This window comes from Pholcus phalangioides, unplaced genomic scaffold, assembly GCF_987345545.1.
Source record: "Pholcus phalangioides strain wild (caught in Gottingen) unplaced genomic scaffold, Ppha-v1.0 ptg000009l_1, whole genome shotgun sequence".
Classification (NCBI taxonomy): Eukaryota; Metazoa; Arthropoda; class Arachnida; order Araneae; family Pholcidae; genus Pholcus; species Pholcus phalangioides.
The window spans coordinates 59,149,779-59,291,213 of record NW_028301602.1 but is presented as its reverse complement, the minus strand read 5'-3'; the positions used below and the strand labels follow the sequence as shown (position 1 = coordinate 59,291,213).

The 141,435-nt window shown below is 34.7% G+C and overlaps 1 protein-coding gene across 2 annotated transcripts; it reads left to right on the top strand.

The window, feature by feature from the left end:
• Positions 1-32,832: 32,832 nt before the first annotated feature.
• Positions 32,833-84,095, top strand: LOC149083401 (chaoptin-like). 2 transcript variants are annotated; one of them, XM_089236682.1, is made up of 6 exons: positions 32,833-33,163; positions 65,122-65,291; positions 71,136-71,327; positions 73,467-76,285; positions 79,370-79,785; positions 82,498-84,095. In XM_089236682.1, exons 2-6 carry the CDS (start codon positions 65,262-65,264, stop codon positions 82,809-82,811), a joined length of 3,771 nt encoding a protein of 1,256 aa, XP_089092808.1. In that variant the 5' UTR covers positions 32,833-33,163; positions 65,122-65,261; the 3' UTR covers positions 82,812-84,095. The 2 variants fall into 2 exon arrangements, with proteins under 2 accessions (XP_089092808.1, XP_089092809.1); XM_089236683.1 differs by lacking the exon at positions 65,122-65,291.
• The last annotated feature ends 57,340 nt before the right edge of the window (positions 84,096-141,435 follow it).

The following is a 141,435-nucleotide window of genomic DNA, read 5'->3' as shown; positions in this document are numbered from 1 at the left end:
ATTTCCTGGAATCTGTAACTCGTATTTCCCGACATGCTGGTCCTCTCGCTATTTTCCGTCATGCCCGCTAATGCGAAGGAATACGATACTCATATTCTCCGAAATGTCGAAAGATTGTCGGCGTAGGAGGCATCTTCACGCCCACTTCATTCAAGAAGTGATCAATATTTCTCAAAGAACCGACTTTTCCAGTAATTTATATTCTTTTATAAGTTTCGTGCATTGTTCTAATTAACTAACTTAATGAGAACAGTAAGAAAAATCTTTCAAAGTTTTGCAATTATATAAAATTAAAATGAATTATTAAACTGTCATAACATCGAAAAGTACTATTTTTAAATAATTGTCTCATACAAAAAGCTCTTTTCAGATGTGTTCAAACTATTTGAAATTTTTTATAATAAGTTTTAACTTTTTTTCTTACTCTTCAAAGATGCAAAATCCACAGTTTATTTAGAAATTATATGAACGTTAAACTGAATGTCGATAACTATTTTTTGATTCCTAGTTACTATAGCTTATTCCAGGTCTTCTATTTCGATAATTTTGCCACACAGTTTCGATAGATTTTGCACTTATTATCCCTCGAAAAAATTTGCATATATTGTCCTTTTCAAAACACATTAAAAATTTACGCAAATCTTTCCTATTTTGACTCGTGACTTTCCAAGTCTTTATCAAAGAATTTCTTTTTCAATTCCCAGTCTTCCGCGTTGCCGATGAATCCCCCGTGAAAGCCACCAACGAGGTAATGAACCACAACACACTAATGAGATATGCATCTAATTTTTTCCAAGCTTTTAAGAATACTCTTAAAAAAATGTTTACTTTTCACAAAAGCCTAATGCATTTTTAAGTACGAGTTCCCTCCTCTCAATAAAAAATGAAGCGCTTTCCCCCTTACTCTGTATAAGCGTATGCAAATTATTTTATGGTCGCCAAGAAATGGTAAAAAAAATCTTTGATACCACATTCCTAACTCATACTCAATAACGCAAACTTGAAGAAATAAAACGCATTGCTCTCAATATTTTCAGTTTGGGAAGAGGATATTATAAACAGTGTCATGTGATCGCTAAAAAATGACCCGTATGCCAACTTGGCAAAATATTTTTTGGCACAATTTATGATGTTTATAATTGCACATGATCCGTAATATAGGATAATTTTATGGTTCAAACTCTCAAAGCTTGATTTGCTGGTACTAAAAAAATAGTATTACCAACACATACACATAGGGAAAAAAAACTTCAAGTAAGACTAAAATATTTGATGGCATGTATACTCAAGTTAATTGCAGACAACCGTCCAAGCGTATGGCTACCCGAAAAATTATTGCAGCGAACGATTCATGCGAATACCAGCTGGTGAGATACATGACAAACAAGACGCAATAAGCTGTGGTCTTGTTATCCTACTGTAAGCAACATGACCGTTCTGACATAACGAAAATGATCCCAAAATTGCACTATGGAATATTATTTTTTTGTAATTGTTGCTCTAAAGTACTCAATTTTAGAGGCATGATGGATGAAATATATTGTATTTTATCATTGTATATATAGTTTTTGTTTTTGTAACTGCTCTTTTAATTGGGTTGCTGTATTTTAGAAATATATGACATATATTGGTATGGATATCTTTTTCCTCAGCCACCTCGTTGGGCATTTTGCCTGTTGTAACCTTGTATTTGTACATAGGCAAAATATTTAATAAATGTTCCTATTCACCCCTCTCTGTAGAGTGAATAGGAACATCATGCTTTTTGTTTGCTTATTTTTATTGTGCAGTTAACTTTAGAACTTTCTGTTTTCTTTGTATCTATAAAAGAAGGTAGGATACAAATAATTAGTAAAAAAGAATTCTGTCATTTCTAAAAATATTTAATATTGTTTTTTTACATTCAAAGTTGAAAACTGTTCCTATTCGTCCCATTTTACGGTACCGTTTTGACCAGAATAGGTGATATGTAGTTGCTTCAAGAATTTGTCGAAATGTATCCAGTGGTTCAAAAGCACTGCTATAGACCAGTGATGGTCAAATTTTTTGGGTGAGGACTAAAAAACAAAAAGAAAAAAATTCAGCTGGCCGGACATATCCGGACATTGGCACGCAATTGGAATTTTTATGCTTACAAATGAAGTGAGGGAATGTGTTGTACACTTTGAAGACTGCCACGGTTTCATTGCAAATTAGAAACAATGGTTTATTCTTCACAACTGTGAAAAAATAAATAAGCATAACTTTACGCATATTTATTTTATATGTGTTCTTTTTTTTTGTAGGAAAAAAAAGTTTTTAAATCAATTTCTATTTGAATTTTCACAAGTATACTTTCCATACGGAGAAAAAGAGGAACACACCCCCCCCCCCCTAATCATTGAATATATTTTTTTAAACATTTAAATTGAAAATGTTCATTTTATAAGCGGTGGCGAGCCGGATAGAACCTTTAAGCGGGCCGCATCTGACCCGCGGTCCTAAGTTTTTCCATCATTAGGCCATCATTTCTTTCTAAATTTAAAAAAAGAAATTCTCTGCTACAATTCTAACTCATGAACAATAAAACAAATTTGATAGGAAAACATATATAAGAAATGATATCCATTCCTCTCGATATTTCCAAGTAAGAAACGGGATATCATAAACACATCACAAAAAAATAAATACAAAATGCCGACTTGGCAAAACTATTTCGCACAATTGAACCAAAAACAAATTTCCTGGAACCTAAGACTTGCTTCTACTAACGCCGGTATAAATTTATTTGCAACGGCCCAGTGATTCACTTTTTTTTTTTTTCATTTCCTTGGCAAAAAAAAAATACATCTCTCCGTTTACCTGCGTGTTTCGTGCGGTAAATGACAGAAACGGGAAAAGAAAATAAATACATAAAAATATAAAAATGTAGCATATGACGCATAATCTTTAAGAGAACGGAAGAGAGGCAAAATAAATATATAAATAAATAAATAAAAAAACCCTGGAATCTGATATGGGCGGTTTGTGTCAGGAGTAAACTCATATTCTATTCCTGGATGGTTAGGTGTTCGTGGGGAGAAATGGGTATTGGTATAAGGGGTATATATGGCCATTTGCGGTGAGTCCCGTGAGATTGTAGCCTAATGGCCCAACCTCCGCGTCTCCGCTCTTCTTCTAAGTCGTGACCAAAAATCAAAAGATATGTTTCAATTACTGGAGTCTACTCTGCTCTCCTGACCTTCCCCTTTTTTTCCTGGAGTTTTTGCTTCTCTTCCGCAGACGGGAGAAAATTGCCGAACTAGCAAAATTTTCCAGAAGCTTACAGGGACAACTTTTTTTATATTTCATATTTTTTTCCCCCTCCTAAATGAAGCGTGAGTTTTCATTCATTTCTACGGCTGTTTATGATAAAATAGAAGAATTTTTCAAAAAAGGGGGAATTATTCAAGTTTTTATTATATTCGAATTCCTTTTTTCCACTCTGTTACATGTGAAGCTTCGTTTTTTATGAGTATAACGTTTATGTGCAATGGAAATGTGTGTCCACATGAGAGAATCCACGTGATATAATAACTATTATAAATTTTTACATCGTCACTACAGTTTTGTTGCTTTCATGATGGTTTTCTTCGCAAGCTAGAAATATACTTGGTCATAATATGTAATGTTTATAGATTTTAGCCTATTTTTTGAGTGCCATTTCGTGTTTTGCCAAGTGGATAAAACTGAAAAAAAATTCTTGAATAGCGACTGTTCCCAGAGTATAAATATATAATACTTATATATAAATATATTATGCTTTTATATAAAAAAAACCAAGCTCCAATTTAACATTTTTGAGAATATACCGACATCTGAACTATTGAAAGGGATATTGTGGGACGTTTTATCTAAATAGAACTGAGAGACACATATAGGCTATGATGCCGTCTGTGTGCACCTGAATCAACTACCAAACTCAAGAGGTAACTGAATCGAAGATAACTTTAAGTAGTTTTTTTTCTCAGTTTTGATCTAATGGCGCTTGGTTCCTTTTATATAGAAGCCGCCAATATCTTTAAACTATATTTTTAACCATATATAAATACTATATTCTTTTTGTAGCCACTTTTTTACTCCTCATTCTTTTTAATATTTAAATATAGTTTTTTCATAATTATTTTTATCCATAATATTATGTATCAGTTTAGACCAGAGTTTCTCAAAATTTTGCCTTTGCGGAACCAATAAAATAATTTCTATGTTCTAGAGAATCCTTGAAATGCTATCAATGTTCTAATCTCGGCAACCTTTGAAATGAATTCATGTTCTCAGCGTCACCGATACAATATCCATATTCTTAGAAACCCTTGATACAACATACATGTTTTTCGAACCCATAGGCGAAGATAGACATGAAAGACTGGGGGGCATGACAGTGAAAACTTCTGGGGGGACATGAGGATAATGCCAATTCATATATATGTATGTACATTAGATCAGTCGTCTCCGTCATTGACGTTGGGGGGAGGGCATAGGGAGCAACAATGCCCCCCCCCCCCCGTGTCTTAACCCATGTTAGAAACCCTTAAGATAATATCCACATTTTAGGAAACCATTGGAATGATATCAATGTTCCTTGTAAACCTTGAAAATGTCAACGCACTCTAAGAATTCTGTGTAAATTATATCCATAGTCAAGCTGGGTCAAACGTTCAAATATCCATGTTATAAATAATCTTGTAATGATAAAGTGGACTCTAAAAATTACCGTAACTATATATTTGCACTCCAATTCATCAATATTTCTTGCGAAACGCCTAGCATTTTCTCTGAAAAAATCGTTGGTGGAAATAAATTTAAATATTTTTCAAACTTCAACTACTTTTAGGTATGTATGAAAATAAGAATTCTAAGCATTGTCAAATGAAACAAATATGAAACATCATTAGGGATGATACCAGTGGAATCATGGGCCATGAACCGATTCCGAATCACATATCCATGGTGCAGGTTTCAAGTTCAGGTTTCAATGTAATCTCGTAAAAACATAGTATGGTTCGGTTTTTTAACTTCTTGCCCAAGGGGTAGCATTTCAAAAAATATTCTTATCAAAATAAAATGAAATAAAAAAAACTAAATTTCACATATTTATCCACTTATTAACTTTCATATTTCACATACCATATTATAAATAAAAAATGCATGTGACACAGCAGAAATCAAATCAAATATTTAAAATAAATCCGTTTAATTTGCCAAAGATAAGAAGCGCATATAAATCATATCAAGAAAAAATATATATATAAACTCGAACAAAAAGATTAAGAAAAACTTTCTTTAAAATATTTTCAGTATTTTTTTTTCTTTAGGTATTCCCAATTTTTCAACCACTATTAACTCACATTTTACGCTTTCGATTTTTTCTTCATTCAAAAAATCTAGAAAATAAAATAAACAGCACAAAAATTATTTCGAAAACGTAGAAATGGGAAAAAAAAACATAAATCACAACAGGAGATACCGGAAACCAAAAGAAAAATCAAAAACATTCTTAAGAGAGGGTGATATTTATTTATTTTCTTCTTTTAAATACATTTTTTGCTGAGGAAAGTCTTGTGTTGATATACGTTCCTTCAATTACAAATCCAATGAATTTTTCCCCCCGATCTTTTAACATACCTTTAGAGAAAAAAAAAATACAAAAATAAACTGTCTACTTGTGCCAAAAAAATGACAATAAAGATCAAAGAATGCGAATACACACTTGACCAGGAAATGAAAAAAATAGATAAATAAATACAGTATCTAGATGCACTTAATGAGAGATATGGTGCAGAAAATTTGTTTAGATACCCAAAACAAGAAACAAAGTATTATTATTATCATCATCATCATCATCAGAATCGCAATCAGATATTGCTAATTAAAACGGGAAGAGGATTTTTTTCTATTTTATTTTTGTTTATTTTTTATTTATTCACCATTTTTTGTTGTTGTTTTTTTTGAAGAAAAAAAATGGCATTAATTCGGTTTCGTTGTATCCGAGATTCATTATACGCGTCAAAAAGGCATGGGATGCACTTTCTTTTTTTTTAATATCAAGATATTATTATTATCTTTGATAGATAGCTTTTCTTTTTCGCTTTTCATCAACAGTTTTTAGCCTTTCGATGAACCGAGATAAAAAAAAAAAAACTATGTATATGTACATACACACAATTTATGGATTGGTAACTATTAATTTGTTCAGGAACCGGAGGAAAATGGTTCAATATGAACCGTGAGAGAGTTTGATTTAATTAGAAAGGATATTAAAAATGTATCATTTTTGCGATGAATGATTTTTTTTTTTCGGAGATCCAAATGGATTGATTTCGCTTCAACTATACAGGATATGTTTCACAAGTTGTGACGTCGTACTATGTAATATTTCTATCAAATCATATTCAGTATAATTATAATATAATAATTTATTTTATTATAAGTTTTTTTTTTTTTTTTTGGTAAATTTTATTTTTTCTTGATTTCGTGAACAAAGTATTTTGCGTTTTTGAGGTTACAGTTTGTGCATATACACGTTTGTTTTCAAATATTAAAACATTCCAGAAACTCGCAAGCGCAGTTCATGAAATGCTCAAGTTCGCATCTTCTAAGAGATTCTTCTTGAGTTTACCGGTGGTAAATAAATTTAAATAAATTGGATTGAATGCATCTTAATGTGTCCGGTTATGCACGTAAACTTAGAATAGTTCAATTTTTACATTACTGGGTACAAAAGGAATAATTTCTGCAAACGCAAAATTAAATGTGCATCCGCTTCGACAGTGTGAAAAAGGTGTTCTTGAACAAGTCACTCGAAGACCATTCTTAGCAGATTTTTTTTTTCATTTTTAAATTTCTGATGCACTATATTTTTTTATTTTATGAACTGGAAGAATTGACTGGAGTTTCCTTGAACTTATGTCAACTAATTTTAACCGTTTAAACAAGTATGTATTTTTATTTTCCTACCAAAAAAATAACAGAACTCGATGCAATGCCTACTAATGAAAAACGATGAACCACAATGACATAGGCTCAAAAAAATAAATAAAACTACACGCAGACCTTGTAGGCTAGTAGTTCTCAAAGTGTGCACCTCTCCTCCTGGGGCGTTACCAACTTACCATTATCAGGAGCATCACGATGTGCGGGCGATATTGATGTGGTTCCTATGCTCAGTGCTTTAAAATGGTTCTTTTATGGATGCAGAATACCTACTGAACTACTCATTGGAGCCGCGGACGAACTTTGGCTAAGGAAAGGGAGCCGTGGGCTACAAAAATTTGAGGAGCACTGTCATAGAACTTTTCCACTATCAAGTAATTTTCTTTTCCAAGAGATGCGGACAATCACACTCACCAAGTAAAAGTGGGCTCAAGAAAATTACCTCCTCCCTACCGTACTTTTGGGTGACCCTCTTTTATACATCCTTTTTCTGGATTTATTCCAGATACATTACTATTCATCACCATTACTCATTAACCAATTTCATCAAAATTGTTCTATAAAAAAATTCCTCATGGTCGTCTCCATAATAGTGTCAGAGGGTCAGTAATACAGACTGTCCCAAATTGTTTGCACAGCTAATATCTCTGCAACCAATGACTTTATAAACATACTTTCAATTACAAAAAACAAATTCAAACTACGTGCAACTATTCAAAAGTCCTAAATTTTGCAAGGGGTAGTAAATAAGGTAGAAAAATTATCATTTTATGTAGACCCCGCGTGCTCGAATTTCCTATTAGTGGAATGTAATGCGGCACTAACAGGTGTCATTTACAAAAAAAATTATCTTTTTAAATGCAATATTAGCGAACATTTTTGACTTTGAAATTCTCGGCATTTATCGTCAATGATTGAGGTTATGGTTCACAAATTGCGAAAACTAAATTAAATTCAAATTTGTGAAAGTTCTATAATAATCAAAATAATTGTGAAAAAATGTAACTGTTATTTATTGCGAATAAAAAAGAAAATGTTTGAGTTCATTCTTTTTGTGTACAGTCCCTAAAAATGACAACGTTTGAGTCAATGAAAACTTACCAATACAGTAATACGCTATCAAAACAAAATGTTTTTATACATTTAATATCTCTACGAATATTGCATTTAAAAATATGAACTTTTTTGTAAATGACTTACATTTCAATAGTTGGATGTTTTAGCAAACGGGGACTGTATAAAAAAGTAAATTTCTTTATTTTTTTTATGCATAAGATCTCTCAAATAAATTTTTAAATTACAAGTAACTGCACGTTATTTGAAAACTTTTTGTAATTGAAAGTATGTTTGTAAAGTCAACGGTTGCAAAGATATCCACTCTGCAAACAATTTGGGACAGCCTGTATTGTGTCCACACTATGCATTGTCAAAGATAAATCAAAGAATAGACAAACAGCAGAATTATATTTGTGAAATCCTGGCAACGCTACTCCAGCTCACAAAAGAGCGATAGTATTTACAAACGAAATGTATCGAGTTAAGCGTCAATCAAAAATGATCTTCAAATTACTAGTTGAACACGACTAGAAGTATACGAAAATAGCTTTTATTCATTTTATGGAGATACATGTTCGTTCAACCAATCAGTATGGGCTTGATTTTTGAATGAGATATCCCTTGCAGGACCACATCATCGCACGAATACCAAAGCTGACATCACGCTGCACGAGAAAATATCATCCGGTGGAACACATTTTCCGCTCCGGTTAAAGCATTCGTTGTACGAGGGAGTGAAACACAGCGAATGCAATGCGATAAATAGGAGGTAATTGCCAAGTTTCTCGGCTATAACAAACTATCCGAACAATGCTTCCCATTTAAGCGAAACCCGTTGCACAGGGTAGTAGTAGCAGTGGTGTGAGTCGGGAGACAGAGAGAGAGAGAGAGTTCGGTTGCTCGAAAACAATATTGCATTAGGAATTTTTCGCTCGCTACACGTGCCTGTGAGCATCGCGAAAGCTTTATGAGAAACACGGAGAAATGGAAAAGCCAAAACAATTCCCTTCCCTAACACTCGGAATTAAATGGGTAATAACATAGGACGAAAACGTTTCCTCTTCTCATCCGACGCAACACAAGCTGCTTCCAGCTTCCAAAAAAGATGGATTCAACTTGTGAACCCCCTTAAGGATGTTGTATATGTATTTGTGCGCTGGGGAAAATTCCTCAAAATCGCTGTGCGCTTCTTATTCAAGACCAGACATTTTAGGTTCTAGGAATTTTCGGCATTTCCTTGTTGCCCGGTTCCAAAAATCTCTCGAATGTTTTATGATATGACGAAGAATTTGTTGTCTCTTATTTATTGTTTTTTTCTTTGTTTTGTTTAGAGTAGTTGTTTTTTTTCCCTCCCGCTTTCCGAAACGTCAACATGCACGCTCCGTTTACTAAATTAATTTCTAGATTCTTCTTGGATGTGATGTGATGTCCTCATGTTCACCGTGTTAAACAGAATATTTGAATATAATTTACGGAGAAGTTAAGCATGAAATAAGTTGGCCTATTCAAAGCATTCAGCAGATTTAATGAATTGTTGAAGCGAGATATTGTATCGTGTACGCATACAATATATAAGATGCGCTTAACGATTCCAGACTAAATTTTTCTTTTAAAAAATCATCCTATATCACTTCTACAGTAACAAAAGCATCACAACTCCTTCAGAAATACATTTCGTATTCAATCAGTCATTTCAATGTCACATGTTTCAGCGTGTTATGTGATGTTGCTCAATATAAGTTTTCCATATTATAAATTTTTCATTTTAATCTGATTAACTTAATCGCATGCTGAATCTCCAATCTTTGGTGGTCGCTTATTTAACCTTTCACCAGCTTAGTTCAGATTTGGATCGATATAATTTTCTTGATTTTTTCCCTTTTATTTCTCTTCTGATCCTTTAATTTAGGCATTCATCTCCGACTAAACCCCATCTCAAAAATCCGCGACCAAATTCAACATTGAATAACTAGGAACGATTTCGATTTTTAAAACTTTCATTTGTGGAAATATCACTTAATTCTATGACAGTGTTTTTTCTTTTTTAATGTTTATCAAAATAAAAATGCCTATTTATTGTATGTACATTGAATATAAATAAATATGCATCAAATCACTTTTCCTAAAGCGCTTTCATTATTTCAAAACACGGCTTGAAGGAAAAAAGACTTTCATTGATTGTTTTCAAAATTCCTAAAAATATTATCAAATATTTCTCCCGAAATACATTCATATATATGTATATGTATACAGTATATATGCTGCATGTTCAAAATATCAACACGAAAACGTTTTCCTTTGATGATGATTATAAGAAAGAGGAAAAAACTGATCGTTCTTGAAAAGTATTATCGCAATGTATATTCAGTCAGCGTTTCCATCTGCGCACACCATTACAATCATGAACAAAATCCAAAGAAAGACAGGAAAAGATTGTTCTCTCATTGAATACGACTGCAACTGTCTTTTAATGAAATGAGACAAAAATTCAATCAGTAGCATATTTTAATTTTACTATCATTTCTCTTCCTCCCCCTCACGAAACTATGAATACCGTCCATTGTAAAAGAGGAAGAATCAGGGTTTTGCCATTGTTGCAGCTGGGATCCAAGGATATAAGTCGACGCCGCTTATTAGAATCACGGATGATGTCATCATTCTAGATTGTCATTACTTCTGCAAGAAACAGGACGGACCAATATCATTACATGGGAAAAGTTCGTTTATAGTTATCGGGATTTCGGATATTATATTTTTTCTTGCATTCTAAAGCTAAGGTTTAGCCAAACTTAATTTTTCCCCCTGTAAGTTATCGTTATCAGGCTGCAAGACTATGTAGGAGGCTAGAGGGTGTTCTCTTCCTCCATTCCTTGTTAACAAACATTCCCGTGACTAATGTCGTAACCACTCTAGAGTCTCTGCGATCCATATATGTTTGGAGCTTCTTTTGCAATGGCCGTCCTGTAGTCAAGGCAAATGTATGGCGAAAAAAAGTGCTTTCCTTCATTTTTTGATCAGTTTCTTTCAGTTGACCACATTTAAATTTCTTTTCCCCGAAAGACTTTCAATGTATTTTTAACATATCCTTTGAAAAAAACATACGGTTCCAGGATTTTAAATTGATTATGAACCCAAACCACACTGCCACAATAAAAGAGATGACTGCTTTTGGTAACCTTTGAGTCGTTCAGTGTATGCATTTTAATTGTACGCGTTCAATTTTTTGTATCGATCCGACTGTCGGTTGAAACCGCAAAATCCTCCAACTTTGCTCGATACTTATTTTTATTTTACGAATAAAATATCTGAATCCCCAACAGGTAAATTGCCCAATGGGATGGCTGGGAACAAAATAAGTAAAGACAACAAAGAGAAAAACGTAAAATATTAAGAAAAATATGAAAATACCAAAAAATAAAGAAATATATTTAGAAAAAGCCCATAAAAAATGTTAACCATGGCCTAGATACAGCTATATATTTATGCATTATGTATTATGCTATGATTTATTAGACACAGGTGATCGAGTCTAATCATTTTTTCTTTGTCAGAATTATTTTTCATGTTTGTGTGATCGCTATTTATCGTCAATTAATTAAAAAAACATATCTAGCCGAAATCACAGAACGTGTCTGAAGAATTTCGCAGTGATTTCTTCAAAAATATTCATGTGTTCCTAGGATGAATGTGAGCACAAACCTGCATCACACTGCCATAAATGCCTGATATCAAAAGATTTTACAATTTTTTTTTATTTTGTAGAATCGTTAAGCAAAGGCTTCAAATAACATGTGTTCAATTTTTTTTTGCATTGATCTGAATATTTTTTGAAGTTGCGAAATGCTCTGGATATGCTCTATGCTCATTTTGTACGTCCACTTTGAAGAGAACAGTCGTCCCTCTGCATTAGCGCGCAAGGGGTTAAGTTCCAAGGATGACCGCGAATACGGGAAACCCGCAAATAACCAAAACCCTAAAATTTTGTTCTTTAGACATCTCATTTTTACCGTACCTGCTTTGTGTTAAAGAAGTACAGAAGGAAGGGGATGGGATCCAGTGATTCTCACAAGGCGATAGTTTCTGGAAAGAACAACATAATGCCAGTTAGTCCCTTTTCTTCCACATTTCAGTTAATTTGTTATTTTGCTGACAAGGCTTCTTCAATTATTTTTCGGCATGTGAAAAACATATCACAGGTGGGTCTATTTCATGGAAGCAATCCATTGTCGATTTAAATTTACGAAACTTTTTCTATGTTACTCATAATGAGCTTGTCTTCTAATTTTCAATCTTGATAAATATATCGCTTCGGTATCAGAAGCAGTTTAGCTCGATTAATCTCTAATCTGTCGATTTCTGAATTTCTATTAGTAAATTTTCTAATTTATTTTATCTCCTCATCAGTGAACCCTTCTCCCTTAACATTCCAGAAAAAGTGTTTTCATAGTTCAAGCTTTTCCATTGTTCGTAGAAAATATTAGGAAATGAGACATATTCTTTTCATCAGTACCTCACGGATTTGCGGATTAAATAATGACTGCTATATATTGTGTGCAAGTTATGCAATACATAACTTGCATAAATTTTTTATCGCGTCCCCAGAAAAATAGCCCTTTCTTCATGAGAGACATGTAATGGAGATCCAGGGAGTTATATAGTAGCTACAGCAACGACTAATTGAATTTCAAGTTCTCATTAAAATTGAAATTTATTTACAGAAACAAACACATTTATAACACATCAACACGCATAGTAATACAATAAACACACAAACACAAAATACAAATATACATTATTCATCTACGTGATTGCTCAAGGGATTATGACAATTAGTCCAGGGCGAATTGAAATTTATACACATTGATATATGCATATACTGGATAGATTTCTTGATATATTTGATGCCGTAATAACGGGAAACCGCAGCAATGATGTTAACCTTTCTCAATGTTTCGAATTTTTTATTTGCGGGTTTTCACTTTTGGAAACATTTAAACAAGTCTTGTATGAATATTTTCAGAAACACCAGAAAAACTTTTTTTAAGAGGGATTTTTAGAATGTTTATTCAACACGTACAACTTATATTTTGTTAAGAGACTAGAACTAACACTGTGTGCAACAGTATTTTCCAGATAGAGACCGAGAATATGAAGTCCCGAGGGCCGACTGTATTGTTTGAAATACGACTAGCAAAATTTAGAAACGAGTCAAATCACTCTTTGGTTGTCATTTAGAATTATTTTTATACTGGGTGGGGGGGGGGGGGCAATTATTTTTTTGGTTTTTGTGAATTTTTAAAGTTTCTACTGACTTTTTGCCGACCCTGTATTTGTGAGGTCACTATTTGTTGATTAATTAAAAAAACATTTTATCTGAAATTTTATTGTATGCTCATGATCACAGTAAAAAAATTAATTCTTCCAAACGTAATAAATTTTAGTTATAGTACAAATGTATGCTGCGTAATTGCAAGTAGATCGTCCTTGCCTCAGAAATGTCGTTCATTAAGATATGAAACCAATGAATGTTTTAAAGACATTAAATGAAATCGCTTTTGTTAACTTGCTGGAAATTTCATTGTGAGCATAAAATCGAAGATGTTTGAATGGTTTCACGGAAAGGGTCTATAAAATTACGATGACCAATTTTTCTTATACGCTTAGAATCATACGATCAGCCTCAAGTCATATAATTTACGAAAAATCATTTTTCTTGAATCTGAGATCATTACATGGAAGACGGAAAGAAAAAAATCTGGAATATAAAAGTCGTCAACACGCGCTTGCGGACCGCTACTAATTAGTGGAGGTTTTGAACTAACTTAATTAAGTAATTAATTAATATGACTTTTCTTCGCTGAATATAACGTCCTCACTTTACTCAAAAACTTTCCTTAGCCTTCCTTTTTTCTAGTTGACTTCCTTGTATAGCACAATGTTATTTGATTATCATCACTTCAGAGCAAGGCATACACGCTCATCAATAATTAATTAACCTTATAATTGTGACGTTATTAATTAAGCCGCCCATCACGCCCAAATACTTGCGTTTATTGATTTAATTAGATATGCGCGTGACCCCTTCTTCATTTTTATATTTTTATTATAATAACTATTCGTTTTAATGAAAATTGCGACGGCGACTTCTTAATTTTAATACTTCCAGAGTAATTTCGTAAACATTTATCTCAACTTCATTTTCAGTAACTTTTTGATTTCTTAAGTGGCAAGGGAAAAAGCATAAGGATTTTCTCGACCGAATTTCATTTCAAAGCAGAATAACGCAGTGTACAGTCGTGCTCGCTTATGACAAACTTGGTGATTCAAGAAATGTATATTATAACCGACCTATTATATAAGCAAGTTCTTGAAATTAGCTCATATAGGAGTTCCATACAGGCTGATTCCATAATTCCCTCTGCCGTATTTTACTAGCGGACCGTTGATACGCCATTCATGTTGCAAAGGATTGAATAGTTATGAAAATATAAAAATTAATGTTCCATACCACACAACACCATATCCTCAAAACCCAATTAGAACGTTGTTGTTCTGTCTCCCCTGACGGCAATAAAAAAATCCACATTGATTAGTGCTAAATTCGCTGAAATATTTGAGTTCAAAAACGGAGAGAAGTTAGGGGGGGGGCAGCATATAATGAGGTTGGAAAATCATTTTCCGTTATATATGCTGTTTTTCCAAATTTTCTCCATTTTTTTTCAAATATCTTAACGAATACTGCATTATATTGCATTAAGAAACGGGAAATTATGATTTTGTTGGCTTCAGGAGAGACAGCTTTCTAGTTTGGGTTTTGAGGACAAGGTGCCCGTATAAAAAGTTATTTTTGTATATTTAAATAATTATACAAGAAGGTCCTTGCAGCATGAATGACGTTCTGAGTTCTACACGTTACTTGGATACTTTTTCGTAATATTGGAATATTAGAATACTAGATGCAACGATTCGCCATAAGATGCGGCAAAGAGAATTTTCAAACCAACCTGCATATGCATGAAGTACATTATTGAGATTGTCTCGGAAATAAAATAAGCTTATTTTGTAGGCATATAAATTTAATATAGCATGAATATAGTTTTGAGTTGATATCTTCTGAGGAATTTATAAAAGTTATTGTAGCACATACAGAATATAAGTAGAACATACATACATTTTTCTTTTAAATTTGATTAAACTGGTATCATTTGAGTTTATGCTAATGATTTTAATTCAAATTTGTCAGCATTTACGCAATTTAAAAAAATAAAAATAAGCAATAACGTTCATGAAATTTACTTTTTATCAACCAACAAGATTTTCCAGTCTTTCAAGAAATAGATTGATTGCTTTTAAGATCGTGCGGATTTCTGCTTTTACCCATTGCAACATTTATCACCGTCATCTACCAAGTGATAGTCAAATAGTTAATAATTTGAAGAGCACATTCCATGCAGCTTCCATAGAAAAAGACAGAATTTTTTTTAAACACGAATATTTTTTACTGTTAGAACAGTTGTATCTTTTACTAACAGGCGGCGTTTTTCAGCTGCAGACCGTGCAGTGTTATCTGTCCATCGCTAATGTAATTATTTTGGCGATAAATTTTTCACCATTATAAAAGTTCCCTCTAATTAAAAAAAAGTCCCTCCCTCTATTACCTCCTCTATTATAAAAGTTATACTTTCTTTGAAAAAAAAACATCAAGATATCACCTGCATAATTATATTGCATGCTCCGCATATAAGTTTTTTCTTAATTTTTCCAGGGTTTTGTTTGAAGTATGTTATAATATCCAATATATTTTCTAGGTTAAAAGAGGATGTTTTTGTTTGTTAAATATACACAGGTATACAAGATTCATTGAAAGACTGGTTATCTGTGGAGACGAAGATTACAAGGAAGAAAATTCATCACTGTACCCACGGGGACTCGAACCGCGGTATCTCGCTTTCCGGACGAGTGCTCTACCATCTAAGCTATGGAAGCAGACAGAGCTTAGATGGTAGAGCACACGTCCGGCAAGCGAGAGACCGCGGTTCGAGTCCCTGTGGGGGCAGTGATGAATTTTCTTCCTTGTAATCTTCATCTCTACAGATAACCAGTTTTTCAATGAATCTTGTATTGGCAAGTGGAGAGGACTTTTCTAAATGCATACACAGGTATGTTTCAAGCGGGGTAATAGAAAGGATAAAAATATAGGGAAGTAAATTGGGGATTACAAAGCCGTATGTTATATCCACGGTGATATATCTGTTATTTTATATATAGTATAGTATAGAACCGAGCACCCCCAGGCTTTGTCGCTTTTGCGATATAAGCTCATTGATCGTGAGATCGGGGGCGTGCCGGAAAAAACTCTAACCGGCAAGCCGGCCGGGAAAACATACCCGGTTCGGACCAACATCCTGCCAACCCCCAAGCAGCACAACCACACCCAAACCCCCAATCCCAGGACACATCACCGCTCGACAAAGCCAGGACAGCACCGCGGGCGCGACCCCCCTCAGCCCCGACACCCGTGACAATGCCCCGTTGGCGAGGTCCACAGCGCCCCAACAAGCCCCGCGAAGGGAGACCCCCGACCAACCCCACGAACCTCCACCGCGGACACGAGAGAGAATCGGACGGGGACACCACCCTATCAAGAAAAACACGGAACGCCTCACGATAAGGGCCCCAACTGACGCGCCACCCCCGACCACGCACGAAGCCACCCGACCCGCCAACACCCATTTCCGCCCTAACCGCCACCCCCGAACGGTCCGCTCCCCCCCCCCCACCCGAGGATCGACATGCACGCGCGACAGTCAAATCCGCAATTTGCCAAAAGACATGTCCCACATCATCAAAAAAATATATATACACTACAGATATATTAAATTGGTCCTGTGCAGCCTCTTGCGCTGGTCCTTTGCAGCCATTGCCGGAAGAGGTATTCCGTGAAGTGCTATGAACTTTGACTCTTACGGGTTTTGAACCTCCTCAAATATACCGAAAATCGCCCGTGTCCTGTGATAAACATTGACTTCCCTTTTCCAATTGCTACTTTTCAGACCCACAGTTTTCAGCACCTCGTGTGCGGAGCGACCGTTGGCCTCCGGGTTGTCCCATCTATATTGCCACTTCTTGAGGATGTCCGCCCTTAGTATCGCTTTGGCCGCTGAGTGTGGTAGCTAGACCGTGTTCCATTCAGTTCCGTTTATGGTGGCATCTTTTGCCATCTTCATATTTTATATATATATATAACGTGATCCACACGAATCCCAAGGGATCAACAGGATCCGTCCAGGAATTTTGTTAGTGTACATCCATCCCCGAACCGGATTCGAACCCAGACCTTCACAGTCAGAGATTAGCTCCCTAACCACTGGACTGCTAGGAAGTGAAGTACTCGACTGTACTTCCGATTTCTCTAAAACTTTCACAGACAAAAATATCCCCATTCAATAACGTAGTTTTTTATCCCCAAGTTTTTTTTTCTGTTTAAGTTTTGTCAAAATAGAAATGCATATTTTTATATGAATTGCATATACATGTCATATAAATAAATATGCATCAAATCTGTTCTTCCTAAATCGCTTATGTTATTTCAAAAAAAACACTTCCGCGTTTCTCGTGTATAAAGTTCTCAAAATATTATCAAATATCTCTCCCGAAATAGATTTAAATTCAAAAAATTGACTTAAAAACGTATTTCTTTGATGATGATGATAATAATAATAAGAAAGAGAAAAACTTATCTTTCTTAAAAGTCTTATTGCTATGTATATTCAGTCAGCGTTTCCATCTGCGCACCACTACAATCATAAACAAAATCTAAAAAAATACGGGTAAAGATTATTCTCTCATTGAACACGACTGCAACTGTCTTTTAATAAAACGAGACATAAATTCCACTAGTAGCATATTTTAAATTTTATTACCATTTCTTTCTTTCCCCCCCCCCGAAACCCATAAATTCAAATCGAAATTTTCATTTATGGGTTGTTTCGAGTCCTTTTTTTTGGTACCATTATCATTTATGTCATATACATATACAGCATGTGTGTATATATAAAAAGGTAAACGATATTATCAACCATTTCAAAGAAGAGAAAATTCTCTAAAATAACAGAGACGTGAAATGAAACAAAAAAATATGCTTCTGTTTTTGGCACAGTGAAAACACTTATATAAAAATAAAGGATATAAAATTGCCCTTTCTTCGCGTTATCTGCAATTTTTCTGCTGACACAATACATTTATGGCGAGCTAGAAAGAATATTCTTAGAAGATACAAGATGAGGAAGAGAGGGAGTAAGGAAAAAAATTGAAATAAAAATTCCCGCGATTACAGTTTTCAGAGAGAAGAGGAATAAAAAGAAAAAAGTTTAGCATTGAATTTACTCTCACGTCAACGACAGATTTCCGTAAAAATCTTTTTCCATTTATTTATTTTTCTCGTATCTTCAATCTTCGTTTTACTTTTCAGTGATTGAAAATTTTCTTGAGGGAACGACCCGCTTTTCCACTATTTCCCGTCATTGTATCTTCTTCAAAAATGATGTACAAGAGGAGTACAAGGGTTGTGGATTTTTTTTTTTTTAAATTTTGTACGCAAGTGCATGTGAGATAATACTTGAGTACATCAATTTCACTTTATTTATATTTATTATTGAATAACACGTTTCGTTGCTTCTTTATCACCTGCTGACATTTTTAATACTTTTGAAAGGTTTTTAATATTCAAATGAGACTTTTATTTTCTCGTAATATTCAAGTTTATTGAAAATATATATATATTCATAGATATTTATTTTCAAAATTTTTTTATATACACGTATATATATTTTATTTTACTTATGGCTGCACTTAATTCATTTTATGAGTTTGAATGAGACAGCTGTTTTGTAGTTCTATGTGTTATGGATGAAAGTATTCTGATTTTCACTATCTAAAATTCGAATATTGCTTCTAATAAAAAGGCATTAAAACATATGTTAGTGATGAGAAAAAATAACTGAAATATTTTTAGTTTTTAAGTGCATAATTTGGATTTATAAAAAGGAGTCACTGGGGAATTGAGGAAATAAAAACAATGAGTTTTTTTTCACTGTTTATATCTGAAATTAGTTGCATAAATCGGAATATTTTAATTTTTTTATCGGTAAAACTACTCTCTACTGATGGTTCAAGTATAAAATTTCTCAGTCGATGTAGTCAAAACGCGTGCATTGAATATAACGAATAATAATACAGTAGAGTCTTGATAATCCGAGGTGGATGGGAGTGATTATCGGAAGACTCGAATAATCCGAAAAACAATAAAAAATAATGCTTTAAATATTGGTTTTACTTTTAAAAAAGACAAGAAGAAGCAGTACTAGCATACCTATTGTATTTGTTTGTTCTTGAATAAGATATAGATGTCATAAGGTAAGTTAAAAAAATTAATGTGAAAAGGACACGAAGATGAAAGTGATTGAGCAGAGTTGTGGGGATGTGATTGATGGTGAAACAACACTGAGTTACTGACCTCTTTCAACTGCCTTTCCAATGATTTTATGCAAGCAATTAGGGAACAAAGTCATTGTCCACCATTAAGAAGAAAACAGTCAAACTTGCTGCTCTTTCTCAGCGACTCCCCCGAAAGTTAAAATGCTCAACGTCCATTCAAGGGAGTTAAATATTGTATTACACCAGTTACCAATTATATGTCTTTGGGCTGCCTAATCTTTTTCAAACTGAAATTACTGTATAATACGTACTATGAAGTATACCTGGAAAATATTATCTGAAATATCTATATTATATACCTTATATGATAAAGAGGTTGGGTTCTCTTGAAGGAAAAAAAGAGAGGGAAAAGGATTTCAAGAAAGTAGTTCGAAAATTTTCAGTGCCTCGGATTATACGGAAGCTAACATTCGGGGCTCGGATTTTCGAGACTCTACTGCATGATGAAATGATAAGGAAGTTAAAAATATAGCTGTATTGTATAAATCGTCTAAGAGGTCTAAAGGTTAAAAAAATCGATCACTTCATTTTTGTACTGTAACATGAAAAAAAAATTGTAAAACCACATAAAATTATAGTTTTTTGAATTCTTTTGAAAATTTTACGAAGATAGTTTTATTATTTCATGCTCACAAGCCTAAATTAGTTTCCTATGTTCCATAGAAAATAAGCATTTATATAGTCAATCTCGATTGTAACGACAGTTCTGCAAAACATTAATAATTGGTGGCCCCAGCTGATTCCTATGGGGAATGATGTAGATGAACCCCGCTTACAACGTCTATGAAAACTCTGCGACCTCGCGTTTATATAACAACACATTTTTCGTCACTTGTCGTTTCACGAGGAATTCATAAAAAAATTCTATAAAAATGTCTCGTTTTTTTCAGAAGAGGCTTGCTTTAATTCAAATCTTGAAATCAGGGATGAATATAATTTTTATAATTCACTAGTTATGTTATAAAAAAATGATTACATAATATAAATATTTATCTTGCATATTAATATATATCTTCATTGCCATACAGAACTTTATTTGTCTCAGCAAAATATTTTCTAATTCCTTGCTGACTTACGGCCGTATTCACAGACATGGTTTAAACTGTAGTCGCAATTTTTAGATGAGTGATCAACATAGATTGGTTAAAAACCTGAATTTAACCATTCCGTGTGTATTTAAGTCATTTTTGTATTTTATTGCATCTGATCATAATTTTTCTGCGACCATTTTTTTTTCGAATTTTTTTTTCGACCAATTTTTCATTTTCGAAAAGTCTTGAGAAAAGCCAACCTTCTGCTTGTATAACGACAACTCGATTATAACGATAAAATATTCCGCAAAATCTTAGATTTCCTTGTAACCAAGTTGGTATTTGTGTAAACTCACGAAAACTAAAAAGAAGAATCGTTGTATGTATTATGATTAAAACCTACTGTTTATCAAACATGGGAATGAATTCATTCCAAAATCAGTTTCACAGCTTTGAATATATAATAAGTTGATAGACTTTTGTTTATCTTGAAAAAAAAATTCAATATTTTCATTATACACTTCTTAAAAAATATTATTTTGTCCTTTGCAGTTGAGTCTAAGCCCATGATTATTACCTATAATTCACTTTTTCTAGGAGAACTCTTTTACTTGAACGGATATTATTTTCATTATACAAACAAGCATTCAAAAAATAATAAAATTTACTAAAAAAATATTACAGTTCCAAGAAACGTGAATATAAAAACTAATCAGCATAAAACCGAGTTTCAAGGAATTCAAACTAATAAAAACCCGAGAATAAGTAGAATTCCTAGAAAGAGGAAGAAAAATCGAGATTTTTGTAGAAAACCTCCGAGGCGGTATAAAACTTCTTGATTGCCTTTAAAGCATTGGAATCACTTCCAGTTAACCAAGCAGATAATGCATTAGATAAATAATTACCGAATTTTTAATGCATGCCGAAAATTAATAACTCGGAACTTTCTATAGACTTAAAACTTTTTAAAAATAACATATTTTTCTCAGGAATAAAATTCAATTTATCGATTCGAATTCGGACATTTTTTTTTCCAGTTTCCACAATGCTTATTAAGGCTGGTAATATTTTTAGCTTTATATTTTCCAAGTTCAGCTTTAATCAAAGCTTTTAAAACCTAATAACGGGGAATTTTCGAAAATTCGTGAAATATTTTTCTTCAATTTTGAAAAGAAAAAAAAAAGCAATAAAATTGAAAGGAAAAAAATCTTTTGAAATTCCATTGACGGAAATAGTTATTCGAGATAGAAATTTCTAGATTATTTCGCTTTTTTTTTTTTTTTCTCCTTCGTCGTCTCCTCTTCTCACTATTATTATATTATTATTTTTCTACTTTTTCTCCTGTTTCTGCGAGCAATTTATGAATCGAGCAAAATTTAATCAATTTTTTTTCTTCACTCGTTGTTGAATCTGATCGCGAAAAGTTTTTCTTTCTACAACAACACTCACTCGAACAAAGTCCCCCCTTCCCTTGGATTTTCTCAAGATGACCCCGAACAAAGAGGAAACTCATAAAGGAATTAAATTCCTTTTTACGGAAGAATTGAACTCTGCAGAGGAATTACTTCTCCTCCTCCTATTGGTACATTTCAGGATAGTTTCATGCTCGAGAGCCGTGCAAAAGTATTTTATTTTAGGTTATTTCATATATGCGTACTCAAACAAAAATTTATGGATTAATATTGAGAAGCGCGATAGAGAAAAAAAAACATAAAGAAAAAATTTAAAGTTTATTATTTTCGCGTGAATATGTTTTTAAACTTCCTGCTTACCTACAGGTTCAAAATCGAGCATCACAAAATCAGCTGCAGTTTGTTACGTAAAAGTCTATAAGAGATACACGACGCCGATAGAAGTTAATGGATGGATAAGAAATCAAAGTTTTTGTATGGATTACATAAGTTGTACCTGCTTTTTTTTCCTCTACGTTTGTTACGAAAGAATTTAAAGAATAGCATGTCATTTGGTGAAAAATATGTCACATCTTGGTGAAGCAAGGATAAAATAATATTAACTATTTGATCTTGAGCATTAATAGGTCCTTCCGTATATATGTTACGGTATTTGATAGATAAATATTTATCAAATGTTATAAATAGTTATGCATAATAACCACCGACCATTTTACCGCTGATTATGTATAGTACGGAAACGTCTGTGATAAATATGCGGAATACTTAAAAAATTATCGCTTTTACTGGAGGTTATGCGTCGTTGGTAAATATGGTAAATCGTACTGCATTCATCACATATGCCAGTTATTATACATAACAGCCATTTCATATTCGTTAATGTGATAAATCGGTACCACTGCCGTGATAAGATACTTTATTTAAATGTTGTGCTTCTGAGCCAGAGTTGAACCGGACATAACTAACTCTGATTTAACGAATTTTTCCGATCGTCCCCGAAATAACCTATAATTAACTGCTATTTGACACAAACTTTACGATCGTACCCCGATATAATGTACCCCCATTTAATAAATTTTACTACTCTATCCCGTTATAACGAACTCATATTTAACAAATTCTTTGATATTATAAATTTTTTTGAGTATATAATCAGACCCCAATACAACAAACTTACATTTAATGAATTCTACAATCGGACCTCGATATAATGAACTCCTATTTTTTCATATTAACAAAATATACCAATTTTATGCAAACACAAATACAAATAAAAGGCCACAACAGGCAAAATGTCCAACGAGAGAGTGGCTGAGAAAAAGATGCCCGTAACAGATATAAATAATATATAAATATAATAAATATATAAACATATGCGCTAAAAAATATGTATACGTAATCACGGGTAAAATCGATAAATTTCAAGTATTTATTAAATTCATCAGGTACTGTTAGGTATTACGCATAATCACCAGTAAAAGTCATAAATTTATCAAACTAACGAGGCCGTTGGAGATTATGCGTAATAATCGATTTATTACATTTATCGTAACATAATACATGGTGCATAGTTAACAGTACGAATCGCAAATTACTGGCGAACCGTTGATCCTAGAGGCATACTTCCAATTACAAAAAATATCCAAATGACATTTAGACCTTCGGATAAGGCATATCTTATTTCATGTTTAAAGCGTCGACGGATTAGTCTTATGTCATGTATGCAACTCATATATACCCTGTGCAGTAGAGAAGACTTTTCCCTGATTATTTTTATATTCTTAATTCTATAACGAGGTATATTCGAGACTATTGGTAATTCGCATGCGGGTGATTGCATATGATGCATAATATATATATAACCTATTTGTCACATTTACCGTAAGATATACATCATGAACGAATGTATGAATACGATAAATGACATTTTTGAAGTTTAACGTCAATCTGTGGATTTTCAAAACCGGATTTCTATTTTAGTTCAATACTAACGTATTCGATCTTATATCATAAAAATTAGCAACCACTTCACATTTCGATAAAATACATATTACATGTATCATGAGATAGAAGTTAACAATGTGTGAATATGTTTACTCCACTCGGTTGTCGTAAACTTTACCCTCAAACCAAATCATGTCTTTAAACCTTTAGGTGAAAATTATAAACCCCCTTCAAAATGCTATATTTTTTTGAATGAAGTAGGTTTTCTTCCGATTTTCAGCAGGCGCAATGTAAGGGGTGTAATTCATCAATGCATTACTAAGGATTGCCCTTAAAGGCCTAAAAAGTAGATTCAAAATTATCTCTCAGTTGCGTTCTTTCATTTTTTCAAAACCTAACACAACTCTGGTCTAACGCCGTGGGAAATTTACTACGGAGAGAATTGTGCCAGAAATCTGTGTGTACGTATACCTAACGGTCCGAGTTCGTATCTAGTGTTGTATGTGAATTTTCATTATTTCCATCTATGCTTCAAACTGTGAGCGAAGTGTAATCATGGAATATTTGTATCGTTGTATGTCTTGCTCTCTGTGGCGAGACTTTTTAACGGGGAAATCAGCTCGCCTTCAAGCCTTGAAGTTGGGAACCACAGAAAACCAACTCCAGCCGAGCACCACTGTGCCGCCTGTGAGTATCGAACCGGTCCTCGTGATGCGAGTCCATCACGATGCCCACGCGACCACATAACGGCTGTCGCAGTAACTGAAAGCGTTGAAGAAAATTTAAAACATCTAACATGAAGAAAACCATGTTATTCAAAGATGTAAAAAGAAACATCCAGGATGAAAGCACACTGTAGTAAATCCGTCATTATAAGTATTTATTTATTATTCTAGTTTTCAATCAGACTTAATCATTCGTATACTTCTCGTCGTGAATATTTTCATATTTTGTAATTAAACCCAAACATATTCCAACACACACCCAGCAATCTAAAGAATATTTCACATTGGGGAAGAGAGAGAGAGAGAGAGAAAAGCAGAGTGTGAAGCCTCAAAGAACCAGAAGCGGTTGTGATTTTGTTTTCGCTAATGTCCGTTTTCGCTAACGTTTCAAATATAGCTTATGAAGCGTCCGATGTCCACCCTACTTCCTTCTACTTGCTTGCTCCTCGAAGATCTCCTTCATCTCGGAGATCTGGCCGAACGCCAACATTAATGATGATGAACTCACGCAAGCCGTTTGCTGTAGAATGTTCGTAAAAGACTGGCTAACCGAAGAAAAGGTCGGTGTGTGGAACCTTCTGCATTCAAGATCGGTCATCCAGAAATTCTGTCTTCTTATCTTATTTTTGAGAAAGAAATAAAGGCTATCTTTCTTTTCCGAAAAGTTTTAATAAATGGGTGGAAGAACTATTTTCCATTGTTTTTATTCTCGGCTGTCATTTCGTGTGGCTGTTAACGATGTCATCATGAAACCATTATTTCAATTTCACATTAAACAACTCATATATAAAGGAAAACGTAATGTGCAAACTATTCGTTGAAATCAATGGATATAACTGTGGGTATCAAAAAATAAGAGTTTTTCTTATAGAGTAGATTATATTTATCAATTTATATGTGCTTTAAAACAATCGCCTTCTTTTAACTATTGTTTTCAATCGCGTGAAAATTTTTCCAATAAAAGTTGTTTTTATCACAAAAAATGAGTAACTTTGCCTGGTTTTAATTTATACAAAAATTGCCACGTTTTTAAGACAAATAAATTACACTGGTCGAATGGTCGACGCGTTTCGGCTCTTCAATGGAGAGCCGTCATCAGGACCTCGTGGTCAGAACTCACACGAATGAAGAGTGATGTTTACGTCTGGTCGTCCGAAGAGTTCGCCTTTGTATTTGCTGCGTCCGAGTGGTCTTTGGATGCGAATTGGGGAGCCATCTGTTGTAAAGTGTTGAAAGTTTTTTCACGACTGAGGTTAATAAAGCCTGTCCAAGCTGACGAAATAGGTGGTGTGTTTCTTCCATCATTAACGAGGAAATTCTGGCATGTTCTGATGAAGTATCCCTCGAGAAAATTCAATTCCGAATTGTGTGTTGCTTTTTTAAAAACAAATGCTTTGTCAAAATCAAAATGATGTGAATGTTGCCAGCAGTGTTGGGCAATAGCCGAATTATCCGTCCGTCCCTTCTCAACATGCTTTCGGTGTTCGAGATGACTAGAAGAAATCTAAATATTCGAGTTCTCGAACACCGAAAGCATGTTGAGAAGGGACGGACGGATAATTCGGCTATTGCCCAACAATAGCCGAATGGCTGCTGGCAACATTCACATCATTTTGATTTTGACAAAGCATTTGTTTTTAAAAAAGCAACACACAATTCGGAATTGAATTTTCTCGAGGGATACTTCATCAGAACATGCCAGAATTTCCTCGTTAATGATGGAAGAAACACACCACCTATTTCGTCAGCTTGGACAGGCTTTATTAACCTCAGTCGTGAAAAAACTTTCAACACTTTACAACAGATGGCTCCCCAATTCGCATCCAAAGACCACTCGGACGCAGCAAATACAAAGGCGAACTCTTCGGACGACCAGACGTAAACATCACTCTTCATTCGTGTGAGTTCTGACCACGAGGTCCTGATGACGGCTCTCCATTGAAGAGCCAAAACGCGTCGACCATTCGACCAGTGTAATTTATTTGTCTTAAAAACGTGGCAATTTTTGTATAAATTAAAGTTGTTTTTGTTTTTTATTCACTGATTCATTTAGAGACTATCTATGTTTGCCTTAACTCTGTGAATACGGAGCCTAAATGAGAAATTATAGTAGAACCTCTTCTTTTTTTGGGACACCGGAGGGACAACAATGACCCCTGTTCTGTCTCGATGGAAGATGTAATGTGGTCCATGTCCAGATGACGTGGGTCACAGTGGTAGAGTGGCCTCCAAAACTGTTTGATTACAAAAAACCACTCTTGACTGTCATCCCTGTTTCACATGTAGATAAAATTCCCTGAGAAAAGTCATATTTGAATCAATTTTTCGAATCCATGCTCAACAGCCATTCTGAGATACGATGAAGGGCACTATTTTTATTAGTCATTCCATCGGATTAGAACCCTAGAACGCGTACACAAACATTTTTTGTTGGAATATTAATTTGAGTTATGTAGATGGAGTTCAGCTCCGTAAGAGTAGAAAATGGGAAGAAGGGATAGCAATTCGCTATCTCTATAAGAAGATAACATAAAAAAAGAAGATATGATTAGGATATTGTGAACCAGTCTGATAAGACGGGTACAAGATGATCAGAGTTACTTGAAGAAATACTTCGTTAATTTTGGCTGCACGAAAGGAGAGGGACATAGACGTTTCAAATTAAATTTGCGCGTTTATTGCAGTTGAATGCGCATAATTTAAAGGATGATATGCTTTCCTAGGGGCCCTTCATATTCGCAGATATTCCATGGTACAATTTCTAGTAAATTTATAAAGGGGAAAATTATACAGTATAAAATTTTCGTTCTGGAATTCAGGGATAGAGCTCTGTCAGTGCCATCTATGTTGAGGGCATACACTTTCACCACCTGTTTCCACCTGTAACCATCTTAGAGACAAACCTCTGAAAGGAAAACAAAAAACGACGTAACTGAAAACAGTGAAAACATAAATGTATAATGACAGTTATTCCCATAAGTAAATATAGTGCTAGAAAGATACAAATGCGCATAAAAATGATGGGAAGAAATGACGGAGAAATGAATTTTGAAAACAGGAATTCTGTGGACAAAAAACTCTTTAAAACCAAACATCAATTCATCGTTTTTATTACATAGTTTTAAAAATACTGTACGTGATTTTTTTCATGTTCATGTTCATGTTCATGTTTAAATTAAATCATGTATTTGTGCAATTATGTACCAGTTTCGCAACCTTTAACTTACCTTATGATATTAAATATGCATTTATTTGCAACGGTGAAGACTATTTTAAATGCTTCGATAGGAAACCCTTTCCTTCCGGTCACTTTCACTCTTTGACGGTGTTTCACTAATGTTTTTTAATGTAAACGTCTTTCCTCCCTTTTTTTCCTTCTCTTTTCGTTCCTTTCATTCTTTCTCTTTCTTTTTCTTCCTGTTATTATTTCCTTCGTTCCCCCCCCCCCATTCTTTTTCTGTTATGTCCTTTCTTCCCCCCTCCATTCTTTTTTCTCTGATCTCCCTTTCATCCCCCACTCTTTCCTTTTCTTGCTTTCACTATTTCTCTTTCTTCCCCTCTATTTTTCATCCTTCTCTAAGACTTCCCCCTATTCATTCTTCTTTTCCTTTCCTCTTCCTTAATCTTTTTTTTATTTTCAAAATTCTAATTCTTTTTTTTCCTTCAGGTTTTTCAAGGGTCATCAATTTAAAAATCTGGAATAAATATTTTCAATTTCAAGAGGAGAAAGGAAAAAATTTTGATCCAGACATATATATGTATATATATATATATACAGTCAAACCTCGTTAGTGCGTCACCCGGTTAACAAGTCACTCCGCTTACCGGGTCACTTTTTTTTTGGAAGTCCAATTGTCTTCAGACAGGAATCGGCACATTTATAGCTTACTCCGTTTAACGAGTCACTCCGCTTACTAAGTTATATTTTTGCTCTCCCAAGAGTGACTCTTAACGAGGTTTGACTGTATATATTAGAGTGGTCACATAAATCATCTGAATATTTTTGAATAAGACTATTTGAAGAAGGGAAAAATCAAGCTCGTACAAGTTTCATTTAAAGTTGTGTCTGGAAGTCCCCGAGTTCCATTCAAAGGTTCATTTGAATTTTAAATAGTGATTATTTAATTCAAATATTGAGTATTTCCCAATTTATACATAGTGCTGTTTCCACTCTACAGTAATTTCATTTACGCTTTAGCTTCCTTAAATTTTAATTTTAATTCACGCGTAATAATTCAGACTATTTCTAGAAACTGACTAAACGAATTTCCCCGAGATTTAGTACTACTTATATCAGAGTCGTTATGATATATAAGATGCAAATTAATGGCCCTTTTAATAAAATATGAAAGTAAGCAGCCGGGAGAGAAAATGGCCCTAACACAAACAGGAACTAATCTTAACAGCTCTAAATGACATCAATGCATTACTTGTCATGGATATTGCATTTATTAAAACAGGCGTGCACGAAAGCACGGAAGCAGAATAATAATAACAATATATCAGGCGTGTAATAAAAAAAGGTGTTAGAAAACGGGAAGTATCGCGTTCATATAACTTTCTCTTTTTTTGCACTTCTGAATGTATGTTAAAGTACGAAGATACGTATCACGCATACTCTGTGCTTCATGGTACAATGAATTCTTCTGGTGTGGTTCAAGAATATCAAAATGACGTTGTAGCGTGACCGAAACATGAACAAGAACGAAGCACATGATCACTGACACGGTCAACGTTTCAAAGTTGACAGAAATGTCATTATAAAAGCCGCTTTTGACAAGGCCTAATTATTTAGTGCTGGAAAAATCTGTGATATACACTCATTTCAATACATTGGGCTACTTACTTACTCAAAAAATAATAATAATAAAGAGGATTATCCAACACCGCGATGTTTCATTTATCCATTGGACAAAGAGCTGTAGCATTAGTAGTGCGATAGCTTCCGTACAAATCAGCATTATTTTTAAATAATTATTATGGTTCTTGTTTTTGAAAATAAATAATCTATGTATCAGTAGGTATAGAACGTCACTGTAACTTGCCGAATACCATTAGTAAATTTGTTATTTTGATTGACCGAAAAACTTTTGGCATTGGAACAAGTAGCACATTAGTGTACGATGGCATTTGCGAATTTTTTAAAATTGTTATTGCTTTATTGTGTTTGATTGGTAACTGACGCATGAATGGGGAAAATTTGATATTTTTATAAGTGGATTATTTTGAAAGGGAAATTCAAAATCGAGTTCTACGAATATGTTGCCACAGTAAGAAGATTGTCCAGAAAAGTGAAAAAAAAGCGAAATGGAAAAATGCCCACAATAACTAGATAGTATATCATTCATATTATATTTACGTGCAAAACCAAATTCAAAATAAAAATAAACTATGATAGTAAACTGCCCTTATACACACACACACACACACAAATGTGATTGTTGACATCTAAGAATGTGAAAAATCTTCTCACTAAATATAATATTTAAGAATATTTTAACAAATACCGTTGTGACCATATAGTTTACTTCTTAATAATCTATTTTTATTCTACAAACCTTTTGACTTTAAAAATACATTGCTAGAGTTTCCAATTTAATCCTGTTTCGTTCACCCCATAAGATTGAATCGTATTGAATTTTTTTTTCTTTTGCAAAAAACGAATATTAATTGGCGCTGTTAGCATATTTTTTATTGAAACAATACATCAACACATCAATTTAATCAATTACAGTAGATTTTTTAATTTGCTAAATAGTTAGTTAAGGGTAAACTTACAGTGTACTCTGATTTCAATGTTATCTATAAACAGATAAAATCTTGAGTATAACAAAGTTAAATTGTTTTTTCTTTGAATTTTATTTCCAATCACCACAGTTGGTGCGATTTTATAAATTTTTGAACACGTAAAATTTCATCATTCGCTCAAAAATGACACCAACAAGAAATCACCTCTTTGTAGATAAAAAGTATTGTACTTATATAGCTGCAATTTTATATACTGAAATAACACTAGAAGATGCACTTTCGAAAATACCAAAAAAACAGAAAAGAAATTGGTGTAATGGGTTTTTTTTAAATGTATATCCAAATAACATGCGACAATACAGGGTTAAAAAATCTATTGTGACTATACAATTCTCGATTTTAAATTTGATTTTGGATTTAACCCTAACTCATCTATAACAAATTCGGGAAAAAATTGTCCAATAAACATCCCCAAGAAGAAATTTTTAGATTTGGAAATTCTATCTCGAATTTCGAAACATTCATTGAAAGTATAAAAAAGTGCTCAAGGCAAGTTTTCAATTAAATGTTTAAAAAAGTAAAAAAATCTGAAATGTATTTATAGTGTCACACATAACATAATTACTGTCGCTTATTGATTACAGAAAACTTTTATTAAGCTCTGAGACGGACCGATTGGATCCCTAAGAACTGCAAAGTGTATGTTTGGTTTTTGTTCTATTGTCTTTATTTCGTATATTATTTGTATTCATGTATTTGTGTGTGTTGTTTTGCAAATAAAAAAATACGCAGCTTTGAGCAAAATATTCTCCAAACGTACATTACCGCAGCCAATCTGAAGGTATAAGTTCAGAATCACCTTTGCACATAAGGTGAGGACATATTCTTTCCATTTGATTCTTAGAATTTGCGGGTAGATTTCCCACTTGACGACAACAATTGCTTTGTTTGTTGCATAGCATGTGGGCCTTCGATTTCGTTGATTTCTTAAAAAATTTTTGGGGTTTGCATTTCTTTCTTCTTTTTCTTTACCTGGAAGTTTGCAATCCGAATTTTTTTCTTACTATAATTTCAATCACAAAGGAGGTAGTTATATATATTTGGAAAGTAATATAACTTCAATACATTCGTTCTATCTGAGATTTTTGAGGCTTTGTACGTTTTCAATCGGTCTCTGCATATGCAGTACAATTCGGAATAGATTTGTTTAAATTATTTTTCAGGCTTTCAATACGTGTCATTAACTGTGAGAAAAAAATGAACATTTAAGGGTTAAAAAAATAGATTTTGACTATACAAATCTTTTCGATTTTAAAAAAAATTGTGTCTATGCAATTTGTGCAATTTTCGATTTTAAAAATCGACTGTTACTATTAAAACACACAATAACTTTAGGTACAATGCCTAAAATGCTTAAAATGCATTGTTACTACACTGTATTAAATTTCCAAAATCTATTGTTACGTTACTTTTTCTGCTTTAAAAAATTTCATTACTACTGTACAATATTTTATTTTATAAATCCCACTTTCCAGTTTCAAAAATTCATTGTTATTATAGAATTGTTTACTTTAAAAATTATTTTTGCTGTCAAATTTTGTGATTTTAAAAATCATTTTTGTTATTAAATATGCAATTTTAAAATCCATTGTTATTGCTCAATTTTCCCGTTCATAAATAGATTTTTACTACCCAGTTCTTTACTTCATAAACCCATTGTTACGGTCACCACTAGTGCTAAAAAAGAATAACTTTTCAGGAATCTAAAATTAGTTATTTTCCGGAAAAGCTTTGCTTGCTAAATTCCTATATTTCTTGAAAAATTCATGTTCTTCGATTCTTGATTCATTGAAGAATTTTTTAAGCATACATCAATACACTATCATAATGCCGTTATTCAATAATGCACTGTCGATCAACATCAAAATGGACCATGTATGTACATAGGTACGTACTTCTTCTCATCGTGGGGGGAAAAAACTTTGTCTGCATACCTGGTAGCATCAAAGAAAAATTATTAGTAACAGAAAATTAAAATTTTCGGGAAATTAATCGATTTCCCATTAGCTACAGAAATGAAGTAGAAAAATGGGTGGTGTTGGAACAAAGGCTATCCCTCTCCCTCCCAACAGTATCCTTCCTGTATGTTACTCTAATTTAAGGAACACATTATACAAACATGCATGTATTATAAGAGATACACATATGAAGGGCACGAACATTACCAGGAGGCATTTTTATCGTTTCAACTTCTCCTGTTTTGTGGATCCCGTTTTATCTCTGTTATAGGGGAGGGGGGGGGCCCCCACAGTCCCTTTTTTCAAACAACTTCATGTCTCTTTCTACCACCTCCATACAGTGTTTGAGACATGCGCGTTGGTTGTTCTTCATCCCAGTGGCGGAGAAGAGATGTTGAACACCCCACCACCTTGAATCGAGATCGTACCTTCTTCAGTCGTCCTCCACCTCTCGACGTTGTTGCTGCTGCTGCCCCCGTTACTGTATCTTTATCCAGATTTTTCCCGAATTCGCCAAGTTTATCCCGGAGAGAGAGAGACGCGGAGACTCGCTCTCCCCGTTGTCCGGAATAAAAGTTTTGTGCGCGTTTTTTGACGTTCCTCAGACATTATTTACACAGTTTTGTTTTTCACAATTTTTTTCCAGTTAAGACACGATTGAATTTCTGTGAAATTAAATTTAAAAAAAAATTAAAGCTCCCAACGAGAAGTCTATTAAATATATAAACAATCAATTATGTGGAATTCAAAATATTCAATGAAATTTTAGAACGTTATGAAGGGTAAGTATTTATTATTCATATACTATTAGAAATTATTCAGAAATGAAAATGAAACTAATTCGAGTTGGAAAAATCAAAAATCATTAAAAAATGGGAAGCTATTATACAAAATTAATTCGTTTTTTATTTCATTTATTTATTGCAGTTATTGTAAAACACACTCACTGCTCTTCATTTACTACCATGTGTTCGACACATGATAGACGTGTGTGTGTATATACTGAGGATATTCAGCCAATGATAACTTAGCGTTGATTGATTCTGTAGTTATATAATAAGTGGGACTTATAAATATTATGATATTTATTATTATTACGAAGTGTTTTTTAACAGCTGGTTGATGCGAAGATGAATTTAGGAAAGAAAAAAAATTCAACTGCCCTTGCGGGAAATCGAAACCACGTCCTCTCACTTGCCAAATGAATGCCTTAGAATATTAGGTTAGTGTTTCTCAACACTAGTCTAGTTACGGGCCGTGATTGATTCACCGTTTCATTTTTCTCCATGCTTTCCTCATTAATCATGTGTATGACTGGGCCCTCCACTCGAAAAAAAGCAATCAACCGGGCTGCGGGCTTCTAGAGGTTGAGAACCACTTCACTAGATAACAAAACAACGGATTTCACTCTTTCCTTAGAATTCGTGTGTGAGCACTGTGTGTGAATTTATTTTCTTTCTTTCCTAAATTCATCTTCGCATCAGAGAGTTGTTAAAAAACTTCGTATGGATAGTGGAGAGTGACGTCATTTTTGAATATTATTAATCATGCGATACTTTTTTATAATCTATACAATTTTTCATGTTTCAGATTTTATTTATTTCAAAAATCCTTTCAAGAACTTTTTCAAACACATATCCGAATGCTAATTTTCATTACGAAAATTTTTATTAATAATAGATTTATTGATACTTTAATTTTTATGTGTACATATATATTCAAGGCCGATTTTTATCTAAGCTGACATGAGTAAAAAGGAGGCCCTTTTCATTACGATTGATAGGGTCCTAGATATTCGGTAAGTCAGCGAAAATATGCTGTTTGAATTTGGAGGTGCAAATTGGGGGGGGGGGGCGAATGGCTAAATTTCCCATGTGGACATCAAATGCGATGAGTTATGTGCTAAATGTTCGAATTATCTTTCTGTACAAAAGATTTTTATGAAACATTATATTTTCTTCATCGTATAAAGAAATTACTTTTCTTTTCTGATAATTCCATATAGTAAAATAAATCATTTTCATGCGCCATAAAGTTTTCAATTAACAACTCTATGGTTCAATCCCATTAAAATTGTTGAAAAAAAATTACAAAAACTGATGTAAATTGGCGCTGTTAGCATGTTTTAGTTGAAACAACACCTCAACGCAGCAATTTAATAAATTGTGTGGAGGAGTTTTTAATTAGCTACAATTTCCAACCAAGGGTAAAATATAGTTTTTATTTTACTTTTATCTATGAACAGATTAAATCTTGCTTAGCAAAGTTGAATAGTTTTTACCTTGAATTTCATTTCCAGGTCCTCCGATTTGGAGTGATTTTATAAATCTTTGAACACGTAAAATTTCAGCAGCTTTCAAAAAATGACACCAACAAAGAATCAAGCCTTCCGGATAATAAAATCAACTCTCTTTTGCATAAAAAAAGACACTTACTTATATAGCCGTATTTTGGACTGAAATGACGAGATGTATTTTCTAAAATACCAAAAAAATTGAGAAAAGAAATTAGTATAATGGGGTTTTCGACCCATGTATTTACCATATGTAGTCAAATATACAATGGACCATAGCAAGTTAACTCACTTAAATCAGTTTAATTAACTGAATAATTTCAGTTTTATTATATCGCTTCCACTGCTTGTCGAGTTGCTAAATAAATGCAATGAACACCGCAATTGCTGTCAAGTTCGTCGCACTAATCAGTCTCGTGTCCGCTCTATAGTCCCGTGTCCTAGTTCTATCAGGTACTATAATACAGATGATGGCAGTAACTTGACAGTCTCTCTCACTCTCTCTCTCTTCTGAGCCCATATTCAATATAAGTAATGGCTGACTGAGCTGTCGTGAACCCCGAACTACATTTCCTCGTAAATTGGTGTGAAAATCGTAACTTAGACCTTCAGTTGACTATGAGCAATGGATGCGAAATCTCTCTCTCTCCCTTTCACTATAACGTTCTCTTGAACAATCAGCTGTTAGAGCTGCAATTTCCACATCCTACTAACGACAGACCGACGCCTCATTACACGATATCACCCGAGATATATTCTGTAAATCCTTGTTGTGGAATTATCTGGGATTAGATCAGCAGCAGATTGTTCCAGTATTATACGTATACATAACGTATCTACTTATTCATCCAGCAATAATTTTGTGCCCCTCCCCCCCCCCCCCCCCACCTAACTTACTTTAATCCCCCATTTTCGCTTCAACTCACTCCTTACGAAGTGTTGAATATCTGAGAGGGCTATCGAGTGAAGTTTGCATTCACAAATGATATGAATGTGTTTCGGTAAATCATGCAAAAATACATAAATCGTTCGAGAAAAATTTCACTAAAATGAGTTGATGAATCGAGCTTAACTGAGTAGATTATGTACCAGGAAAAAAACGTCGAGTTTTTCCGCTTTAAGTGATACTAATGGAATCTTCGATTCTATTGATTGGTGGAAAAAAAATTATGCTTTTAGCATAAAGAGCTTATTTCTTATCTATTTAAGCTCATAGACTCATCACTATAATTAAAGGATTAGCTCATATAGTGAATCTCGACGAATAAAAGCCCCTGTGACACAGCTATCATCGCAACCAGTTCGCAATAAGTGGATGGGTGAAATAGGAAGGTGAAGAAAATTAATTCTTTCGATGATGGCGTGTTTGAAGTTTCCTTTACTAGAGTAAAGTTGTTCTATCAATTTCAAATATCGAATGTATTCTAATGATTTCCTGTTAGAACACCATTCGAATTCCAAAATTCTTTGTACAGTCAACGCTCGTTATAACGACCATTCGTTATTGAGGCAGTTCCATTTTAACGGCCGATACGATAAGTCCAAAATTTTCCACTTTTTAACTCGTGCTTTCCAATGTAACGACCTTTACAAAGACAGCTCGATCCAATACGACGTCCGAAGTCACTCTTTTCAGACTCTTTTGTAAAGAAATATACAAAATCCGTGTGTATACAAACATCCAAACATCCGTGTTTCTCTTTCGTAAAATTGTGTTTGCCCTTGACCATTGATATTGGAGAATTTGGTACATAGGAGAGTGCATATACAGGGTGATTCAGAAAAGATAGGAAAAACTTTAAGAGGTGATAGTACACACCGATACAAAAAATTTTCATCAAAGAATGCATGGTCTAATATGAAACGCAAACGCGCTAGCGTGTTTCGAAACGCCCGCTGCGCTAACCTTAAAACGGCATCCCTGTTGAAATGTATCGGGAGAAAAAGAAAAATACGCATGCAAATGTAACCTAGGGAAGAAGAAGGAACCGTATGCAAATCTGCGTCATAATTGACATTGAATAAAAGGCGCGTAAGCCAGCCCTGTGAAGTTATTCCGTTCTAACATTTGTAACGTACGTGATAATAGCGCACTTTAGTAATACTGAAAAAGCAGACATGCATGAATGAAATGCATGTCTACGTAATGAATGCGTGAATGAAATGGATGTATACTTTTTCAGTATTACTAAAGTGCGCTATTATCCCGTACCTTACAACTGTTAGAACGGAATAACCTCACAGGGCTGGCGTACGCGCCTTTTATTCAATGTCAATTATGACGCAGATTTTCATACGTTTCTTCTTCTTCCCCAGGTCACATTTGCATACGTATTTTTATTTTTCTCCCGATACATTTCAACAGGAATGCCGTTTTAAGGTTAGCGGAGCGAGCGTTTGCGTTTCATATTAGACCATGCATTCTTTGATGACAATTGTTGGTATTGGTGTGTACTATCACCTCACTAGTAAAACGAGTTTTTTTTATTGCTATTTTTCATATAATTTTGAAATATTATAATACTTCTCTTAAGTTGCGACAATTTGTTTGAAATAAATAAAGGAAATATATGAAAATATACTTGTTTTTTTTTAATTCGCAGTCTATGAGTCGAGTGATTAGTTACGGAGTAACACTGATTTAAGTTTTGTTATCAAATTATTTCAAAATAAATAACATAATTTTTTATCCCGTCCAAATATGAGTTCTCTTGAGAAACAATTTTTTTCAAACGTTCGGTATAATGACCTCTCAATATAAATTCCGTTTTTCGTTGAACGAAGAGGATCGTTATAACGAACGTTGACTGTACATAAGGGTCTCGATAATTCGAGTCTCAAAACTTCGAGGTTTCGAAGTGCTCAGATTATCCGAAATTCTTTCTCAAATCCTCATTGTTTTCCGATAATAACGAGTTTCATTCCATTTTGTCTCATTTTTCTCACGAAATACGAGTAATTTTAGTCCTAAGGCAGGGCCATCTTAACAGCATAAGAGGTCCTCGGGCAAAATTATTTTTCTAAGCCCTTCCCCCGCCTTCAACTGACTCAAAATTCTTGCGCTACAACTTACATGTTTAATATGGAAAATCTCAACCAGATCCCATTACCATGATTTCCCCTCTGCGCCTGTGGCCCCCGGGCCGTACCCGGGTGAGCCCATGTGTCAAAAACAGCATTGTCTTAAGGGATTCTTAACGGAGACTAAAGGGATCTTGATTCTTAGACTGAGCTCTTCGGTGGCCTTTCAGGTCAGAATTTTTCACAGGCCTATATAGAGAGGAAATTTATAGTTAACAAAAAGAAAAAAATGCCCTCGAGCTCCTGTCACTCTCACTTATATGGGTGAGACAACTCCAGCTTGGAGGCTCGAACCATTTTTATTTTATTTTATTTTTTTCATGCTGTAAATTCTTGTTTTTCACACTGTGTAATATGGGGGCCATGAAAGAAGGCATGGGTTTTGGCAGTTGTGTAATGAATTAAGAACAAAACATTTAAGAAAAGTTACCCCCTCCCCTCCCCCCCACACACACACACATACACATACACACACACACTTGAAAAGTCGTTTTCTATTACTTTTCGGATAATCCGAGTTGGTCTCGGTCCTGTTCACCGAGACCGTAATGTATTACGTATCAACTGACCACTTCAAAAAGTAAAATCGTTATAATCCTTTTACAGCGGTACTCGCAATTGATGATGGATGTTATTAATGATGAAACGGCCATGTGTTCCTACAATTTTTTTAAATAAGCATCTTCTGAAACGGTTCTGCCCCTACACAAAATCAAGTTCTCATATTACCAGTGGGTAGTATAGCCGTGATTGTTTTCAACAAAAATAGGAAAATTCTCGATTCAAACCATCCAAGAACGTGAAGTGAATGTACGGGCGTCCCTCGCTTCATGCGAGTAACTGGTTCTGCAAAATAATTACGTAAGACCAAATCGCATAGAATGAGTTAAATTTAACATGGATAAGATGGGGAATAAGGGTTTTCTTAAAAGAGAGAAGGATAAAAAAAAATAAACCCATTTTTTCTCTCTCTCCAGCAGCAAAATAAAATTTCTTGAATGAATTAATTGTACAAACTTATCTAAATAAATCTCGTCAATTTAGGCTGTATCAATAAATATGATTAACACTTTTTGCTTCTGTCTCCGCTACTACATATTGATTTTAGAGTGTGTTTCTGTGAGCATGGAAGTTTTCTTTCCTGAAGAGCCTGATATAAAATATATAGGCTGATAACGTTTTTAATTAAAGCAGTCGAGATTCAACTGGCATGCAGTATTCTCAGGCTCTTTATAAAAACTTAAGAAGCAAAGCTAGAGAGAATTATGAATATTCCTCGCAAAATATGACAAATTTATGTTGATTAAGGTCGTTTTCGATTAAAATTCCGATTGCATTGTCAATGTGTTACAAAATTATGTTCATTAGTATATCTGGTGAGATGGACTTGAGTGTTTCTTCCATATTTACCCCATCTACAACAACAAATCCAACGGAATTTTGTTATTTTAAGTATGTCATATTTGTAATTCGCAAGCTTATTTTCAGGATTTCAGGATTAAAGCCAAACTACAGACCAAATTTTGCGGATCACCATTTCTAAAATCAACTTTTCAAAATCACGTTATAACGAAACCACGTAAAGCGAAGGGTACCTGTAGACCGATATCATAACCTGATCTATCTCAAAAAACGATTTCCCAACACAAAATGGATGTGCCGACTACAACAGAATGAAATGTATTTTCAAATCAACATATCCCGAATGAATCATCAGAAAAAAATGTTCATGTAACGAAAGAGACACATAAAAATGGAGTTTGATTCAGTGTAGATACACACCACTTGCTCAATTCAATCACTTAGAATGAACTAAATATAGTTATTTATCTTTAATTAATTCTCATCGATAGAGCGAATCGCTATACTTCTTTCAGAAAAATCTTGTTTCAAAAACTAACTTATACATTATTGAAGCAATGTGATGATGTTCTTGATGAAGTTTCGTCATTTTCTCTTATCCGATATCACTTTCGAAAACTCCAATTACTCGCATTAAATTTTTTATCATTTTAGATCACAGATCTTAGGTTCGTAACGAAAGCTTGAAACACTGCAATACTATGAAATTCAATCGTCTAAAACTAATTCATTTAGTGTAACTGTTGATGCCTTCAAGATCTTGCATTTGTTTCGGTCGTATTTGTTAGAAGATCAATGTTATATGAAGAGTGAGCGTATCACACAGTTGGTAAATCGAATCAATTAATCAGGTGAGATTAATTGATAAATGTAAGTTGTAAGATTACTCTTTTTTTTTTTTTGCTTTATTGAAGACCGTCATGCAATCAGGCTAAAGCTTCACTATTATTTAATCATTACTTGAACGTGGTAACCATAATAGAAACCTGGATAATGGAAAAATATTGAGAGAGAAGAGAGAGATAGAGATAGAGAGAGAGAGATTAAATAGCTTTTTTAAACCTCTTGATATACGGAAACGCTACGTAATTAGTTTTAATACTTTGCTCTTAATGGGAGTGTTGAAAAGTGAATTTGAATGTTTTTTGATTTGGTGTTTAGTTCAAAATCTCGACGTCAGTAATTTTTCTTTTGTTTTTTTGGAAATTCACGGTACCGAACTTTTCGATCGAAAAATCCCTTGTCTGATGTTCGACATTCCTAAATTTCATTACTAGCCCGTCAATCCTTGTAAGGATTTACGAAATATTCACCGAAAACAATTCAGTGCCACAAAATTTACCAATAGGGAAATTCACCGACGGAGGGAACCGCTGGGAAAATCCCACCGCTGGGAAAATTCACCTGCAGACAATTTGCCGACAACAGTTTGTCACCAGTGAGTGAGTGGCTCAGTGATTGAACAAATCAATGAATATGTATATGAGTGAGTTACCAGCTGAGTGACTCCACGAGTGGCTGAGTGAGTGCGTGAGTGAGTTACCCTGTAATGAATATGTCAGCGAGTGAGTAACCGAATGAGTAACCGGGTTCAGTGATCGTATGAATGACAGAGTGAGCAATTGTGCCCGAGTGGCATGGTGGTAAAATGCTCGTCTACCATCGTGAAGGTTGTTGTCAGGGTCCCGGATTCGAACCCAAGGGAGGATATAGATAAGATATTTTCCCAAACGAACTCGAGGCGACCACCGATAGACAGTACCTTCACTTCCAACCCATCTCACTAATGGCAGTAAATTGCAATATAACGATATGGCCAGAGTTGGTGTTTGGTGAAGTAGTAGAGTGAGCAATTGAGTGAATGGTCGTATAGATCAGGTGAGTGAGTGACCGTATAAAATTGATCAAGTGAGTAACCATATTAGATCGAGTGAGAGTGGGTGAGTTACGAATGAGCGATTAAGGGAATCACTGCATCAGTATCCGATCGAGTGGGTAAGTGAGCAATTGAATGATCAAGTGAGTGAGCGATTTAGCGAATCAGTGACCATATGAGTGAATAAGTGACGGGGTAAGTTATATATATATATATAGCGAGTTAGTTAGCGGCAATATGAAACGCTAGAGGGGCGTGGTGGTAAGATGCTCGTCTACCACCGTGAAGGTTGTGGTCCCGGGGTTGAATCCTAGGGAAGATATAGTTAAAATAGTTTCCCTAACGAGCTTGAGGTGACCACCGATAGACAGCGCCTTCATTTCCAACCCATCTCATTGTGGCAGTAAATGGCGATATGGCCAGAGTTGGTGTTCGGTGAAGTAGTGATAGTATGAGTGACTCACTCATTTTCTCCCTGACTCGTTTGGTCAATTGCTCACTGGGCCTCTCTCCTGCTCATTCACTATGTCAAGTTGTCGACGTATTGTCTGTCGGTGAATTTTCCCAGCGGTAAAATTTTCCTTTCGGTGAATTGCGTGGTGGTGAATTGTCAGTGAATTTTCCGGCAGCGAATTTGTTGGCGATGTATTTCCTGCGCACACGCCTTGTAAGCCTATACGGTTAATCATGTGCGTCATCGATCAAAAATCTGAACACGCCTCAAATGCTTTGGAGAACGTAGTGTTTATTCCTTAAACTCTCTTGCGTGCGTAATAAATTAACGTCCAAGTAGTTCTTTCACGATATATACGTTTACGTTATTTTAACCTTAGAACATTACTTCTCTGAAGAAACGTAAAATGAACTTGAACTACGCAGATGGCAAATTACGCTCTACTAAATTCTTCGTTAATATAATTGCTGAACGTCTTGTCATTAACTATATGTGAATATGAAAGAGATCATTTTTAATTGAGGCAATTAACTAGCAATAGCTATCATGAACTTTTGAATAGTAAGCATGTGTGTCTCGGATGTTATAATGATGTATTCAAATTAGAGAACATGTGAATTGATGAAGAATGCCCGCTCGAAGAAGAGAAATGAGGATTTTTTTTCCCTTTCAAAATGCATATTCGTAAAGCAGTATAAAATGCGCAGCCGTTCTCTTAAAGTATCAGTTAATTGAAAAATTATTTTAGTTTTAATCTCGAAATTATTTTATTTTTAATCTTGAAATTATTTCATTGGCATTTAATACATTCATGTATAAGTTACGGTCCGCTGTGGTAGTCGAGTGGTCATAGTGACGGACTCGCGTCGCGAGGATCCGGGTTTGAACCCCACCGGCGCCACAGTGGTGGTCGGCTGAAGTTGGTTTCCTGTGGTTCCGAACTTCAAGGCGTGAATGTGAGCCGATCTCTCCGTTAAAAAGTCTCGCCACAGAGAGCAACAGGCCTACAACGTTACAAATATTCAATCATTACACTTCACTCACAATTTGAAGTATAGATGGCAGCACTGAAATATCAGACACAACACTGGCTACACACTCAGACTGTTAGGTGAACACTCACTTTGTTCCAGACTCTGCCACGAAGCTGGGCTGGAAGAGATCTCGGCAACGGGATAAGTCCGGTGGCAGAGACCCTGGCATTCATTCATTCATGTATATGTTATGTGCAAAGTCCGATCTTCAAAAATTACTAGTGAGTTTTCGTGCTTTGGCCAGCCAATTCACGAAGAGACTGAGATTCGGGGCCAAAGTTCGATGCATTGATGTGAGACGGTTCGGTAGGTGCCGAATCCATTCTTTTTTCATCGCCAACTTGTGATACATGGGGCTACATGTAGTAGCCGTAGAGAGAAATTTGAGAAAAAAAACTGTTTTTAAAAAAAAGTTTTTTCCGTCAAATTTCGAAAATAAAATTATTACCGATGATCGTATGATTGTATCGTGGCTGCGATACGATAGGTTGCCATAGCTAACGGAGACAAAATTGTCACGAAAGAATACGCCACTTGGCGATGAATATCGCCTGGACCAGGTGTTTTCTATTCGGTCTCTGGCCAGGGATTTCCAGCACTTCGGGAACTGGCTACTTCACCACATACCATCTACGGTTATATCATTATACTACAATTTGTTGCCGTTAACGAGTTGGGTTGGAAATGAAGGCGCCATCTATCGGTGGTCTCGCATCAAGTGGTTGGGGAAAATATCTATATGCTGCCCCGGTTCGAACCTGGGAAATGGCGGCAACTTACACTGACGAGCATCTTACCACCACCCCTCACGGGCGTCATCGTGAACTGGCTGCCCAAAGTCCGAAATTCGGACATTGGCCGGGTCAATTTACAACAAAACTGGCCAATCCGTGAACTGGCCGATTTCTGGCTTTGGACGTAGTTTTTTTGAAAGTTTTACATATTACAAATATCTATTTTAGAAAAACATTCATGTTTTTGTTTGGATTCTTTACTAAACAGTCTTATAACTATCAAGGGTTCTGTCGAAGAGTTGAAACAATCTAGTACCAATAAAGGTCCGTGGAACAGTACCACCAAGGGTTCCGTGATACATTCTCGTAACCCTCAAGGGTTTCATGAACAGCATCACCGTGGATTCCATGGAAAAGTTTCGTAACTTGCACAATATATAACTAAAAAACCTTACAGAACTCTCCACACATATACTAAAACTGCGGGCTACTCTATGGACATCTTTTCTCAGTCACTTCGTTGGGTATTTTGCCTGTTGTGACCTTTGTATTTGTATCATGGATTCTTCATGACAACGACATTTAATCTTCGTCAAACCGGATTCAAAACCATGAATGTCGCGTGTTTTCGTGAAAGGTTTTCTGATTGATTTATAAGCAGGGTAAATTTGAAAATGAATCTGTACTTTATCGATAATGTAGTAAAATCAGAAAAAAAAAATTGGTTCAGAGGTGCATAACCTGCGGCCCACCAAGAGGTTCCATCTGGCCTGTGAAAGGTATTCCTGTAGAAAAACATCAATAAACATGAATAACAACTCAACACTATAAATTCTTAGATTGACCGCATTTCTTTCATAAATATACAGGAAATTTTGATCCATGATCACAATCAGATATTGTCAATTATCACAAAAAATTTGTCAAAGGCAAGTAAAGGTGCCGATTTCAGCCAAAAAATTTGTTAAAATAAAGTTGCCAATTCCAAAATAACAAATATGCCAAAAAAATTCTCAAATTCAAGTAAAAAGGTTGCCAATTTAAGCCAAAAAAATTGAAAACTTTTTCCAAGGCAAGTAAATGTGCCAAAAACAGCCAAAAAAAATTTGAAATGCAAGTAAAGGCCAAAAGAAATTTCAAACGCAAGTAAATACCAAAAAAAAAATAATTTCAAATGCAAGTAAATGCCAAAAAAAATAATTATTTCATATGCAAGTAAAGGCCAAAACAATTTTCAAACAATTTTGCAAACAATTTTCTGCTAATTGCAGCTAAAAAATTGTCAAAGGCATTAATTAATTTATACGCATGAGATAATCTCAATTCTTGACTTCAAAAATTCAAGTAAGCCTCGTTAAAAATAAATAAAAATAGGAACATTTTATGAAAAAGTTGGGACGACCAAAATTACGGGCATGTCCCGTAAAATACAGCTCATATGGTCACCCAGCCGTTCGAAATGACTGGTGGTCCGTTGGTTCGAGACCACTGACTAATAAATCGGACCAACGAAAGGGAAATTGTAGTGGTCCGACGTCGTTCTATGTTGTCTCAGCCATTTAAATGTCGAATCACAAACGTGCAAAAAATTGCTGCAAAAAATATTTAGAAAACCGCGTCTCAACCGAAATTCAAACATTTATGAACGAAACTGATTTCGATATGCTGTATGTATACAAACAAGATATGTGCTGAGTGTGTACTCAACATGTGTACTCATTCCTTCAGCATCCATTCGATGAATCAATGCTTTATGCCACCCTTTATGCTCTCATAAATTAGTTATTTTTTTATTTTTTTAATTCAAGCCGAGTGTTTGAAATGAATCTGAATAACTCGGTCACTCATATGGCCACTACTTTACTTAATCGCTCACTCACTCGGTCACTCATTCGCTCACTCACACATTCACCGGTTCACTCATATGGTCACTCATTCGCTCACTCTCAATTCGTAACTCACCCACTCATTCGATCGCTAATATTACTCACTTACTCTCCTGCACTCACCCACTCACTCCATCACTAATAAGGTTTCACTTAATCTATTTTAAACGGTCACTCACTCACCTGATCACTTTTGTACGATAACTCACTCAATTGCTCACTCACACGATTACTCATTCGGTTACTCACTCGCTCTCACATATTCATTACACGGTAACTCACTCGCTCTCACATATTCATTACACGGTAACTCACTCGCTCTCACATATTCATTACACGGTAACTCACTCACGCACATATTCACTGATTTTCTCAATCACTCAGCCACTGACTCACTGGGGACGAACTGTTGTCTGCAGATTGTCTGTCGGTGAATTTTCCCAGCTGCGATTTTTCCGTTGGTGAATTTTTCTATCCTTCCTGAAAAAATGGAGTTCTCAGTTTACTAATTTCAGATAATCTTTCTAAAATGGACCACCATTTTCCCGATTTTTGCGGGCCCCGGCATATGCTGCGGGGGGAGTGGGGGGCTGAGCCGTCGTCATAGTGTTCTTATGAAGTAAAAAACGGAAACCCTCCACTACCGGAGAAAATTGAAATCCCCCTTCATCCCCCCTCCCAAAAAATCCTGCATACGATACTGTTTTGTCATTTAAATTTTATCATGTTTGAAACACAAAATTACTTTTTATTATTGTTTTATTGAATTTTTGACATGAATGTCGCTCTCCACTTGTTAATACAAGATATACAGAAGACTGGATGTTGTGAAGATATTTATTATTTGAGATGTTAATTTTTTAAGGAAGGAAAAAACTCATCTCTACCGGTAGAGGCATACCGTATATCTTGTATTGAATTTTTGTCCAAAAAAATTACAGGCACTAGAACAGTGTTTCTCAAAGTGAGCAATAATCGCCACCTGGTGGGTGATGGGAAGGTTCGGGGTGGGGCGATAGAAGATATGGATTTAACATAGGATCCTATGGGTTTACTTGAGTTGAGGGGCGATGAGAGGAAAAAATTTCTGTTAAAGTGGGCGATGGAACAAAACGTTTGGGAAACTATGCACTGGAATAACATTTTGAGCTGTGAGAATATCCGCTGATTCTCAACTTTTTAATATCCATCTAATGAATTTTCTGTATTTTCTGACCGGGGCAAACATATGAATGGTCTCTTTTCTTTCTTATACAGTCCATCCTAGGTTTTTTTTTTGTTTGTCTTGGAAGCTTTAACTCGTGAAAATACCTTATTTTTTTGCTGAACATGTTAAATAAAAATAAACACATGTGCATTTGTCTTCTTCAATTATTTCTTAATTAATGTTGGCGTTTGAATCTTAGCAAATCATTCAATATATATCTTCTTGAAAGCAAATATTTTTGGCAGAATTTTTTTCTCAAAATGTAATTCATAAATACAATTCAAAGGTCACAACAGACAAAATGCCCAACTGGGTGGCTGAAAAAAGATGCCTATAAAAAATATGGATGTCGAGATTATATATCTAAACTACATAAAAAATGCAGCAACCCAATAAGAGCAATAAAAAACCAATAATTATGATAAAATATAAATATATTGCCCATAAAAAATTATGGTTGTCACATTTAAGTATGGATAGCTTCTCGATTCGTCCCAATATGTGTTTATCGTATTTCTTTTTAAACGTGTAAAATGTGTTTGAATTCCCGACCCCCCGGAGGTAAGCTGTTCCATGTGTTCACAACCCTATTAGATAATTAGGAATGACTCTTTATGTTAGGAAAAAAGAATGCCTGTTTAAGCTTCCATACTTTGTTTTTCGATAAAGCGACAAAATTAATAGTTGTGGTTTAAATAATGAGGTTTGACTGCAGTTCTGATTGTTTTGTATGGTTTTTTGCACCCCCTAAGTGTTACATCACTCTTATAAATGATATTTAAAAAAATAAATTATCATTATCCAGAACGATTGTAAATGTAAGTGTAAATATAAATACATTGTTTGTTTTTTCCTCCCTCTTTATTTTTCTTTCTTTATTTTATTTTATTTTTTTTTTTTGTATGTTGTTGCATGAATATATATATTTCTGCAATATATATTAATAAAAAAAGAGGAAAAAGGGGAAATAAATGTATGTAATACCGATTACACTAATGAGGTATAATGTAAAGGTACAGAGATAACTTAATATTAACTAATTCTTTGCGCTACTTATATTAAAATAAAAAAAAGCGAAAGAGTATTTTTTTTAAGAATAACATAAATTAAAAATAAAAAAATCACGGTTGGCTGTAGATAATTTTTTGTAGACCTACTGGAAGGACACCCTAGTCCCTTGGGATCACAGAATGAATGTTCGTAAACTATGTATTTATATGTGTTTTTTTATTGTTTTTGTCTTTTGTATCAGTTGTACTTGTTGTGTTACTGTCAAACAAAAAAAATAAATGAAATAAATTATCAAATAAGAAATAAATAAATAAAATAAAGATTTCGTTCAAGGGGACACCAGTCATGATGTCTGCGGACCAGTAGTTTCACGTATTCACTGGTCCGTGGGTGTAGTGAATTATTTTTTAATTCTTACGCTGCCCTACTTATAATATTATCTGGCACGCGGATTGAAAAGATTGTACAACTCCCCTGTCGTAGTTCTAGCACTCATTATGTAAAAATCATCACTAAAGCGTGTGTGAGGTTTTTTCTCATAAATACAATTCATCACAACAATAAATTTCTCCAAAAGTGTTTTTATTCGGGATCACCGCATATTGTTATCCCTCAATTTTCTCCAGCACGAGAGTATCGGAGAGATATCATGCACATCAATCAGATCTTTCTTTTTCGATATCTCAACTTGCCATCTAATCTACCTCGAAAGCATATTTTAACCATTTCTCGGCATCAAGAATTCAGTGGAAGTTTTCGGGAAACACTATCGAAAACCAACTTATCATTTTTCCCCGTTGGTTGTTGTTGTGCTCCGTATATATAACTCTGTCTATTTCTCTTCAGAAAACATTTTCCAAATTTCCTTTACGTAAAAACTGCATACGTATGCATGTATATGTCTCGAAACGGCATCAACGTGCCAAAGTGATGTATGCCATTTTTCACTCTTGTCGATATAAAACCATACTATTTCCCCTCACTTTTTTTTTAATCTTTCATTCCTAGCATGATAAATGTATTTTAATCTTACTTTCTTGAATTTTCTTACTTGTATGTTTCGGGGTTTTTTTTTTTTTCCTTCTTTTTGATGATATCTAGTGCGAAAACGTATTCTATTCGGATTCCATATACATAAATATCAGGAATATCTTTTGGGTGGTTGGTGGGTGTCCAATGTGCTTTCTCTGATTAAAGTCCATGAGAGAGGAAACATAAATGAAAAGCCGGGAAAGAAGTTATCGAATGCGGAAAATTGGAGAGAGAAAAAGTTTTTTTCCTCAGAATATATATCAGTCTTCTTTTTTGTTTTGTTTTGTTTTTCTTTTCTTTTCTTATCTGATTCTTATGATGAATAATGGTGGCACTAATAAAATACTTTTGGAATAAGATTAAAACTCGGATACGAAATGGATATTTCTATCAATTTTTTCCCCGCATGATTATTGGCAACAGTGAACATAGGTCTGCTCGACTACTCACGTGTAAAAGTTTAGCCTGAGCACTGCTTTATGCAAAAAAAAAATTCAGTCGACGCTCGTTATAACGACCTTCCGTTACAACGACCGTTCCATTTTTCGACCGGTGCGGCAGTTCCAAAATATTTGCATATCCCGTCATGTCATTTTTACTCAAGATAACAACATATCATCCAATCCATTACAACGACCGAACTCAGCTCGGCTCTCATTTTTGTCGGTGTTGTGTGTGTGTGTGCGCCCGCGCGCGCGTGCGTGCGTGCGTGATTGCATGTTTTTTTTTGTTTGTTTTTGTTTGTTTGTTTTTGTTTGTTTGTTTTTGTTTGTTTTTTTCAAAGAAATAGACAAAATCCGTCTTTGAGTGTGTTTGACATTGATTTTTAATGCTTGGAGAAAAAAGGGTATGAAACATATTTGGTTTAAAGATAAAGCGTTGTCACTCACACTGAAAATCCGGTGGTTAACTACGCCATCACTGAAACCGGGGCAACCCATAGCTAAGCTCACTGCGCTAGCGCGAAACGATTAGAAGGAAGGGGATGTTGGTGTCTCTTCCTCTTCCCTTTGGTTTCCATTATGTTTTATTTTCGCACATGCTGGCTCAATCCCACTTCCCACGTGGTAGATTTTTTCATCTTCTTCTAAATTTCTTTGCGTAATTTCAGGCAAGTGAACTTGAAATTTTCATGATGAAAATTATTCATTCGACATGGCTGTCTTAAATAAACTGAGCACTGTATCTTTAGATCTGAAATTTAACGTTTAGGCGGAAGTTGACTAGAAATTGATGTCAAAGCCAAAATAGTCTAATCATTTCCAGAAAAGATGAGCTTGACATATTTTTTTAAAAACATTCAATAAAATGACCTCCTAATATAACGTTCTGTTTTCCATGGAACGATTAAGTGGTTATAACGAGCGTCGACTGTATTATCAAATGAAAAGTGGGTGATACATTTAGTCCATATATGCTCCAGCCATGGCCTTTGGGTGAAATTCTACGTCATCTGATGTAGCCCGTGATCCCAAACCGAATTTTGTAAAAATAAGATAAGTGGCATATTATTTACTGATCATATAAGTGACCCAAGTCACAATTTAAGGAACACTTAAACGGTCTGTGCCACAGTTACACATCACTCAAGTGACCCGCGGAGCACTTCCTGATTACCTAAGTGACCCACGCTACCTTTAAAGATCACTTTAGTGACTCACGGCACAATTCCAGAGCAATTAAACTTCCCGCGACGCATTTCCAAATCACTCAAGAATCCTTGGCACTCTGTAAATGTGCCGGGGCGGGTCTTGAGTTGAGTACCCATGGTACAGTTCCATACCATTAAAGTGCGCCACAGAACATTTACTGTTTACTCAAGAGGGACCCACGACATATTTAAAGTTCATTTGAATTTACCCGCATACATTTACAGTTCATTCGAGTGACCCGCATCACATTTCCAGTTCACTTAATTGGCCCGAGACACGTTTTCAAACAAATGAAGTGCCCCGCACTCTTTAAAAGGTTGGGCACACGCGCTTGATGTAGATAAACTTTCTAACGTAATACAGTTGACACTCGTTATAACGACCATGCGTTATTGCGACCATTCCATTATAACGACTGGTACGATAAGACCAAAATTTTGTCCAACTTATCCAATGTTCTTTTTTCAATACAACTTTTTCACCTCTCAAAGACAATTCAATCCAATACAACGACCGAATTCGGCTCTGCCCCGACTCATTTTTTTCCCCAAAGAAATAAACGAAATAAATGTCTTTTGTGTTTGTGCAAATTCTGCTTGACCTCGGCTTTCAAAAATGAAGACTTAAGCATGTAAGTGCAACACACACACACAATTAATATCATTGCGATTTTATTATTATTTTTCCTTTCCTGATCAATTGTCAGTGTAACTTCCTTTGCAATTTTAATTACAACAACATAAATGATATAATTTTTTTATTACGAACAAATAGGTGCAAGCAATAATCGTCTTAAGGCATAACTGTTTTTCAAACTTTCCATATAACCACTTCCCAATGTAACATCCGTTTCCTATAGGACAATGGGATTATTATAACGAACGTCGATTGTATAAAAAAGATTCACAATGTCTAGGATACATTATATATAGTGTATGAAGTCGAATCCTTATACATCGTTCATCTTTTGAACTATCTTTTGAAAAACATACTTTGAATTAGAAAGTGTATTCGAATTTCGTGTATGCCATTTGTTTTACTGAGGGCCGTATATGTACTGAGGAACGAAATTTCATTTTTTATGTGGTTTACCCTGTTTCCCAGTACAAACAAACCGTGTGATTGTTTGTTTTTTTCTTTCTGTATACATTCATACATTCTTTTTTAACCTCAGAAAGGTCAATCCTGACTTCGGCGATAAAACACCCATAATCCTTGATGTCAAGGCTGCACTCCCTGAGGTTAAAAAATAATATCTAAAGCGAGAAAAAACAACCTCCACGTTTTTGTGAAAAGTCTCAAAGAACAAATTTTTCATTGAAAAGTTGTTGCTCTGACGCTTCTGAGCGCATCAAAAAAAAAAACAATCCATGTTTCTAAATGATTAAGACATTGTGCATTGAAAGTCAAGGGAAACGAAATTTAGAACAATTTTAATGAAGAAGTTTTAAAAATGTTTCGAATTTTCACGCTGTTTTTTTTCTCAAGCTTGTTTATTAATTAGTTAATGTGACATGAATGTCGCTCTCCACTTGTTAATACAAGATATACGGAAGACTGGATGTTGTGAAGATATTTATTATTTCAGATGTTTATTTTTTAAGGAAGGAAAAAACTCATCTCTGCCTCCACCGGGAGTCGAACCCGGGTCCCTCGATTGCCGGACGAGTGCTCTGACCACTAAGCTACAGAGGAGATAGAGATTTTCCTTCGCTAGAGCGTATATATGTCATATATATAGCCCTCTGGTGGCTCGTCGTCAATGAGCTATTAGCTGATCGGTTTCACCGTCCATTGCACGGTTCCGTTCGGCATATATACGCTCTAGCGAAAGAAAATCTCTATCTCCTCTGTAGCTTAGTGGTCAGAGCACTCGTCCGGCAATCGAGGGACCCGGGTTCGACTCCCGGTGGAGGCAGAGATGAGTTTTTTCCTTCCTTAAAAAATAAACATCTGAAATAATAAATATCTTCACAACATCCAGTCTTCCGTATATCTTGTATTAACAAGTGGAGAGCGACATTCATGTCATATATATAGCCCTCTGGTGGCTCGTCTTCAATGAGCTATTAGCTGATCGGTTTCACCGTCCATTGCACGGTTCCGTTCGGCATATATACGCTCTAGCGAAGGAAAATCTCTATCTCCTCTGTAGCTTAGTGGTCAGAGCACTCGTCCGGCAATCGAGGGACCCGGGTTCGACTCCCGGTGGAGGCAGAGATGAGTTTTTTCCTTCCTTAAAAAATAAACATCTGAAATAATAAATATCTTCACAACATCCAGTCTTCCGTATATCTTGAATTAGTTAATGCATATTCTTTTTCTCGGTGTCTGCGATTTTTAAATTCAAATACCCCGCGCTTAGAAACATAGATTTTGTTGTTGTTGTTGTTGTTGGGGTTCAATAGAGACAGAGAAACTTTCTAATTGGATACTAGAGGACAAGGCGACCGTATGAAAAATAACATTCTGTATCGCGTGCATATACGGCCTTTATTTAATTAAATACCATTACTAAAACGAGCACGTTATTTAGATACTTTTTCTAATTATTGAAAGCATGTTTCTATTAGAAAATGTTCAAAAGATAAAGAGTGTATATAAGGACTTAATTTTGCATACTTCCTGGATATTACGAAATATGGCCACAAGACCAACTTGCAAAATATAGTAAAAATAGGAGGAATGTCAGTATGATTTAAAAGAGGTGGTCTGCAGGCAGACTTGAAAACTTAATTCTGATTATACATACTAAATTAATATACATACTGAAATTACGAAATTATACCATAACATACAACCAATAGTGCTATTACTGAATATCATTGCTCAAAGGTTTAAATATCAAATTAGGCAAATATACTGTAAATTAGTGGTCCTTGGATTCAATAAAGTTGAGAAACGTTAGTCTATGGTATTCTGCTGCAAGGGCTTCATTTTTCAAAGGATTATCTTTACAACTTCTGTAGAGTATGTGTAAGATTGCGGGGAGCTATATCTTTCTAAAAACAAATCATTTACATATATATTATCGTTGTTTCATATCATTTTATAAGCTTAACGTCCTTTTGAATTGTCAAATCCATTCATAAGATATGATCACAATATATTAAGAAAGAGAAGAACAAGAGTCTGATTATACCGATTATGCCTTTGGTGGAATCGCTTTAAATTTTATATCAAAAGTTTAGAAGTTTGAACTGAATAAAAGTTTCAATTAAATTTTTGTAGCAAAAAATATCCTTATGCAAGGGGATGACGTTACTCTCTTCTACCATACGAAAGTTTTTAACAACTTACTGTTACGAAGATATATTTTGGAAAGAGAGAAAATTCAACTGCCCCTGCGGGGAATCGAACCCACGTCCTTTCATTTTCCGGGTGAGAGAACGTGGGTTCGATTCCCCGCAGGAGTTGTTGAATTTTCTCTCTTTCCAAAATATATCTTCGCAACAGCCAGTTGTTAAAAACCTTCGATAAAATATCCTTGTTGCAAAAGGTTTTAAAAAAGTTAAGACTCGTTGAAAATAGTTTTTAAAATCTAATGAAAAACGACGAAAATCATTTTAAAAAAATTAATGGGCACATAATGGCCTAAAGGAATTTCTCGTAATAAAAATTCCTTTAAAAATCTTAAAATTTTGAAAAACAATGAAAATCAGCATTTTCATTTTTATACATTGTTTTTATATATTTTTATCTCATTACATACATTTTCATTTGCATAAAATAATGTTTTCGAATACTTTTCATGGAATTATTTTCAGTATCATACTAAAATGATTACCAAAATGATAATTTCATCTCCGGATATTAGGATGGATGAAATTCATCTCGACGTCTTTAGTCTTTCCTTCCTTCAAAAAACATGAATGTCAGTATCGTCTTGTTGATAAAGTAACAAGAGTATCTTATTCTAAATTGGATTTCATAATAAAATGACTGTAATATTAATTTATTAATCAATAGCATTCAAAACTCATTATATTGATTTAAAAATAAATAAATAATTTGATTCACGTATTTTTTGCATCAATTGGTAAAACATTTCCTCATTCTGCGGAAATTCAAAGAATTTCATTTATCATAATAATAACTAGAAATTTTTCTCTTCAATTAAGGGGGAAATTAATTAATATCTAACATGATAGGAAATCTTGAAAAATATATATAAATATATTTAATGAAATGCGATTAAATATATTTTTTTAAAGAACGTAATACTATATTATTTTTCTATTTTTATATTATTTATGAGATTTCCAAACTTAATTGGCATTAAGTTTAGAAGTTTCATAAATTACAACTCCGCAAACATTAAATATAATAAATATATCGAAGAATTCTGAAATACTTTTGATCTCCGGAATCATTCTGATGCATTTTTCATTTTTCTAAGACTGGTTACGTAAAAACGGAAAATATCATAAATCTTAAAATAATATTTCTGTATTTATTTCGTGGAAAAATATTATGATGTGAGAAGAGAGACGATCATTTCTCGGGAATTGACGCATCAACGCCTCGAGTTTTACTTTGCAGGTAAAAACACCAAACACACACGCACACAACATAGAAAATCCTATAACAAGAGAAAAGAAACACAAAATTTTCAAAAAGAAAAATTAAACATTCAAAAAAAAATGTTTTATTAATGGTTTGGTCATGTTTTTCATTCAAAGAAATTGAAAAAAGATTACGGTATGTTTTATTTTAGAAAAAAAAAAAGTTTGTTCTTTTGAATTTATTACCATTTTTATGCATATTTCACTCATTTTTCCGCTTCATTTTTTTTTTCGCAATAATTTCATACTAAATATGGTAACTTGATTTTGAAATTTTTTGCTGCCTAAAAAATGGTATATTAAGTCCCGTGAATTCTAAAATCATTTGCGTTAGTTCCACCGGAAAATACACCGCAGAGATAAAACCTTATCATGATATTCTCTCGTGCTGTTTTTTTATATTCGTGAAATATATCCGAGGATGGCGCCACTCTCCGCTATCCATTCAAAGGTTTTTAACAGCTAGCTGATGCGAAGATATTTTAGGAAAAAGAGAAAATTCATCTGCCCCTGCGGGGAATCAAACCCACGTCCTTTCATTTTCCGGGTGAACGCCCTAGACCACTAGACTACAGAGGCAACGAATATCTCAATCTCTCCTTGGAGCTCGTGTGCACTGAGCGGGACCGTACATGGACGGCCGGACAAAATTCAGGCCAAAGCTCACAAATTGCTGACGGTGCCACCTTTGTATGGATGGCGGAGAGTGGCGTCATCCTCAGATAAGTCACCATCTGGTGGCACCGTCAGCAATTTGCGATCTTTGGCCTGAATTGTGCCCGGCCGTCCATGTACGGTCCCATTCAGTGCACAGGAGCTCCAAGGAAAGAGTGAGATATTCGTTGCCTCTGTAGTCTAGTGGTCTATGGTGTTTGCCCGGAAAATGAAAGAACTTGGGTTAGATTCCCCGCAGGGGCAGTTGAATTTTTTCTCTTTCCTAAAATATCTTCGCATCAGCCAGCTGTTAAAAACCTTTCGTGAAATATAGTTGAATTTCTTTGGAGGATTTTTTTCGCCGTGTAATGTTGAGGTAAATGTGATGAATTGGTTATTACGCATTCTTACCAATCGCCTTGGTATGTTTGATGAATTCATCGCTTTGCATGATACCCAAGTGTCGTTGGTCAATTTGATAAATACTAAAAAAATTACCGCTTTTATCGGCTATTACGCTAAATAACCAAGTGTTATTGGTAAATTTGATAAATACATGAAATTTATCGCCTTTATCTGTGATTATGCATTATACCCTAGTGTAATTGGTGAATTTGATAAATATGAAAGCGAAATTCCAAGTGAGTCTAGAATGTGTGGTGAATATAGTCGGACCCCAACGTAATGATAACAAATTCTACGATTGTACCCCGATTTTTTGATACAATACGTGTATGAATTATCATATTTATCATATAGTGCGATTTATTATGTTTACCAATGACACGACGCGTGGATATTATGCATAATCACCGGTAAAAATGAAAAATTGTTTAGTACTTATTAAATTTACCAACGACGCTTGGATGGTATGCATAATCAGCGGTAAAAGTTATTAATTTACAAGGAAAGGGTCCAAAGGTGTCTTCCTCAAAAAAAATTATGAAAAAATCAGACAGATTTAGCTCACCTAGAAACACATAAAAGCAAACAAAAAACACAAAAAATCGCGACGGCATGCAATTATTAAGCCCGCAAAAAAGTATTAAAAACGATAACAGTTGGCTACCCATCACCTCTTGCGCTTCTTGAGATATCTATAAACCACTTCCTTTTCTTTCATTCCTCGAGCTTCTCTGTTCTAGAAAAACCATTATATCTCTTTTTTTTCTCTCTCTTTCTTTATCTGTGTACCGGATCCTGTCAACACCAGCTATAGCAGATGTATCTGCTATATATGTATCCGCGAGATTTTTGAAGTCGTTCTTGATCTCCATCGCATTCAAAATATTAATATTCACAAATTTTTTTGACTGACTCATAATAATTCCGCTGGAATTTTCTATATTTTTGTGCATATTTAGATGAGTAGAATCAGTGGCAATTTTTTCAAAATTGTTTGAAGACGGCACTTTGGGACCCTTTCCTTTCTAGGGAAATTTATCAAATTTATCAACGACGCTGGGGTAGAATGCATAATCGCCAGTAAAAGTGATAAATTTAAGGAAGTTTATAAAACTCCGCCATTACGAATAATAACCGGTTATTATGTATAAGTATAACTTGATTTATTATATTTGCCGTAACATATATATTATACGGAAATTATTAACATTCAAATGATTTTTCTCTTTACTTTGATTTTTTCGATGTTGCTTGGATTTGAAAAGGAAATCGAACATTTTCACATTACGTCAAATTCAAAATTAATCAATTTTGAGGGAAAAATAATATCATTCGATTACATTCGATCCGAAATGATCAATTCGTATGGGTGTTCTTGTATCCTAAAAAATGAAAGTGTGCAGTTAGAAGTTGTTTGGAAAATCATTGTCATGAAGAACATTGTGAAAAAACATTACCCCAAAAGAACCTTGTTAAAAATCATTATTCCAAAGGCTAATTTTTGACAAAAATTATTATCCGAAAAAGCATTGTTAAAAAGCATCCCGAAGAGCATTGTTTAGAAGCCATTGTTACGAAGGAGACAAATCTCTAAGCGTTTTTACGAAAAACATTGTTTAGGAAACATTGTTACTAAGAGCATTGTTCAGAAACCATGGCAAGGAAGAGCGATGTTTAGAGAATTTGACATTGAAGACCATTGTTTAGAAATTATGATGATGAAAGTATTGTTTGGAAACCATTTGTTATAGAGAGTACTGTTTATAAACCACTGTTACAGAGAGTACTGTTTATAAGCTACTGTTAGAAAGAATAGTTTAGATGCCGTTGTTATGAAGAGTAATGTTCACAAATTTTTGTCAGGAAAAGTATTGATTAGAAGCCATTGTTGAAAGTAATATTGTTAGAAAGCATTGTTGAAAGTAATATTGTTAGGAAGCATTGTTGAAAGTAATATTGTTATAAAGCATTGTTACAAAGAGCATTGTTATAAAGCATTGTTACAAAGAGCATTGTTATAAAGCATTGTTACAAAGAGAATTGTTATAAAGCATTGTTACAAAGAGCATTGTTAGAAAGCATTGTTAGAAAGCATTGTTAGAAAGCATTGTTAGAAAGCATTGTTAGAAAGCATTGTTAGAAAGCATTGTTAGAAAGCATTGTTAGAAAGCATTGTTAGAAAGCATTGTTAGAAAGCATTGTTAGAAAGCATTGTTACGAAAACCATCATTTAAAAAACCGTTGTTTTTAACAATATTATTTGTAACAACGGTTACAAGAGTAACCGAAAGAGCATTATTGAAAATTATTATCCGAAAGAGCATTGTTTATAAAGGTTCAACTTCGATCGGAACTTGAACTTTTTCCGCCAAGATTCGTATATGTTTATATACCTGCCACTTTAACGAAGAGTATTGTTTAGATACCACTTTTATGAACAGTATTTTTTAAATACCATTTTTTTATGAAGAGTATTGTTCAGAAGCCATTGTTAAAAGTATTATTTTAAGATTCCACCTAATCTCGTTACTACCAATCTTTGTTAGCTAATGATTTCATTCATAGGTAAAAAAAAATTGGCTGATTGACTTACAGCATTTCCTACGGCTTCTTAGTCTTCTCATTAATGATAATTTTTTACTGGACAGGATTTTTCTTAATTAAAGGGTTCAAATCAATGTATTTACTACAAAATGAAGCATTACTGACCTTCCTATTTGTCTTCTTATGCTGATTCTCCTCCTTGTCTTATTCAGAAATGCTTATAACGACCATCTTGTATGACCTTATCCCCCTAAACTCAAACTCCGGTCTGTCTTCCGATCGAAACTCACTCGTTGACAATGCTTTCAACACACACAACACGTACCAGTAAACAAGGTTATTGCATATGATTTCCATAGGAATACACTGGCATCTCATCATGCACCTACGGCAAGATCCCTTTCGGAACATGATCCGTATGCTCGGAATCTTTAGTCTTCTCTTCTACACATACGCCCTTCCCTCCTTCTTCGTCGTAAACTTAACATTATTACAATGACATTAAGATGAAAGCGCCTTGGTATCTTCTGTTGAATGATTGCGCCAGATGTAAATTATGCATATTCTCTAACGAGTACAGATCGAACAAGTGCCGAGTCGGATGTTTCAAAAGCATACGAAGACGGCCTATAGTTGGAACTTGCGTGTCAAGATGGAAGTACAGAATCCTCGTTCTAAATTACTCGTGTCCATTTATATTAGGTGTATTTGATCTTAAACATGTGGGTTCAATGAATATGGGCACTCGCTCTCGATTCGAAACCACTGTTTTCAAATGCCAACAACATTTAGCATTTGTTTATGAAGTTGCTAAACCTACGTGCAATGACTATTTCAACGATGTCTTTTCCGTGACCAACGTATAATTTTTAATAATTAAACGCTACGTGAGAATTCAGTTATTTCAATTGTACACAGTCTGAGACGTTGTAAATTCAGCATAGTCACAATGTAATATTGTTAATCATTCGCGTGTTCGGCTCTTTATGAACCTTTAAATATACAGTAGAACATCTCGATAACGGACACCCATAGGATCACAAAATGTGTCCGCTAATAAGGAGGTGCGATATAAAGTTGAACCTCGTTTATACGACTTTCACATTTACACGACGTTTGACTTCGATCGCGTTTGTTTCGTATATGTTACTGCAATAGTTAATACACTGGTGGTTCGCAAAATCACTAATCACCTCTATAAGAAAGTTTGATTAAATTTCACTACATTTATCACTTTTACCGGCGATTATGCATAATCACCAAATAATATTGGTAGTCTAATACAGTGATTCCCAACGTGGGCGTTAACGCCCCCGATGGGCGATAGAATGTTCGTGGGGGGGGCGGTAGAAGCTACGGGTATAGCAAAAGATTCTATGGGTTAGATGCGTTGGGGGCGATGAGGGGAAAAAAATGTTGGGAAACTATGGTCTAATAGATATGGAAAAATGTGTAACCTTCCCTTCATTTAACCAATTAATTATTTTTATCCTTACATAATACGTGTATTACACATATTTTGCAATGAAAATTAAATTGAATTGAAGTGTGAAGAAGATAAAAACATTCATAACAACATTATCAATTTGTAATATTGGCCTTCTTCACATGTATCAGCAAGCAAAACCAACATTACCTTTCGAATTTACCATCCTGGACCATAGTTATGTTCAGTTAATTAAGTACTTAATTAACGATTTATCACATTTAACAGCACAAGAGCTTGGGATTAAACATAACCTTAGTTGAATAAGATAAGTTCTGGGTTTATGACCAAAAATTAATAGATAGAGTTTGGCTGATTTTACTGTCCGCTATCGAAAATGTCCTCTAACAAAGAGTGAAATACATTGTAACCCTATTCCACGAGGCCGGGGATCAGAATAGTGTCCGTTAGAGGAAGTTCCACTGTTGTGTTTAATTAGTTTCGTGAAGTTAATTTCGCAAATTTCAATATTTCTCTTTGGATTATTTAGTTTCACGATGAAAATTTTATGCCGTTGGAAGCCAACTAATCAATAACTGAAACAAATTAAACCGAGAGAAGTCCGTTTTTTATTCTTTTTTATATATATATATCTTGGAAACCTTGTTAAGAGAGCAATTTTAATTTACCCACTAAGCTATTCTAAAATGAGTCGTTTGAAGAGAGCAAAGAAGAGGCAGCTAAATTATTTGATAATATTCGTTTGAAAATCCGTTGCTAAGCCTTTATGGGCTGTTGTACATTTGAATATACACTGGAAACATATTGTCAATAACTCGTTATTATGAAAAACCGTATTCCTAAAAATTCTTTATTACCTTATCAGTTGTGTTATAGTTTTTAAAAAATTTATTATATAAGTTGTTTTGTTAAAATGTATTTATAGTTGAAGTACTAATTAAGTTGATTAACTTTTTGTGTGAAATATGTTTTTTTAATTAAAAATACGTCAAGAACAGCAATTTGCGTCTGTATTTTCAAAAAAGTATTTTCATTTATGAATTTTGATGAGGGTGTGCCATAGAGGATTAACAATTAGCACCAATTAATTAATATGAGAGAGAGATATATAGACAGCTTTTCCTTAGCCCCATAGGAAGGCTGAGAAAAAGCTGTCCATATATTTCTCTCTCTCTACCGTCCCACCTGGGGACCATTTGCTGGAGTTAAAGAAGCTATATACTAATGCCTCTATCTCGGCGGCTAAGATCACAGTGCGTGAAATAAGGAAGGCAATGTCGTGTCTCCAGTGGTGTAGATGGGATCATGCTTTTCGATTTGTAAGAAGGATCTGGGTAGAAAAGTCCCGGCGGAGTCCAGATGACTTTTCTTTTCGAGTTCACCTCGGCATAATATAAAGACAAAAAAATATTTTTCCTTGATTTAATTAATTAATGTGTTCATACAAAAAAACTGTTTTGGCACTTTACACCCACAACATTATAATGTCTGTGGTTAACACCCTCTGTGCACTGTGTGGTTGTTCAACCTGTTAACAGAAAGTTTTAGGTTCAAATATAGGGGAAAGCACGAAAAGCATATCCGAGGATGGCGTCACTCTCAGCTATCCATACGAAGGTTATTAACAACTGGCTTATGCGAAGATATATTTTTTGGAAAGAGAGAAAATTCAACGGCCCTTGCGGGGAATCAAACCCACGTCTTCTCACTTTCCGGGTGAACGCCCCAGACCACTAGACAACGAATATCCCAATCTTTCCTTGGAGCTCGTGTGCACACCGTCAGCAATTGTGAGCTTTGGCCTGAATTGTGTCCGACCGTCTATGTACGGTCCCGTTCTGTGCACACGAGCTCCAAGGAAAGACTAAGATATTCGTTGCCTCTGTCTTCTCGTGGCCTAAGGCGTTCACACGGAAAGAGAAAGGAACGTGGGTTCGATTCCCCGCTGGAGCAGTTGAATTTTCTCTCTTTCCAAAAAGTATATGTTAATAACCTTTGTATGAAAAGCATGGTTTTTCGGAATTGAACTTGAATCCCGTTGTTTTAGCAAAGGTTTCTCTCTCCGTGTGCATGAAATGATCGTAGGCGAAAAATATGGAGAGAAATAAACATTCTTTGATCATTCAAATGTAAATCTATAATAGCCTTTCGATATTCGCAGCGTAATCAGTTAGTGGCCAATTTTTAATTTTAGCTAAAATTTGCTGTTGCTAATGATAAGAGTTATGATTTCATTAAAAATATATAAAAAAACTATTTTGAAACAAAGAATTAAATCATTTCCTTTCAATCAAACGATTATTTAATCTCATAAAGAAATATCCTCATTCAAATTCTCAAAAGCTTTTAAAAACTTTAAAATCCAATAATAAAGAAAATATAAAAGCAGATACCTCCTAAATTCACTTAAAAAAATCCTAAATAAGAATATTCACTCGTGACTGACTCATAACGGGATTCCAATAGAGAGTTGAAATTTAAATAAATCTTCTTTATTTATCAAACTTAACTGTTTGACTTATATATGCATACACACACTCACAATAAGGACCTTTTCTATACCACAAAAATTTCCTAACGTCGTCATCATCATCATCTACTTTAACAGGCTGAAAAATTACCATATACTTTAACGGAATCAAACCTTCTTAGAGTGATATTTTCTATAACCCCCTTTGCCAAATGTTGTGTGCGACTGAAAATGATTCTGAAAAGTCAATGAAAATGGTTTTAAGCGCGACATGAATTTGCATATTCAACAAGATTTTTCCCGAGAACTGAAACCGCCTTAGGGTTAAATCACATTTTCACGACTCTCCTGTGAGATCTAAGGATATTTTTTCGGTGAGATCGAAAAGAGGAGAATGAAATTATACGTGTGGAAGAATAATATAAAGCTCCCCCAGGAAGATCATAAGTTACTATTCCATTCTTCTTCGGCCATTTTGCATCTTTATGCATTTTTTTTTTCTTTCCGAATGAGCTTAATGTGGAAAAAGAGTTTCATATACATACATATACACAGCGGTTTAAATTAACGATGAAAAAAATAAAATGAAAAGTAAAAAAAAGCGTTTCCGTTTCATTAAATCACGAATATGTTTTAGAGACTCGGAGAAATTCGTTTAAAGTGAAAGTTTTCTTTATTTTTCTTCTTCTTCAAATTGAAGAAATATATATAATCAGAAAGAAAAAAAACGAATACCAAGAAATAAGAAGGAAAATCGTTTCAACTACATCTTTTTAAAGAGTTTTCTCTCAAATGAAAACTAATCTTTCTTTTTCCGTCTCCTTTTGAGATGATATAATACATTTTTTTTATTTAATTCTTTTTTCCTACTTTGAAAAACTATACAGCAGAACCCTATGAACTTTGCAAGTGTAACTGATGCTTTCGTACGATTTAATGCGTTTTGCGATGTCTGTAGAAGAATTTGAGAATTTTTCACTTTAAAGCACATTAATTTTTCTTTCTTTCTTTGAATGCAGAAAAATTTTCTAAAAATATATTTGAACATAATCCCTTTAATGTTTCTTTCTTATATTTTTGCACTGAATTTTAAACATGTTTCATTTATTCCTTAACAATGCTTCACCGTAAGAATTTAATTACCACACAGTGTTGTCGGTATACGGCTGATGGCTTGAGTGCTGACAGATAAGCATAGGAAAAAATTGTTTTGTAATTTGAATCGCACAGTAAATAATATTGTAAATTTTTTTGTAACCAATTCTCAAATAACTTCAATGACGTGGTAAACACTATTACAGGCCTGACGCAAATTGTTTGAACAGCAGATATATCTGCAACCGTTGACTTCAAGAATCATACTTTCAATTACAAAATAATTCAAAGTATCAAAATTTGTTTGAAAGGTTGCATACATACAAAAAAGTAAAGAAAAAAATTTTTTTACGGTCCTGTGTACTGATACTTCCAATAATTGAAGTAGATCTCACTCTGATAAGTTATTTGCAAAAAAGTCCATATTTACAAATGCAGTATTTATACATCGGGATATTACATAAATAAAATCTCTGTTCTATGGCAATTTATCACTGTGTCGGCCAGATTTTTCGATTGGGCAAAAAAATTTTCATTTTTAGTGACGCAAATAGAATAAACTAAAGCATTTTATTTTTTATTCACAGTAAATAACAATTACATTTTTTGACAATTACAGAACTTTTACAACTTTGAATTAAATTTACTTTTCAGAACTTGTGAACCACACCCTCAATCCTTGGCGATGAATGCTGAAAAATTCAAATTCAAATATCTTTGTAATATTATATTATATAGTAATATTACACATTTAAAAATTTTTGATTTTTTTCAAAATGACTTCTCAGACCCTAATTTGCATTTCACTAAGTAGAAGTTTTAGCCCAGAAGGTTTACATAAAAAGTTTATTTTTCTGGGTTTTCCTCATATATTCGATCATTCCCCCCCCCTTCCATAAAAATTTTCAAATATTCGCTGTGCAAACAATTTGGGACAACCTGTACAAATGATTTTAATTCGTATGAACATGAAGAAGATGTTAAATTTAAATGAACGTCGGAATTTATGCAGCTAAAGTTGTTAACATAGAATTTGCAGTCATAATTCTGTCTCCCATACATTCAATAATTTGATATTTCCAAAAAGATCAAAAAGCTGCGGATATTATGTTTTATATGCTAATCTGTTGCAATTAATGTCAATTTGATGTTGTAAGTTTCTGATCGACTATAAAAGAAAGCGAGATGAGTAATTATTAACCATTATTAACTATGAATATTTCCAACGGGAGATTATTTGTGTCCTATTCTCATTTAATTGCAAACTGGATGTTTCCTCAAAAATATGAGGTGAATTTTAATTTCAGCGAATTTCATTAATGTGTTTGTTGTTGTTGTTGTGGTTTTTTTTTTGCAGATGAGCACGATTCTTAAGTTTATTATGTTGTGAATATACAAACACAATTTCATTTTTTTGTAAATTTATTTCACACGCAGAAAGCCTTTCTTGGTTCCATTTTTCTTATAACTTCTTCTACTTTGTAATACTATGATTTCCCCCTTAATGAATTTCACAGGGAAAAGTTTATTTTATTTTATTTTGCATGAGTGGAGGAAGGGATAATTTTTTTGAGGGGAAAAGCGAAGGTAATTTTTTTTTTAAAGATACTGTATAAAAAGTTCGTCATTAACAAAAAATCTCAGTTGTCGTAATTAATTGATCTAAATCTTCGTAATTAACAAATTTTTATCTCAGTGTACAGTATATAATTCAGATCAATATTTTGTAAATGGTTTCGTAAATAACAAAGGCGCAGAGACTAGAGACGAACTATATAAAATATCGATGGATTAATATCGATTAAATCGGGAATTAAATCATTCGACCCAAAGCAGACATGAATTCTCTGATTTTGTTTATATGAAATACAACAACCTTATTCTATCTAGTCAATGATCTAGTCAAAAAATTGTATACTTAAACAAGTTTCGTTGCAGGGACCGGAAAATTTCAAGGGAACGACCTAAGATCTAAAGACATTTGTAATTACTTTGAAGTCCCGAATGACACAAGAGGATTGAAGGAAGAGGACATGAATTAAGGTCATGTACTCAGCTTTATATTGTCTTGGCCATGCATGATTTCAAGTTTCCATCGGCCGTCAATGGTGAGATAGAAGAAAATATCTCTCAGATTATTGTAATTTGATGTTATACAGGGCGAATACAGAAGAAATAGAAACTTTCAGTATTTCATTGAGAATTAAATATTGCAGATATACCTACATTACTTACATGAGTTTGCAGCATGTATCTTTAAGTTCTTTGGGAATAAATTAGAAAAGTTCTTGAAGTGAAAACCTTAGTCAACCTTGAGATGTGTCATTGTGATAACCAGTTCTTGCCAAATATCCCATCCTAGAGTGTATACAGGCTGATCAGAAAAAATGGGAAACGCTTTAAGAGGTGATAATACACTCCAATACCAACAATTGTCATGAAAGAATGCTTAGTCTAACATGAAACGCAAGCGCGTTCCGAAACGGCCGCTCTACAAACGTTAAAACGGCATTCCTGTTAAATTTATCGGGAAGAAAAGAACACCGTGCATGCAAAGGTAACCTGGGGAAGAAGCGATCGTATGCAAATCTGTGTCACATTGAATAAAAGTCGCGGACGCCAGCCCTGTGAAGTTATTCCAGCGTGAAACGGTTCTCACAGTTGTAACGTACGGGATAATGGCGCACTTAGGCAATGCTGAGTCCGCGCCTTTTATTCAATGTGACGCAGATTTGCGTACGATTTCTTCTTCTTCCTCCCCAGGTAAAATTTGTATGCATTTTATGTTCTTTTTCTCCCGATAAATTTCAACAAGAATGCCGTTCTAACGTTTGCGGAGCGATCGTTTCGAAACGCGCTAACATGTTTGCGTTTCATGTTAGACCATGCCTTCTGTGATGACAATTGTTTGCATTGGTGTGTACAATCACCTCTCAAAGTTTTTCCCATCTTTTCTGAATCACCCTGCATTTATAAGCACTAACCACAGCTGCTGTGCATGATCTCGAGGTTCAGCTCAGTAAAAGCTACAAGAAATAGCACAGGGTAAAATTTTGTTTTTTGGCAGAACCTAACAAGAAAAAGACGCAAGATCTAAGATTCGTATGTCTCTTGGATAAACTCAGTGCCATAATCTATATATGCCATATCATATATTTCCAAAGTGGCCTATCCAACCTCGAGGCAAATTTATAATCCTCTAGGCAATGGCAAATTTCTGAATTCCAGTGACACGAAACACTTGGGCGAGAATGAAGTCAGTACCAAGCGACAACGGTGGCACCATGCAAAAGGGGCCAGCTCAGTTTTGCATGGAAGACAATATTAAAAAAAACCTCATAATTATTAGTTTGGCTTACTCGACTATTGCAATGATATGCCAAGTGACCAAGAGTGATTTATAGTTTACTTCAAAATGTAAATTGAAAACGCATGCTAAAATCTCATGTACGTAGTTTACATATCTTCCACCACCCCTTATGCCAGAGAAAAAATTTTCACTTCTCGGTTTCTCAGCTGATTGGATCACTTATTTTGCAAAGTTCTGCCACAAATGCGAAAATGTGTATCACCTATTGCAGTAGTTCCCAAAGAGTGAATTACGGCCCCCTGAGGGTAAATGTCAATAAAATTCGAGAGATTCTCCAAAATAAAAACATCTAACTACGAAATTTATTTTTATTGAGAGAGAACGCAAATATATAAAAATACGGCAAAAATAAAAAATTGTATCACTCAGCTGAGCTACATACCATACAAATACAAATACAACGCCACAACGGGCAAAATGCCCAACGAGGTAGCTGAGAAAAACATGCCCATAAAAATATGTATGCCCATATACCATAAAATGTAATTTTATCACATTTTACTTGTGCAATAATCAATATACCATGTTTATACGAATACATTGTAACTCAGAGGGAGTCATGCGATTTCAAAGTTTTTTTTATTTAAACATATAGAATGATGAGTAATATGTAAATATACGGGGGAAATGTGTCTATATATACGTTTTATAGAAAATATTACTAACTGTCGATTTCAAGTGAAAAATCATTTTGAAATGGGATGATTCTTTCTGAATCGCTATGCATATCACAATTAAGGAACATACACCTCGATACACTTCTATCTTGCATAAGGAACACTAGCTACATCAAGAAACAAAATAAATATTCATATAATATTTAAAATAATAATAAAAAAAGCCAATATCGTCAAATGAAAACCGACAGAAACAGGCGTCCCAAAAAAGTGCATTTGGGACAGCATATTTACTACCAAAAAAATCGGGTATGTCCTGGAAAACAAGGACAGATGGTCACTTTACCAAGAGGGATCACCGATAAATTTCTTGTCGAAAGGAGGTCACGCTCCAAAAAATTTGGGAACCACTCACCTAAAAACTTCAAACATATGTTGAAAAATATTTTAGGAAAATAACATTCATTCAAGGCTAGAGTAAACATTCAAACGTCATTTCTAAAGTTTTCAAAATTTTCACATTCGTGTTTCTGGCATAAGGGGAACGATATTATCTTCAATACTGTGCTCATTTTCGTAAATTAATTTTTGTGTGCCTACTGCAAATTATAAACTTGGATATTTATAATAGTTTACTTGTAATTATAATTTCAATAGCTATCATTTAAATATTATTATAATTTCAATAGCTATCATTTAAATATTACTATAATTTCAATAGCTATCATTTAAATATTATTATAATTGCAATAGCTATCATTTAAATATTACTATAATTTCAATAGCTATCATTTAAATATTATTATAATTTCAATAGCTATCATTTAAATATTATTATAATTTCAATAGCTATCATTTAAATATTATTGTAATTTCAATAGCTATCATTTTGTGATACAATAGAGATGTAGGCTACATGATATTCAAAAGTGATAAATTCTTTTTAGAAAAAACAGCAGTAGAAGGAGGGGGCTTGTGTGCGTGTATTTCATGTTTTTCATGTCAAGAAGTGTCAAATCTTATATATGTGTTCGAATAGGTTTATAGACTACATACATATATTTTTCATTAAATGGAAACGGTGTATATCGATGTAGTCAAGTCATTTTTCAAATGTTGGAAGTAAATAAAAGTCACGTTGTGTTTTCCCTTGTCGGTTATTATTATTTGTGAACTCGCGTGTAGCATTTTTTTTACCCCGGTCCAAGCGATTCATGACAGAAAAAAGTGAAATCAGACTTAAAAAATATTTTCACATCAAATTTTTAATTAAATAATAATCTGTTTTTATTTCTTCTCATTCAGATCGTATTAATGTTTCCTATTGTATTTCACTTATAAACTAACGAAGACTGAAGTTTCTTTGCTCTCGTGAGATCTTGCTATATTTTTGGTTTGAAACAAAACACAGTACTATATACTCGTGTATTTGTGCCCGAGGCTTTTTGGTTTATGGGGGAACGTTAGATGGCCTTGCATAGCAATTTGAATCAATTGTATAAATTTCAGGGGACCTCAGTGCATTGCTCGCTTCTGAGAGCCCCCATGATGCTACACCGCTGTTTTCGTCCCACCTGGCTCATAAAAACACTTTTTTGGTTAGCAGATGATAGGAGGAATGTTAGTAGAACTATGGTTGATTTTTTTTCTCAAAAACTAATCCGCATATATGTCTACCTCCCAAATATACGGAAGAACTAATTTTTCAACAGAAAAACTCGACTTATATATACACGAATATAAATGATACTTGTGCCCCCCCCCCCCCACCCAAAAATAAAAGAATCTGACGGAATTTCAAGTTAAATGAGCTGCTTCTTCGTAACAGCGCCAGTCTCGCTAAAATTCAAGCTACAACAATGTGATTTGGGTCATTTCCAGTCAGTGAACTTCTCGATAGACTTAGTCTTGATAAAATGAAAATAGTAAGACCGCTCTCAAAATGATATGGGGGTTAATGTAAGTTTGGTGTAAGTCAATTTTCAATAATTATGACTTTAGTTCAAAAATGCAATCTAAAAGTGCTAAAGTGCAGTTGAAAGAAAAAGTGAACTAAGTCTCAGCCTCAATAGTTCACTACTAGATTGTGAAACTACAATTTTTAACTGGAGACGCTAAGACAACAGTTTTACTAAAACCTTCTTTTTTTCTGGAAATGAGAATTTCTCCCCCTCATTCTGACTCTTTAACCCCCTCATATAGAGTTACCCTCAAAACAAAAATTTATATGATTTTTATGCATCTATTAATAGAAAAAATGTGGTACACAAGCCTATGAAAAACTGCTAAATATTGTTATTCAAAGTTTATAGAATAGGAGAAACAAAAATTTATTGACTGGATTGCGTAAAACTCTGAAAAAAAAAATTGAGCAAAAGTTCTCAAAATATTTTTATATATTAATCCTTTTTTATATCTATACTGGATGTTTCGAATTGTTTTCCTATAGAACTATATCTGCAACCGTTAACTTTAGAAATATACTTTCAGTAACAAAAAGTTTTCAAATGACATACAGTTTCATGAAATGTTGTAAATTACGTGAGGGGTCGTATACATAACAGATGAATTTTTATTTGGTCATCCTGTCCTAAAAAACCCCAATTAGAAAGTTGCTGCTCTGTCTCTCTTCAGACTAAAACACAAATCCACATTTCTAAGTGAGATGTTTGTATTTAAAAAAGGGGAAAAATATGAAACAACAACATCAGCTCATCTTGCGGTTCTTTCACACCTTTTCCGCGATTTTTTTAATTCAAATATCTCAGTGAATATTGCACTTGGAAACGTGAATTTTTTTCTTGACGTCAGAAAACACAGGACAATAACTTTCTAATTAGCTTTTTAGGTCAGGATGATCAAATAAAAAGTTAATTTTTTTATCCATATATACGACCCCTCAAATGAATTACGGCATTTTAAGAAACCGTATACCATTTGAAAACTTTTTTGTTACTGAAAGTATATTTCTAAAGTCAACTGAGATAGTCCTATGGACGAACAATTTGAAACGCTCAGCGTAATGAAACGGTTTTAAATTATTCTGAATAAAGATTAAAATTTCATAAACTCGAGCTGAAAATGAGTAAGCATAAACGATTCACAACATGGTAGAACTTGTGCAGTTTTTGCATCGATAGCCAAATATTCGTGTATAAACGAATGAAATAGTAATGCTGAATCTTTCTCCTCAGAGAATCGAGCAAATTTGTTGCTTCGTGAAACATCGTAAATCAACGCGCCTATGTAAGAGGGTGTTTTTATTTTCCTCGCCACTCCCGACCTCTCACACTTGAAGAAAAGATTAATCATGATAAGGAACGATATTTACTGTTATTATTCCCGCAAGAAAGAGAAATAGTGGCAAATACCGAATTTAAAAAAAGAAGAATAAGAGCAATAAGAAAAAAAAAACAACATAAACGCCCTAAAGCTCCAGACAATAAACTGTTGTTTTATGACTTTGCTTGGGCGTTGTCTAAGTTGATTATAAAAGCGACGAAATCTTGAGAAAATCCAGAACAGAAAAAATAATATATTCACAGTGTATTGCGCATTCGCTTCGAATCAACGTGTTCATTATAAAAAATATATACAGGAATATTATAGTATTTTTAATTTTTTCTTTGGTCATAAATCTAACTTTCGAGACAGTATGATAAATATTCATTCCCTAAACTCGAGTGAATATTGGCGATAATTTGATAATGCTTATGTGTGAAATTTTATTTGCATTTTAATATCAGACGAAGTTAAATTCAATGAAAAATGTGTTTTCAACAAGAAAGCTCCAGCTGTTGCTGGAGCCAATCGAATTTTATAGATACATTTTTTTTTAATTCGGTGGAATTCTCCGAGATAATTAATTATAATTTATTATTTTTATTCTGAAAGATTCTTTTTTCTGTAATGGTGTGTTTTGTTGTCTAAGTTCCGTGTATGGGTTCTTCTTTGTCTATTGGCAGATGCTGTCAATGGTGGCTGTGTTGGCCATGATGTCGGTGATGCCTGCATTCAATTTCCGAAGTGAAGCCTCTGCAGAGCTGTGCTCTTTTAACGCTCTGTGCACTTGCAGAAGCATGCACCACGAAGTGACGTGCCGTGGAGTGCCTTTCTCGGCCTTCCCTTCTTTGAGCTCAGTTGAAAATGCATATCAGGTAGAGGGCTTTGTCTCTTTTTTCTATTCAATCCCATATCTATGTGTTGCTCTTGCGATGATGAAAAATTCTGAAAACACAATAGACAACTCAATTATATCGCGTGATTCTTTAATTATAGCCATACATAGTCTATCGCCAAAGAGACAATGCATTTGACATTCGTAACGGTTATAACCCAATTGACATTCATAACATTGATTGCCCATTTGTCATTCGTATCCGACCCAATTATATTCACAAGAACCAAATATTACTTCGGACGTACTCCCCGTTTAAATCTCTGCACTCCTGCAATTTAGCAAAGAGTTTTCAAATGGCTGTGGAGAACCATTCCGTGGGGACATCTACGGACAATAGCCTGCAATTTCTCCATTATATTGCAGTCATTGACCCCACACGGCGTCCTTCATTTTGTCCAACAAGGAATAGTGCGAGGGATCATATGTTAGTCCGCCTATAAAATGCTATGTGCCTCTTCCCCATAATTAAATATTCTACACGGCATTCACATTTGCTGCTGTACACGAGGTTGAAGGTCATGGTGAGCACGACCTTACGACCTTCAATGTTATGATTCGGGGTGGGGACATCGCCAAGTGGGCGTATTTTTTCGTGATAATTATGTCCACGTTAGCTATGGCAACCCATCATGTCGTAGTCACGATGCGGTAATCATCGGTAATCATTTTTTCCTTCAAAAAATTTGACGGAACAAACTTTATACATATGTCTATATTATTATTATGTATATAAATGTAGTTTCTCCCTCTCACACTCTCTCTCTCTCTCAAATCTCTCTTTCAACTCCCTCTCGTCACAATGGAGACGTTGGCGATGGAAAAAATGTATTCAGCGAAAGCATCGAACTAGCCAGAGATCGCGAATTGACGGGCAAAGGCCCAAAAATCCACTAATCATTTCTATAGATCGGACACTTAGGCCGCAACATATATAAAATTTCAAGTTTTCATACATAAAAAATGTCACTGATAACACTGGAGATCAATATTTTTGTTACATTTATACAAGCACTTGATCTTACCTAATTCGAGTATGCTGATTTTAAATCTGAATTCAGTTTTTCTCTGTACGCTGTAGATTTTTTCTCAAAATAGCATTTTTAGTTTTTTCTGAGTTTATTTTTTCTGGCAAGCAAGAATTTGCGTTTATAACTCTTGCCTTAGTGGACTTTTTTATGAGAGCAATCTCGTTTAATACCCCAGCAGTAGTCCAGTTTTTGTCCTTGGTAGCACTCTTCCATCGTCTTGAAATCGTGATGAAAGCGCTCTCCCTGTTAATCATTTACAGCCCCAAGATTCTTGGAATTGATCCAGGTCACTAAACAGGAAATGAAGCTTTACACTCACGTTGCATTCAGGGGGCATTTCTTGTCTTGGTCCCCAAGTTGAATTTCAAAATAGTCTTTATAAGCACGATTCACAAACAAAGAAATGTTGCGCTATCTATTCGGAGAAGTCATCAGATCTGAAACGAACTCCACAAAATGCACTTGTTACTCAGTTTAAAACTGACATCGAAAATAACACTAAAGAGAAAGAAGATTATGACATTTACTTAACGCATCTGCAACTGAAATGTACTGTAGCCGTCGTCTTCCTGGCGCCACGCCCTACATTCTAGAAAAGTACTGCCCATTACTAGTAGCCACTCGAGTAAATTTATAAAACTGATGCTCAAGTCTGATAAATTGACACACCAGTGAATCTATATAGAAGTGGTGCAAGTAAACTGCAACAACTAAGCTAGTGTAAGTCGTTAGTCACTAGCGCGGGACCTTTGGCCATGTAATAACAGTATATAATATCAGACTGTATAAAAACTAGCGAACGAGTCTACTGCATTCCACTCGAAAACTTCAGTAACATATATATATGTATATAATTACCATTTATCACCAGAATAGTTCAAACTAAGTCCCCACATCATGAGAAGATGTTTAGAATGTTACAATGCGTAGAGGAAAAAAAATTATTTAGATTTCTCCACATAGTTCTTTCATAAACCTTGTTGGTACGTAAAATCAGAAATATAACATACTAGCCTCGTCAGTGGTATCATATTGTATGTTCTGTGTGATTGAATTTATACTTTAACCGTTTACACATTCGTTCACAGGTAACCATGATAAGGTCCGGTCTCCGAGTGATAGAAAATGGGTCATTTGCCGGTACCAGCGTTGCATCACTGCACCTTATGCACAATGATTTGAAAATGCTCGAAAGTGGAGCTTTCGAAGGATTAGAAGACCTGCTTACGACTGTGGATCTTAGCCACAACGCACTGCAAGAATTTCCGTGGGATGCTCTGAAGCATCTCAGGCAGTTGAGGTGGCTGAATCTGAACTCCAACGATGTGAAAGATATTCGATCATCGAAGTGGGCTCATCTAAGCTCGAGGACGTTGCTCCAAAGTCTGTTCTTGGGTGGCAACCACTTAAGTGTGATAAAAGACGACTCGTTCCTCAAGTTCACTCACTTGAACGTGTTAGACCTTGGCGATAACGTCATCCACGTCGTTGGGAACATGCCGTTTCCGGCGTCGCTTACAACGCTGACGCTATCGAACAACCTTCTCCGCGAAGTGCCTGGACATGCGCTGTACCCGCTGAAGAAATTGCGATGGCTGTACTTGTCCGGAAACCTGCTCAAAGACCTGCCATCTCCGCTGTTGCTGCAAACCGCCTGGCTCGAGATCTTGGATCTTAGCAACAACGTCCTGAAGGCTGTGCCTAGGGGTTTCCTGAACTATACGGTGATCCTAAACGAATTGAACCTGGGATTCAATTTTCTACGAACTCTTCCGGCGCAGGCATTCTTGGGAAGTGAACTCAAGCGTTTGTTCCTGGGTAATAACAGGCTGTCTTCTATGCACTCGGACGCAATGTGGGGTATCGAAAACAGTTTAACTGTGCTCGACCTCAGCTATAATCTTCTCGAACAAATGCCTATAGCACTGAGCACTCTGAAGACGCTGCTTCACCTGTCACTTCGTGGAAATTTAATCAGAGAACTTGCTCAAAATGACTTGTACGGATGTAGAGGTACTTTAGAAATTCTAGATCTCTCGGGAAATAGGCTCAGTCAAATACCCAGGAACACTCTGAAGTCTTTTTCCCATCTCGTTCGGTTGGGCTTACAGGATAACCAAATACAAAAGGTTTATCGAGACGATTTCGAAGGTTGGGGTTCGACCCTTAATACTTTGAGCTTAGCGAACAACAGGATGACGTACCTTTCTGGTGGTACTTTTGTTTACACGCCGAAACTGCGTGAGTTGAAGCTGTCCTTCAACAACCTGATGTACCTCGATCAGCACGTCTTCGCACCCGTGAGAAACTCTTTAGAAGTACTTGAGCTCAGCGCGGCTTTCTCAGAGTTCACGCACCCACCCGAGTATTTTGTCCGTGACCTACAGAGAGTGGAATGGCTCCAGCTCGACCACAACAACGTAACCACATTCTCACAATCCAGCTTTCGATCGCTAACCAGACTCTTGCATATCGATATAGAGGGCAACGATCTGGAGTCGATACCAGATGGACTTTTCGACTCGTCGACGCATCGACATCTGAGCACAGCGCATATCAGTAATAATCGCATACATACAGTCCAAAACGGAGCATTCTGTGGCTTAAGACACTTATCTAACGTGGTGCTTTACAACAATGATATCAGTACGATAGAAACCGAGGCATTCTGTAATTGTCCTTTCTTACACACTATAGTGATGTCCAGCAATTCCATCGTCGACATCGGACCAGCGGCTTTTCAAAATTTGACACATCTACGGAATGTTTTTCTGGAAAGCAACCGCTTGGAAACGTTTTCCTTGGATGTCTTTTCAGGGCAAACCGGTGAATTGTACCTTAATCTGTCCGGGAATGCTCTGACTTCTCTGGAAACTCAATCCAGGGAGAATTTCACTACTGAAGAATCGGTAATGGTCCGAACTCTTGACTTGACAAACAACCGGCTGTCATCGATTCCCGTAGATTTCATGAGCGCCATATCTGAAAACTTGGTTTATTTGTTCTTTTCGTGTAATTTCATTCAGAACGTGACCCTTCCTTTCTTACCGAGGTTGCAAAAACTGGATATGTCTCGTAACAGAATATCAAAATTAGATGAAAGTAGTTTCGAATGCTGCATATCAATACAAGACTTGGTTCTCAACCACAATCAACTCGAGAACGTCGACGGAAACGTGTGGAGGAAAATGAGCGAACTCCGAATTCTAGACCTCAGTTTCAACAGCATAAAGTTCATTTCGGAAAATGCTTTCTCTAGCACGAAGTTGGAAAGGTTGAACATATCGCACAACGATCTCACTCACCACACTGTGAATTTCAGGAACTGGATTGGAGTCCGTTTAAGGTATCTGGATCTGTCGGGAAATCGTATAGAAAGATTAACGAAGGATTTTTTTAGTACCCTCATGAAGCTTCAAGCTTTGAACATGTCTTCCAATGATTTGTCCTTCTTAGAGGAACAGTGTTTCGTCGACCTGTCTGGGTTGATCGAACTCGATCTGTCCCATAATTCTTTACAGCACCGTTTGTCCGAAAAAATTCTGTGGCCGTTGCAATCACTTCGATCGCTGCACCTGAGTAATGTTAGCATCGCTCGTGTCCCGCATTTGCCTCTGCCCGAGCTGCGCGAACTGGACGTGTCCGTGAACCTGATATCGAACATATCCCAGGGCACGTTACACCGCACGCGCAAACTCCGATCTCTGACACTGTCGAGGAACCTGTTACTCGATGTGCCGTCTCATTTGTGGCATCTCATTCCGAACCTGTTGAGTCTAGACTTGTCCAGGAATCTCATAAGTGTTCTTGGAGCGAACACTTTCGTCGGTTTGTCGCACCTGAGGATACTCAACGTCCAAGGGCTTCCATTAAGACGCCTTGATCTTCGGACCTTGCATTCGGTCAGGTGAGAAATTTTTATTTCTGTGGAATGGTACACACACAACCTCCTTTTCTTTTTTACAAGAAGAATCGTAAATAGTTCCATAGACCAGCGTTCTTCTACCTTCGTATACCTCAGTGCTTCGAAACGATGAACCTAATTACACAAAGTATAATTGACTCGATACCGAGCAAAGATGAATTTTCGCATTCCTCTGTTGGGAATCGAACCACCAATTTCTCACAGTCTGGGTGGGTGCTCTACCATTAAGCTATAGAGGACTGACATTTTCTTCCCTGGGACAATGACTGATCCCGTTGAATTTTTTCTTCAGAAAAAAAAATTCTTCGCTTGATATTCAATCAATTGTACTTTGCATAATTCTGTGTCCAGATGGTAAAATGTAACAAGTCACTTTTTCAAAATTTCATGAGGACAAATTTGTAAACAATACTTTGCAAAAATATGATACTGTGGCTTTTTGACTTATTGCAATTTGCCTCCGTTGGTTCTCATAAAATTAATGAAGAGGTTCATAGTTTCGTTCTTCGTCACTATCTGGGGGCTAATATGATTACGAGCTGTTGCTGAGTTAGAGGGCTATCTACAGCGCAGTATTCCAAGGAAGAAAGTGTATGTCCTCTGCAACTTAATGGTACAGCACCATGGGCGGAGATACAGGGGGCATGCCTCTCCACCCAACATTAAAAATGTGTACGGATGAGACCCAATGTATATGTGTACATTTTTTTGACATAATCATTATCTTGTCCCTCTCCCCAGACATTCATGTGCATCTCCAGACCTTCAAGTCTATACCCGCCTATGTATAGCACTCGCCCAGACTGCAGAGGTTGGTGGCTCAATTCCCCAGAACAATATGAATTTTCTTTTTCGAAATTCATCTTCGCTTTGTATTCAGTCAATTATATTATATACTTCAACACTTGTTTCTCGCATGGGAAAACAGGGCACGTGCCCAGGGCCCACAAATTTTTAGGAGCTCTAAATTTTTTCTGTTTTTATATTTTAGTCCTCTTTTCCGCCTTTTTTGTAGAATATTTCCAAAAGTAGAACAATAAGTACTTGAAATAAAGGCAGTTTGGTGAAGAATAAAAAATTGCCAAGCTAAGCCAAAAGATGTTTCGTAATTTTTTATAAACGGGCCTAGAGCCATCAGTAAGTACAAGGGCAATTATGTGAGTTAGACACAATAAAGAAAAGTTCCATTCTGCTGCTAATGATCCATCAGCGTCCACTCAGCGTGAAAACATTGGAATTACAAATTATGTCCATGAACGCGCGCGTGAAAGGGTCTCTCAAACAAGTGGTGGTCAAGAACCTGATACAAAAATTCATGTGCATTCATGCAATCAATTTAGTGTTCGCTGACTGTATAGCTATGTTGACTGACATTGCTAAACAAATTTAACGAAAATATTGTATCTCATTCCCCAAACGAAAATGAAGAGATACTACATTTAACTGAAAGACTGGTTAGAAATGTGAGAAGCTCTCAAGAAAACGCATTGTAAAAAAAAAATTGAAGAGTTAGCTCTGCATATTTACATCGTCATCTTTCTGAATTTTTTAACGTAAACTTGAATCCCTTGATGAAGGTGCCCGTATGCTAAAAGTTCTAGTAAAATAAATGTAGTCCCAGCTCTGAAAAGTCATTTGCAAAGAATTTCATATTTTTAAGATACAATATTAACGGAGACATTCAATTGCAAAACGTAAACTGCATTCAAAATTTTGAAAATTGTGTAATTGTTAAAATAATCATCAAAGAATATAGTTTTTATTTATTGTGAATAAAAATGAATGAAATGTTAGAGCTTATTCTATTTGTGTATAATCCGTGAAAATGGCAACTTTTCAGCCAGTGAAAACTTTCCAATACATTGATAAGAGCCAAAACATGGTGATTTTATGTATTCAATATCTGTCGATAAATATTGCATTTAAATATATTAAACTTTTTGCAAATGTCTTTTCAGAGCGGGATCTACATTTCACTAATTAGAAATTTTAGCATACGAAAGTATAAGTGTATAAAAAATAATTTCTTCATTATTTTTTATGTACACGACCCCTCAGAAAAATTTTGAAATTTTCAGTAACTGCACATCATTTGAAAACTTTTTGTAATTAAAAGTATGTTTTTCCAAAGTCAACGGCTGCAGAGAAATCTGCTGTACAAACAATTTGGGACAGCCTGTAGTAGGTCTATTGTAAACAGATTATCCTTAACTTCCATCTTTTGCTTCAAACAAAATTGCTCATTCATGGAAAAATTCTCTATCATGATGAAAACAAAGGATGCCCACGTTATTTTCTTTAAAATCGTCTTTCTTTCACGGAGGAAATCAAAGTAAAAACATAGCGTGTGAGCATCCTGGAAATATAAGGAAATTCCTAGAGTTATATAGGCACAGAATTTTCATAAAAAAATCACTTCCATCATCTTAGTCTTATTTTTCCCTATAGAATTTTATATCAGATTACTATCGACATGAATCATCAAATGCAGTATATAATACCGAGAGGATAGTAAATTACGAAACCTTTTTTGCACGTTTTCCCCGAAGGTATGTGACGCATTCTATCCAAAACAAAAACCGCTTAAATTTATACACTTTCTCCTCTCTTCTATTATAACAAATAAATAGTATCTAGTGAAATCGATCTTTTTGCGAGAAAATTCTCGATTATCTTCTCGGCAGGGAAGCTATAAATCAATTTAATCGATGGTCCCTCTAACTTTCACGAGAAAATAAAAGCAAATAATAATAATGATTTCGGCTGAGAAAATAATTTTGTTTTTCACCCCCTTTTTTCTCTACTTCGGTCAAGAAAAAAAAAAGAAATTTGCTTTTCAAGATTCGCATTGAAGAAAAATTTGTTTTTGACTCGAATCAATTAAAAAACACGAATCGAATCAAATTTATTTAGTCGCATGATTGCATTTCGTATGTAATGTAATTTGATCGATTGTATCATTTTGTAATTGATAGATGCGTTAAAGTCAATTAAATTCGGATTTAATGGAACTGGAATGAAATAAGACTTGAGAGAAAATTAGATATTGTTTTATTTTAATTTCAGGTTCCTTACTTCTTTCGCCTCTGATTCCTACCCTCCTCTACGTTCCTTCCGTCTGCAGGATCTGCTGTCGCTCTCGCCAGCCGTCAAGCAAGTCACCATCAACATCGAGGAGCCTACTTTGTCCCACCAGCTGCAGGGAGCTTTCGGTACTAAGCTTCGGGAGCTGACCATCACGGGCTCGAACCTACGGAGGATCCTACCAGACGCTTTCGCAGGGATGGTGACGCACGAACTGACGTTGAGAATCGCCGGGACATCTGCGACGAGATTTCCGGACGGACTATTGAAATATCTCCCGGACGTGAGGCACTTGACCCTGGATCTAAGGAATAACAAGTTATCATCGCTTCGGCCGCAGGTCCTTGCGTCCGTGACGAATGAGGGCTCCGACGTGGAACAGACGCAGCACATAACAGGTTAGGCTTCTCAAGTAATTTTTCGTAAACTAGCAAACTCAGTAACAACAATCGTGAATGCGATGCAGGTGTCCAGTTTGAAAAAGTCTCCCCACAGACAGCAGACAGACTGTCAACACACGATACTTATAGAACAAGAAAATTTAGTCATCCACCATTTTTATTTCAAACTATTAATGACAGACAGCAGCACCACTAGAATATGAAGTAATTGACACCATGAATCCTGCAGGGCTGTCCATAAATCCGTAGGAGTAAGAGGGGGTGGAGATGTCTTCTGAACAGCACGTTGCAAGGCATCCCAGATATGTTCAATAATGTTCATGTCTGGGGATTTTGGTGGCCAGCGGAAGTGTCTAAACTCAGAAAAGTGTTCCTGGAGCTACTTTGTAGCAATTTTGGACGTGTGGGGTGTCGCATTGTCCTGCTGAAATTGTCCAAGTCCGTCGGAATGGACAATGGACATGAATGGGTGCAGGTGATCAGACAGGATGCTTACGTACCTGTCACCTGTCAGAGTCTTATCTAGACGTATCAGGGGTCCCATATCACGCCAACTGCACACGCCCCATACCATCACAGAGCCTCCACCAGCTTGAACAGTCCCCTGTTGACATATAGGGTCCATGGATTCATGAGATTGTCTCCATACCTGTACACGTCCATCAGCTCGAAGCAATCGGAACCGAGACTCGTCAGACCAGGCAACGTGTTCCCAGTCCTCAACAGTCCAATGTCGGTGTTGTCGGGCCCAAGCGAGGCGTAAAGCTTTGTGTCGTGCAGTCATCAAGGGTACACGAGTGGGCCTTCGGCTCCGAAAGATATCGATGATGTTTCGTTGAATGGTTCGCACGCTGACACTTGTTGATGGCCCAGTATTGAAATTTGCTGCAATCTGGTTGCACGTCTGTCACGTTTAATGATTCTCGTCAGTCCCGTTCTTGCATGATCTTTTTCCGGCAGCAGCGATGTCGTAGATTTAATTTTTTACCGGATTCCCGATATTCACGGTACACTCGTGAAATGGTCGCACATGAAAATCCAAATTTCATCGCTACCTCGGAGATGCTATGTCCCATCTCTCGTGCGCCACTATAACACCACGTTCAAACTCACTTAAATCTCGATAACCTGCCATTGTAACAGCAGTAACCGATCTAACAACTATGCCAGATACTTGTTGTGTTATATAGGCGTTGCCGACAGCAGCGCCGTACTCTGATTGGTTCCATATCTCTTTATTTGCATACGCATGCCTACCAGTTTTTTTTAGCTCTTCAGTTTATATATGTAGATTTGTGTTCCTATTTTTATGCTTCGAAGTGGTTCTTTACATGAAAAAATATTTCAAATTATTCTGGGGGGGCCTCAGATGAAACATGAACTGGACAAGGGAGCCGCGGGTGACAAACGTTTGAGAGCCACTCAAGGGCAACGCGTACAATCAAAACGCACATTACGGTATGTAGCAATTCGTTAGAAATTCCCCAGAAGAATTTGTGAGGTGCATGCACTGTTGAAAAGTTGTGGTCAATAACAACAACATACCATAACTCTGGCTTACAATAAATTCCATAAAAAAATACACCTTTCGAATCGATTTGTATAACGATGTAAATCATGCCTGCCTAGTAGAAATAAAATGTTTATCTATGAATATTGAGGGTGAGTGTCCGAAAGAATGAAAATTCTACAGTTGATTCTACATAAAATTCAAGTAAATTATGAAAACAAAAACTACTAGCAAAATCAGAGAAGTTCAGCAATGATTTTTGCGCCCCTATGGAATATTAATTGTGTTTAAATATTTCCGGTGCCAATATCAATGAATAAAGAATTGTGCCTTTTTTCCTCATTCTACTGAATGAAATTCAATTTTGATAGAAGCTCACCGAGATATGGTTAATTGAGTTCTTGATTTTTGCCAATTTTGGAAGTCTTAGAAATTTTTAATATTTAATTACTTTTGCCCGTACATAAAACATGCCTGCCTAGTTGGTTGAAAAATATCAACCATCAATGTCTCAGTTTAACATTCCATTCGAATTTTAAGGAGTGTTTCGGTATAATACGCAAATTTCATCTATTTTCTTTGTTGGGAGACCATTTTGTGATTTTTACATTTCCCAAACAATTTTTCCATTTGATGCTAATGATATAGCTGTATTTCCAAATTATTTCTGATAAATTTCTGAAATATTCCAGTTTAATTTAAAATCAACCCAATATCCATATCCAATACAAGATTTTATCAATAAAGAGTTTATTGAAACTATCTGGCAGGTATAAAATGAAAAAGACTAAATTCTTTTTCTTTCTTTCTTTTCTTCTATAAAAAATATTGTTAAAGTAATAAATATTATTTTTTCTTGACAAATTGAAATAGAATATTAAAGTTTCAAACTTATTGCCAATTTCTGCAACAGAACGCTGCAGTCACCATATATATTAAAAATACCGATTTTTTTTTTTTTCAGATTGCAGCACAATCTGCTCCGAAAACTTGTAACTAATTTTGAAATTCTTTCTGACTGAAAATTTAGTTTCCCACCAACCACAATGCAGCAAACAGAGCATTTCTATCGCTACTCAATGTTTTTTGTTTTTTTTAAATTCATTTTTCAAATGGATTTGTCAATTTCGGAACGGCGTGTACATATAGTATAGGATGTTGTTTGGAAATTTAATGATGATTCTTCTTCCTTCTTCCAGGAGGGATTCTTCTCGAAGACAATCCGTGGACCTGTAGCTGCGAATTGCTGTGGCTCGGGCGATGGGTCAAAAGATGGCTCCGGGAGACCTTCCAGATGCATCTCTTAAGCGTAGAAGCAGGGCTCTACGTCAATGGACTGGCACGAAAAGCCACGTGTACATTCAATGGATCGAACATGTCCTTGCCGCTCGTCGATCTCACATCATTCGAACTCGGTTGTAACTACGTCAGTGATTCCCCAAATGAAATCAAGCTCTCGCCATCAGCGCTCGTCATTAGTGTGATCCTAAGCGTTCGGTTGCTGCAGTTTTGAAAATTGTGTGTGTATGTGGTAAAAATGAATGTAAAATGAACAATAGCGTTCCCATCTAGTAGAGAGTTCTAAGAGAGAGTTTCTAATTAATTCCGTCAATTTAAATTAAAATATAACACCAGTTTAGTTCGAAAGACTCGGAATTCTTACATATATGTATGCGAAAACAAGAATATAGAATGCATAATGCATGTACTGGTCAAGTATAACGTGCATAAGAAAGAACTCAAAACGGAATCTAAACTCATCTGATTGGCTCTAATGGATACTATCACGTGACTTCACAAGAAATAGGATAATATCTCGTATTACACCTATGCTTTAACCTAAAATGTTCTTTTTTTTCATCGCATTTAGTACAGAGTGTATCTATGGATATATCCGAGTAATATCTTATTGTCTGCATAGGACTTGAAATATTATTGTACCGTGTAAAAAAAGTTCTACTAGGCCCATATTAGATGTACGAATTATCTGATGACGACTAAGATTTTTAAAGCCATAATTTGTTCGAGAACTGTTTCAAAATTTTATCGATTAAAAAAATCAAAATACCTTGACTGTTTGCGGGAGGGGAAATTAAATTTAAAATTTAAATTTGAAAAAATTATTTAAAACTTCAGTTTTTTTATCTGAATTTTCAATCATACGTAAAAATGCAAATCGTCAAAAGAATCCAATGAATTTCTTATATTGAATATCATTTATCACATATTAGTCATAATGCTAATTCAGTAATCCTCCAGGCACAGTTGTAACTACTCGTCGTAAAGTCAATAAGATTATATATCCAAGTCATAAACTGTATATCATATAGCATCAGTATTTTGTTTTTGGATAAAAAAAAATTGCTGACATAGAATATGAAAAAACTCTGTACGCGATATGAATATTACATTACACAGTGTATGCAGTAAAAAAAATATGGAAAAAGAGAAAAAAAACTTTTGTGATAAGACATGAATTCACTTCTTTTTTTTTACAAACGGGAAACACGTGCCAAAAATGTATGATAATCATCACATATTGCATCCCAGGAAAATGAAAGCATGGCATCCGATGCATGAATATATTCTGTTGTTTATCCTCTTCTATTGCCAAGTCATGGGTCATCATACCGCATTTCATCTTTACAACTTCTAGTGAAACCAAAAATATATTTCCTATGTTTTCAGTAAAAAAATAAATTAATAAATACGTATTATGTGTGTTTTGTAAGGAACGATTATTATTTTTCGTTTTTCCGACTTTCATTTCATTAACGTATTCATATCTTCTTTTATACTCAGATTATATATAAATACGTATATCTACCTATATATATAATATATTTTTGTACAAAATGTGCGAAGAATGAACTATTAAATGAATTATTCAGTTTTGTTTTCTCATTTGGAACTGTGTTTGAGTGAAATTATTGTTTTACGTATTTACACATAAAGTGATATGATTATCACTTCTTGACACTGACTATCATCCTTCTTGACTTATAAAAGCGGACGGAGACGGATGGATGTGTTAACCCTTAAACTGTTCCCACCACTTCTGTAGGAAGACCTTAGTAGCAGTGATGGATATATTAACAATGGTTTGGTCAATCATCTCCAAATAATTAGGATTACCGATGTGTGGTGAAGTTTTTAAAATGCTATGTAGATGGCGTGTCTACGATAGACAAGGCTTGTTCAATGGCTTGTTCTTTGGTGTCCGAAGGTACAACGTAAGCTATTTTGTTCTCTAAAGGGAGATAGCAATTTCTTCGAATCGAAAAATTCTGGGATTATCTCTATAATTCCGGCTCTTTCCGCGCTGCCATTATTCATTAGAATGATTCTGTGTCTGCCATCAGAGACGACAGCTGATGGTAAGTGTCATTCCACAATGTGCCGAATTCGTTTCCTTAAAATGCAGTGATTTTTAACCTGTAGGGTGCTACAAAAACCTCCCAGATATAGAGTGGTATTTAGGTGTCTGGGGGAGATGCTACCACTTTGAAGGGGTGTCTAGATAACAAAATTTGGATAATCCTATCTTTTTGAGATAATTTAACTACTACTACTTAACGGGACATGCACCTCGTACACATTCTTCTACGGAATTTCTAACTAATTGGTACATGCCGGAACGTGCGTTCCCAGTATGGTCCTTAACATATTTATGTTGTCAGAATGTGGTTGTTTCTTGTTTCTTATTCTTGCTGATGCTGCCATCTGTCTTCCGTATAGTAAAGCATACTGAACAAACATGGATAGAATCGTGTAACTAATAATATAATTTAATCAATGAAACAATCTTTTCCATTTTTTTTTTCAAGGTTGAGGGATTAGTGAGTTATTTATATTGTCCTAAATTTGCGTTTCCAATTCGTTCTGAATGATACAACGTATAAGTTGCAAAAGTGAAGAATTATTTCTGGTTCTATACTTCCTTTCATTCACCGAATATCAAACCGAACACGACCCAGACTCTATCGACTTTAGATAATTTTAGCCATTGACCTTGTCAAAGGGCAGGACCGCGTCGGACAAAACTTCATTAAACACAATTAAATGTACACACATACATAAAATTTACGTATGTACAAAATATTATAGCACAAAAATGGAAAAAAATTAAAAACAATGCAGAATTGCAAAAATATAAAAACAGTGCAAAAATTCCCTGTAATGTCGATTTGATCAATGCTGTTATTTTGCGCAAGCCAATACTTACACTAACTCCCAATAAGCATGAAACAAAACTTACTTCTAATAGACGAGTTAATATCTTAGTTTCATATAATAAGAAATTTAAATATTAAAAAGAAATTCAAATATTAAAAAGAAATTTAAATATTAAAAAGAAATTCAAATATGAAAATAATATACTAATATAAATACATATAAAATAAGAATATATATATATATATATATAACTGTAAAGGTAATATATACAAAAAAGAAGTTAAAAGCAAGTATTGAATGCTATACAAATGAACTGCTAAGGTCACTAAATGAAGGGCAACTACAAATCGCAGTTAAAAATTTATTTGAAAAAAAGAAAAAAAAAGTTCATCATAACAAGTTGCCCCTACTTCAATAAGGAAAAAAACCTGAATGAATGAACGCCATTACTTTGCCACTGGACTTATCTCATTGCCGAGATCTCTTCCAGCCCAGCTTCGTGGCAGAGTCCGAAACACTTTATTTTGTGTCTCCTAAAAACACACACACCTGGAAATTGCAATATAAAACACGGGACTTCATCAATTGAAGAGTTACTGAAAATTATGGTGAAATGTAGTTTACATTACAGACAAAATTTTAACATGAAAATATATGAGATAGGTGTTTTCATGTAATCATAATTATCGTAACTTAATTTATGAGTTATGAAAATTAACTCCATTCACAATTTCAATAAATATTATTATTAAAAGATTATTAATAAATTTAAATAATATTCGTTAAAAAACGATATAATTTTATTTTGTTATGTATTACAAGAAAGCGTCGATTGAAAAACTGGAAGAACAGGGTCATTTTTTAAAATTTCGGGACGGAGAAAGATATATTTCCGGAAAATACGGGACAAAACGCGGGACATATGATGATCCTATTCACATCGGCTATTTTTTTTTTTCTTTTTTAAAGTAATTTGTAAAATTTCCCCCTCCCAACAGCGAGCTCTACATTAGCCCATGACCTGACATGGTGTGTAAGTTAGTGGTGCATTGTATCAGACATAAAATAGTTTCTTAGCACCGAAAAGTAGAGAAACGCTGAGTTAAGGCCTATCATATATGTAAAATTAGCATTATATACTAGTAAAACAACTGAAAATGTAAAAATATCGTTTTTCTTTTTGTTTCTATCTGTTTACAAACCTCGTTTCTTATAATAGTATTCTCTCCGTCATTGTATTCTGCTGACAATAATCTGATCGACCCTCCATCGTCCTACTTTGCATATACATCCTTTTTTTTCTAATTGCTGTATTGTTATTAATGCAGTAACCATAAGTGCGCATAGATATAAATATGCGCAGGCTAATTAGTTCACATCGGAGGCATATGCACAGAACGGGGACGAAATAGCGTTAATAGAGCGCTAGAGCCGCGATATTAGATGGGAGTACGTAATTTTAATTTAATAACCGTAATTGAGTTGTGAGGCCGTCATGGCAGAACATATTGCTCCTGACATTTCTAAGCTTGCTCAAAATGCGACACAAATGAGATCATGTGTGGTCGAGCGAACAGATTATGAAGTGTATGTAATGTTTCACTCGGTCTCTCATAAGCCTACTCGATTGTCGCTCATCCCGGTGATTTTAGTCTAGGGATAACAGCAAACAGAAGAAAGAAAAATATAGATGTGATGTATTTTTTTTTTAATTCACCTGATTCGATATATCGATATATATATGTATATTGAGGTGGCTGTTGCTTTAACTGGGAAGAACGTTATTTCAGGGGAAAAAAGTCACTTAGAGAATTATACATTTGTTCCAAAACATTACAACATCACATAAATTCCCGAGTGAAGTTCATCTAATGCTCGTGTTGGGAAGTCCAAATTTACAATATGGCTAATATAATACAAGCGTGAGAGAGAGAGAGAGAATCCATAAATCCTCTTGCCGCATTTTACTGGTGAACGTTGATCCTGGAGACATACTTTCAATAAGAAAAAAGTATCCAAAAATAACTTCTATAACTCAACTCAGATACGCTATTCATGTTGCAGGCGGTTGTATAGTAGACAAAATATAAAAATTAATTTTTCAGACGGTCCCACCCACCGTCCTCTAACTTGCTACGTTGGATTTTGCGTGCGTGTGTGTGTGTGTGTGTGTGTGTATGTGTGAGAGAGAGAGAGATTGAAACTACCTTATACTTCCCAACTTTTCTCCGATTCTTGAATTTCAATATCTAAACGAATATTGCTCTTAGAAACGTGTTTTTTTCCTCAGACAACACAACAACTTTCCAATTGGAAGTTAGAGGAGACGTATAAAAAGATAGTTTTTATATTTTGATTACTATACAATCCCTTGCAGCATGAATGACGCATCTGAGTTCTACACGTTATTTGGACACTTTTTCTAATTGTAAGTATGCCTTTAAGATGAACGATTCGGTAGTAAAATGGGCAAATTATGGGAATTATGGAATTACTCTTTATTTTTAATTTTCATTTTCGAAAACGTTATTCTTCAGCATATCGGAGGTGAAAAATTTACATGAAGAAGATCAAATTGCTCTTAAAACCTAAAATTACTTTTTTCTCTTTGTTTCAAAACATTTGTACATCTGACTTAAACGGATTACTACATGAACATTTTCATGAAAATGGACCTCAACTTCATGAAATAAATGTGCGTTTTTCTTGGTTATGTATGTAGATATACGATAGTTTAATTTTCAAATTACGTGTAGAAAAAGAGGGTAAACGCAAAATTGAGAATTGCCGCATCATCAATGCAGCTTCTTGGAAATGGCAAAAGTTTCATGTCATATAATTGACATTTCTACCTCCATACAAGTTTTCAACTTGTGGAACCAAAAGAGTTGAGAGCCTTCCATTCATAGAAGTGTTCTCTTCAAAAAAGTCAATGGTCTCCAATTCATTGGTTTTTTGGTTCCAACAGCTTAAAACTATAAGGAGGGAAAACGAAGATTGGATCAAGAATTCGGCAATGTCCATGAAATATCATCAATACTTCGGTGGTTTCATGATAGCTGATGATTATGATACCTGATGCTGATCCGATCATGAGATTGTGTGGACGTGCTCAAGCAAACTGATCAATTGCAAACCAGCTGCTATCGGCTCTGCAATATCGACAATGACATTCATGGTTGATGCCAAACCCAGATCTGCGCCGGAGACATCAATTGAATGTCTTGATAAATAAACATTCATGGTCAAGGCCAAAGATGGCCACAGTACAATATATTCGTACTATATTAGCACGCGTTTTGAAACGCGTAATTGAAATTAAAACCAATCAGATACACATGTAATTTTACGTTTGCGATTATGTCCCATTTTTCTACCCGTAATGCAAAGATTGATCTATACTATGTATGCATACTAAAAAAGCCATCAACATTCATTCGATCATGTTGATGTAAATTTGCATGAAAATATTTATGTAATAATGTGTGTCCACACAGTAGATGTTCTAATTTTTAACAACAAAGTTTAAAACAAAAAGGGGAAAAAGTAATTTTCCAAAAATTTTAGAACAACAATCTTTTTATGCACATTTTTGTCCCACCGATATGCTCAAGAAGGATTATGGTTTCAATTTAAAAAATGCTAAAAATGTGTTCAGAAATCACCCTGTACCAGTTTACACTGTGTCCCAAAATAAAAAAATCTAAATTTTTATACGGCCCCTCTGTCCTCGAACTTCCAATTTAAAAGTGCTTGCTCTGTCTCTACTGAGACCGACAAAAATAATTCCATGTTCTAAACTGCAATATTTACTACACTGAGATATTTCAATTCTCAACTGAGATATTTCGATTCGGGCGTGGTAGCCCAGGTCGATAAGATACTCGCCTGAAGTGCCAAAGGATGTTTAGAGGTGTCGCGAATTCGATACCCGGTTCGTCCTGGTCAGAAAATTTCCTGATACGAAGGTACAACAGAAACGGCGACATGACCACAGAAAAAGATTGCTACCGCAGTGAGTTCCCACATCGAGTGTGTTAGCGCACTAACCTCTCGGTGAGTATAAAAAAATGCCGGAATCGGCAATAAATTGTAGGTCCCGGTCTAATTAGCCATCTTGTGTTGAAAATGACCATGGTGCGACAAAATGATAAAAAAAATCATATTTCAATTCAAAAACCGGAGAAAAGGTGGGAAAAAAACATTATAAATGAGGGACAATGCTTCTTTTCCGACTTTTCTCCGATTTTTAATTTTTAATTTTCTTTGTTGGGCTCAGAAGAGACGGGCAACAATTTTCTAATTAAAAGTTAGAGGACAAAGAAACTGTATTTTCTATTTTGTGACACGCTGTATGTTCACTCTCGAAACTGGTATAGGGTGATATTCTGAACAAATCTTGAGGTTTTTTTGAATTAGAACCATACCTCTATCACAAATGGTTGATAAAATAATGGCTGAATTAGGTAGGGCTTACAAGACACCCTGTATAGTAGGATTACCAAAAATTCTGAAGTGGGAACCTGCTAATAGAGTATGTTTGTGGAGGGGGGGATTCGGCTTCATAGTAATCGTTATGAATAATTTAAATAAAGTAAATAATTTCTAACGAATATCCCAGAATATCGGGAATTTTAAAACTCCAGTCTATGTGAACCTACTGGTTTTAGGTTTTACTTAAACTTTAAATTTGTTGCAAGTATAAGAGTTATTAAACAATTAAGGTGATAATAAATGAGAAAAGCATATGTATATCATGTACTCTCTCATTCGATTAGAAAATCATTCTACCGTATTATTGCAGACTGCACTAAAAATATTACGTGCTATTTGAACTTTCCTTAGATAAAACTGTTCTAAAATTTTTCATGAAAAACATTAAGGATTGTAATTTACCTTGTGGTGCGCGATATAAGTATTCCATATCTTTGCACCGAGAAAATTCATAACTAGAATTACGAACATTTATTTTCCTGGCATTTCTGGAATTGCAACTTTTATCTCTGACTATTTCAAATTACACTGATTCCTATCTTTTAAACAAATCACGGTCGATTGGTCAAAAATGATTATTTATGCCATCATAAAATAGCAAAACAACGAATAAGAGAGATATAAAAATAGCTTTGAGATATTTGTTCGAGATAAAAAAATCCTATCTTTTGCCATATACTGAATCATGGCATTTTCTTATAGCAGCGAAATGTTTTTATGTCTTTTGTTGATGATTTAAGATTATCTAAGAACGGTATTTGATAACATAATGTAACATTATACGAATTAATGTGAAATCCATTATATCTCTTTATGATCCAGTTTCGACAATCAAGTTTTTTTTATGATAATAATGATGAGAGATGATTTAAGCGCCTCTTGAATCTTGGGGAAATCGTATCCGCCTCCCTGTACAAAAATCATGATGGAAAATATCACGAATTCTAGTCACATACAGAGTGTGTCATACATTCGTAAATAGTTTAAAAGATTCGTAAAAATTGAAAGAAATAGTATATTTGAATGTGGTTTGCGAAAAAGTTTATCTTATTATTTAAGAAGAGAGATTTTTTTTCAAAAAAGAAAAACAAATTTAGTTTAAATTTTTGTTGATAGAGAACTCTGCACAAAAGCAAATCACCGGAAATAGTTTACTTTTATAAAATGCAGGTTGTACCATTAACAGCTCATTTCTGAATTTTCCTGTTACTGGAGCTTACATAAGATTTTCATTGTGATGTCGACATTAGCGTATAAAGCACTATTGTTGAAGTTGTTTTACCCCTCCCCCCGAATCACCGGCTGAAGCTTTACGAACGTTTCCAACACAGAATAGATTGAAGAATTGTATTTTCACGATTATGTGATTTCCTTTCGTGCCACGTCCACTATTTCACATTTTAACTGATTTTCTTTTCCTTTACTGTAAAAACGTTTTTTATGCAATTTCTTTTGCACACCGCATTCAATTATATACATATGCTTACAATTTTATAAATTTCTAAACATTTACGAATGTATGGGGCAACCTGTATTTATCAGAAACTAAACTTTTGAGGGATTTAACATAATATAATTTTTTTTTGTTTCTCATTTGAATTTCTCATCTTTAACTGCAACACTTTTTATACACTCATGCACTCAGCTAACACATACAAAGAATTTCTAATCTTCTTCATGCAGCTCGTACGGAACAGCATCGAACAGATAAAGGTTATGGGAGTAAATTGTAGTAAAAAACAGACCTCGTACCATTTCCGTTTGTTCACACGAAATTCAAAATAACGAAACAGACTCTGCAAATTTTGCTTGTTCAGCTGTATAATCATGGAGGTTTCATTTCCCCAAACATTTTAATTAGCATCTCGCGGGATATTAATTAGTTCCAAAACATGCCTAATTAGAGTGAAAATACCTATCTATCTATTTCACCGATTTCCTAGAACAATCTTTCTCACAAGAGGTCGCTAGAAAAATTTATCTTCTACTTACTCGTATATGTTCTTCCTTTCGAGATTTCATTAAGTTCAGAGGTTCATTTTCCCATCTGGCTTTTAAAAAGCTGAACTCAGAAAAGATATCGTATGTTTTGAACAATTCACTTTGTGTAATAAAGAGTAAAAGCAAGAAAGCAAGCGGCACCGTCATCCGACTTTTATCACTTTCAAGTTGGTTTCGATGGCTCTTTCAGAAAAAGACGCTTATTTTCAGTTCTAGCACAACCCAATTACATCACGCGTCGGACTCGATCCGACCACGGGCTTTCATATAAGCGAGTCACCTGCACTATAACTGGTCAATTCATTTCATTATGATGTTTTTCGACTGACGAAGGGGTTATAGTAGCCCGAAACAGCTGTCTGGCGCTCGATTTGGTATATTTTTAGCTGACATCATTGGATTATTTTCTTTCTACGTTGTTGTAAAAATGTAATTCCATTATGCAAGTAGTTATCTTTCTTCTTCTTCTTCAGATGTACTTTAAGTAAGACTATCCATTAAAATGTAATTTGAAAAAAAAGGAATTTCAAGAAATTTGAAATTTTTTGATTCTTAAATTTGATCACTAAAGAAACAAATTTTTAAAAAGTATAATGAAAACAATCTAGTTCTAGAATAAAAGACCTCGTAATCATTTCCGTTTATTCACACGAAATTCAAAAAAATAAAAAATAGGCTTTACAGATTTTGCTTGTTCAGCTGCATAAATCATGGAGTTTTCGTTTCCCCAAACATTTTAAGTAGCATCTCACGGGAAAATTAGTTTCAAAACCTGCCTAATTAGAGAGAAAATACCTATCTATCTGTTCCAACGATTTCCCAAGTACAATTTCTCCCATAAGAGTTCGCTAGGAAGTAAAATTTCTCTTCCAATTAGGTTAGTGCATTTAACGCATGGCCTGATGGCCACATTTGGCCCTCGGTGTTTTTTGTCGTGGCCCACCGATCATTTTCAAAAAATGGTTGAAAACATTGAAAAACGATTAATTCTAGAATTAATGAAAAAAATAATTTCAGAATTGATGAAAAAAAACAATTTCGGCATTATGAAATTGTTTTGAAATTGATATTTTCCCGAACATTGATAGAAAATGTATTGTATTAAATGAAAAAGAAATAATTCTAGAATAAATGAAAAAGAAATAATTCTAGAATTAATGAAAAAGAAATAATTCTAGAATTAATGAAAAAGAAATAATTCTAGAATTAATGAAAAAGAAATAATTCTAGAATTAATGAAAATGCAGAAACACGGAAAAAACCAGTTTCAGCAATTTTGAAGTAAATAATTTAAGAATTATTGAAAAAAAATAAGATTCAAATCAATGAGAGAAATAATTTCGTTATTTCTGATAAAAAAAATTATTTCAAAATTAATGAAAGAATAATTGCATAATTATTGACAGAAATTATTTCATGATACAGTGAGAAGAACAATAATTTCAGAATTACAGAAATAAATAATTAAAGAATCATTTAAAGTGATCTCAGATAAAAAAAAAATTAATCTCAGAATTAGTCAATTTAATCAGTAAGTAATCAAAAACTTTTTTCCAGAATTTGTGAAAAAAAGTTATTTCAGAACAAATCAAGATTGATAATAATGAAAGAAATAACTTCAGAATAAATAAAAGGTCTTCGATTATTTTTGTTCCTGTTTAACCCCATTGTGCCCTTCTATTAAGATGTAACTAAATTACATGAGCTGGTGGCCTCCGTTGGAAGTTTCAATTCGGCCCGCTATGTCTGGGAGGATGAAGACAACCCTCCCCCCTCCCCGACTAAGGTATATGTTCTCCCTTTTATCCTGTTTGTTTCGTTAACTTCAAAAGCTTACTTTATTTTCCCTATCCGGCTTAAAAACTCTCAAAATAGAATGTAGGTGAACCAAAAAAAAAAACATACCGTCAAAAAAAAGAATATATATATATATATATAATATATACACACACACACACACACACACACACATATATATATACTCCTACAAGTTGATTACTTGAGAACATACTTTAATGTAGAGTCTAGGAATCAGAGAAGATAGAGTGTGTGTTTGAACAATCTCGTTGTGTAATAAAGAGCAAGAGCAAAAAAGCAAATGGCACCGTGATCCTACCTTTATCACTTTCAAGTTGGATTCGACGCCTCTTTTAGAAGAGAAAGACCTTTTTTTTTTCAGTTCTTGTACAACACAAGTAGGTATCTTTCTTCTTCTTTAGATGTACTTTAAGTACGAATACCCATTAAAAAGGTGGTATGTTGTTAGCACAAAGGTGGCTGGAGATCAATATCTTTTTTAGCTGCAGGGGGTTTCAACAGAAAAAAAGAAAACTGTTTTAATGGGCAAAAAAAAATCAGTTTTCCTTGGAATTCTGGAAGGAAAAAAAATCGCTTCCTCATCCTTTTTTTATTATTATTTTAACCCATTTCCTCATTCTTTTTTTCCTTACGTTTATCCTATTATCGTTGGACAGATATTTTTTTTTATATTTCTTTTCTTAGTCTTGTTGATTTTCGCTACCCCCTTTTTGTTTTCTAGCTGTGGGCAAAAGAAATGGACAGTTACAAGTCCTTTGTTTTGTCTCTTGCCACTTGTATATTTTTTGTGTGTTTGTGTTTTTTATTTCACTTTATTTGTGTTTTTTTTTTCTGTGTTGAGTCTGATTGACGAGCGCTGTTGTCTGCAAGGACTGCAGAAAGATTGGGAGTTAATACAAATCCTACCTCTTTCTATCTCTTTTGTCTGTCTCTGTCTAGAGGGAGAGAGTGTTTTGTTTTTGTTTAAGCTTTCTCTGAGGGTGTTACTTTATCGATTTTGATGTATCTGCTAAAAGCTGTTCCGATGGGAGAGGTTTGATTTCTCTATTTTCTGAGAAATATTTTTTTTTTCTTACCGTGATGATCCCTTTTAATCCCTTTAGGGCTTGGCGAAATTCGAAAATTTATAAACACTGATAACTGCTCAGTTCTTTATGAACGGCCAAGTATATGGTTGTGACGTGATGTTTTCCAGAGCCGATGTTTTCAATTTGTACCTAAGAAAACGTGGTTTGTTGCTTAACTGCAACAGAAATCTTATTTTATTAAGATCTAGGGTGCACTAAATAGGTTCATAAGAGCTGCACAGAGTTTGTGTTTTTATTTTGCTCGTTATATTGTCCCTGTTTTGTATATCTTTGTAATATATCTGGTGAGGCAGTGCTGTTTTGCAAATAAAAGTTAAAACTGTGACTTAAGTAAAATCTGGAACATTACGATATTTAACCTTTCTATTTCACTGCATCTTTTGCTGCTTGTTCTTACGAAATATTGTATACAGGGTGCATAAATAAGTCCCTTTATCCTATAATAACTCACGAACCACTGATCGTAGAAGCACACTTCCAATTAAAGAAAAAGTATCCAAATAACCAGTAGACCTCAGATACGTAATTCATATTGCAAAGAGTTGTATGGGTTTTTTCTTTTTTTCACAAAAACGTGACAAATTAGTACAAAAAGACAAAAACAGTAACACAAAACAAAAATACATAAAAATAAACATAAATTAGGAACATTCGCTATCTTTATTGAAATAAAGAAACACACTTTCTGTTTGGTCACCCTGTCCCAAAACCCCAATCAAAAAAATGCCGCCCTGTCTTTTCCTGAGCCTGACAAAAAACAATTCCATGTTTTGAAGTGCAATATTTGCTGAGATATTTGAATTCGAAAATCACTAAAATCAGGGAATGTACGGCATGTTAAGAGTAGAATGAGCTTGTTTGTTAGTTTATGCGATTCTTTCCTTCACTTGCAGTGATTTTTGAAAACATTTTCTGGAAAATATCTCTGGTCTTGGAATCACCTGGAAAATATTTGACCATAGCTGAAAAGATGTAATTCCTGAAAAATTTATTTTTTTACTTGGAAAAATGACGCTTTTCTTCTTTTTTTTTTCAAACACCAATAAGTAAAAATCATCAATCATGTTTCAAATGATGAAATGAATAAAAAAACTATAATAATAATTACACACGCAAGGAAGAATTTTTTAGTAAAAATCAATTTCGTTCCTTTTGACTTAACACGATTAAATTTGTTGAATACAATTAGTTTATTTGCATAATTGATCATCGTTGACTCATGCATTACTCTCATCCTTTTTCTTTATTTATGCTAAATATTATTTTGCGCGTGCCGTCAAAATTATTTTTTGTATATCCTTATATAGTACTAAACAATATCATTTGACTGAAATAACTGATTATTTGCATACATTTAATTTCTGAGTATTTATGAGTCTAAAAATTGCATCTTTCTTTTTCTCTTACCCGGTTCATACCATCTGAATTCATCCATGTTCATCACGTTACAAGTAAAATCGTTTTTTATAGACAATAAGTTTTATCAGACAGAAGATTGATTTGATAAGAGCCAAATTACGTTGTATGATACAAGGATGCACACATGGACAAATATTCTATTCATTTTTTATTATTTGTGCTCTATAATATACAAATCAAGAACTTCACATGACAGCGTGGTTGCAGTGAAGCCCATCAACAAAGTAATATACAGGGTGGTCATAATAAAACTAACACAATTCAGACCTATGTAGTGCCTGTTCTGGTGAGCGTATTTCGTTGAAACGTGGTATGTAGATTATATTGACCACGGGGGAGAACTGCAATAAAAAATAGTTCAATTTCTGACCACCAGATGAAAAAGTGGAGTTTTTTTCTCCCCATGGTCAAAGTTTCATCGAAATACATCCACCAGAGAAGGTCTAAGTAATGTTGGTTTCACTATAGCCACCCTCTACTAGTTTTCTCTTAATCAAGCGAACTATTAGTTCCAATCATGATTTCTTGATTAAATAAGTCGTTCACTGCATACTGATGTCTGCACACGAAAGATTTGAATCCAAATGTAAGTTGTAGTGGAGAAAGTTTTACAAATTCGAATATTTAACAGATGTAAATAAGTAAGTAGTGATACCACATTATCGTTTTTGACGACGAACGTCCACAAAAGCCACTATAACACTCTGAAAACAAATCTTGGGATACTGAGTCGTGTTCAGAAAGCATGGATTAATATGTGAGAAGAATATTATCTACCCAGAATCCATTAAGTTTGTCAGAATGACTCCACCCGTGAAAGTACGCACGGATCGTTTTACTCTGAAAATTTTCTTTTGGCTATCTAACATTACATTTTGTTGATGATTTCAATCCGCAACATAAGTAAATGGTAACGTATACTAGTATATATAGTACTGGTTTTCAATAAATCCGTGTAATAGCTCTAAAAACAGGACTCAGCATAAAATTCTCGCATTCCGCATTTCAGTAAATCCGGCTGAAACACCAGAATATCAGCACATGAAGACGATTATCCTGCTGGAGAGATGTTGAGGTTTCTTCGACCTAAGACCACCGGCCTGATATGGGTCTGTGAATTGGTTTAGTTTTGTAAATTTCTCTTCATTGATTGGAGACATAGTGTTGCATATATGCTGAACGCTACTATCCATATTTAATCTTGTATCCACATGTAATCATATATATTATATTTAATCACGCTATCTAATTCATTAGAATGAATATATAAATACTCTGTTGTAACCATTACGTGCAGGATTTCACACATTTTTGTCAATTATTTGCTCAGATAATTAAAAGTTAGGTTTTGTAATTGCATATGAAATGCGTTCTTAAATTTTGGTACTTCACCTCCTTCGGACATAGCTCTACAAATTCAAAATTTCTGTGATAATAAGCCACGACTTATCGAATTCATATTTTCTAAAATGATCTCAATTAATTTGACATATACTGACTCTCTAGACAGGCTGTAAATTTTATTATATTTTATTGACACGCCTCTTAGGGCAGTATTCACCGACATGATTTAAACAAGTCACAATTTTTTGATAAGAGATCGACACGGATTGGTTAAATTCAGGTGTTTGACCAATCTATTTTGATCTCTTATCCGAAAATTGTGACTACAGATTAAACCATGTCGGAGAATACAGCCCTTATACACGTATATTCAACTATCACATACAAACAGTTTCTTAACTTCTTCATCCAGCTCGTACGGAGCAGCATCGAACAGGGAAGCTTATGGGAGTGACTTGTACGCCCTGAGAAAATGTATCCACCTCAGTCAGTCAGTTTCAATAATTCTTTATTGCTGAAAAAATTTATTTTTATAGCAATCATAAATGCAAAGTAACCGATATTTTCAAAGCATAAAATTTTTACCGGTATTTAGCATGAAAAAAATTATAATTTCATGACAGATGTTATCAATTTTCGTGTTGCAAATCGGTGTAAAACTAACAACCATCTTATTTTAAGATGGTTTTTGGAAGATTTTTTTTATAGCAGATAGTTTTATTTTTATTCAATAGGTAGCATCAAAGTTTAAGCAATATTTATGTACAGTTCTCTTCTGTATACAAATTACCGGTACGGAAAAGCGCAACCCCCCCAACATTCCCCATCCATCCCCATTTTTTTTTTCATAAAAATAATATCATTTTATTGAATCTTCGATCAGCGTTAAAAAAACAGCTGTCCCGAAAACATTTTTAAGGACAGTGCATTTATTGATCAAAAACCGGGACGTCGGGCCACCCAGTCTAGGATGAAAATGTCATTATTATTTTTACCGAAAGAGTCAAATTTAAAATTTAGTAAAGAGGTAAAATTAACCGACAAACTTTAGAGAAAAGTCCATAAAAAGTCCTGGCCTGGGTCCATTCATAGCCCACTAAACAATTATGAATGTCTAGTCAGCCGTGGTCCATTCCACTAAATATTAGGACTGTAAAAATAATGCTCAAATTTCTTTAACTACATATCATGGCTGCCAAAGAAACCATTTCTGTAGAATTTCGCGATTGTGCGCGTAGGAACACTTGCACCATCATCGATGAAAATGTTTTTTAAAAAAACGGAAAGTACTTACATTTTTGCATTCTTTATATGCCCTCGTCGGGCATATGTTCGAAAAAAATACATATCCTGCCGAAATTTTTACACACTCCGGAACATGTAGGGCAATAAATAGCCCTGCTACACCTACAAACACACCCTCCCCATTAGTGGATCGAATTCTCGGTCCTGTGGGTGTTCATTACCGAGTGTTCTGTTGTATAAACAATTTCATTTTGTGGAAAAGAATTGGGTGTTATGTTCTCCCACAAATAAACATTAAAAAAATCAGAAGTCGTGGCTATTATAAAGGCTATACCATAATTAAAAATGGATATAAACAGCGTTACATATAAGCATTATATTCATTATATTCGTGTTTTTACTCTCCTAAAGGTTCTCTTCACTATAGCATTTGAGTGCGCTTTCTCTTTCATTTTGTTGGTGTCGAGATTTTTTTTAAGTGCAGAGATTCGAGATTCATTATATTCGTTCTCAGCTTACGAATCTAAATAAGAAAAGAATGCCATTAAGGGGTAGGAAGAAAAATAGTAATACTATGAAGGTACGTCAGTATTGTGTTGAAAATCCGAAGGTGAGCAAGTACGATAATTCAACGGCATCTCATCTAATAAAGAGAAATCAAATAGTTTCGTGATACGACTTTTATAATTTTCAAGTTGAATTCGGCGTTTCTAGTTGAAGGATTAAAAAAATTCAAGTTCTGCTGCAACACAGGTGCAATAATTCTTCTTCAGATATACCTAATATATGTGTGATAAATCGGTTATCATGCATAATAATTGATTATTATGTATAATCGCCAATCTGATATTTTTATCATTATCACGTTTATTTTATCACATATTTTTAGATTTATCACATTTGCCTGCGATTATGCATGATACCTCCTCCTAACCAGATCGTGGTCCACCGCTCTGTCACAATGAAGAGATTTTAGAGGATGATCGAAGAAAACTTGAGCCATTCTGGAAAATATGAGTGTATGTTTCGTGAACCTAACGTGAAGTTCGTTTCTGTGTAATTCTAGTATAAAGCTGTCATCTGTCATCAATTTTTCAAACTGTGATTGTGGTGTAATGTTTGAATAATTGTACCTGTTGCTCTCGATTGTGGCACGATATATGCACAAAAAATATGGCTGTTACCGGTGATTATATATAATATCCGAACGTGTCATTAGTTATAGTTAAGCTTGTTAAGTGCGAATTCACATACGCATTATACCAGTGTACAATCGTAAAATTTGGCAAATAGGGGCTCGTTATATCAAGGCTTGATAGAAGAATTCATCACTTCGGAGTTACCTTGGGGAGGGGGGTGGGGGGTCAGCATGTAGCAATACGCACAAACACTTGTAAAACTGTATAAATCGAAAGATTTGTTGGATGCGAGTTTGTTATATCGGGATACGATCGTAAAATCGTAAAATTTGTTGAATAGGAATTATTCGTATGGAGATCCGATTTCAGCATTCTCAAATAGGTAAATATTTGTGATATTGGAATGCATATTTGGGAAGGGGGGGGGGTGTTAAAGTGATAATTTTTTGAGCCTTTATCAAATTTACCAACGACGTATGGGTATTATGCATAACCGCGAACAAAAGCGATAAATTTAGGGAAATTTTTCAAACTCGACCCAGTAATTATGCAAAACACAAACGTATTTATCACATTAACAGTAGCATATCCATTTAAAAGCCATTAGTCATCTTTCCTTTTTTTTTAAAAACAATATAAGCCTTTTGCTGATTCTTATTTTACTTATGTTTATCCTATTTATCGTTGAACAGATATTTATCGTCTTAGTGATTTCCGTTACCTATTTTTTTTTTCAGCTGAGGGCAAAAGAAACAGACAGTTACAAGTCTTTTGTTTGTCCGCTGCCACTTGTATATTTTTTACTATTGTTTCTTGTTTTTTATTCTACCTCTCTATTATTTGTCTTTTCACTTTATTTGGACTTTTTTATGTCGAGCTTCGTACACCAATGCTATTGTCTGTGAGAACTGCAGAAAGATTGGAAGTAGATACAAATCTTACCTTTTTTTCTAGAAAGAGAAAAAACTACAAGCATTTCAATTCATCTTCTTTTCTTTTTTTGCTTTCTGGGAAGGTGCTTATGCATTCTGAGCAAGCTGCGGCAATAGGAAAAATTCAATTATTCAAGTTTATCCGAAATTAAATTTTTCAAACTACACTATCAAACTCAAGGAAGCAATAAACTGGTGTTAGCACTAATTATGTCAGACTTAGCTTCTACTTAGTTCCTCGTCAGAACTCTCACCTACTTCTAATTAGGACATTTAAGACAGGATCTCCGTACACAAAAGTTAATTTTTTTTACTTCAATAACTATACAACCCCTTGCAATATGATATGTATGACGTTACATTAAGTATTTAAATAAATATTAAAGTATCCAAATAAGTTTACACGTTATTTGGATACTTTTTCTAATTTAAGGATTCCCCTAGGATAAATGGCGCACCATCAACTCGCGGTAAATAAATCAGGTTCAGGTAAATGGTGTGTGTGTGTGTGTGTGTGTGTGTGTGTGTGTGTGTGTGTGTGTGTGTGTGTGTGTGTGTGTGTGTGTGTGTGTGTGTGTGTGTGTATCTAAACGAATATTGCTCTTAGAAACATTAGAAACGTGTTTTTTTCCTCAGACAACACAACAACTTTCCAATTGGAAGTTAGAGGAGACGTATAAAAAGATAGTTTTTATATTTTGATAACTATACAATCCCTTGCAGCATGAATGACGCATCTGAGTTCTACACGTTATTTGGACACTTTTTCTAATTGTAATACAAATCTACAATTTTAGATCTATCGTCGCCAAATTTTGTATGTATATCAAACGGCCCCGACTTGAACGATAGGCTACTTTAAAAGTTTGTCAGATTCGGGCAAATGCCCGAAATGAGCAAAAAGCTGTCGGGCAAGAATGGTTCCTGGGCCTCAACAATCACTTTCGGCATATTTACTTTGGGGTTACCGTGGTTCCCTAGAAATACGTTTCAAACATGTATATGCCTTTACAATGGTTTGCCACTCTTTTAATTACTCCAGTATTATGTATAATACACTCATGTCCATAAATTAAGGATAATTCAGAATCACACGGAAATCGAAATCTAAAGTAAAAATTTCACTTGTAGAATTATCACACACATCTGCAAGAACGATATGCAAATTTCAGGAAGCCACCAGATGATGCCGATAGTACGTCACAATGACGAGAGTGTAAGGGGGGGGGGGTATATAAGCAATGGTGGCAAAGAAGTGAAATTGTTCACAAGAGTTCTGTAAGGCGCTCAGTGCCATAAGCGAATAGTTATGACACACGGGACGCATGTGGATGATTTTTTACGTGGTAGAATTATCGGCCGCCTGGAATGTGGGCGTACTCAGATGGAAGTATCCGAGGAACTTGGAATTGCCCAAAGTGTCATCTCTAGGCTTTGGCAACGATTCCAAGATAACGGAAATGTCAGTAGACGTTACAGTACAGGTCGCCCCCGAGTTACAACGCCGAATGAAGACCGGTGTTTGGCAGTAACTGCCAAAGGAAGAAGACGGAGCACAGCATCCGACCTGTCTCGTCGGCTATCTGCAGCCACGGGTACCACAGTTTCAAGGCAAACCGTGTACAGACGTTTGGGAGATATTGGTCTATATGCTCGCAGGCCTGTCAGATGTGTTCCGCTCACGGCAACTCACTGTCGGCAGCGATTAGCCTGGAGTAGAGAACATGCAATGTTGACATCGTCACAGTGGGCTTGTGTGATGTTTTCCGACGAGTCCAGGTTCAGCTTGCAGTCTGATTCACGTCGGACTTTCATATGGAGAACGCCAGGTGCCCGTTACCACCAAGACAACATCATCGAACGACACCGTTCCGGTGGTGCATCATTGCTCGTTTGGGGTGGAATTATACTGGGTTCCAGAACAGATCTGCGTGTTCAAACCGGCACCATGAAAGCTCAAATTTATCGGGACATCATTCTGGAACAACATGTACGTTTGTTTAGGGGTGCCATGGGCGCAGAATTTGTGTTTATGGATGACAACGCCCGTCCTCACCGAGCAAACATCGTAAACGAATGCCTTGAATCTGAGGATATAACCCGTATGGAATGGCCAGCATTCTCACCTGACTTGAATCAGATAGAGCATGTGTGGGACATGCTTGGCAGACGAATTGCAGCCCGTCAACCACCTCCTACATGTGTACCGGAACTTCGGAGAGCATTGCTTGCTGAGTGGAGTGATCTTCCGCAAGATCAGATCGATAATTTGATATTCAGCATGCCTAGGCGTTGTACGGACTGTATTTTATCGCATGGGAGACATGCAATGTATTAACCATCATACCAACCATGTAATAATAAGTTTTTGTAAAGGAGATATTTTTTACAATTGCTCCAGGGAACAAAAATCGTAGTTTTTATGAATGGTATCATACATACACCATCGTTTTTTTTCTTTATCTTTTGTTTAATAAATGGGCTTTATGAATAAGTAACGTTTGTGTTGTTTCTGAACCTTTATTTGCCGGAGCTGGCATTATCCTCAATTTATGGGCATGGGAGTAGTTTATTTCTTTATAACGGTTTGTCACTTTTCCAGTTGAAGAAAACCCGGTCTCATCGCTGGGTATTAAAGCTAGTAAACATTTTTGGTGCTTTTGGGCTCATGCACGTTTGGTAGAAAAATTTATTCAGTGAATGTTAAAATAAATTCATTTGATCTTTGACCAAATAAACGTCTAAAATAATATGGGGGGACTCCTGTTTGACTCTCTGAGCCCTGAGTCCGTTAAGCTCATCCATTAAGATGTCACTGAGTACACCTTGATTCCGCATGTTTGAAAGGTTGTAGAACACGGGTTAGCGCACCAGGGTCTCGGTGAGGGACGTGGTATTTGAGTCTTTCTGAAGCCGCTATAAACTGTATTAACCAGTCCTAATGTTATTATTTATTTTTATTTTTTTTATTTATGTATTTATTTAATCAAATAAATTTATTAACTTTGTGTTTGTTTTCATCGTGAATATCCACCGATTATTTTTCTATATCCCCCCCCCCCACCGCCGTTTTCTACGTCCATCGATACAATGACTATAAATGCACGTATGACTTTCATCATTTCACTCTCGTGATAGAAATATCGAGAATAGAACGGTGTTAATACGGCGACTGAAACACGATATTAGAATGTAATTTCAATTTAATAACTATAATTAAGTTTTGAGGCTTTCCCGGTAGAAGCGTATTGCTCGTTAAATTGCTGAACTTGCTCAAAATGCCGACACGGGGTGAGATCACGCGCCGGTGGTGGTGTAAATATATTTTGAAATGGATGTGACGTTCCACTCGGTCTCTCACAAGCTGATACCACTCGTTACAATGATCGCAATCGTATGCTACATTAGCCAGCAGAAAAAAATTTAGACATACATTCGTATTTTGTGTTTAGAGTATACAAACTTTGCTGTGTGTGAATTGATGTTAGTTATTATAATAAATGCTGGAAAAGAAATCAGAGTGACACACACATTATTTGGAAAGTTTAGTTCATGATGACCATTTATTGAGTCTTCATGAATAACTACTAAATTTATTTCAAGTCAGGCCATATTTACTTATGAAGCATAATGATGATTTCAAAAATGTGAAACCTAGTTTCTCCCCTGCTACCGCATAGTTATTTTTCGTGAAAAAGGGGGAGTCTGTTATTCTTGTATTAATTACAATTATAGCTGCTGGATGTTTTAGAAAGAACTGATTGGCATAAATTGGAAACAGCGATATAAATAGAAAGATGAAACAAGTAGTTTGTTTAATGGGCAACCCTGAAATTTTTCGAATGCGCCGGTTTTGTTTGAGATTGGTAACAACTTTGGCTGATGGATGGCGCCACGGTCCATTAAACAGAAAGTGATTTTCTCCTTTGCAAACGCGGGTCAAATCATATTACGATGGATTCGAAATGGTGGCTAAATGGGCCTAAGGTACACAGAGAGGTGGGTGGGTGGAATCATCACATCCTGTATCGTGGAGTGGCAAAACCAGTTTTTTTTTTTTTCAAAGTGGCGTCTAATCATTAAATTAAAACGAGATAGGGAACAATGAATAGTGGTGATACTGACGTGAAACTTCGCTAAAATAGGGCGGATAAGTCATCCTAGGATGTCATGGAGCCTTAACTTTGCCTAACAAGAGTGAAAATTTGAGTTTAAAACCACTTTCCTATCAGGTCTCTACTGCAATGAATGCACATATGCATCACAGATGGACTATTCATGCTGATACAGCATTTGAGGGCTCTATTAAAAAATGAAATGGGTAAACAATGACTTTCAAATGGCCTCCCAGAAAGACGTTATGAAATAAAACGACTGTGAGTCCATCGTGAAGTTAAGAGAAGTTGTAATTCATTTTTACCAGTCAGCCACCTCGTTGGGCAATTTGCCTGTTGTGGCGTTGTATTTGTATTTGTATTTGTATTTTTCAACCGATGTTTTCCATGCCTGCTCAGCGAACGTTCCACTCTTGTTTCATCTTTTAATCAATCACTGTTTTGAAGTTATGTCATTTCGAAGTTACGGAGTCCTTTCTGAAACTCCGCGTGCATTATACACAGGATGACTCAGAACTCATGGGCAAAACTGAGTGATACTGTATAACACATCTGAACTAGCAATTTTCATCACACAATACATGATCGTCACGCAAGAGGTAAACCTTTGGACGGCGTTTCATTGAACGCATAAAGTATTGGTTTTGTCTCCATTTACTTATCGTCGTTTCTATCGTGGATTGCAGAAGAGATAATTAATTTCAGGGAATCAGAAAAAAACATTAACACATATGCATGATGCCGCGGATGGTGTTGCTGCTTTGACTTTGGAAGCACACAAATACTGCACCCTTCATTCATTCATTCATTCAAACTAAGCACACTACTCCAGTCTCCTGGAACGGGAAACATGGGCGATTCTATATGTTACTGCCAAAGCCCGAAATTAGCCCATTCGCGACGGGGCCGGCCAATTCGCAAATTGGCAAATTTCGTTATATATTGACTCGTCCAAGGTCAGAAATTTTGGACATGACACTTGAAAAAAAAAAGTTTTATTATTATCATTACTGGAGTAATTTATAGCATGAAACATAAAAGTCTACTGCAGTCAAAATGGGCCTATCTTGGCCTTTTGGGAAGTTCCACGATCTTGGGACGGAAGGGAAAATTAAGAAAAATAGCATGCACTAATGTAATTAACTTAAATTAATTAATTTCCAAGACTAAACTCATATTTGAATAACCAAAAGTTGGTTTTATGTGCTTGTGTGAATGAATGAAGAGAAGAAATAACGGGGTTAGGGCTTACTCCGTTTATCGGGTCACTTTGCTTACAGGGGTCGTACTTTTCTGTCCCAGAGCGACTCGTTAATGAGGTTGACTGAATTCAATATCATTCTTTTTTTTATTGCCAGATTTCGTCTATTTCAAGGTTTTAGTCCAAAACCTCTCGCTCTCTCTCTCTCTCATCATCTTTCTTTTTTCTGCTTTATAGTCTCGCCTAAAAATATGCCGAATATGAGTTGAGCTTTCATCCTTTGAATTCATTTTTCTTTTATGTGCAGGTGTGTGTGTGCATCTTTTATTCCTATTTATTAACAGGTGACGAATAAATGAAACATCATTCACATTTATTGGGAAAAGTTGTTTTGATTCTTCGGTGAACTTCTGTATGATATTTTAGTAGCATTGAATACGAACAGTATTCATAAAATTAAATAATACTATGTATATTTATACAATGGAATGAATCCGCATTTTGGCCAACGATGAAAAGGTAGCAACGTAGATTTGACGTTCATGCAACGGAGAGAAACGGCGAATAGTTGATCCTCATATTCTGAGGGCATCGCAATATTTATCAGCACTGCTTTGTAATAATCCCCTTAACATCCATGCTTATGGAGCTTATTAAGCTCAAATAGCCAGCTGGTGAATTTCCAGTTGGTCGCAGCAAAACAATGCAAGGTTATAAACTACAGAGGAAGCTCTTAGCTGTGTTATTTCCGCTCGATATTTACGCGTATCTGTTATTAGAGCAGCGTAAAGGATTTTTGTGTGCTCTTTTTTCTTCTGAAAAAATATATTATTAGGCAGTAACTAAATCAAAAATTTTATAAAAACCATGAGTAATGTTCATTGCTTTCTTTTAATTGTCTTAAAAACCGTTAAGAAACACTTGTGTGCAATGCTTCTATATATACTTTGAAGTTATACAGTAGATGCCGCTTATTAAAGTTACGAGCATCTTACCGCTGCGCTACTCGGCCCCAGGGTACCTAGCGCTCGGAGGAAATATTTAGTCACGTCTGATAAAGAGAATGATTAGGGGACTCGGGACCGAAACACTGTACATTAGACCGATGTTTCTCAACCGCCGGGCCGCGGCAGATACCAGACCCTGACATCAGTCAAACCGGGCCGTAAGTGGTTTATCGGTTCATTTTTACGTCGTGTTGATGACCTGGTCTTTCACTCACTGAATCAACGGGGGGGGGGGGAAGACCTGTTTTAGAAGAATTGCAGAATTCCGCGATTTAACATTTTGAAACCTGTATAGCCCCGTTTATATGGGAAATAGAAAAAAGCGCGTTTAAAACGGGCTTCAAGGATTTTCACCAAAACTCATTTACATAGACCGGCACTTCAAACCCGCTTTACAGATGTCATCAGAGGTCACGTGGCTCGACCTGTTCAATTCGCCGTTCAAAGGATTATAAGAAGGAAGGTTACACTCCCCAAGTATCCCCCAACAAAAAAGGGGCAATTCCTGCTCTTCATTTCTTTCCCTACGAGGAAAAAGTCTTCAAGCGAGTGCTAGAACTCCCAATGCTGCCGCAATATTGCACATGTAAACGGGTAATTTGTGGGAAATAAAAATGAAGTTGCCCCATTTCCATATGTCTCATTCAATCAAACGGGTACTTGGTTATCGTGCTTACAACCGGGATTTTGCTCGGATATAGTTATCAATCTGTTATTGAACCCGAAATTCCGATGTGATAACGTTAAGCGGCATGCACTGTATTTCGACTAAAATGAACTTATCCAAGGATGTGTATGTGATATCACTCTCCGCTATTCATGTGAAGGTTTTTAAAAACTAGCTGAAGCTAAAATGAATTTAGGAAAGAGAGAAAACTCAGCTTCCCTTGCAGAGAATGGAACCCACGTCCTCTCCTTTGCTGGGTGAGCGCCCTAGACCACTATACTACGAAGGAAACGAATATTTTCAATCTTTCCTTAGAGCACTTGTGCACTGAATGGAACCGTACATGGGCGGTCGGACCAAAGCTCACAATTGCTAGCATTTCCGCCAGACGACGATTTAATAATTCTTACCCGGAAAGTGGGAGAACATTGATTCGATTCCCCGCAAGGGAAAAAGAATTTTCTCTCTTTTTTAAATTAATCTTCGCTTCAGCCAGTTGTTAAAAACCTTCATATGGAATGAACTTCAAAAATATCAGGGAAAAAAATTAGTCATTTTTATACCAGTGGTCTTTAAAGCATGACCCTCGGAGCTTATTGCCATGGCTTGCCAATCATTTTTAGCAATAATTAGAGCTGTATATATGCTGCAGCATTTACAAGTATCAATTTCACTCCAGATTCACCAATGTTGCCGTGCATTTGATACACACATGAAACGAATAAGTTCAGAATTATTCAAATTTATTATAATTGATTAAAATTTATTAGTGGAATTTTCAAATTAGTATGATTAGTGGAGGAATAATTCCTTAAAAAAAATCAAAGAAATAGTTTTCAAAAAAAATAATTTTATAATTTGCGAAATAAGTAACCTAAGAATTGATGAAAGAAATAATTTTGGAATTATATTGACAGATATTATTTAAAAATTAATAAGAAAATAATTGCAGAATTATTGAAAGAAGAATATAGAAGAAAAAAAGAGTATTGAAAGAGGAAAGAAAAAATATTGAAAGAAAAAGAATAATATTGATAGAGAATTTCAAGATTTATTGAAAGAAATGATTTCAAGATATGATGAAAGAAAAATTCCAGAATTGACGAATTAAATTATAACAGAGAAGCTTAAAATAATATCAGAATAATTAAAAGACGCACTTTTCACCAAAAAAAATTTCAGAATTGGTGGAAGAAATCAACCCAGAACTAACCAAAATTCATAATTAATAAAAGAAATAATTTCAGAAAAATTAAAATCTTATAGAATTAAATTGGGCCCTAATTTAGCTTGGGGACCCGTTGGTTTCTGTGTTGGCCACTTTATACAAGTATTAATTACATTATTAGAAGACGAGTGCATTATCTAAATAGAAAATCGTACATTATAAAACCGAAATTAATACTATTAAATAATTAATTAAATTTATACTATTAAATAATTAATTAAATTTATACTATTAAATAATTAATTAAATTTATACTATTAAATAATTAATTAAATTTATACTATTAAATAATTAATTAAATTTATACTATTAAATAATTAATTAAATTTATACTATTAAATAATGCAATTCCGGAATCAATTATATTGGATATAATCAATTAAATTTCGTTGCTCGAAACAAATGTTTCAGATCATTTAAATAGTAGTACTGATTCAATTGCCGGAATGTATTAACTTATGTCCATTTATTATTTGTTATGAATTCACATAAAACAAATACGGTAATTATAATATGAAAACTTGAATATTTCTTAAAATCTATAAAAATCAAAGTTTTTTATTTTATTTAACTCATTTGCTAGAGAATGCAGTTTTTATTTATTGAAAAAGAAGAGTGAAATTTTCAAGTTTTAATAATCATCAATCATGTACAAACAACAAAATTAATTTCCAGAAAAATGAAAAATAATTATACCGAACGTAGAAAAAAAATGTTTTATTTTTCCGCTGTTTGTTGTTTTTTGACTGAATGTGATTAATTTTGTTGAATACGAATAGGTTGTTTTATTCGTACGTATAATTAATCATTTTTGGAACCTGTATTTAAATTTATTTTATTGATTTTTTGCTAAATCAAAGTTGTTTTTTACCGAGAGCTTCGAATGAAAGAAATATCGAATAGTTTTTACAAAGACATATTTGGATTATAATGTATTCAAAAAAAAATTGTGGGGTGTACCTATTTGGCAAATCGAATTTTTACCTCTTAAGCATTTATATATTTGAAGTGTTCAAATATCCAATTAAAATTGTAAAGAAAGGCATTCAGCCGTCATTTTTCATTTTTAAAAAGGAAGCAATTACTTTAAAATCAATCTTCAGTTTTGTATACGAACCCTGTACAGTACTCGAATTTTAAGGACGGAAGTAAAGTGCAACTTGTGTGAACAAGAAACACTATAGGGGAGGGGGGGTTCACAAACTAGTGGACCAGATCCGACCCTCAAAAATTCCGAATCCCCAGCACACGGCTTATAATTCGATTAAATCTCTCATTTCTCAATTTTTTATATTTTTTGAATTTTGAAAAAAATTTTAAATCGACACAAAAAGACTTTTTTTGGAGAATTTTTTTCGATTTGTGTTTTGCTTTTTTTCACTGGATGCGATAAACTTGAGCATAAAATACAGGGTGGGTGAAAAGTCGAGCACATTTTAAAAATTCATAAAAAATCAACCAATTGACATAAAAAGGTGCAGTTTGCACTAAAATGCTTGTCATGGTTTAGAATTTTTTTATTTTATGACTCTAAAAAAAAATTCGAAATTTCACTCATATGGTGCTATAACGAAAAACTCGTCATAACCCAAAATGCAACATAAACAGTGAATGCGATTTTCCTGTACCATAGCCCCTCTGTACGCCTGGGTGCAACCTGTGAATGAGAAATTTTAAACTTTTTTGAATTATTATCGATTTATCAAAAAAATAGGCCATGATAAGTATTTTTGTACAAACCACACCTTTCTATGACGATTGGTTGATTTTTAATTAATTTTTGAAATGGGTCCAAGACTTTTCCCTCATCTGTATACGGCCCGTATGTGATAATATACTAAAAGCTATATATAGCCCTTGGGTACGTTTGAGTTTGAGACCCCTGCTATTCCTACTACTTAATCGTTGTACATCTCGTAAACATTCCTCTGGGTAATTTGAAATGAATTACTTGGTTACATGCCCCAGAACGCGTTGTGTATATGTGTGGTTCTTACGTAAATATGTAGCCAGATTTATCATTGTTTCGTGATACACTGGTGCTGCCATCTACCTTCCATATTTTCGAAGTGAAAATTGCATATGATTGAATTTTCTACTTGCTCTTTGCAAGAGAAATTAGACTTTTTCGAATGCGGTGGGAGGGGGGCGCTGCTTGCATTCATGCTTTGAAGTTGGATAACCGCAGAAAACCAACTTCGGCCAACTACTACTGCTCCGCTAACTGGGTTCGAACCTGGAACTGAGCTATGAGATAATAAGTCACTTTACTTATTTTCCATAAATATTTTTTTTAATCATTGATTTATTTTATTTTCAGTGACTAAAACAATGACGGGACTGGTTCTAATAGATGACAGTGTCTATAAGAAACTGTAATGAAGACAAAATTCGAAACGAAATTCGATGATGGATATGCAGTCGAACCCCGTTTTAACGAATACCGATATAGCGAAAATCTCGTTTTAATGAACACTTTTCTAATCCGCCATATAAGCCTTCATAGGAACAATGCAAAAACCTGGAATTCCTTTAAAACGAAATTTCATTATAGCGAAGTGATTTCTGCGGTCTCTTGGAGTTCGTTATAACGGGATTCGACTGTGTGTGTGTATATATATATATATATATCTCTCATGCACAAAAAAATGAACGTGCTCGTTACCAAAAAAGTTAATAGATTAATATATGAAATACAAGTACACATTCGTGTGACTTTTCCTTGTGATTTAATCCATAGCTGTAGCTATTCGCATCGCTAATATTTATTACGTTATGCGTTATTTAAACTTCCGCTACGACGAAAGTGTTCTGTGATTAAGGATAGTAATTTACAAGGCGATGTGCGATATGAGTATTCCATATCTTTGGAAATACACACCGGGACATTCCTAACTGTAACTGCACGCATTTATTTCCTGCCATTTCCGGAATTCCAAGTTATCTCGGATTATTTCAAATCACACCGTCCGCTATCTTTTTAACAAATCACTATCAACTGATGAAAAATAACTGTTTATGTCACATTGAGTTGGCAAAACGCCAAGTGCGGGCTAAATTTGAATTACTTTAAGATATTTTTTCGAGATAATAAATCCTATGTTGCACTCCGATGATGTGATCATCGTGGTGTGTGTTTATACCACACCACGATCTCATAACAATGAACTCTTCATTTTCTACGAAATGTAGGTCGTTAATAGGTTAATTAGGTCATCAATATAAAAGAAAAAGATTTTCACGTTCAAAAAAATGCTATAAATACTATTTGGTAGCATATATTAGAAATTACATAAATGTATAAACGAAGAATGATCAACCTTTAGGAGAGTCCGGACTACTTTATTTGGTTTTGACGTGTCGCGAGCCATTCAATTAAGTGATCGGTACAGTGCTGCTGGTCAATCGAGTGATCTGTAAATATGCTGCGGTCCGCTTGAATGTAAATGTACCACAAGTCACTCAAGTGATCTAGTAATATGTTCCACTTAAGTGCTCTAGAACTGCACCGCGGTTCATTCAAGTGAACCATAAATTTGTCTCGGATCACTTAAGCGTTGAGGAACTACACCGCAGATCACTTAAATGATCTGTAAATGTGCCGTGGGACACTTCAGTGATCTGGAAAAGCGTCGAAAGTCATTTAAGTGACCTACAAATGTGCCGCGGTTCATTTAAGTGATCTGAAAATGCACTGCGGGTAACTAAATTTCTCTGGAACTGTGTCGCACATTACTCAAGTGATATGTAAATGTACCGCGGGTCGTTCAAGTGATCTGGGCAACTTAATTAATGTGGAATTGCACAGCGAGTCACGTAAGTGATTGATTTATGTGCCGCTTAGTTAAGTTTTACAAAATTTGGTTTGAGATCGGGAGATTATCCTAAGTGATCTGGAAATGTACTTAAGTAAGGCGAGAATGTGCCGCAGGCCATTGAATTCAGGGCCACCAGAACTGGAGGGGGAGGACAAAGTGAGCAACTGACCCGGGTGGCAAAATTTAGGGGACGTAAATGTTTAGACGGGAGCGAAAACCCCGTTATAAAATCATCTAATTTAATAGTGGGAGATAGGGTTGCCAATCCCTCACAAGAATCCTAGTTACGACCCTGACTTGAGTGATCCGGAACAACAAACACCCTGCATCGTGATCAAAGGAATTCACCACTTGGTTCATTTTTACAAAATTACGTTTCAGGTCACGGGCCTCATCGGATAACTCCAAGGCCCACATTTGGCCCCACGAGTCATGGGCTAAGCATGTATTGTCTTAACCTTCCAGTTATTATACACATTTAGACAATTAAGTTATGGATCATCGCACAAAATAATGTTAATGTGAACCTTTTCGCCTCTTGCACAAGGAACTTTAAAAATCCTGTCTCCTAATGAAAAGAAAATTCATGGTTAATTCCCACAAAACTGCGCGTTCAATGATTGCATATTCATAAACTAAAGCCTTCAAACTTAATGGGAAGAAAAACTTTCTTCCATTTTTTGAAATTTTTATGTTAATCAGCAAAAAAAAACGAATTACCACACTATTCTACATGGCTTTAAAAACAAAAGAAAACGGTCTCTACAAACTTTGCTTATTCAGATTTTGCGTGATCACTGGGGTTTCACTTCCTAGAACATTTTAATTAGCATCTCGTGGGAAATTAATTAATCTGAAAACTCGCGTAATTGGAGTGAAAATATCTATCTGTGTGTGTGTACAACGATTTCCCAATTACCCTTTCTCTCATATAAGAGTTCTCTCTAGCATTACGTTTAAGTAAGTTTTCTCACTTTTATCTTTTCGCAATCGAAATATCATGAGGTTTATGGGTTCGTTTCCCTGCTGACCATCAGTACGGAATTCATAGAAATTTGAAAAACAAATGAATTTAAGAAAAGATCCTACTCCAACAAATTCAGTAAATACCACTTTTTAGAGAATCATGGATAATGATATCATTTGGGTATTGCTATCACTTTTTCAAAGTACGAAACGGTCAATATCATAACATGGGAAAAAGTTATCATGAATTTTGGTTTATGTTATCGATTTTTTTTCTTCCGTCGAAAGTTTTCTTCTTTTTGCATAATTTGAAGCTAAGATTGAACCATGCTCATTTCTCCCCACTATAAGTTATCGTTTCTGCAAGACTCTATGTGGGAGGTCAGAAAAGTTTCCCTTATTGACTGAAATTTCTGTACTCAATTTACACTGTCCTATCCGGGCCCTAATAGCCGCTATGGTCCATGTACGTGCAGTGTGTCTTTTACATTTTCTTTCCTATAGTGAGGAATAGTGGAGGCATGTGAAAGGTAAAACAAAGTCTCTTTTTTCAGTTCGTGTTCAGTTTCTTTCACACTTATCATATCCACAGTTCCTCGGATGGAAACTTTAACAAGGGAATCTATAGAATGCACCGTGCATTATGAAAATTACCGTGATTCGTGAAAAAAATTAGACAGTTCCATTCCGATTCCTTAAAATTTCTGAATGAAAAAAAATTTAACTTTAGGGAAAATTAATTCTGCTTTAGAAAAATTTAAAAAAAATTCATGTGATTTAACATTTTGAAACCTGCTATATAGAAAAGAAAAATAGAGTTGTCCCGTATCCATTCGTCCGTTCAACCAAATGGGAGATATGGTCATCGTACTTACAACCGTGATTTTGTTTTTCGGTACAGTTATCAATGGGTTATTGTTGTCAGAAACCTCGAGACCCGATGGTGATCATATCAAGCTCCATATACTGTATTAAAAATTTCATAAAACAAAATGACAGGGAACATACTTCTTTGTTAGGATTTCTTAACCTGTAACTCGCAGGGGCTCATGAGATGGGTCGTACGAACCCACTTACATCCCGGTTATAAATCCATTTGTTCTAGCACTGGTTTCAGAGGCATCTCAACGATTTTAGCGGCCTTGGCTGAAACCCAGACATTTTTGGAAACCCTCTGGGCCATGATTTTGTACACAGTATTTTTTGCCAGAAGTCGACGTCTGAAATGGCATGGCATTGCTACGGAATGCTCACAATGAATGAAAATTAAGAATTTAGGAAAGAAATGATTTCAGAAATAGTGAAAATTCAGAGTTTAGGAAAGAAATGTATACATAATGTTCTTCTTCATAATGTACAGAGAAATTGAATTTTCTGGATGTTATGCCGAAACTGATATTTGGAAATGAAAGCGATTTGTCTCCTCCAGGAATCGAACCCGGAAACCCCCTGGCATACCGGGTAAGTGCGCTAATCAATACACCACACGCGTGAGACACACTATTCAATTCCTTATAACACGCATTAGTAGCGTGAAGCGCTGAGTGGAGACAGCAGCTTCCCTCTTCAAACTCCATAATGGATGGAAATTCAGAATTTACGAAAGAAATAATTCTAGTATGTGACTGTAAATCCAGAGTTTAGGAAAGAAATTATTTCAGAAATACTGAAAATTGGATTCGGAAAAAAAATTATTCCAGAATTAGTAAAAATTCAGAATTCATCAAAGAAATGATTTCAGAACGAGTGAAAATTCAGAATTCATCAAAGAAATGATTTCAGAACGAGTGAAAATTCATAATTTAGGGAAGAAATAATGTCTGACTTATATAGTAGAACTTTCAATTATTTCAGGACCACTTGTTGATTGGGAGCCCCTAGGCTCAGGCCCTGTTTCCCGATTGCCAAAATGCCATCGACTGATTCCACTAACTTCGGAAAACAAACATTTTGGTCATCAGAAATATTTGATTAGAACATTCAAATTTAAATGATTCGATTGGTTGCGAAGTTGATCATGTTGATTTTAGGTTGCGGCCGAAAAAGGTTAAGAACCCCTGGTCTATGTAGGGTTGGAAAATCAGCAAAGGGAGTTGTGGAGAGTAAGTATATCATCAGCAATCTTCTTGTGTTAGAGGGAGAACAAAAGTAAAAAGCAAAGCGTATCGTGATTCGACTTTTATCACTTTCAAGATGAATTCGGTGCCTCTTTTTAAAGAAGAAAAATACCTTTTTTCAGTTCTTGTACAACGTAAGTATACTCCTCCTTTTTAGACGTACTTAACGCACATATACCCATTAAAAGGTGGTATGTTGTGGGTAAAAAGCTTGGCTTAAGCTCGAGATCAATATCTTTTTCGCTCTCGGGGAAACCCCATAAAGAAAAAAAACTTTTTTAATGGGCAAAAAAAACAGTATTTGTTGGATATTCCGAAAAAAGAAGAAAATTATCCTCGCATCTTTTTTTCATTTACGTTTCTTTTTATTTCAGCCTGTGTTGCCTCAATAATTCTTCTCACCTTTATCCTATTATCGTTGGACATATTTTTTCAACTGTTAGTTGATTTCCGTTATCACCACTTTTGTTCTTCAGCTTTGGGCAAAAGAAATTGGCAGTTGTATTCCTTTTTGTTTTGCTCACTTGAATAGATTTTTTTCTATTTAATTTTAATTTTTTTTTTTCTTCTTTTGATTTATCTTGTGCTTTAAAGATTTTTTTTATATTGAGTATTGACGAGCGTTGTGATCTGTAAGAACTGCATAACGATTTGCAGTTGATACTGATCCAACTTCTCAATTTCTTTTCTAATGGGGGGGGGGGGGAGAGAGAGAGAGAGAGAGAGAGAGAGAGAGAGAGAAAAGAAGGTTTTTTAATTTTTTTTTATTTTTCTTGGGGAAGTTTCATCGATTCCGATGTATCACCCGAATTCAATTTCAATGAGAAAAATTTAATTCGCCTAGAGATGCAAGTCTTAAAATTTAGGAAAGAAACAATTTCAGAATTAGTGAAAATTCAGAATTTAGGAAAGAAATAACTGCAGAATGAGGATGAAAAACATTATAAGTTTCTTTATACCTGCTACGGCCAAAGCCTCAAATCGGCCAGTTCGCGGATTGGCCACGAATTTGTAGACAATTTAAAAAATTATCTACATGTTCTGAAAAAGATTTTATCCGATTTTGACAATTTGTAACACTTCTTTGGTTCGAATACAGTGCATGTCGCTTGTGTGACCACAGCGAGACTCGGGGTTTCTGCTAACAACAACCGATTAATAACTATATCCGAAAAACCCCGGTTGTAATTAAGCTTACCATATGTCCTGTTTGGTCGAACTGGACGTACGAAAACGGCATAACGTTTTTCTTTTTCAACATAACAGATATAAAAATGTTTTTTTCGTGTATTTATTTTTTTCCAATTGTTCTAAAACAGATCTTTTGGCTGAAATCTTTTTTATTCAGAAATTGTGAGGAGTTACAATGGAGCTGTCTAATGTGTATCACAAATTGCAATGCTTTTTATAATGCACGGTACGTTCCTTAGATTCCTTTGTGAAAGTCTTTTAGCCGAGGAACTGTGAATGCGCTCAGCTGAAAGAAACTGACCAAGAACTGAAGAAATGAAGAAAGGGGCTGTTTTTTTTTAACTTACACGATAGGGAAGAAATTGAAAAAAAAAAGCTGCAGTGTAGTAAACTTACACGTATCATATCGTCTATCACGGTCATATTATGAACTGAGTAAGGAATTTTTTTGTCAATAATTGAGCCTTCTGACCTCTTATATTGTCTTACAGATTGACAACTATAATTTATAAGGAGAAAATGAGTTTGATTCAACATTAGTTTCAAAATGCGCAAAAAAAAAATTCCGGAGTTAAATAAATATCATAAACCGAAGTTCCGGTAACTGCCTTAGAATTTTTTCTCATGTTATAATATTGGTCCGTTCTGTACTTAGCGAAAGTGATAATGTAATCTTAATGATTCTAATTATAACATCATCCGTGATTTTAATAAGTGGAGTCTACCGTATAATCATTCGATCATTTTGCTGATGATCCAGCTCGAATGTCATTCTGTAAAGTTGGATGGAGTATTCCCTTGATAGGATGGTGAATATTTTAATATTGCTTTACCCATTATGTTTCAGTGTAACTCTGTCAAAGAAATAAAAGTTTTGAAAAAAAAAATCATTTTGATCTTCAATCGAGAATCAGATTGAGAACTGGAAAAAAAAGTTAATGAATTTTATTTAATTTAGAGAGAGATAGACAGCTTTTTTTCTCAGCATGATTTCTCAGCATGTATGCAACAGGCCTGGGTTCGAGTCCCTGCGGAGACATGATGATTTTTCTTACCCAGTTCACCTCAGCATAATATTAAGAAAATATCTGTTTCCTTTATGTAAAGGATATTTCCATTTTAACCAATATCAGTGATGATGAAAAAAAAGGAAGATTCGCTCAGCGTAGTCAACTGCTCAGAAACATAATATAGGTGTCCCTATCCCTGACAAGAGCAGGAAAGGGTTGTTTGGATAACGATTGTTTGATAATAATTAATGATAATATGAAACATTATAAATATTATCCAACGGATTTCTTACTTTCATGCACACTGTCTTTTCAACGTTGCAGTTTTTACGACCAAAAGTGAATTCATAACGTACAGAAGATAATTCTGTTGCATTCATTGTAGAGTAAAAAGAGGCAAAAACTTCATTACGAGATGAATAGAGCAACAAAAGCTCCTCTAAGAACAAAAGGCAACATCATCATCAAGATCATAAAAAATTCTCTTTTACATTGATGGTAAGGAAGGACACGCCCAAGTATTTTGGAACTCCATAATCTCGAAAATGGAAGAGTTACAATCATTTCTTCTTTTTCCTGCTCTAAGCCAATAATGAGTGGCAGGTTGTCGTCTTTGTTTTTACATCCAGGAACATGATCGTCCTTACTATTATTTTTTATTATTAATCCCCTAAATGGAATACTTGATGTTAAGCCACAAGTTCTCACTGTTTTGCACCAGCGAAACAATACGTGGCGAAGTATTTTGAGGTAAACAACACAAAGAGCAGATAACCATAGTATATTCGTGGAAAATTTCATTATAGAAAATTTGTTGGTTTTTTTTCTCAAAGGAATCAATTGATTGATGTAGTTTTTATTTTTAACTCGAAGCATTTAACCAGAGGGAAACCTTGGCCATCTGAACTTGAAAGACAACAGCGGTCCAATCTGCGCTGAATTCTGATCACCAATACATTAACGTGAGACGAATATAATTTATAAGTCGGGAAAATAGACTTCATTTTTAATTTAAATTTGAATGAAAATTCAAATAAACATCTTGAATATAAAGGATACTCTTATGAAAAGTCGGACTGCCAGAATTACAGAAAAAATACGGGTCATATGAGCACTGTACTCATATCAAGCCGAGTCCACACCCTCAAAATTCCATAGTTTCCAGTTCTCAGCCACTACGCTGTCGTGTGGGCATCGTCAGCATTACGAGAACCCGAAACCGACCAGGATTCCTCCCCCCCCCCCCCAATTACTGTTTCCCGTAGGGAATATAAGCTGGTTACCCAGAGTGTTTGGGCTATGGTGGAAGTGCGTTGTGACGCCCGGGGCACTATGCACCGAAAGACCACCAGCGGGCAAGAATACATAAAATTGAGGTGACACTGGGCAGGTGCTTTACGCACGTTGCCAGCAGGCCTCGAAGGGAGGCCCATGATGTATGCAACAATTACAAAAGAGACACAAATGCAGAACAAAAACGATACGACAGTGTGAGGGTGATAAAAAATACGGCGAGGGAAAAATGACATGTAGAAAAGCGCTATGCATGTAACAGACAGATGCAAAGAAATATAGAAGAGACCAAAATATAGCGTGTTACATGATGCAGGGCAAAACGCTATACAAATGCAATGAATTAAGAACTGCGGCAGAATCACATTAAACATATGAAAATATGACATATACAATTATACATGCCACGAAACTTGGGCGCCGAACATACAGAGAATATTATGGCATATGATACTACAGAAATTGGCATTGACGTGTACAAAAGAGACAAAGTAGTATGATGGAGTACTTATTGCAACAAAAACATCGTGAAGATCTCCACGGCGGCATAGTGGTGGTCGGATGAAGTTGGTTTTCTGTGGTTTTCCAACTTCAAGGCGGGAATGAGAGCCATCTCCAATTTAAAACAGTCTCACCACAGAGTGTGATTAGGCAGTTAAAAAATTCACGCATACTACAAGTCCCCAGCTGAAGTGTCTGCTTCCTGAAGCGGAAGACAGATGGCAGCACTTGACAAGCAACACGTAAAAACAAAAACAAAAATTACTCATCAACAAATTTCAAGTTATGCTCATAAAACATACACGTACATTCTGACATGTATCCATTTGTTAGAAATTCTATAGAAAGTGAGTACTATGTTCGGTTTAGTAGTAGTACAAAAACCGGTTTTGAGGTATGGATAGCACAGCGTTGGTGGTTTAAAATGTCGATTCTGCGTCAGCACACCACAAAACCGGTTTTTTTTCTTTTCCGAATTCTGCGGAAACTGGATGCCCTTAACATATCCTCCGGGTTTTGCCCTCGGGGAAAGGAGGATGAGGGAAAGGGGAGCATCATGTTAGTAAGAATGCTCATTGTTACGTAGTCCGTACGTACGTAAAGATTAGATGGTGGGTTGGCTGTGTTGTTCATTGAATGATAGCATTGGCCTCATTGGTCAAGATCTTCTTAACGCGTGGACTAATCGTGGTCAATCCGTAAATTGCCCTATGGAGATATGCCCGGGTTATTGTCGCACATAAGATACGATAAGACTTCACCTAGGTATACTGCACATAGGAAGCCACCATGAAAATGAAATATGTATCTATGATTTTCGAAATATGAATGTGATTTCGCTATCGCTTCCATAAGCATCAGAAAATAAGTCTGAAGAGAAAAAAAGACTGGAGACTGATGAAATCAGGGGACATGGGAATCGACGAAAACCATACGAACCGAATTCAAACCTGTGCAAGACCAGTGCGATGACCATTTCACCGAGAATCCACTCTGTTTACAATATTTTCACAAAATGTCCCCTTACAAATTTATAAAATAATTTATGGCTTTCTTTGTGGTAAAATGAAGAAGAAAATATTCATTATTATGTATTATTCAGCATATTTTAATCTGCATTTGTAAACGTAACAAAACTTTCAAGTATCAGGTTAATTAAATAGTTGTGCAATAAATAATATTTTAATATATATATATTGTTTTTAGGCCTTACTTAGAACTAAAATGACCAACCAAAACTTTTCATGATAATTATTTCATTTTTTTATAATGTGATACTGAAAGGTTCAAACGTTTCATGATATTTGCTGACAATGACTTTAATAGAAGCAGCTTTAAACAATTTTTCCTAACTGGGAGATTCACTAGTAAGAGAACATCCAGATATTTTAAACGAAATGCGTATCATTAAATTACTCGTCATCATTTTCCAAACATAAAATTAATTAACGATATTTAAATTTCAGTGATATGAATTTTCCATTGCTAAAAATTCGGATATTGTTCAAGACTATTTTCAGTAAAGATATAGTAATTTATGGTTTATATCAGCGCAGCATTCTTAAATCTTTTTACATTTGGACGCGGTGACAAAAGATGAACAATTTGAAGGGAGAACTAATTTGCAGACCGCAAAAATAAATAAACAGGAAGTATAATTTGAAGATCGACACAAAAAATTAATAAACAGGAGAGCCAATTTGCAGACCGACAAAAAATAATTTGCGACCTTTCAAAAAATTTACTAATAAGATAAAGTATTTCTGAACTGACAAAAAACAAATAAATAGGAGAAATAATTCTCGGACCTGCAAAAATAATAAATAGAAATAAATTGTGAACCGGCAAGGAAATTAAAACAAGAAAAAATAGATAGGAAAAATATAAAATATAATTTACAGACTGGAAAAAATAAATAAATAGAAATAATTTTTGGGCCGGAAAAGATAAACAAATAAGATGTGGACTATAAAAAAATGAATTGATAATGATTTCTGGACCGACCAAAAATAAATAAATAGGAGAAATAATTTTTGGACTGGCTGACGGCAAAATAGAAATAAAAAAAATTTTGATGCATACAAACAATATTTTATTTTTTTTCAATCTGAAATTACGTAACTGCTGCATAGATTGCACAAAATTTTAAGCAGGCCGGCAGAAAATGTCTACCGACCAGCGGTTAAAAAACACTGGTTTAGCATACACGCACAATATCAAGAAATCATTTCACATATGAAAAAGAAATAGATATGCATACTAATAACATCACGGAATATGAAAAATAAAGAAAAATATATTCAGCCGGAGAAAGGATTATTCAGATATGTAATAACAAAATCTGGAGCGAAGCCATTTCTGGGAGGATCAGAGAAAATGCATGAGAAAACAGTGAAATGAAAGATATATAAAAGATATATAAAATATAAAAGATGAAAAAGAAGAGGATTTGTGACTCGTTTTCCATTTATGTTCTGAAAGGTTAACATATAGATCATTTTTTCTCTTTAACGAAACAAGACAATTTTTCCTCCTCTAGTATTTCTTATCTTTTTTTTTTGGTAGTAAGAAAAACTTTCTTCTTACAAGAAAACAAAAAAAAAAAGAGTAAAGGATTTTTCTTCCTAGCCAAAATAACATTTCGATTTTTCCCTTTGGGTTAGAATAGGAGAAAAAGGAATTGTTCTCTTTTCTACATCACTCTTTATACGTTTTTGCATGGAATGTTGTCTTTCAATGGCTCGTGTATCTCGCACCATTACATTCTCTGGGAATGTTGCGTTCCCTATCATTGTTTTTCCTTCTTGTCTTTTTCCAAAGGAACCTAAAATTGTTGAAAATGGGGAAGGAAAAACCGAATAAAATATACTAATCAAAAAAAAATCTAAAATAATAGGAAAATTATCTGTACATTCGAGGAAAAAAGATTAAAGATTAAATTCCTTATTGGCTGTGTTTAATATTCTGGTTCTAATTTTAAGTAACATTCTTTAGGGGTTTTTCTTTCGGTTCATTTAGCCCCAGTTTTTTCATTTTATGCTCACTAATTAGACCAGACCTAAAGTCTTATTGCGCTGAACTGGAAAAATAAATGAAAAATAGTCTATATCCACCCATCGTTAAAATCACCTGAACAGTGTTCTTCTATCTTTCTACAACTGTGATCCGATGAAAGTAGTTGAAACTTTTCACAGATCGGCGGAAATTGGAGAAATATTTTACGGACAGGCAAAAAATCAACAGAGAAAAAATAAATGCATTACTAGTAATTTGTAGGCCGGCAAAAAATTGGATAAAAAAGCAATAGAATTAATTTGCAAATCGGAAAAATATAAATAAAAAGACAAAAATAGTTAAAGTAATTTGCTGACTGGCAAAAAATGAATAAGTAGGAGGAAAATAAGTAATAGACGTAATTTTTTGACCGACAAAAAATAAATCGGATAAAAAAGTACATTGGTAGACGCTAATTTAAGACGGAAAAATATAAATAATAAAAAAATAGAAATAATTTTGTGGGCGGGTAAAAATAAACAAATAGCAGGAAAATTAATAATATATGGAAGTAATCTGCTGATCGCAAAAAATAAATGAATAAGAGAAAAATTGATAGACGAAGTAATTTGCGGACTGGAAAAAAATGAAGGAATAAGAAAAAACATAAGTAATAGAAGTAATTTTCTGATCGGCAAAAATAAATAGGATAAATAAATACATTGGCGGAGGTGATTTGCAGACAGGAAAAATATAAATAAAAAAAAATAAATAGAGTAGAAGTAATTTTGCGGACCGGCGAAAAGTAAACAAATAGGAGAAAAAAATAAGTAATAACTGAATGTATATTCATGTATATAGGAGTAATTTGCTAGCTCTCAAAAATAAATGAATGGGAGAAAAATTAATAGAAGATGCAATTTGCGGACTGACAAAAATAAATAAACAGTATGAAAAATAAGTAATAAGTAAAATAAGTAATTTGCTTCCCGGCAAAAAATGAATAAAAAGACAAAATAAATAAATTGTATAAGTAATTTGATGACCGGAAAAATATAAATAAATAGGAAAAACAATTTGCAGAACATTAACAGCTAAGACAGAAATAAAAACCAATATAGATATTGTACAATATTTGAAATTAAATCTAAACTTATGTAGTGTGTGGCATGAATCAAGCTAAATGTTTCACGGACCGGCACGGGTCCGAAGACAAGCGGTTGAAGAACACTGGACTAAGACATAACTTTTAAAAAATTATTATCTTTATATTCTTTTTTAAATGTATATACATTTCATATGCATAGACATCTTACGTTATTAAAAAAGTTTCTGTTTTACTGCTCCTGAAATACTAAATCTTTTTCGCGCAACGAACCACACGAAAAATAATATGAATTCCAATTTTAGCATTTATTCATTCACAAGAGAGACAAACTATGAATCAATTATGCAATAAATATGATGCTTGAGAAGCTGGATGCATTGATGTATATGGTTATGTGTGATCCTAATTATTTTTGTGAATATTAATATATTGCAAGAAATTAACATTTTGGAATTTTGACCGTTCTACGTATGCATACCGAAGTCAATCTTTACAAACTACGCACAGCGTTTTTTGTTTTGCTGTATATATTCTTACGAGTTATGTTTGAAAAATTATATACTGATTGAAAAAAAGTATATATAATATTGATCACATACTGATAAGGTAAAATTTTAATGCGTATGTGTAACTCGCACTAAAGAATTGTGTCACCTTACATTTAAAACAAAAAAAAGAGTAAAATAAATTTCATAAACCCCCTAACCATAAGTTACCTAATTTAAAAAAAAAAAAGAACGACAATTGAAACCCTGCTGGCCTAACATATAGGCCTGCTGGCAGGACACCCTAGTCCCCTTGGGGTCACAGAGTGAATGTTTCTAATTTTATGTTTATGTATATCTATGTTTATATTTTTGTTCTGTGTTACTGGTTTTTCTCTTTTTTGTACTAATTTATCATGCTGTTGTCACAATAAAAAAAAATTCGTATAGTTTATAGTAATTGAGCTTTTCCTCTTTGACTTGAAGCTTCCGATCTTGTACCCATAGGTTTGAATTGCACTAATAGTGTACAGTTCAATGCCGGCACATATACTAACCTTAACATACATCGTCCTGACATTATGGATTCAAGATGGATGGATATGGATCTTTTATCGTTTTAATATCCCTAAAATAAATAATCACTGTAACGTAACTTGAGTCAATGGGTATACATTAAACATTATCCACACATTGAAACTATGAAATAAATATCACTGAAATGATCGGTAAGTTTTTTATTCCTATTTTCAACTGATCGCCAGCGAAAGCAAATTTCTCAGTGACAAATTATCAATTACTTGAGTTTCGAAAGAAATAATTTTATCGATCGACACAGATATTCCAAAAATATACAAAATGTATTTAAATACAAATACCATTAATTCAAAATTCGAAATTTAAAAAAAAAGTAATTTTTCTTTATGAATTGAAAAAACAGATTTTTTAAAAGAAATGCATAGTATATGAAATATTTTTTTTCTTCAAAACTTCGAGCAAAAAAAAATGCTTCATCTGCAATAAATTCTTTCTTTAAAACGTTTATTCTTTGGAAAATTGTTTCATGCGCTACTGAAATCGAGGCTTTGGGAGAAAAAAATTCTTTCAATATTTTCTTTTATTTTCTCTCTTCAATATTAGCCGACACTTAAGAATTCCATTAAACGTTTTCAATTGAGGTTTATTTGATTTATTTCAACTTTCTTCCCTTTTTACCCTAAGAAAAGGGTCCACTATTGTTTATTCAGAAACAACTTCTTTTTTCCACATTCTCAAAGAATTTCTTTTCTTTTTTTCAGAATTTTTTTCATTTTCCTATCCACACGCCAGACCTCTTTCTTAGTTTAATTACTTTACATTTACTTGGTTTATTTAATTTTTTCCCCTCCATCTTTATATAACACTGAAAGCCGTACTTTTGTCTCCTTGAAGTTCCTATTTAAATTTATTTAATCAAATTCTTCTTCTTCTCTCTTTGCTTATCCCATTTCTTTGTTGAGAGCCTATTCCTTTGCTTTCACCGTAATCCGTTCACAAAGATATTTTCCTCCTCAATTTAAAGACGACTTTCCCTTTTCCCTTTTAATTTTTAAAATTGAAATAACGTTTGTTGAAGTTCCTCTGCCCGAATAAAATTCCTCTTGAAACTGCGAAAGAGCCTTCGTAAATATATACAATATGTTTAGAATATTTTGTTTCAAAGAATTACACAAAAGTTATTCAATGTATTGAAGAAAGTTTGGTGACGTAAGCGTTGGGGTCGAGTTAATAATCAATACCATAAAATAATTAGAGTAAAACCTTTTTATGGTAAAACCTGACGAATAATGCCTATGTCCAGTTTAGAAAAACATGTTGGTCCAAACACCTGCATGTAAGTTGAATTTTTCGTAAATCGGTAAAATGATATCCAGTATGCCACCCATCCATGGATCGAAGGTGCTTTCGGAAGTTATTCGGAAAAAGACCTCTCTCTTGCTTTTAGAGCAGTGATTCCCAATTTGTGGGTAAAGACCCCGTCGGGGGCCACGTAAATGAGCTGGGGGAATCGCGGAAGATTTTCAAAAATTTAAACGTCTTAAAATAAATTTATTCTTTTGCATCGTAAATGAATATGTGTCAAATCTAAAACAAAACTTAGCTGAGATACTTATTATCCATGTACGTGTAAGTATACTTCACTTTTCCCTAGTGGTAGCCTAAGTACTCACTAGTCAAATGTAAAGCACACAACTAATGAATCAGAAACTACAATGTGTATCTGAAAAAGGAAACGCCCCTATTAAAATTGAAAATCTTAAGAATGATAAATTAAAAAAAAATCTTTCTGCATGCTTGCGGGCAGCCCTTTAAAATTTCAATTATCAGGTTTGACGAAATAATGTAGTTGCAATTTTGGTCATAGGAAGCTCTACAATCATTTGACTTTCAACCGCTGCATACACACATAACAGCACTGACATATCTCGCACTCTCTCGAATATCGATTTTTCAAAAAATTCGAAAAATGCAGAGCTGATTATGCCCATATAAACAGTATAGGTACAGCGCCATCTATTTATTAAATTTTAACTCCAGTTGGGGGGGGGGGGGGGCTCCGGCACTAAAATATTTTTGTCAAAAGGAAGTCGTGCTTCAAAAAAATTTAGAACTACGGTGTTAGAGTATTGTGGATTTAATATCTAATTAGATGAAAATCCAACGTACTTATTAAAATGTACTATATGATGGCAAATCTGTCTTTCTTTTAAACCTATCACAACTCCATCCTATCGACATGGGCCTACCGATTGAGTTAGCAGGAAGTGTGTATGTGTACGTAGTCTGAGTGCGTGTCTAGTGTTGTGCGTGAATTTTAATGTGTTCCCCTCTATTTTTGAAACTGCGATTGAAGTGTGATGAGTACGGTTGTTCGTCTGTTGCTCACTTTGGCGAGACTTTTTGACGGGGAGATTGGCTCGCATCGTGGAGATTTTTTGCAACAGATATACTTTCTTTAGGTACTTCCCTTCAAACTGCGCGCAACTCCGGAAAAACTAAGATTCTCTATACAATTTGAAATACCCACCATTCGCAGCTACAGCATGGTACAGTTTCAGAACGAAATACCCAGAAATGAAAAAAAATGTCCACACCTTTCTAAATAAAATAGATGAGGATAAATGAGGAAAACATCATTCAAATTAATAAAAAGAAAAACCGAATATCATTCGCCTTATTTCACTTAACCATCTTCATCATTTCCTCAAGTTAAATTTCAAATTCCCATTCAACTACTGATTGAACTTTTCATTACAATAGCGTTTAAATTCCGTTGGGAACTCATTTTTGAAAGATAACCTCAAATATACACACACAAACATGACGCTACTTTCTGTAAATTAATTTAGAAAAATATTCTGACATAAGAATTTCCCCAATATAAATTCAGAGAGAAAATGAGTAAAATAACAAGTTCCTCAATGAACTCGGAAATATATATATATATTTATTTTTTTTCCCCTATATTTTTCAAGGAGAAAAATATACAGATGGCGAAGGAGCCAATGAGAGTATTGCACTGTGAAAAGGAGATTTCGGTAGACTAATCCCTTGCTCTTATCACAGCATCCAGACACGGTTTAAGTAATTGCTGTGAACGTGGTAAAGCTGATTTTTAGCCGAAGTGTTTAAAGCTCTCGCCCTCCCACTAATTAATCCTTTTTCCTTATACGTTGATTGCACTAAGGTTTCCATCTTAAAAGAGGAATCAATAACATTCTTTTTACTTATCCTTTCTGAACTATGTCAAAGCATATAAAAGCCCTCCACTTGTTTTTCTCTTCTTTTCTTTTATCATTTATTTGAACGGTAACTTGTTCTAATTGAACAAATATTTGGACAATTTTTTTATCATTATTATTATTATTGTTCCTTAGTTTCTAGGAAGAGTAATAAAAATTCAATAGAATTATTTTATGTGTTAAAAGTAGATAAAAATGTATTAATGGTGTTTTTGATCGTGACTGGCAATTTTGTTAGCTTAATATGAAGGAATTTTTATGAAAAATAAATTCATTTAAATGTTTTTCTTTTTATTGAAAACATTTTTTTATCCACGATGATGTTATAATTTTTTTCCCTCGAGAGAGAATATGGAAACGCCGTCATCAAACAAATAACGTATTCGATTATTCAATTAAAAATGTTGATCGAAGGTAAAATTTATCGATTTTAACTATACAGAGTAAAAACTTTTATTTTTATCATTCTTTTCACGGTGTTAATATTATCGATGTCAGTATTAAAAAAATAGCATTTCTATAACACCTCAATTATTTTTTTATGATTTAAATATAGAATATAGTGAGGTTTTTTTTTTTTATCATTTCCTAACCCAATGACGCAAACGTAGACTAAAAAAGTTCGCATCACAGTATTAATCATCAATAGTTGGTGTCGCGAGAGAGAAGAGCCTAAGCAATTTTGTCCATTGCCATGAAACCAAGTACAGTAGTATAACACGAATTGTGGGTCGTGTAGAAAAGCATTAAAGTTACTCAACATTATTTAAAAATAACAATACATTGGCCTTTCCGGGTAAATAAGCCGCTTCAAGAAAAATGACCCGCGGAAAAAAAAATTACGTAGAAACGCCGTGGCTTTTATGAACACCACTGCTTCGTATGAGCCTTACATAATTTTTATTTAAAAGCTTAAAAAAATAGGTATCAAAATAAAGTTTAATGTTATGTTTTTTTTACCGTTCAATTTGTATTTCGCAACTTCATAATGCAGCGGGACATTTTTGGGGTTTCGTTCATCCTTGCCTGGAGTATGTTGTACGATTTTGGAGACCATACAGGCAAACGGAACATAGAATTGGTTGATGAGGTGCAGAGAAGAGCTACGCGTGCTCTTGTTAGCACACGGAACTGAAGAAAGACTTCATTTTTTGAAGATGTTCACATCACGTTTGAAGAACGCAGTTGTCGACGGATATGATCGAAGTGTTCAAAATTTTCAACGGGTTGGATAGGATAGATCCTTGAGTTATTAATACACCGTCAATCGAGACCTTCGACAAGAGGACACCACTATCGTAGGTTGTGGTGTCGCAAGGGAGTTTTTCGCTAATAGGGTTGTGAATAAATGGAATAGCTATCTGCGGAGGATTGAGAATTCTAACACAATTGACACGTTTAAAAACAAATATGATAAACGTGTTGGGGTAAATCGAGAAGCTATCCATACTTAGATTAATACAACCATAATCTTTTTCTATGGGCAGTGTATCATATAGCATTAATTATTAGTTTTTCTTTCATGATATATGCCTTTATATTGGGTTGCTGTATTTTGGTTGCATTTAGCATCCATATTTTTTACGGGCATCTTTATTCAGCTATTTCGTTATGTCATTTTTCCTGTTGTGGCCTTTGTGTTTGCTTTTGTATTTGTATAAGACATTAATCAGGATAAAAATTTTGATTTTTTTTTTTTAACTGCATTAGAGAAATACATAAAAAATACTTATGAAAATCAATTAAAATCCCTTAGATTTGGAACGTCAGGAAAACAAATGTTATTGTAGGCTTTGAGTCAATTACAAAAGACCCAAAAATGAACTTTTAAAGCTATGCAATCCGCGGCTTTACAACGAGAAATTATTATGCATAATTGTTGATATATAAAGTAAAAACTCACTGAAAAATAATTGGTAGCGTACATTAAATCAACGTGGTCAGTAATATTAAACGTGCAGTACAAAGATCCTTAACCTTTTATTTCCCACATAATCAAAAAAAATGAAATAATTATCATGTAAAATTTTTTCGGGGAGTAGGTCATTTTATTTCCAATTAAAACCTAAAAAACTATTTTTTCAAATAATTATTTAATACACAACGAATTAATTAACCTGGGACATTGGTTGAAAGTTTCGGCATCACTATACACTTGCAATGAAAAAAAATATATCAATTCAAGTATTTCGAATAATGCAGTTGTGGCACAAAAGAACACACTATTTGTTTCATACATTTGCCAGGGAATATTTTGTAAAAAAAGTGTTTCACTGTATAATGCAAAATTAACAAGTTGTTACATAAAAATTACGACATTTTCAAATTTGCCGTCGAAATTTCAACTGGTACTCTCGGGGAAAATTCCGCGTTCTCCCATGAGCATGTAATATGTTGGAGGTAAAAACTATACAGCATATTAAAGAAAACTCCTACGCCAAATTTTACTGGCGAACCGTTGATTCTAGAGGCATACTTTCAATTAGAAAACCTATCCAAATGACATGTAGATAAGTCATTTATATTGTCAGGTGTTGTATAGTTACTGAAATAAAAATGTTAACTTTTTATACGGACACCCTGTGCTTAAAACCCAATTAGAAAGTTGTTACACTGTTTGTCCTGGGAGAGGCTGACATAAAAAAATTCAACGTTTCTAAGTGCAATATTCGCTAAGATATTTTTAAAATCAAAAATCGGGGAAACAGCATAAATAAGGAGAAAAAATCGTTGTTCGTTAGATTTTTCTATTCTTTCCCCCGATTTTTCTGTCATTTTTGAATTCAAATATATTAGTGAATACTTAGTTTCAATTAGAAAATTGGATCTTTTTTCGTTGGCCTCTGAAAAGTCAGGGCAAAACTTTTTCTATTCAAGTTTTTCGGGACAGGGTGTCTGTATAAAAAGTTAGTTTTTGTATCTTAATAACTATACATCCCTTGTAATATGAATGACTTATCTGATGTCTACACGTTATTTGGATACTTTTTTCTAATTTGAAGTATGCCTCTTGAATCAACGGTTCGCCAGTAAAATATGGCTTAGGGACTTTTCTACTCTGTAATAATGTGCACTGAAGAAATAAAATATTACAAATGTTGTATAGCAAAAAAAATTATGTACCATAATCCGGGGCTACTTTGCACCTACAGGGGTTACTTTACAAAACATTTTCCCAAATTTTTTGTTCCATCGCCCCTTTCTTCAGGAATTTTTCTCTCTCATCGCCCCCAGCGAACTCAAGCGAACCCGTAGGATCCTGTGATATACCCATAGCTTCTATCGCACCCAAACCATTCCATCGCCCACTAGGAAGCGATACTGCCCACTTCGGGTAACACTGCTTTACACCAATGCTGGAAAAAGATTCAACGTTGCCTAGAGGCTATTCTAATGAATGTTTCTAAGGACGCGGTACCCCAGAGTATCCCAGAGCGATAAGATACTCGCCTAAAGTTCTAAAATATGTTTAGAGGTGCCGCGAGTTCGATACCCGATTCGTCCTTGTCAGAAACTTTCCTGGCGCAGGGGTACAGCAGAAACGGTGACAACATGATCACACAGAAAACGATTGTCACCGCAAAGAGTCCCACATCGAGGGGGTCAGCTGAGTATAAAAAGGGCAAAATGTCGAACACTGCCGTTTGAAGGCGACAATAAATTGCAGGTCCCGGTCTAATTGGCTCTCATGTGCAGAAACATGCAACAAAAATGATCAAGTAGTTCCAAACAGTTTCGATTCTGTCCGACAGGAGACGTTATTGGTCATGTATTTGAGTTACTGATGAATTCGTCGTTTTAAGACTGAAAATTCAACTTTTTCCTGACAAAATTTCCAGCTGAAATTGAGCAGCACAAATATGTTTAGAAAATGACAAATGACGGATGCATCAGTAACTCAAATGCATGAGTTGACCAATGATGTCTCCTGTCGGGCTGAACCAAAATTGTGTGGACATTCATTACAATTGCCACTAGGTAACGTTGAATCCTTTTTTCAGCATTGGTGCAAAGTAGCCCTGCAGAGGTTGAAGTACGTATCGAAAAAAAAAATCAGGAATTGGTATTTCATCATATTGTCAATTCCGTTTTAGTTAATATCTGAAAAAAAAACTTCTTAATTTATTAACTTTTTTTTATTTGCATATGACTATGAGTAGCTCTTCATTATTCACATGAAAAATTCATCAAGACCTCTACAAGCTCGGGACTTCATCCAGAATTCAATTGCACTAACCGAGGAAGGGAAAAAAATGATTAAATAAGTACATAACATTTTTTGATACGGTTATAACCGATCCAGAGTGAAGAGGGCTTACTGTGGGTGTCGTTCCGTGTCTTCTCCTTTCAACTGTACACAGCCCTTCTCTGGTTCTTAACCAGATAGGTTTTTTTCTCTCCTCTCTTAAAAGTGTTTTTTTTAATGGTTTTCCTTTTTTTTTTTTTTTGTTTGGAGATTTCCGCTCACTGAGCGATCTCTTTTCATCCAATCCAAGTTATACGTTGCGAGGAAAAAAAACTTGAAAAAAAACTTGAAAAAAAAATTATTTTTTTTTTCGTCCGGAACTTCTGACATCATCAATCTCGCATTTTTCATATCGGTATCACAGTGAACTAAATCCCCAAGACATGAGTTATCTTCCACGGTGCGTTGCCGTTCCAGAAAAGCGAAATGAAGGGTGAAACAGTTAAAAAAAACGGTTATTTTTATATTCTTCGAGCCCAAAATCTCGATACTTTTTTGCTACTAAGAGCGGGAAAAAAGCAAAAAAAAAAAAAAAATGAAAGAAAAACATGGATGTGTCAGTGTAAAGAAAGTGATTAGCACTAAGTGAGGAAAAAAATACAGTGCGTGAATTTTCGAGATGTTTCTTTTTTTTTTATATGTTTTTGCCAAAAAAAGAAAAAGCAGATATAACTCTTTTTTTCCCTCTTAGAGCATTGCATGGACTTAAGCCATTTGATCCACGGAACGAAAGCTTGTTGTCATTTCTAATTTGCATGTTTATCAGAAAAGATTTACTGGGGAAATTGTGTTGTTTCTGAAACAACAATTTCCTCTATAGAGAGAAAAGGGAACGTTCAAGAAAATAGGGGTTTTTCATTCTTTCCATTCGCCTCCCTTGACTCGTTTTGGTGATGTGTTGCAGTTGAAATCGTAGGAATTTCCCCACGAAGACATAGTTTTATTGTAGAGATTTAAGTGCTCCGAGTTAAATTTGACTTGCATAATGGGAGATCGGTAAACTCGACAGGATTTCCAAGAAGTATCCGAGCTTAAAAATGAGTTTGTTTGTGGCGGTCTGGAATGAAGATATTCAGATGAAATGGGCTGTCGTGACGGGCGGTGATTTGATGTGAAACACTTCACCACGAATATCTAAAATGTTCTTAAGATCACAACATTCCCTGAATTTGAGAGCTATACTAAATATTTATTTTGTCGCAACGAGTCATTTTATGCACTCTAATCTGATTGTATACAACATTTAACTGGGTTTCGCAAGTAAAACATATTGTCAAACTCAGTCCTAAACGACACTGAAAATTCCACGAAATTTCGTCGCTATAACCGAGGTTTTATATTTTCGAGATTTTTTTAAATAATTAAAATATAATCGAATATGGGCTATATATAGTAAAGGTGTTAATCTATTTTTATTTGGATGGGCATGTTTTAGCGAGAAAAATGCGAAAAATGTAATTCATAACACGGATATTGCCGATTCTGGACAAAAATATTGCCGATTGTCAACGATATGAATAACTTTTGATGGAAAGTGAAAAGCTACAACTTGTCTGCAGTAAATTAAAATGGATTTCACGAGAAAAAAATTGACAAAAATGTGAAATGAATATTTTTGTCTCATTCAAATAATGAAAATTATTTCTATCCCGATTTTGATAAACATTATAAGGTGAGAAGAACGCTTCATTGAAAAACAAACGGGACATTTTTTTTTTTTTTTTATTTCTTAAAAAAAAAAAAAAAAAAAAAAAGTCGTGCAAAATTACTGAAAAATACTGGAATATCCCAATATGTTTGTCATACCAATCAACAAGTTCGAGCGTTAGACAGATTTACTGTTAGGTATGAATAGAATAACTAACTAAAATTCTCTCATATGTGATGATCTCTAGTGCGAGACATTTTTGGGGAAAACACCGTAAAAATAGAAGCAAAAGTTTCGTTATATCCGCGGTCTTTGCGTTTTATCGACATTACAAGCAAGGTTCGTTAACATTATTCTCTCTGAGAACCAGCGGGGACCGTCCATTATTGACGTTATAGCCGAGGTACCGTTACAACCAATACCATTATAACCCAATCTGACTGTATTTTATCCGAATATGGCTATGCCTTTGTGTGGTCCCTGTTTATTAGCGAATCATATTGTAACTTGCGATTTACCTTAAAGATCATAACCATATTCTAAATTCAACAAACTTTCCACATTTATAAAAACTTAATTTTCTCCTTCTTTTTTGCTTGAGGCATAGTTTAATTATAATTTACAATGTGAAGTTGCTCGCACATTTTTCCAACTGAGATCTAGTATATCCTTTCTGAGTGGTGGTGTAAAATTACATTTATTGTTGCATTCTATCTCATCAAGATAAGTTGAGATCTGTACACATTTTTAATTCTGGACTCAATGGTAAGATTGTTCATATCCCATTTTATCTTTTTCCCCATTTTATCTTTCCTGTGCATTTACCGTAGCAAATACACAGGGTGGACCAGAAGTCCTGACCTGTTTTGAAAAAAATAATAAATAAATAAGTTGTTTGAGATATAGGTAATAAAAGAGAGGTTTAAAGAATTTGAAAGAGAAGGTTTCAAATATCTTTTACCCGCTACAAAATTTCCACATGCGCACGTTTAGTGGCGTGGAGGATATCAAGTCTATACAGCATTTCTTGCCATGTTATTTATAACATTCATTTTTTTGGGTGTTGCAAAGAATGGAAGTAAAAACTTTAAAACCTCTTTCAAATGATTTAAGACGTCTGTCTCCGTCTCTTCAACAGTTTTTGTTAAATATTCTTTTTTAACAGGTCCAGACTACTGCTACTTTACCGCTCACCAACTCTAGTCATATACAGCAACCATATAGCAACTTCCAACCAGTGGAGTTAGGGGGGGAATGAAGGCACCATCGGTGGTCGCCCCAGGTTCGGTAGATAAAAAACTTGTTTCTAATGTTCTATGCCCGGATTTGAACCCGTGGACCTTGACGACAACCTTCATAGTGGAAGAAGATTATCTTACCACTGCGCCACTCGTGCAAAAAATATCTGGGGGGAGAGAAATGATACAAAGACTTGACATACACCGCGTCAGTGAAGGTGTGTGCGCATGTAGAAATTTTGTAGTAAGTAAAAAAAAAACTTTGAAACTTTTCCTTTCAAATTCTTTAAGGGAATTGTCTCTTTGTTTAACAGCTTTTTAAAAAAAAATTTCGAAACAGGTCAGGGTTATGACATTAGTGTTCCAGTTCTTTGAAGACACGAATATATTACCACTGCTCAACAGTGCATGCATCTCGTACATATTCCTGAGGAAAATTTCTAAAAAATTGGTACATGCAGGAACGTATTATGCATGTGTATATCGTGTCCCTAACGTAATCATATTCCACGAGTTACGCGCGCGCTGGTCCTGTGTGGTATGCTGATGCTGATATGGTTTCCCTATATTTTGAAGAAAAAATGGCAAATATCTGAATTTTCGTGTTATCGAACTATCATGTTGATGGTTTGCCTGCTCTCTACGAAGAGACTTTATCAAATGGGAAACTGGCTCGCATTCGAACCTCGAAGTTGGAAAAAACCTCGAATTTACTGCACTTCCAGTAAAGATATCAACACAGACCCGCACAGACTAACGTTGGGGAGCTAACCACAAACTTTTTATCTTTCTTAATCAAGCACAAAACCCATACTGTATTGGAAAGAAGATTCAGAAAAAAGAAGGAATTATTGCAGGAAGATTCAAGAAATCGTTGCTTTTCTATTCAGAAATGTTTGATCCCCTTCTGCTACCTTCATTTGTTCGCTGATCATTTTAACACGTTCAATTAAAAATTGCTTACTGAAGTAAAAAGTATTATATATAGTTATCATAACATGGTAATATTTTGAATCTTAATACTGTATGTCTCATGTAAATATAGTACGTATTATTCATAATTTCTATGTTTTATAAAACAAATTTCAATGTTTCATTTATAATCACCCTTACTTCACAATCAGAATGCAGTGAAACCTCGCCACAACGATTCTCTATATAATGGTGAATCCCTCAACAACGATATTTTTAAAAATCTTATTTGGAATTACAGAGTAGTGTCAAATTCCCCCTCGATATAATTATATCTTTTACTACGGTAAATCCTCCCCATCACGATATTTTTTAATTCGAAACCTATGCAACGATATTTTGTAAATTTCGCTCAATATCACCTTCAATATATTTTTAAATTCTTTGCCAGTTTCGTTCTTTCTAGAAAGAATAAAAACATTGATATTTTGTATCACAGAATGTGTTAATGAAGTTGTTGGTATTGCTACTTTCGGTGTAATAAATAAAATAATTGTGTGATAAGTTACTTTATGCACAGGATGAAACAACCAACTGAATTTTATTCATCATTTATTCAGTTAGAGAATTTTTTTACTTTGAATAAACACTCATAAGTGCATTTCAGAATAACAGATGCAATTATTTAAAATAGATACTTTTTTGCCTGGTGCTATCGTTCTCTATGAATACATTTCTAAATTTCGGGGAGAGCATTTAAATGAAAGCTGTTCTTAAACATCTCTCAAGCTCTCGCCTTTTCCTATGAATTATGCCACTCATGCTTTAGAGAGCACTCAAAATTACCGAAACTAACTGTTGGATCGCAAAGGTGGCTGCTAAAATACATAAAACTTCACGCTTACCAATTCAAAGTAATTTTTGAGCATATTTATTTCATAAAGAAGAGATTTTCTGGCATATTTACCGAGGATTTTATGATCTGCTTGAGCCCGTTGCTGCGGGACATTAAAAGACTCAAACGGGAGTGGGGAGGGAGAGGTAGAATCTCATAAGCCAAAAATCACAGCTCCTGGAATTGCATGAGAGTGAGATATTGGCTCACCAAACCGACCGTTTTGTTAATATGGGCGTAAAGAGAAATCAAATTTTATGCATCCCAAGTGTCATCAGAGTCTCAAACCGGACGCGAACACTATTTGACATATGGGAAGATAATTTTCCACAAAGGAATAAACAGTTATCATGTGTGATTACATTTGTCCCTTCCGCACAAGGTGCAGAGCAAATCGCGAGTTACGCTTTCTAAATTACAGAAGCCATCTACTAAACGTTCGCATCGAACGCTTAGTGGATGATTGCAGTCCATACTTTGTTAGATGTATCTCAAAACACACTTGAAGTACTCTTATGGCAACGATAATTATTTCTATTTCTAGGCATTTTGAATGAGATTATTCCCTCGCTGCTATGATTATAAAGCTCTGTCGTAGAGGTATACTTCCAATATTTGAATATTTCATCCTTCTAAAGCCCCGAGGTGTTGCAACGTATGGTCATACCAATGTCTTAACGTAAGAATCAAGCATCAAACCCCATTGACTGAAATCTATGCAATCTGATTTTATATCTCAAATTCAATTTTATTCTGAAATATTCATTGCACAACAGTCTGGCACTCTGGTACGATTGGATAAATTCTTATTGTAGGAAATGGCGTTTTAAGAGGCCGCACACATCAGAACTTTGACCACACTTTTATGAAAAAGAAATGAGAAAATATTTTGGAAAATTCTGCTTATTTTTAAAGTGCTTACGGGAATATTCAAACTTTTTTGGCTGTTATGGCGTGATTGAGACTTCTTATCGGCAGACGTTTCATCCACAACTGCGGTGGACATCATCAGTGCAGTTGATGGCTAGCAAAGAGACAAAACGACCTCCTCAGAAGACCGTAATCTACTGGAGTTCCGCTCTGGAATCTGTATCGTCATTTTGACGCAGAACAAGTGCCACATCAATGTTGGTATGACATGGTGGCTTCTAATTGGTGGGGTTCATAGACTTCAAATGTGAATGGGAAATGAAAATTCAAAGATGTTGAATTTTCAACATCTTTGTATTTTCCTGATCTTATTCTTATGAGCAACTTGATGTGCCATGTTTTACTCAAATGTAGTCCTTATTCCTTAAAAAAAAATTTTATGTTTTGTAAATCTCTATTGCTTCGAGTTTTAGAAGGAATTGGAGATTTAATAAAGGATATCGGTGTCTTGAAAATGGATGCCAAAGCGCCAGTATCACATGCACCGATGTTGCCCACCGCAGTTATAGACGAAACGTCTGCTGATGAAACACCTCGATCACGGCATAACCCAACCCGAAGAATTTTAACGGGTATGTCATTTTACCTGGTGTATTATTCACGAATTTTACATGTTGTGGGCCTGATTGTTCTTTGTAGAGAGACTTTTCAATGGGAGATCGGCACGCACTCGAATTTTGAAGTTGGAAAACCACTTTGGAGTGGTTCGAACTGCACCATTCAAACCTGCATTCTCCCGATGCGAGTTCATCACGATGACCACATGACCACACAGTGGCATCGACATCCGGCTGTGGAAATATTTCAATTGCAGCGATGAAATATGTTACTCCGAACTTCACAGGACGCCTTACGAAAAACGGCTTCTTATGGAACAGCAGTATCGTAAATGGAAAGTAAGATCAGATAGAGAAAGCCGAAGTCTTCTCTTCAACGTTTGGCCATGCAAATACGCTCCTATTGTATATAAACAGGATTTCGTTAAACTTTGGCCAAAGAGCTCTCATTCTATAACCTTAAAAGCTCAGAGCCAGAATCTTAAAAGGAATTAAATGAACTTCAGAAACCAGAAAAATGTTAGAGAAAGAGAAGATTCATCTACGAAAAAAACGTAGAAAGCCACAAGCGGTAGCCCGGAACGTATAATACATCATTATATCGATCAATTTTAATGATCTAAAGATTGGGAGTTTTCGCTAGCAAGTATAATAGTGTAAAATGTAATTAAGAGGATTATTGGAGATCTTTCCTTACATCCAAAGCCGTTAATTGCGATGTAATTAAGGAATTCCCTCAGTCCAAGAAAGCAGAGAAGGGAGAAAGCGAAAAGGAAGGAGAGAGACAGTCGAAATACGGGCTGACTTAATCCGCAATGAGTGAGTTATGGACCAGGATTAAGTTACGAGTTATGATGCTAAAGGAATTTTAAATTAACTCAATATTGATTGAGTGCGAAATAACTTTTGTTGCTGGAAAATATTTTTTGGCGTTGAACGTCTTTAAGAAACTTTTCTACGTAGTTAATTTAATGCGACTATGATAATGCAATAATCGTGTCGCGATAGAAAATCGAAAAACCGCCTGAGGGGGCAATTGATAATTTCATCAACTAATTCAGTTGTGTTAGGAAATAGGTTTGTAGGGATTAATCTATAATTAACACGCATGTGCTTGAAGTACATCGCCTCGAGATCACGAAACACGGCGTCTCGAAAACTCGCCAGCTCTTAAAATGGCTCAAATTACCTTACCGGTATCAAATTGGACGATGACAAGCGCTCGAGTGTGGAGAATTTAAAACTGCCTCTAATAAAATAATGACGGTTTTTCTTGTTAATCAACTACACATCAATATTTTTAACTGGTAGTTTAAAATGGAAAACGAGAAAAGGATGGAAAACTGTTGTACCTTGAAACACAGAGATTAGAAATACTCAACCTCACAATTGAATGTTTTTCCAGCTCTTTGTCCGTGACCTTGATAGAGATTTTGCAAGTGGTCACGTTTTAGTAACCAAATTATTCACTCTTACAGTGTTTCTACGCGACATTACAAGTTTAGTTAACTATATATTTAGTAATTAAATCTATGTAATCACCTGATGAACCATACAAAGTGTTTAATCCTACCAAGCACTGTCAATGAAGTTATTAATATTTTTTCAGAAATGGCGGAAGAGATCGTGTGCCTTGGAACAGTATAAATTTTCCTAGTCTATCTTGAAATACTCAACTTACACTAATTTTTGTTTCTTCTACTTTTGCCTTCAAGTAGAATTTATGTTCCAAACTTTAGTACTAACTTCTTTTAGTTTTAACTTCTCTGTTGTAAAAACTTTAGCTACATTCATTTCTTCTCTTCTTTCGTTATTTCCTGGTCAAATTTGTTGGAAAAAGCATGAAGTTTTTTAGCCGTGTGGTGGTATGCGTCCAACAAAAACTTTTACCAAGTGAATTTCCTTAAGTGGAGAGGTAAGGAAAATATTTTATCGTTCATCAATGCCAAATATAGCAAATAAATCAGCAGCATCACGGATGTTGTATCTCTAATGCAATCAACAAGCATCAAAGACACTAACATAAGCAAAGATTTGAAAATATTTAATTTTCTTTTCTACAAGTGTAATAGAAGAGTTGATCCACTTCACCCAAGAATATTGAGAAGACACCAACGAATAAGGCAAATACACAAAAAATAATAAATTTATTATTTTTAAATAATAAATTTTAAATTTTATTATTTTTTGTGTATTTGCCTTATTCGTTGGTGTCTTCTCAATACAAGTATAATGTAGGATAATTATACATTTCATCTACATAAATATGTTCCTACCTCTAATATAATTGCGTATTATATATTTGTGTATTATATATTAATAATCAAATTTGTGTCACTATTTTGTTTTTTTAGTAACATGATTTATATTGAAAAAGAAAATGCTCTTTATAGATATTAACTTTTTCATATAATATTTTTTCTCTTTTCTTTTTTTGAGTGTGTAATTTAAATGTTTTTAGTGTGTAACTATGTTTAAAGGTATAACATTACATGTTTCAAGTTAAAAGACCCAATGTTGTACATGAACCCTCTTTTAAATCCATATCTCATGGTTATAGTGGAACAGAAAG

What these genes read in the sequence shown, in the direction of transcription:
- LOC149083401 (XM_089236682.1), top strand. Translation starts at nt 65,262, where the DNA reads ATGATTTCAAGTTTCCATCGGCCGTCAATG. An exon ending in GTTTCCATCGGCCGTCAATG is followed by an intron (nt 65,292 to 71,135) that starts GTGAGATAGAAG and finishes GTCTATTGGCAG; the next exon opens with ATGCTGTCAATGGTGGCTGT. An exon ending in CGGACCTTGCATTCGGTCAG is followed by an intron (nt 76,286 to 79,369) that starts GTGAGAAATTTT and finishes TTTTAATTTCAG; the next exon opens with GTTCCTTACTTCTTTCGCCT.